This window comes from Haematobia irritans, chromosome 1 (genome assembly GCF_050003625.1).
Source record: "Haematobia irritans isolate KBUSLIRL chromosome 1, ASM5000362v1, whole genome shotgun sequence".
NCBI lineage: Eukaryota > Metazoa > Arthropoda > Insecta > Diptera > Muscidae > Haematobia > Haematobia irritans.
In genome coordinates, this window is record NC_134397.1 from 195,273,249 (window position 1) to 195,417,427 (window position 144,179).

At 31.8% G+C, this 144,179-nt stretch overlaps 12 protein-coding genes and 1 long non-coding RNA gene across 17 annotated transcripts in view; 9 read left to right on the forward strand and 4 right to left on the reverse strand.

Annotated features, from left to right (window-relative positions):
* Positions 1-25,477, reverse strand: part of sima (HIF-1 transcription factor component sima) — a 517,365-nt gene extending 491,888 nt beyond the window's left edge. Inside the window, exons 1-2 of one of the 4 annotated variants that reach the window (XM_075292452.1) lie at positions 25,098-25,477; positions 18,885-19,640 (exon numbers count right to left, since the gene is read on the reverse strand). In XM_075292452.1, the coding sequence (XP_075148567.1) occupies positions 18,885-19,135 (251 nt within the window). In that variant the 5' untranslated portion in view covers positions 19,136-19,640; positions 25,098-25,477. Of the gene's footprint in view, positions 1-18,884; positions 19,641-24,630 lie in introns of all 4 variants that reach the window. The other 3 variants (XM_075292451.1, XM_075292450.1, XM_075292449.1) reach the window with 3 other exon arrangements.
* Positions 25,478-27,988: 2,511 nt separating this feature from the next.
* LOC142242995 (uncharacterized) lies at positions 27,989-28,386 on the forward strand. The gene is made up of 2 exons (XR_012724286.1): positions 27,989-28,116; positions 28,184-28,386. It is a non-coding gene; the product is annotated as an uncharacterized LOC142242995 (long non-coding RNA).
* A 1,568-nt stretch (positions 28,387-29,954) lies between these two features.
* Jasper (JIL-1 anchoring and stabilizing protein) lies at positions 29,955-32,435 on the forward strand. The gene is made up of 2 exons (XM_075292453.1): positions 29,955-30,806; positions 31,147-32,435. The coding sequence occupies exons 1-2, from the start codon at positions 30,161-30,163 to the stop codon at positions 32,106-32,108; spliced, it is 1,608 nt and encodes a 535-aa protein (XP_075148568.1). The 5' UTR covers positions 29,955-30,160; the 3' UTR covers positions 32,109-32,435.
* Positions 32,436-37,756: 5,321 nt separating this feature from the next.
* Positions 37,757-43,888, forward strand: LOC142234205 (uncharacterized). Its single transcript, XM_075305298.1, has 2 exons — positions 37,757-42,942; positions 43,006-43,888. Exons 1-2 carry the CDS (start codon positions 37,757-37,759, stop codon positions 43,886-43,888), a joined length of 6,069 nt encoding a protein of 2,022 aa, XP_075161413.1.
* Positions 43,889-45,872: 1,984 nt separating this feature from the next.
* LOC142222348 (uncharacterized) lies at positions 45,873-47,232 on the forward strand. Its single transcript, XM_075292454.1, has 3 exons — positions 45,873-46,031; positions 46,116-46,685; positions 46,750-47,232. Exons 2-3 carry the CDS (start codon positions 46,284-46,286, stop codon positions 47,101-47,103), a joined length of 756 nt encoding a protein of 251 aa, XP_075148569.1. The 5' UTR covers positions 45,873-46,031; positions 46,116-46,283; the 3' UTR covers positions 47,104-47,232.
* An 838-nt stretch (positions 47,233-48,070) lies between these two features.
* spn-A (RAD51 recombinase homolog spn-A) lies at positions 48,071-49,465 on the reverse strand. The gene is made up of 2 exons (XM_075292455.1): positions 48,650-49,465; positions 48,071-48,591 (listed from the first exon to the last, which is right to left on the reverse strand). The coding sequence occupies exons 1-2, from the start codon at positions 49,309-49,311 to the stop codon at positions 48,213-48,215; spliced, it is 1,041 nt and encodes a 346-aa protein (XP_075148570.1). The 5' UTR covers positions 49,312-49,465; the 3' UTR covers positions 48,071-48,212.
* Positions 49,402-54,695, forward strand: LOC142234215 (uncharacterized). The gene is made up of 2 exons (XM_075305308.1): positions 49,402-49,479; positions 52,401-54,695. The coding sequence occupies exons 1-2, from the start codon at positions 49,402-49,404 to the stop codon at positions 54,693-54,695; spliced, it is 2,373 nt and encodes a 790-aa protein (XP_075161423.1).
* Positions 54,696-55,254: 559 nt separating this feature from the next.
* LOC142222352 (uncharacterized) lies at positions 55,255-55,758 on the forward strand. The gene is made up of 2 exons (XM_075292457.1): positions 55,255-55,411; positions 55,482-55,758. The coding sequence occupies exons 1-2, from the start codon at positions 55,380-55,382 to the stop codon at positions 55,756-55,758; spliced, it is 309 nt and encodes a 102-aa protein (XP_075148572.1). The 5' UTR covers positions 55,255-55,379.
* A 24-nt stretch (positions 55,759-55,782) lies between these two features.
* LOC142222351 (mitochondrial intermembrane space import and assembly protein 40-B) lies at positions 55,783-56,372 on the forward strand. The gene has a single exon (XM_075292456.1). It carries the CDS (start codon positions 55,783-55,785, stop codon positions 56,233-56,235), a length of 453 nt encoding a protein of 150 aa, XP_075148571.1. The 3' UTR covers positions 56,236-56,372.
* Positions 56,373-59,596: 3,224 nt separating this feature from the next.
* Positions 59,597-67,552, reverse strand: GluProRS (Glutamyl-prolyl-tRNA synthetase). Its single transcript, XM_075292459.1, has 7 exons — positions 67,380-67,552; positions 66,305-67,240; positions 66,071-66,242; positions 65,777-66,010; positions 64,878-65,718; positions 60,003-62,770; positions 59,597-59,928 (listed from the first exon to the last, which is right to left on the reverse strand). Exons 1-7 carry the CDS (start codon positions 67,420-67,422, stop codon positions 59,772-59,774), a joined length of 5,151 nt encoding a protein of 1,716 aa, XP_075148574.1. The 5' UTR covers positions 67,423-67,552; the 3' UTR covers positions 59,597-59,771.
* Positions 67,553-69,471: 1,919 nt separating this feature from the next.
* On the forward strand, positions 69,472-114,768 carry AP-1sigma (AP-1 complex subunit sigma-2). The gene is made up of 5 exons (XM_075292461.1): positions 69,472-69,630; positions 69,780-69,958; positions 70,030-70,138; positions 80,388-80,525; positions 113,985-114,768. The coding sequence occupies exons 1-5, from the start codon at positions 69,628-69,630 to the stop codon at positions 114,027-114,029; spliced, it is 474 nt and encodes a 157-aa protein (XP_075148576.1). The 5' UTR covers positions 69,472-69,627; the 3' UTR covers positions 114,030-114,768.
* On the reverse strand, positions 70,891-74,068 carry LOC142222354 (uncharacterized). Its single transcript, XM_075292460.1, has 7 exons — positions 73,419-74,068; positions 72,772-73,350; positions 72,610-72,714; positions 72,216-72,545; positions 71,651-72,160; positions 71,411-71,578; positions 70,891-71,283 (listed from the first exon to the last, which is right to left on the reverse strand). Exons 1-7 carry the CDS (start codon positions 73,830-73,832, stop codon positions 71,065-71,067), a joined length of 2,325 nt encoding a protein of 774 aa, XP_075148575.1. The 5' UTR covers positions 73,833-74,068; the 3' UTR covers positions 70,891-71,064.
* A 6,803-nt stretch (positions 114,769-121,571) lies between the features above and the next one.
* LOC142222357 (uncharacterized) overlaps positions 121,572-144,179 on the forward strand; it is a 39,081-nt gene continuing 16,473 nt past the window's right edge. Inside the window, exon 1 of one of the 2 annotated variants that reach the window (XM_075292471.1) lies at positions 121,572-121,904. The gene's annotated coding sequence lies outside the window, so the exon portion shown is untranslated. The remainder of the gene's footprint in view (positions 121,905-144,179) is intronic. The other variant, XM_075292470.1, reaches the window with a different exon arrangement.

Genomic DNA, 144,179 nt, shown 5'->3' on the forward strand with positions numbered 1-144,179 from the left:
TTATGTACATTATTATTTGTTAATTAATTTTTTTGGAAACCAGTTTAATGTTTTTCTTTGTTGTAAAAGCAATATTTAATTTCAGAGCAACTCCAGATGGGTTCGAACAAATTTAAAAAATAGAGAATTGGTAATTTTTCTTTTAAAATTTGGCTTTCTTTCAACTAGAATATTTACGTTTTTATGACCTTTTTATCATCAAAATTACAGGTTTTTAATACCTTTTTTATTATTTCTTTAATCTATTTTTTTGGAAACCAATGTAATATTTTTAATGTAAAAAAACAAATATTTAATTTCAGAATAACCCCTTAAAAATTTGAAAAAAATTTTAGTACTCCTTTGCTTGTAATTTAATAGTGAATTGGTAAGGATTCTTTAACTTTCTTTTAACCAGAATATTTGTTTTTTTATGCATAATATTATTATTTTCATTAGATTTTTTGGAAACCTATTTAATAATTTTATTTAATGTAAAAAATAAATATTTAATTTCAGAGTAGCCCAAATAAATTTGGACAACTTTTTATATTTCCCCTCAGCGTACAATTTAATAGAGAATTGGTAAGTTTTATATTAAAACTTTGGCTTACTTTCAACTAGCATATTTATTTTATTATATCCTTCACAGTTTTATGAGTTTATATAGAATACTTCATTATTTCTCTATTTGTTTCAGGTACAAATTTTATGAGATACGTTTTCCAAATAAAAGTTGAATTCCTTACACCATTTGATAAAATGTCCCCACATATGGTAAGTTACAAGCTAAAATAAAGAATTAAAAAATTATATTTTATTACATGGTGTTAATTTTTAACAATTTCCATTATTGCTTCCATTCTTTTTCAGCAAGATATGTGAAAAATTTACCTACGATGAATAAAAAACGGATAAGTCAAAATGTCCAAACAGCGAGTTCAAATGAACTACTTTTCTTGTTCCACATTGTATTAAGAATTTTCATCATAAGTTTTTATAATAAAGTACTTTTGCTTAAAGAAAGTTTAATTTTAATATATGAAAATTTTTATAATAGTAAAACGGTTTGTTGTTCCTATAATTATTAAATTTCTCTGTACTGTGGAATGATTGATTTAAAAATAGTTTAGTCGTCGAGATTTTAAAGAGACTGATAACCAATTTTTATTATTTAGGTTTCCCTAAAAATAAGCAAGTAAACCAAAATAATACTGACTTCTTAACTTGGTAGGGGTATATAAATCTTATGGTGTTGTAAAAATGAACTAAAATACAATGTTATGGATGAACTACAATTTAAGAGAATTATAAACTAGACAAGTTGAAAAAAATCTTAAGGGCTATATCATGGTCAATATTACTACAGTTTAGTTCATTTTGCAATGGAAAAGGGTTCACTGTTTTTTCAGTGCATGAATCGTCTTAGTGGGCAAATATAACCACTAAGACGATAGGCGAACACTTGTTTACTTGCATTTTTAATGGGAAGATCAAAATCAGCCACGGATTACCGTGACGGCTGGCGGCGTGTCCTTGGCGGAAAATTGTATAGTGAAATTTGTATTTTTTGAACTCAATTTTTAATAATAAATAAATTGCATGTCTATACAGAGAAGCCAGCTTCAATTGATGTACTGGAAGTCAACATTGAAGCATTTATTCGTGAGATACCGGCCGAAATGTGGTAAAGAGTAAGTCGAAAATGGACTAAGCGATTGGACCCTTTGAGGCGCAGTCGCGGTCAATATTTGCATAAATAATCTTTCACACATGAAATAATATGGACCGTGCTATCGATTGGAATAAAGATTTGATGTAGTTTTCTAGATGTCATGTTCTTGTTTGGAAAAATACTCTTACACAGAAACAATTTTCTTCGTAAAAAGAACGAAAATTTTCGTTGAAAGTACGAAATTTGCCATTGTTTTACAACCAAAGAAACTCTTCATTAAAAAAAACGAAATTTTACGTTTTTTTTTACAACTTCAATGAAACTTCTTCGTTATTGCAAAGAAAATGTTTTCTACTTTTTATAACGCAGAATGTTTCGAAAAATATTTCTAAATTCGTAAAATCTTCTTCACAAAAATCATGAAATTATAAAAAAGTTTCGTTAAAAGTACGAACTTTTTACGAAGAAAAGTTAGTGCATGCACAGAAAAAACATGTTGAGACATGGTTGCCGCATCCATTTAATGCTTATCTAGAGTAGGTAATTGTCGCGAAAACCATGTATTTTGTCTTTGTAAAAATAACTTTCGAGCGGAGAAAAATATATGTTGGCAATAAGCATTTAAATGGTTCTCAATTGCCGCAAACATGTTCTATTATTTAAATGATAGAATTTGAGACCATTACATGGTCGGGAAAATCATGTACCTAACCATTCAATTTTTCGACTTTTTTGCAGGGATAAAAGTATTTCTATAGGTTAGGTATAGACATTTCTAGAACCATTACATGGCCTTAAGACCATGAACATTGTTTTCGTGACCATTTAATTTTTTAATTTTGTTGCAGCGAAAAGGATTTTATAAAAACATTGAGCAGGTACACACGATTTTCATTTTGCGCGTCAGCCGTGTGTTGATTCTTTCTTGGAATGGACGGAGAATACGGAATTACTTTGTTTTGTGTTAATTTATTTATTCAGAAGTGGCACGTGGTTTTATGTGAACACAAAAAAGGAAAGTGTAATTGAAAAATGTACCTGTATTTTGTTCTGCATTTTGATATATGGTATAATTTATTTTTATTTGAAGTTACATGATGTCTGCGTTGGTACATTTGATGGGCACGAAGTAAATATGGAATGATTACTTATTGTTGAAATTGAACCAAAATAGAGTGTGTAAAAATATATAATGTTTGCTTGCACGACATTATAAATACAAACAAACAATGAATTAGTTTATAAATAAATAAAAACAAATAAATAAAGTTGATTTTGTGTTTTCTTTTCTCAAGTGGCGTCCTTTTTTCGACGACGAAAAAAGTTTTTTCATAAAAATCAAAACATTTTAGGTTGTGACCATGTTCTTTTAACTAGAAGAAAAACATTTTTGACGAATAACATAACATTTTAGATCGTGACCATTGTCTTTTAATGGAAACAAAATTCTTTTTATCAATATAATAATATTTTAGATGAGGACAATTTTATTTTTCCCAGAACCATGTTTATTGAGCCAACACGGTTACATGGTCGCCGCAAAAATAGCTCCTATCATATTATTTTGCTCTTCGAATAGGATTGTGACAATCATGTTTCTTCTCTGCGTGTGTAGAGAGTATTTCGTAGACGTTTCATATATTCGTAAAATGTTCTTCGTAAAATTTACGAAAATGAATGAAAGTTTCATTGTTTTAATAAAGAATTCATGAAGAATAGTTAATGAAGTATGAATGAAGTATGCTTCGTAAAATTAACGAAGAGTATTCTATAGACGAAGAGTATTATATAGAGCTATACACCGCTCTTTGTCTTTGGCAAAACTCTCTTTATTCTAATATCACTGTCGAATTAGTTTATATCAAACAGTGTTCTTTGCCCAAAATCTTTTCGAAATCTTTAAAATTGCTTAATATCCATTTTCAAAAATTACAGTGAAGTTCGTTTTGAATATCTGAAAAACGGCTCTTGGTGAATTGACCAGACAAAATGCCAGTGGAACATACTGACGAAGATAAAAAACCAAAATTAAAAAATCAAAAGTCTCGTGTACAGTATTTGAGATATAGTGTCGCCAGATATCGGCTATATATAGCCCCAATATTGGTTCGTTAATACCTGAAAAACGGCTCTTGGTGAATTGACCAGACAAAATGCCAGTGGAATATACTGACGAAGATAAAAAACCAAGATTAAAAAATCAAAAGTCTCATGTACAGCATTTGAGATATAGTTTCGCCAGATATCGTCTATATATAGATCCGATATTGGATCGCCTAAATATGGGAAACCATTCGTTGCGAATTGACCCGACAAAATGCCAGTGGAACGTACTGACGAAGATAAAAAACCAAAATTAAAAAATCGAAAGTCTCATGTACAGAACTTGAGATATAGTGTCGCCAGATATCGGCTATATATAGCCGATAAATCTTTAAAATTGCTTAATATCCATTTCCAAAAATTACATTTGGTACCTCGTAAGACAAGCTGCTATTAAAGTGATTTGTTTACGATAAGTGAAGTTCGTTTTGAATATCTGAAAAACGGCTCTTGGTGAATTGACCAGACAAAATGCCAGTGGAACATACTGACGAGGATACATCAAAATTAAAAAAAAACAAAAAGTCTCGGGTACAGTATTTGAGATATAATGTCGCCAGATATCGGCTATATATAGTCCCGATATTGGATCGCCTATATATGGGAAACCGTTCTTGGTGAATTGACCACACAAAATGCCAGTGGAACATACTGACGAAGATAACAAACCGAAATTAAAAAATCGAAGGTCTCATGTACAGTATTTCAGATATAGGGTCACCAGATATCGGCCATATATAGCCCCGATATTGGATCGTTAATATCTGAAAAATGACTCTTGGTGAATTGACCAGACAAAATTCCAATAGAACATATTGACGAAGATAAAAAACCAAAATTCAAAAATCGAGAGTCTCATGTACAGAATTGTAGATATAGTGTTACCGATATATTAAATCTAAAGAATCAGTAGTTCAGTTAAATTAAGAACCATTTTGTTTAAATCAAAAATGTGTTTCTTTACTTTAAGCATAATTTGCCTTAGTTCAAAGACATGTGACTTTAACGTAGGTACGCAAACTTTATAAACTTTGTGTCCTAAATTTAATAAAAAAATAAAGTTTGAAGCAAAGATTATAAACTTTATTTTAAATAAAATTTCATTATTTGAAATAAATTTATCCTTAATATTTTGTAAATTGCACATACTAACATTTAGGTTGCGTAATCTTTGTTAACATGTAAATATTTTTTCCAGTGTACAATCTAAAAGTAATAAACATAATTTAGTCAATAAAAGTGTTTAACACTACATTGGTTATCTTTAAAACGGCAACAAGTGGGTAGAAGAAATGCCGAAATTGAAAGTTCAATGACCTCAGCTTCTTTCTTTCCCCCCATCTATCTCTCGATTACACCAACCCTCAAATTACTCTCATCTACACAAACAAGGGGGTTGACAACAAAAGCTCCCATAAACAGCAGCAAACAAGTATGTATTGCAATGAGAACAACAAACATAGTCGAGAAGACCACTAATGTTACGAAAATTGGAATCAAAACAAAAAGCAAATATTATGTTGTGGGTACAAATGTCAATAGTGAAACATTAGAAACGAAATAATATGAATGAAGAAAGAAAAAAAAACTTAATTTGGAATAGGGGAGGATTGTAGGCACATTCTATGATGTTTAGCATTGTGGGGGGCGGTTTCCCATTTTTGTATACAATAAAACATGAATAGTTTCTGGTATTAAATATTAAGTGGTATTAAAGATTATGCAACCTAAATTTTAGGAAACCATTTTTAATTTAAAAATATTCCCAAGAATCGAAGAGCTGTTTCTCTACTCTTGTATATCTAATTTCTAGACAATACCGAATACATCTTGCTCTTCTGCGGGCAATTGATTTATTGTTTCCGTTTTTGGAAAACACTTCGATCGCTTTGATCACCCAATATAAGCTAAAATTGTTTTCTTGTTCAAGTTCTTTTTATGCCCTGCGCCACACTGTGGAACAGGGTATAAAACAGGTTGGCTGATAAGTCCCCGGTCTGACACATAGATGGCGTTGCTAGTTTTAAATGCATATTATTTTTATATAGTACCAACCTTCAAATGATTCGTGTCAAAATTTGACGTCTGTAAGTCAATTAGTTTGCGTCTTTTGTGAAGCAACTTTTGTTATTGTGAAAAAAATGGAAAAAAAGGAATATCGTGTTTTGATAAAATACTGTTTTCTGAAGGGAAAAATTACGGTGGAAGCAAAAACTTAGCTTGATATTGAATTTCCGGACTCTGCCCCAGGGAAATCAATAATAATTGATTGGTGTGCAAAATTCAAGCGTGGTGAAATGAGCACGGAGGACGGTGAAATAGGTGGTTACCGACGAAAACATCAAAAAAATCAAAATATAAAAAATGAAAAAAAAATGATTTGGAATGACCGTAAAATGTAGTTGATCTAGATAGCAGAGGCCTTAAAGATATCAAAGGAACGTATTGGTCATATCATTCATCAATATTTGGATATGCGGAAGCTCTGTGCAAAATGGGTGCCGCGCGAGCTCACATTTGACCAAGAACAACAACGTGTTGATGATTCTGAGCGGTGTTTGCAGCTGTTAACTCGTAATACACCCGAGTTTTTCCGTCGATACTCCTGAGTCCAATCGACAGTCGGCTGAGTAGACAGCGACCGGTGAACCGTCTCCGAAGCGTGGAAAGACTCAAAATTCCGCTGGCATAGTAATGGCCTCTGTTTTTTGGAATGCGCATGGAATAATTTTTATCGATTATCTTGAGAAGGGAAAAACCATCAACAGTGACTATTATATGGCGTTATTGGAGCGTTTGAAGGTCGAAATCGCGGCAAAACGGCCCCATATGAAGAAGAAAAAAGTGTTGTTCCACCAAGACAACGCACCGTGCCACAAGTCACGATGGCAAAAATTCATGAATTGGCTTCGAATTGCTTCCACACCCACCGTATTCTCCAGATCTGACCCCCAGCGACTTTTTCTTGTTCTCAGACCTCAAAAGGATGCTCGCAGGGAAAAAATTTGGCTGCAATGAAGAGGTGATCGCCGAAACTGAGGCCTATTTTAAGGCAAAACCGAAGGGGTACTACCAAAATTGTATCAAAAAATTGGAAGGTCGTTATAATCGTTGTATCGCTCTTGAAGAAAACTATGTTGAATAATAAAAACGAATTTTGACAAAAAAAAATGTGTTTTTCTTTGTTAGACCGGGGACTGATCAGCCAACCTGTTATGTTAAGTTAGTGCATACGTTAGCAACACCCAGAAGGAGATGAGATAGACACATGGTGTCTTTGGCAATAATGCTCAGGGTGGGTCCCTGAGTCGATCTAGCCATGTCCGTCAATCCGTCTGTCTGTGAACACATTTTTGTGATCAAAGTCTAGGTCGCAGTTTTAGTCTAATCGACTCCAAATTTGGCACAAGTTTCCGTTTTGGATCAGAATAGAACCCTATTGATTTTAGAAGAAATCGGTTCAGATTTGGATATAGCTGACATATACATCATTCTGGCCCCAGAAGCCATAGTTTTATCCAATTTGGTTGAAATTTTGCACAAGAAGAACAATTAGTACTAGTTATAGTCAAGTATGCCAAATTTTATTGAAATCGGTTTAGACTTAGATATAGCTCCCATATATATCTTTCGCCCGATTTAGACACATATAACCGTAACATTGCACAGGGACTAGAAATAAGGTTCTTGATGTGCATTTTAATTTTGGTTGAAATCGGTTCAGATTTAGGTATTGTTCCCAATAAAATAATAACGTCCCAGTTTCGTTTATACTAGTTGTACTTAAATCATGTGTATTAGTTTATCACTTAAAAATTATTTGTTTTGGGGAATTTTTTGCCCCACACGTGTATGTGTAAAGCTTTCAGTGAAGCTCTAACAACTCTAGAAGAAGTGGAGACTTTGAGAAAATCAGATTTAGAGGCAGAGAGACAGAGAGAGAGAGAAAAACAAACAAAAAAACACAGAGATAAGATTAGACTTTCCTACAAACCCCCAATTGGCCTTCGTCTTGTTTGCGCTTTCTTTTTTGTTTTTCTTCATTATCAATCATTGGGTTGAGGGAATAATCGAAGCACGAGACAATTCAAAAAGAAAGGAATCAATTTTATAAGTCTGGGCACTACATAAACACCAACTGATTATTGTATATAATTTAGACAAAATTAGCTATACCTTACCTTTATGATGTAACAGAGGTATAAATATTAGGGATGCAAAAGACCAAAGTCGACTTTTTGTCGAAAATTTATTTTAAAAGAATATAATTTATTTTAAAAGAATGCATACATTGAAACAAATATTGTCGTGAGGTCAAAGATTTTATGTCTTTAAAATACGAATGCAAATTTTGCTTAGGAATATAAAGTTTTTTTTCCTTGACCAAATGCCGATAAATTTTTCAATGAAGTCGTATTGTCCTTATAATTAAGTGATTTCACTTAAAAATGGTTATCAGAACATGAAAGAAAAAATGTTTGGGCTAAGGTCTTTAATAATTCAGAAAAATTCTTTAAATTTAATGAAATTGTCTTTAAATTTGTTGTCTTTTTGCATATTGACTACAAGGCAAACAATTTTTCAAATATAGGACATGTTTTTTAACACTTTATTTTAAAGTTTTTTTTTTTTTTATTTGAAGCATAGCATAATTTCTACTGTAAGTCGAGTTTTAATTTGGAAAATAAAGTTGTCGTTAACTCGTTTTTAAAGGACTTTGATAGCATATGAAGAAAAAAGCTGAAAAAGCGAAAAATTAAAATTTGCTTCCTAGAAGCAAGTACATAAAACCCAAATTTAAAAGAGAATTGTATCTTAAAAGTATCCTAACTTGTATTCTCCGCTTCTTTGGCTAGGAATCAATACCAAAAATTTTAAAGTAAATACAAAATCTTTGGAACCGGGCATGTTTTTTTTCTTTAAAATTATACGACTTGAACAAAGTTCGAACAATTTTAAAAATTCGAAAAATCGATTTTTCCAAATTGTAACGAATTCAAAAGGTCGAAAAGTTGACATTTCCTAAATTTGAAAAATCGGACAGCCAAATTGTTGATTCTGATTATAATCCTTAATGGATTTTTTCGTCGGAAATTAATTTATTTTAATCATATGAATAAAGTTGGATATGAAACGAGTTGACTGGAAAATACCCTAAGGACCGAAGTTCCATCTACGAATTGATGCTGAATTGCAACAAAGTTGTGCAAGTTCTGAAGCTGTTGACCCAGAGAAAACGGCTGTGGTAGAGACAGAGCAGAAAGATTTTGCTGTATTTTTAGTGCGATTATTAGGAAATTACCTACTATGAGTTTTTGCTGAGCCACAAATATCATTGCTATGTATGCAACAGAAATTTTTAAGTAAAATCGTTTTATTCGCATTGTTACGTATTTTTCTCCCTTCAATGCAAAGCCAACTTCTCCACTTTTTCGTTGGCAATCGTATTTTGTCAGCATAAAAAATCGACTAGCCGATTTTAGCCGACATCAAAAATCGATTATTCGATTTTGGTCAATAGTCGATTAGTAGATTTGAGTCGATTTTCAAAAAATTCGAAAGTCGGGTAGCCCACTTCAAATTAAGAGACTTGTGAAAATATCTTTTTCGAAGCCGGTTAAGTATAATTTCTTTTTTGTATTTCAATAACGAAAGAAAAAAACACTTAATTCTTAATCGAAATTGCTTCACTCGGGGAACTTAAAGGGCGATTTTTTAAGAGCTAATGCATGAAAACTTTATTTGATTATTTGAATATATATAATTTTATGAAAATTATTTGATGCAAATGTTGACCGCGACTGTGCTTCAAATAGTCCATTCTTTTAGTCCAATTTTGGCATACTCTTGCAACATATTGGCCGGTATCTTACAAATAAATGCTTCAATATTATCTTCCAATGCGTGAATTGAAGTGGGGTTGTCTCTATATACACAGAAAAAATATCACCATAATCTTTCCAATTAAAATTTTGATTGAATTTTCACAAATATTCAATTAACAATTTAATTGATTCATCAAATTTTTTATTGAAACAAAAATTGATTGTATCAGTTAGTTTTTTAATTGGAACTATTAATTGTTAATTGACTTTGGTGATTGATACTATCATTTCTGATATGTGGCACCATCTCGTTGAAATCGCATTTCATGCAAGTCAAGCTCTTTCATTTTGGACGAAAAAGTTGAATATCATCTTACAGTAGTGATCACCATTCACAGTTACGTTACGATTCGCATTGTCTTTAAAGTAGTATGGTTCAATGATTCCACCAGCCCATAAACAACGCCCAACTTTGACATTTTTCTGGATGCATTGCAATGCTTCTAGCTGATCTTCAAAATGGCCTTCGTCGCAGAGCACAACTTTTCTTGCGATAAACTTTCTTAACAGAGCACTCATTTTAATAACAAAGTTCAATAATTTGCAAGCGTTGTTAATTTGTAAGAGGATTCATTGTTAAATTACAGACCAAACTGAAGATGTTTTACATGGAACAAAACACAAAACGTGCATCAGCTTACAACCAGTGTTGCCAAAAAGATAATAGCTATAAAATCAATCCGACTTTTTTGTTAGAAACTAATTTTCGTCACCCAGAAAAAATCCTAATAGCCGGTCATGGCCAACATTAAAATTTGGTTGGCAGATTCGTGTCGATTTGAAGATTGGCAAAATCAACTATGTATTTCGTGTCCTTAATTTCTAGGCTTCAGAAGTGCCTAGCGATTTCTTCTATGGGGAATTGATTTGTTTTTGGATCGCTTAGGGAACATACCAAAATGTGTTCCATTACAAAAGTGCTATTTATGCTTTTTATCACCCACGTGACATTAATGCCAATTTTAAAGTATTTTTTCTAGATTGGTAATTAATATCTTTAATCTAATATGCATTTTTGTTAATTTTCTACGCTATTATGTATCTGAATATCTCTTATTCATCAACTTTTAATTACATTATTTTTAATATATTTCAGTTTTGAATTTTTGATTTCATTATTACTAAATATATGATGTACAAAGACTTCAGTGTTAGACTGTATGTCGTAAAACCTATATATATTATAGACGGGCATGATTTTCCAACGTATCTCACATACTGAAACAAAATGTATACTCAACGATGAGAAAATATTATTTAAACTCTGTGTTTTCTATTATTTCATTTTTTTTTCATTTTCTTGTTGCTATAGGTTTGTTTTATTCGTCATTTGCTCGTAGCCACCACTCTATGGAATCGAATCTTTTGGGGTGATAGTGTTATTGTCAAGATATACAGTGCACAAGTTCTCGGTCAATGTGACTCTCACCAGACTAACTAGCTACCTCGTTTGTCTGCTTCTGTTGCCCACATTGCTAAACGATTAAATTCCATTTTTTACGATTTATTTCACATTGGATTTCTTTTGCTTATGAAAATTTTGCAGACCATTGCGAAAATAAATTTTACCCATACACTTGCCAGTTGAGTGAGGACTTTCTAACTCTTGGGGTTGATGGTATTGTATGCACATTTTGAACATGCATTTTTATAATTTGTTTATTTTTTTATCATTTCTTTTTTTTATTATCTTATGTAATAAAAATTTGTTTGATTATTAAGCAAAAAATTAAATAAGCAATGTGTCAGCATTTTTGTCTATATTTTATGGAATAGTCTTATATATTACACTGATTAGATTTTTTGTGTAAAATAAATATGATATAAATTTACAGAAATAGAAATGATGGAAAATAAATAATAATGACCATTACAAGAACAAATTTGTAAAAATTATTATTAATAGAAAATTATTCCATATTAATGAATGCATTCCAAGCACAGTTGTCACAATTGGCAGAATTCTATCAAAAATTGTCGCTTTTCTACTGTTTACAAATTTTTCTATAGAAACATACTATTGACAAAATTTTCTATAGAAATAAAATTTTGAGAAAATTTTCTATAGAAATAAAATTTTGACAAAATTTTCTATAGAAATAAATTTTTGAGAAAATTTTCTATACAAATAAAATTTTGACAAAATTTTCTATAGAAATAAAATGTTGACAAAATATTCTATAGAAATAAAATTTTGACAAATTTTTCTATAGAAATAAAATTTTCTATAGAAATAAAAGTTTGACAAAGTTTTCTATAGAAATAAAATTTTGACAAAATTTTCTATAGAAATAAAATTTTGACAAAATTTTTCATAGAAATAAAATTTTGACAAAATTTTCTATAGAAATAAAATTTTGAAAAAATTTTCTATAGCAATAAAATTTTGACAAAATTTTCTATAGCAATAAAATTTTGACACAATTTTCTATAGTAATAAAATTTTGACAAAATTTAATATAGAAATAAAATTTTGAGAAAATTGTCAATAGAAATAAAATTTTGACAACATTTTCTATAGAAACGTGCTATTGACAAAATTTTCTATAGATATAAAATTTTGACAAAATTTTCTATAGATATAAAATTTTGACAAAATTTTCTATAGAAATAAAATTTGACAAAATTTTCATTAAAATTTTGACTAAATTTTCCATAGAAATAAAATTTTGACAAAATTTTCTATAGAAATCAAATTTTGACAAAATTTTCTATAGAAATAAAATTTTGACAAAATTTTCTATAGAAATAAAATTTTGATAAAATTTTCTATAGAAATAAAATTTTGACAAAATTTTCTATAGAAATAAAATGTTGACAAATTTTTCTATAGAAATAAAATTTTGACAAAATTTTCTATAGAAATAAAATTTTGACAAAATTTTCTATAGAAATAAAATTTTGACGAAATTTTCTATAGAAATAAAATTTTGACGAAATTTTCTATAGAAATAAAATTTTGATAAAATTCCCTTTGGAAATAAAATTTTGACAAAATTTTCTTAGAAATAAAATTTTGACAAAATTTTCTTAGAAATAAAATTTTTAATGGAAATAGAAATTTGATAAAATTTTCTATAGAAATAAAATTTTGACAAAATTTTCTATAGAAATAAAATTTTGACAAATTTTTCTATAGAAATAAAATTTTTTCATTCGTTTTGTTTTGTTATTGTTGGTTTTGTTCTTTAATCATTGTTGTTGTTTTTTTATTTCAGCTTAAAACCATGCATTGACTAAACTACAAGTGTAGCTTAAACAACAGAGGAAAAGAATGTTTGTCAAATTTATTTGGGCAAAGCCCTATAGACTGCAAGATGGTTGGATGGACGCACGTTTCGGAATCACCACATTCCTCATCAGCATCCTCTACTTGCAGCAAAACTATCAACCAATTATCAGAATAAATTCAGGCAGTTCATTAAACCCAACAACGAACCACACTTGAACCTTCCGAAAAAAGGTTTCACATTGATAGCCGGCTTGTGCCGAAATATGAAATCAAAAAAACAACAACAATGAAATAAAATTATGACAATATTTTCTATAGAAATAAATTTCCAACAACGTTTTCTATAGAAATAAAATTTTGACAAAATTTTCTATAAAATTTTGACAAAATTTTCTTTAGAAATAAAATTTTGACAAAATTTTCTATAGAAATAAAATTTTGACAAAATTTTCTATAGAAATAAAATGTTAACAAAATTTTCTATAGAAATAAAATTTTGACAAAATTTTCTATAGAAATAAAATTTTGACAAAATTTTCTATAGAAATAAAATTTTGACAAAATTTTCTATAGAAATAAAATTTTGACAAAATTTTCTATAGAAATACAATTTTGAAAAACTTTTCTATAGAAATAAAATTTTGAAAAATTTTTCTATAGAAATAAAATTTTGCCAAATTTTCTATAGATATTTGACAAAATTTTCTAAAAAAATGGAATCTTGACAAAATTTTCTATAGAAATAAAATTTTGACAAAATTTTCTATAGAAATAAAATTTTGACAACATTTTCTATAGAAATAAAATTTTGACAAAATTTTCTATAGAAATAAAACTTTGACAAAATTTTCTATAGAAATAAAATTTTGACAAAATTTTCTATAGAAATAAAATTTTGACAACATTTTCTATAGAAATAAAATTTTGACAAAATTTTCTATAGAAATAAAATTTTGACAAAAATTTGTATAGAAATAAAATGTTGACAAAATTTTCTATAGAAATAAAATGTTGACAAAATTATCTATAGAAATAAAATTTTGACAAAATTTTCTATAGAAATAAAATTTTGACAACATGTTTTATAGAAATAAAATTTTGACAAATTTTTCTATAGAAATAAAATTTTGACAAAAATTTCTATAGAAATAAAATGTTGACAAAATTTTCTATAGAAGTAAAATTTTGACAAAATTTTCTATAGAAATAAAATTTTGACAAAATTTTCTATAGAAATAAAATTTTGACAAAATTTCCCATAGAAATAAAATTTTGACAACATGTTTTATAGAAACAAAATTTTGACATCATGTTTTATAGAAACAAAATTTTGACAAAATTTTCTATAGAAATAAAAAGTTGACAAAATTTTCTATAGAAATAAAATGTTGACAAAATTTCCTATAGAAATAAAATTTTGACAAAATTTTCTATAGAAATAAAATTATGACAAAATTTTCTATAGAAATAAATTTCTAACAAAGTTTCCTATAGAAATAAAATGTTGTCAACATTTTCTATAGAAATAAAATTTTGTCAACATTTTCTATAGAAATACAATTTTGACAAAATTTTATATAGAAATAAAATTTTGACCAAATTTTCTATAGAAATAAAATTTTGACAAAATTTTCTATAGAAATAAAATTTTGACAAAATTTTCTATAGAAATAAAATTTTGACAAAATTTTCTATAGAAATAAAATTTTGACAAAATTTTCTATAGAAATAAAATTTTAACAAAATTTTCTATAGAAATAAAATTTTGACAAAATTTTCTATAGAAATAAAATTTTGACAAAATTTTGACAAAATTTTCTATAGAAATAAAATTTTAACAAAATTTTCTATAGAAATAAAATTTTGACAAAATTTTCTATAGAAATAAAATGTTGACAAAATTTTATATAGACATAAAATTTTGACAAAATTTTCTATAGAAATACAATTTTGATAAAATTTTCTATAGAAAAAAAAATCTGACAAAATTTTCTATAGAAATAAAATTTTAACAAAATTTTATTTCTATAGAAATAAAATTTTGACAAAATTTTCTATAGAAATAAATTTTAAACAAAGTTTCCTATAGACATAAAATTTTGACAAAATTATCTATAGAAATAAAATTTTGACAAAATTTTCTATAGAAATAAACTTTTGACAAAATTTTCTATACAAATAAATTTTTGACAAAATTTTCTATAGAAATAAAATTTTCTATAGAAAAAAAAATCTGACAAAATTTTCTATAGAAATAAAATTTTGACAAAATTTTCTATAGAAATAAAATTTTGACAAAATTTTCTATAGAAATAAAAATTTTGACAAAATTTTCTATAGAAATAAATTTTTGACAAAATTTTCTATAGAAATAAAATTTTGACAAAATTTTCTATAGAAATAAAATTTTGACAAAATTTTCTATAGAAATAAAATTTTGACAAAATTTTCTATAGAAATAAAATTTTGACAAAATTTTCTATAGAAATAAAATTTTGACAAAATTTTCTATAGAAATAAATTTCTAACAAAATTTTCTATAGAAAAAAAAAATCTGACAAAAATCTATAGAAATAACATTTTGACAAAAAAATTTTATAAAATTTTGACAAAATTTTCTATAGAAATAAAATTTTGACAAAATTTTCTATAGAAATAAAATTTTGACACAATTTTCTATAGAAATAAAATTTTGACAAAATTTTTCTATAGAAATAAAATTTTGACAAAATTTTCTATAGAAATAAAATTTTGACAAAATTTTCTATAGAAATAAAATTTTGACAAAATTTTTTATAGTAATAAATTTTTGACAAAATTTTCTATAGAAATAAAATTTTGACAAAAATTTTTATAGTAATAAATTTTTGATAAAATTTTTTATAGAAATAAAATGTTGACAAAATTTTCTATAGAAATAAAATTTTGACAAAATTTTCTATAGAAATAATTTTTTCTTTTCATTTGTTTTGTTTTGTTATTGTTGGTTTTGTTCTTTAATCATTGTTGGAAAATAATGTTTGTCAAATTTATTTGGGCAAAGCCCTATAGACTGCAAGATGGTTGGATGGACGCACGTTTCGGAATTACCACATTCCTCATCAGCATCCTCTACTTGCAGCAAAACTATCAACCAATTATCAGAATAAAATCAGGCAGTTCATAAACCCAACAACGAACCACACTTGAACCTTCCGAAAAAAGGTTTCACATTGATAGCCGGCTTGTGCCGAAATATGAAATCAAAAAACAACAACAATGAAATAAATTTTTGACAAAATTTTCTATAGAAATAAATTTCTAACAACGTTTTCTATAGAAATAAAATTTTGTCAAAATTTTCTATAAAATTTTGTAGAAATAAAATTTTGACAAAATTTTCTATAGAAATAAAATTTTGACAAAATGTTATATATTAATGTAATTTTGACAAAATTTCCTATGTAAATATAATATTGACAAAATTTTCTATAGAAATAAATTTTTAACAAAGTTTTCTATAGAAATAAAATTTTGACAAAATTTTCTATAAAAATAAAATTTTGACAAACTTTTCTATAGAAATAAAATTTTGACAAAATTTTCTATATAAATAAATTTATAATAAAGTTTCCGATAGAAATAAAATTTTAACAAAATTTTCTATAGAAATAAAATTTTTACAAAATTTTCTATAGAAATAAAATTTTGACAAAATTTTCTATAGAAATAAAATTTTGACAAAAATGTTTTATAGAAATAAATTTTTTAAAAAATATATTTTTGAGTGTTGTTGACCTATTTTATGTTTATTCTGATTATTAATTTTGTTCGGCTTGAGGTCATAGAAACAATCGATTATTGATTTGTTTTAATATTTATTTCTAATATTTCGGTTAGTGCCACTAACCATCTTCTGGGATTTTGTATCTACATAAATTACAAAAATTAAATTACTTTTAATGTTCACAATTCACAATATTATTTTAGATATAATATATTGAAAATAACTAACGTGAGTTCGTGTGATGCTGTTTTGACAAAATTTTCTATAGAAATAAAATGTTGACAAAATTTTTTTATAGTAATAAATTTTTGACAAAATTTTTTATAGAAATAAAGTTTTGACAAAATTTTTAATAGAAATAGAATTTTGATAAAATTTTCTATAGGAATAGAATTTTGACAAAATTTTCTATAGAAATAGAAATAGCTAATAGAAGAGGTCAAAATACAGATATGATATTGCAAATACTGAAATAAACTTCTAAAATTAGAAAAACGTTTTTTCATTCATAACCACAAAAAACTTTATCATAAACTTCAAAATAAAGATTTTAAATTTGATAATTTTTTTTGTTTCAAATTTTGGTACATTATTTTTGGCACGAGTGACAACCGTGGATTTGGATCCGAATGCTTATCATTTAGAAGAATCAAAATGCTGGATTATGTCGTCTTCAGTTCATTAACGAATTGTGAGTCTGCAGTCTGAGAAATGTATACGTCTTAGGGCGTTTTCGTTTCGCAAAAAATATGTTGCCCTGGTGTTACACTACTTTTTCCTTCATTGTATTTTCGCTCAAATTATAGTGTCATTCCAAAGTTATTGTTAATTCATAATATTGTGAGGGATTCAAGATCCAAAATCTATGACAGTGTCCTTTATGTTTGGCAATCAATTTCGAGAATGTTGCACCTTTTTTCCCAATCGAAATCGCCATTAGTCAAGCTTTCTTGATAATGTAAACTTTAATGGACGGATTGGAATAGAAGATAAATAGAAAAATAAATTTAATGAAGCCTTATGGTCTAAATGAACACAAATTCGTTTCTACACTAAAAGAATTTTTCTACACTAAAAGAAAGTTTTCATTCAATCTTAAATGATCGTATTATCGATTGAAATAAAGATTTCGTGCATTGTTCTGAATTTGTGTCTTTTTTTATATCTCTTAAATATCTCTTAAAAAATTACCCTTTACTTGGCATGGACCAATATAGAAAATTTAATTTATTGTCTTTTATTTTGAAGATAAGATTACATGGCAATTTCACGTACATAAGTCTAAAGCGCATCGGACGAAAGAGTTGGTGGAATTTGGTAATCAGTTTTTCAAGCATATCGGTTGAAAAATAAGTTTTTAGGACGGTCAAAATATTAAATCGAGAGATGGGAGCTATATCTAATTATGGCATATACTAACATCGCGCATTGAACTAAAGCCTTAAGGATTCTGAAGAAATCATAGTTCAACCCGATGTACGAATTTATATAGGATATCTCTTAATGTTAGAAAGGGGGTCATTTCAACAGACTTACGGACGAGACTAGAGATACAAAAGTGGAAAATCGATTAATCGAGATTTTGTCGAAGCCAACGTTTTGAAATCTTGAGAATCGACAAATTAACGTTTGATTGATTTTTTTCTTTTTTAAATCGACTAATCTAGGCGAAATCAACTAGATACACTTTTTATTGTGATCAAAATCGAAGTTTATAGAAAAATTCGCAAAGTCGAAAATAAATTGAATGGGAAATGTTGCTCTTTTGTGCCAAAGGGTGCAATTAAAAGTCCAAATTTCTATAATCGCATATGTTTTAGGTTGTGTTTTTCAAATTTTTATATATGTATCTAAAATTAAAATTTTCGATATATGAAAATATAACGAAAAATCGAAAAGATGACTTTTAAATTTTGAATATTTCAACTTTTTGATCCTCATTTAAGTCCCTAGGATACCCTAGCTCAAAATTCCATTACCATACCGGATACAGTTCAGGCGAACAAATATGGTCTTAGTTTATAAATTTCACATAATCTTATGACAAAACCTACTTGTAGATGAGCAACCTAATTTTTCTGGCCAACTGAGTATTGACTTTAGGGAGATGGATGTAAAAGCTAAAACTGCATAGTAACACTTTTCATCCAAATAGCAAAACGATAATATTCTTACAGTAGTAAAAATAAAAAAAAAAAAAAAAAAAAAATATTCTTATATAAATGATGACAATACAAAACTTACCTTCTCTTTTCCTTAGGCTTTCCATTAGCTGTGAGTGCAACAGTTGGAGCTGCTTGAGTTGACGATGTAGCATTTTTACCATCTACAACAATTGATTTACCAGCACCTCCTATAGCCGTTGTTGTTGTAGCTACCGACGCATGGTGATTATCATTAACGCCAGCGACCGTGGCCGTATTTTTGTTGGTGGCATTACCAACTGTGGTATTGTTGTTGGTATTATTATTAGCTGATTTCGATATTGCAACCATTTTTATCGGTTGTTTGAAAATTCAAGCAAATGCTTTGCATTCAAGAAGTGACGATAAAACTTCAAATGATAATCTTTTATGTATATGAGGAAATGTGAGAGGACACTATTGACTTTTATTCTTAGAATGATTACAAAGTGGATTGGTTCTATATGGTTTGAATTTATTGACAAATTATTCGAGAGGATTTCTTAATTTGTACACAAACTGAGCACTCAATTCTACACAGATTCTATAATCTTTCCAAAAAGGAGAGTATTATTTATTTTTTTTTGCTTTTCAAATCGTTTGTATTATTGGGATGTTATTTTCATTAGTTTTTTTGTTTTTAGAAATGCACATAAATACACTTTTTCTCTCTTTATTTTATTTTCTATGTATCAATCTTGCAATAATCTTCGATTATAACTTTGTTTTTAATTTTATAGTGAATTTTTATTATTTTTCAGATTTTATTAAGAGTAATTTGATGTTTTTTTTTACACAGAGTTGGGATACTTTTTATCTGCAATGGAAGATCTTCTTTAGTTTTTTCTATCACATATAACACTACACACAAAATTTTTTTTTTCTGATTCAATCACGAAATAAATTGATCCAATTAATTTTTATCAATTAAAAAATTAATTGAAGGTCAATTAAAAAGTTAATTGATCCAATTAAAAAATTAATTCCCATTAATTAATTGATACTATTATTTTTGTGATTGATTTTTGTTTCAATTAAAAAATTTGTTGAATCAATTAAAAATTTGTTGTTGAATCAATTAAAAATTTGTTGAATGAATATTTTTTAAAACTCAATTAAAATTTTAATTGGAAAAATTTTCGTGAAATTTTTTTGTGTGTATGTATAGATATGGCAAACATTTTTGGAAAAAAAAACATTAAATAATGAAATTGGTTTAGGATTTTATTACAAGACGTTGAAATAATTTTGGTTTGGGTTATACAACAACTACTTATTGATTTTTGGGTTTTGTCTCCAGATTATTCTAAAATTTTATGTTATACTGTAGTTAAAATTTTAAGCCTTTTTATCACTTTTTTTAATAATGAAAAAAAAAAACACGTTTTGTGCTTGAAAAACTAATGTTCCTTTATATCAAACGAAAACTTTATTTTAAATTCCAAACGAAAAAAATTTCCTTTGTTTCCTGTATGTCGAAAGGCAAGTCACTTTATACTTGAATAGGTACTCGAATAGGTAACGACGTGCACAATTTGTGTCAAGAAAAAAGGACATTTTGAAAATTCTGTTTTTTTTATAATTTTTTATTTTTTTTTATTTATTTATTTAAATTTTGTAATTCGAAGCCTCAGGTGGCCAATTTAACATAAATTACAATAAGACTACAAAAACATTTAAAATTAAAATTAATTAAATTAAGATAAAAATAAAAGCTTAAACTAATTATAATATTAAATTAAACAGAATAATCTTCTAAATTAATAGGGACTTATCATGACAATCTATTCGTTTATTTTTTTTTTTTTTTTTTTTTTTTTTTTTTTTTTACTTTGAGTTATATATATTATATTATTTTATAAAAAGAGTAATAAATTCGACTTAAAGTTATATAACCTATTTCTGCGAAACAAAACTACTCCTAACACTGGCCGGTATAAAACCGCAATGTTAATCTAAGTGGTTAATGTATGTATACATAAGAATCGAACCTAAACAAAAGAGAAACCCGAGAATGTGACTAGTTTTCTTTCGAATGGTTTTTCGTTCGCTACTCAAACAAGTGATAAGACTAGAGCGATCAAAACAAAATTTTTACAATATTTTCTATAGAAATAAAATTTTGACAAAATTTTCTATAGAAATAAAATTTTGACCAAATTTTCTATAAAAGTAAAATTTTGACCAAATTTGCTATCGAAATAGAATTATGACTAAATTTTTAAAGAAATAAAATATTGACAAATTTTTCGATAGAAATAAAATGTTGACAAAATTTTCTATACAAATAAAATTTTGAGAAAATTTTCTATAGAAATTGAGAAAATATTCTATAGAAATAAAATTTTGACAAAATTTTCTATAGAAATAAAATTTTGACAAAATTTTATATATAAATGTAATTTTGACAAAATTTCCTATGTAAATATAATATTGAAAAAATTTTCTATAGAAATAAATTTTTAACAAAGTTTTCTATAGAAATAAAATTTTGACAAAATTTTCTATAGAAATAAAATTTTGACAAAATTTTCTACAGAAATAAAATTTTGACAAAATTTTCTATAGAAATAAAATTTTGACAAAATTTTCTATAGAAATAAAATTTTAACAAAATTTTCTATAGAAGTAAAATGTCAACAAAATTTTATATAAAAATTAAATTTTGACAAAATTTTCTATAGAAATAAAATTTTGACAAAATTTTCTGTAGAAATAAAATTTTGACAAAATTTTCTATAGAAATAAAGTTTTGACAAAATTTTTGACGAAATTTTCTATAGAAATAAAAATTTAAGAAAGTTTCTTACAGAAATAAATTTTTAACAAACTTTTCTATAGAAATAAAATGTTGACAAAATTTTCTACAGAAATAAAATTTTGACAAAATTTTCTATAGAACTAAAATTTTGACAAAATTTTCTATAGAAATAAAATTTTAACAAAATTTTCTATAGAAGTAAAATGTCAACAAAATTTTCTATAGAAATTAAATTTTGACAAAATTTTCTGTAGAAATAAAATTTTGACAAAATTTTCTATAGAAATAAAATTTTGACAAAATTTTCTGCAGAAATAAAATTTTGACAAAGTTTTCTATAGAAATAAAGTTTTGACAAAATTTTTCATAGAAATAAAATTTTGACAAAATTTTCTAGAGAAATAAAATTTTGACAAAATTTTCTATAGGAATAAAATTTTGAAAATTTCTTACAGAAATAAATTTTTGATAAAATTTTCGATAAATATAAAATTTTGGACAAAATTTTCGATATAAATAAAGTTTTGACAAAATTTTCGATATAAATAAAGTTTTGAATAAATTTTCTGTAGAAATAAAATTTTGAGAAAATTTACTATAGAAATAAAGTTTTGGCAAAATTTTCTATAGAAATAAAATGGTGACAAAATTTTCTATAGAAATAAAATTTTGACGAAATTTTCTATAAAAATAAAATTTTAACAAAATTTTCTATACAAATAAAATGTTGATAAAATTTTCTATAGAAATAAAATGTTGATAAAATTTTCGATAAAAATAAAATTTTAACAAAATTTTCTATATAAAGTTTTGAATAAATTTTCTATAGAAATAAAATTTTGACAAAATTTTCTAAAGAAATTAAATTTTGGGAAAATTTTCTATAGAAATAAAATTTTGACAAAATTTTCTATAGAAATAAAATTTTGACAAAATATTCTATAGAAATAAAATTTTGACAAAATATTCTATAGAAATAAAATTTTGACAAAATATTCTATAGAAATAAAATTTTGACAAAATTTTTCATAGAAATAAAATTTTGACAAAATTTTCTATAGAAATAAAATTTTGACAAAATTTTCTATAGGAATAAAATTTTGACGAAATTTTCTATAGAAATAAAAATTTAAGAAAATTTCTTACAGAAATAAATTTTTGATAAAATTTTCGATAAAAATAAAATTTTGACAAAATTTTCGATATAAATAAAGTTTTGAATAAATTTTCTGTATAAATAACATTGCACTAAATCTTTATTTCAATCTATAATACGATCATTTAAGTTTGAATGAAAACTTATATACATCAAACGAAAGGCCAGAGTTTAGGCTTTCAAACTGCGTATAAAAAAACCTGGGTGTAATCGAAGACTTTTTGAGATATAACGATAATAACAAAAAATTAGGTTCAAAATTTCTTATTTTTATTTATATCTCCCAAACTAAATTAAATATTTAAAAAATATATTTTGCGTATAAAAGTGCATAAAATAAGCTTTCATATGACACCAAGTTTGTTTAGATTGGACCAATTGCTGACCCTTTGGAAGGCTATATCTCAAGACCCGGGTATTTCCGGGACAAAAATTTTTTGGACCAAAAACAAAAAGAAAATTTTGACAAAATTAGCCGAGTTTGGAACGAGTCACAAAAAATCAAAATTCTATTTTGCAGATTGATAAAAGTAGACTTTGTTAGTCGACAAAAAGTGGTGGTGTGGGTTCATAAATACAAAATATATTAAAAAACAAAACTTATTTTCCTATACACTTTCTCGGATTTACGAGGTGTAGTCCACTTTGATTACATATGAACATATGAGGCCCAATTTAATCCGGCATTACTTCAAAGAAATTGGACTTTGACTTGACCCGATGTGTGTCTTCTTTTCGTCTCCAGACTTTAAGAAGACATTTGGTGGAGTCAAATAACTTTTTAGAAAAAAATCGTTTATGGCTGACATGTGATAATTTTCCATAATCCTTAGTTCCCTTTAAAGCTAATATTTCAGCTATGATTGAAACTAACAGAGCGCGTTAATTTCAATCTCAGATACTCTCATATCACCAAAATAGTGTTTGACGTCTTTTACACCCACAGTAATGCTTACGTTAGTTCAGAGTATTCTTCAAGTATAGGATAACTTATTCCCAAAATATATCCCTGTAATTTCAAACACACCTTTGAAATGAAAAATGGTACGCTGCTTAACCTTTTGATATCCACCTCAGTAATGCTGGTGACATTTCTGAGGGTTTCAAAGCTTCTCTAAGTGGTTTCACTGCAATGTGGAACGCCGTTCGGACTCGGCTATAAAAAGGAGGTCCCTTGTCATTGAGCTTAACATGGAATCGGGCAGCACTCAGTGATAAGAGAGAAGTTCACCACTGTGGTATCACAATGGACTGAATAGTCTAAGTGAGTCCGATACATCGGGCTGCCACATAACCTAACCTAACCTAACCTTTTGATATATAGAAATTTTCCCAATAAAAAGACAAAATGAAATATTTAATTATGTTATCCGGGAATTAGGCTACTTTCATATGTATATCTTTTCGCCCACATCTAAGGAAACTGAATTAAAGGAATCATTTGTGGTTGACATGAGAACATTTTCCTAAATCCTGAGTGCTCTCTGTAAAATTAATATCGTGCTCATCTTGCACACTGAGTTCGTAAGGTTCAATTCCAGACACTTCCAAGAAGCGGCACGTTTTACACTCATAGAGATACTGTCGTTAGATCAGAGTGTTCAGACCTACTAAAACTTGGCCTTAAGTGTAATCCTGTACAATGCCTAATATGCCTGTAACGCCTTTGAAACGAAAGTGGAAAGCTGGATAATTCTTTTATGTTCAGAAGTTTCCTATGATTTCGCTATGATATTTTGGAACACACTAAGTTTTTAACAAAACCCAAAATCTCAAAAGCTTAATTGTTCGAAGACACATTTGGCATTTTGAATTTGAATGCATCCCAGAAAAATTGATTGTTATTCAATTCAGTGAATCTTTATGATAAATATTTTGTCTTCACTTCACTTTCTAGATTCCTCCGGACCTGTATGGAGTAGTCGATGTTTTCTTCTCTTCTTATTGTTGTTGTTGTTGGCACAAAGGGAAATTATTACTTAATCTCATGCATGCGGCGACTACGACGACGACAACCCAACCGGGGTCGAGGAGAAGTGACGACACCAAAAACAAAATATCAAATAAACAATGTTACACACACACAAACAAATATAAACACACGCGTACGAATATACGACCGTTTAAAGAAAAACACCACAAAAGCGAACCGTGAACCGTCCGTCCCTTCTTTTCTTTTATATTTGTACACTTTTCCGATTAATTTTTTTTTTTTTGATTGTATTAAAATGCTGATTGGATGATAGGCTGGTTGTTTTGAGTAGCACAGAAATTTTAGTTTGGTTTCGTTTAGGTAAGCTTCTCGATTATTTGAAAATTTTGAGGAGACTGACACAAGAAAGCCACTCCACACTTACGACACTGGCAAGCTGTTGGATAAACTGAACTTTCTTTTTATGTTCTCCCCCAATAGTGACCACTAATTTTGATGGATACAATTTATTCACTTTGATTTTATGGAATAGTTAGTGCACACAGCGATTTATTCCCGCACAATAGATGGTGATGTTTTGGTTTGTTATTGGGGTCATCAATAAAAGGGAAACGCGTAAAACCATGGAGGGAGCGCGATTCCGTGGAAACAACACATTCACAATTTGATGCTAGGTTGTTTGCAAGAACACACGTAAAACGTTTTAATAAAATTTCTTGAGATTTATGTGTTAAAATCGAATTATTTACGAATTTTTACGAATAATTAATATGTTGCTCAGATCTTGATTTGGACAGGGTTAAGATGATAGATGTACTTGACATGACATTTGGGTTGTGTTCACTAAAGCCCTAACTAATTTGTTAACATAGGCGTCGATTTATTCACAATAAAATATTATGGGACGTTATGTACAGCAAATCATGGCGTAAAGACTAGGAAATACGCATAACCCAATAAATGTCAATTCACAATGATTTTGTTTATTTGCAGTGCGCAGTCATCGCACTCAATTTCAAAGTCTAGTGACTCAATTTCTTTATGGAAGACGAGAATTACCATAGAAATCAGGCAATTTGAATTAAAAATAGGCGTGGTTGTACACAATTTTATATGCTTTTACAATATTAGGTGTTTCATCAAAAGAACAATGGAAAGAAAACAAATTAAAAAGCACTCATTTGTCTGCAGACAACCCTGCCAGTTCCATTTCATCATCATCGCTACCACGGACTCGTAAATGTCACTACAACAATCGTCAACTGTGATGGGGGAAGCATATCATAAAGTACAAAATGTACATGAAAGTATTTTGCCATCACTATTGTTACAAGAGCCATTTTATATTTTGTGAAACACCAAACGCAACTAGCTTCCTACAATTTAGTTAAATAATATTGATGTTGAAGTCCTGGCAACATAGTTATTTCGCTTAAAATTGTAAAAGGTTTTTGGTGAACAACTTTTGACTTTCCAAATGGAATAAAGTGATTGTTTTTCAGATATTTTACAGACACGCTGCCTTCATCGAGAATAAAAACACTGACTGATAGACGCAGCAACATCCCTGCCAACATTTTTTTAATTTGGGGGCGCTTCTGAGAATCCCCACTACGTCGAAAACAGTCGTATACGATATCCAAAACTCCTCGGAAAAGCGCCGTCACTATTGAGAAGTTGTACCACGCCAAGTTACTACCAAAAAGTATCGCATGAGTTCAATTATTAGGTGCCCTTCTAGATACATTTAGAAGGACGCCAATAAGAGCCCCTTCAAACAATCAGATAAAGTGCATTTTAAGATAGTTGTAAAAGAATCATTGTGGTCAAGTAAAACACAATGTTTATTAATTTTATTATACATTTATAAATTCTCATAAATACAACATTTGCACGACTATCACATCACATTTAACATATTTTTATGCATTAATAACCCTGCCAACATTTTTTGAATTTGGGGGCGCTTCTGAGAATCCCCAGTACGTCGAAAACAATCATATACGATATCAAAAACTCGTCGGAAAAGCGCCGTCACTATTGAGAAGTTGTACCACGCCAAGTTACTACAAAAAGGTTTCGCATGAGTGCAATTATTAGGTGCCTTTATAGATCAATTTAGAACGACGCCAATAAGAGACCCTCAAAACAATCAGAAAAAGCATATTTTAAGATAGTGGTAAAAGAATCATTGTGGTCGAGTAAAACACGTTTGTTTAGATATTTATTAATTTGATTAATCATTTACAAATTCTTAAAAATATAACATTTATACCACTATCACATCACATTTAACATAATTTTTTGCATTAATGATGATGTAGAGTTACAAGTAGCGAGTTACATGTTGCAGCGTCTATCAGCCAGTGTTTTTTTCCCGATGGAGGCAGCGTGTCTGTAAAATATTTGAAAAACAATCACTTTATTCCATTTGGAAAATCAAAAATTGTTCACCACACCTTTCACAATTTTAAGCGTAAAATCTGTTTTCAGAACTATATTTTCGTTTTTATTTAAATAAAATATAACAAGCTGGTTGCGCTTGGCGTTTCACAAAAAATAAAATGGCTTTTGTAAAAGTAGTGATGGCAAAATACATGTATGAAGTACATTTTGTACTTTATGATACGCTGCCCCCCATCACAGTAGGATGGTTGTAGTGACATTTACGAGTCTGTGGTAGCGATGAAGATGAAATGGAACTTTGAAATGCTGGCAGGGAAAAGATTGATGTTGAGTTACAAGTTGCAAGTTACATGTTGTCTATCAGCCAGTGCTTTTATTCCCAATGGAGGCAGCGTGTCTGGAAAAATATTTGAAAAACTATCACTTTATTCCATTTGGAAAGTCAAAAATTGTTCACCAATATACCTTTCACAATTTTAAGCGAAATAAATATGTTTTCAGCACTTCATTATCGTTTTTATTTAAATAACTTATAAGAAGCTAGTTGTGTTTGGTGTTTCACAAAATATAAAATGGCTCTTGTAACAATAGTGATGGCAAAATACTTCCATGTACATTTTGTACTTTTTGATATGCTTCCCCCATCACAGTTCGCGATGGTTTTGGTGACATTTACGAGTCTGTGGTAGCGATGAGGATGAAATGGAACTTTGAAATGCTTGCAGGGAGAATATGTTGATTTACACGTAGCAAGTTACATGTTGCAGTGTCTACCCTGCCAGCATTTCAAAGTTCCATTTCATCTTCATCGCTACCAGAGACTCGTAAATGTCACTACAACCATCCTACTGTGATGGGGGGCAGCATATCATAAAGTACAAAATGTACTTCATACATGTATTTTGCCATCACTACTTTTACAAAAGCCATTTTATTTTTTGTGAAACGCCAAGCGCAACCAGCTTGTTATATTTTATTTAAATAAAAACGAAAATAAAGTTCTGAAAACATAGATTTTACGCTTAAAATTGTGAAAGGTATATTGGTGAACAATTTTTGATTTTCCAAATGGAATAAAGTGATTGCTTTTCAAATATTTTACAGACACGCTGCCTCCATCGAATAAAAACACTGGCTGATAGACGCTGCAACATGTAACTCGCTACTTGTAACTCTACCTCATCATTAATGCAAAAAATTATGTTAAATGTGATGTGATAGTGGTATAAATGTTATATTTTTAAGAATTTGTAAATAATTAATCAAATTAATAAATATCTAAACAAACGTGTTTTACTCGACCACAATGATTCTTTCACCACTATCTTAAAATGTGCTTTTTCTGATTGTTTGGAGGGTCTCTTATTGGCGTCGTTCTAAATTGATCTATAAAGGCACCTAATAATTGCACTCATGCGAAACCTTTTTGTAGTAACTTGGCGTGGTACAACTTCTCAATAGTGACGGCGCATTTCCGACGAGTTTTTGATATCGTATATGATTGTTTTCGACGTACTGGGGATTCTCAGAAGCGCCCCCAAATTCAAAAAATGTTGGCAGGGTATTAGCCGTTTGTTTTGGTGTTTCACAAAATATTAAATGGTTCTTCTAACAATAGTTATGGCAAAATACTTGTTATATTTTATTTAAATAAAAACGAAAATAAAGTTCGGAAAACATAGATATTACGCTTAAAATTGTGAAAGGTATATGTTGAACAATTCTCGACTTTCCAAATAGAATAAAGTGATCGTTTTTCAAATATTTTTCCAGGCACGCTGTCTCCATCGAAAATAAACAAACTTGCTGATAGACGCTGCAATATGTAACTTGCTACTTAAAACTCAACATCATTCTTTTATTAATGCAAAACATTATGTTAAATGTGATGAGATAAACGGAAAAATGTTATATTTATAAGAATTTATAAATGTTTAATCATGTTAATAAACATCTACACAATCGTGTTTTACTTGACCACAATGATTCTTTTACAACTACCTTAAAATTCACTTTTTCTGATAATTTGAAGGGGCTCTTATTGGCGTAGTTCTCAATTGATCTTAAAAGGCGCCTAATAATTGCTCTGATGAGAAACTTTTTGTAGAAACTTGGCGTGGTACAACTTCTCAATAGTGACGGCGCTTTTCCGAGGAGTTTTGGATATCGTATACGGTTGTTTTCGACGTGGTGGGTATTCTCTGTAGTGCCGTCAAATTCAAAAAATTTTGGCAGGGATGAGCCCACCTCAGAGAATGAAGCCGTCGTGTCACGCCGCCGATTTTAGCCGTCGCCGACCCGTTTTTAGCAGTCGACGCCGCCGCCGAATATGCCGATTCATCTCGACTCAAATTTAGCCGCCAATTAATCTAAAATATTGATTTATATCAGAAAAATTTAATAATATTTGTTATAGTTTTTGCCAAAATTTTGAACTTCCCACTTTCAATCAATTAGTATCAAGTTGCTATAATAGTTTTATAAAAATTTACCTCAAAAAATTTGAATGAAATGTAAATTTGATTGTAAGATTGGTTGTACAACTAATCTCATTACAATTCGGAAAACTTCAAATTGATTTAATAATAGATAATTTTGCGCCGCCGAACAGACAAATTTTTATCGGCTCAGCCGTCAAGCCGCCGCCGCCGGAGGCAAAAATTTAATGTTTGCCGCCGCCGACAAAAATGGGTCGGCATCATTCTCTGGCCCACCTATTGTTGTAATTTGTTGACTCGACAATGACGCTGGTTGTGCATTCGAACGCCGTCACTAACAATTAACTTCATCATAAAGATGGTACCTTAAAAGCGCTCCAATCAAACAATTTACACCCCCCAACACGTCTTACCTGTGACAATCACCGGCCCTTGTGTGTCGATGATCTTCGTTGGGCCAGACGTATTCGTGATGTGGTGAGGGGAACGGTGGAACGCTTTTGAATTAGGATAGAGAAAAGAACAACTACCACAGGAAACATTAGCTTGTCATAAAAAGTTTGGATATTCGGAATTCTTCGCACACCACAAAAAGTATAAATTAATTCTTCATTTCCAAATTCTTCAGAGCTAAGTTATTACCATGGTCAAAGAGAAGAAACAATTCAACATTGGAGACTTGGTATTCGCCAAAGTCAAGGGCTACCCAGCGTGGCCAGCGAAAATTACTAGATACAACAACAAAAAGTATAATGTATACTTCTATGGAACGGGGGAGACCGCCAATATTAAGGTTGAAGATCTCTTCCAATACAAAGAGAACAAGGAAAAGCTGGCTACTGATAAAAACATGAAACGCAGTAACTTTCGTGAAGCCATGGAACAAATTGAGGCCGCACTTAACGGTGAAGATTCGGCGCCCATTGATTTGCCTGCTGTTGTGGCAGGGGGTGCGGATACCACAATCGATAATTCACAATTGGATATAAAATTTGAGAGCACAATGGATGAAAGTGCCTTAAATGCCACAACCGCCGGTGGCATGGAAGAGTCACAAATAGAAATGGCTCAAGAAGAGGATGAAATACCTGTTGATGCCGCTAATGATATACAGCAGGAGGAAAAAGTATTAAAATCAGATGCTGAACCTGTGGCAACTGGACCTGAAGGCGAGGTTGTTAGCCGTAGCGGTCGTAAAATTAAAGTGAAACGTTATATGGATGATGTTGGTGATTCGAATGCAGTTAATGCTCATGCTCCACCTACGAAGAAGAAAGTCCCAGCAGAAGGTAATTGGAAACCCCTATATTATTTCATGTATTGAGAAAAATCTTCGATCCTATTAAAAGCTTCATTTTTACCAACATCCATAGTCCATAGTGTGCCACGTCCTTCGGACTATAGAGATGATGAGCTAAACATAGGATAACACATCTCTCGTTGATAGTAAAGAACTATACCAGCTGTGGTGTTAAAAAAGTAAAATAGAGTGTGAAGTGTTTCAATTATAAGAGACAACCAAACTCGTGTAGAATAGGGCCTGAATGAAATTGCAATGATAATTTCAACTTTTCAACCATAACACATACCTTAAATTTGAATTACTTATCCATTCATTTTATTTTCCAGGTATAACACACCATGAAACTAAAACCAAAACGGGCAAGAAAATTGTTTCAAATTCCAAACCGGTTGCCACAATTACACCTACTGTTAAATCCGGCGGCAAAACTGAAGTACTCAATAATCTATTATTGGCATTTGTACCTCCAGCTAGATGTGTTGGCATCAAGTTGGATTATCTGAAACCAGAATCATTTGAAACCCCTGAAGAGAAATTAATGTGGGAAGAAAATGCGCAAAAGGAAGCCGAGGAACTTAAAGTGAAACTGGAAATGGGAACCGTAAAAGTCGATTCAGTTATGGATCGTGTAGTGGTGAATCCGCAAAGGTCTAAAATTCACCGAGAAGCCGCAAATCGTTTTACCAATCAAATCATGGAACAGGAGGATGCTCTAATTATAGAGCGTGATTTTGTATTACTTTCAAGTCAATTGAGAGATTGTTTGGGCTTAAAACGGGCCGATGTGGATCGTTGTTTGGGTATCCTTAAGCAATACAAAGAATTCCAATTAACCAAGATGATACTATTGCGGAATCCTGACTGCGTTGACATTATACGACGTATGAGACGTTATATTGGCAATTTGAAGCTATGGGATTTAACCGAAGAAGAAGAAAATGAATTCAAAGCTAAAGCAGAAATTATACGCTCCGAAGCTGTTTTGATCTATAACAACTTTAAAAAAATATTCGGTCCTTGTACCTCCTCGCACTTTTGGGACGAGTTCTATAATCAGGCACAAACATATGTAGAAAACACAAAAGACATTACCGAACAGAACCGTGTCGTCCTAACCGAGGCGATGTATAAAAAAATATGTAAAGAAAATGCTAAGAAATCGGATGCGAAATCACCGGAAGATGAGGCCGAAGATAATACCGATGAAGCACAAACTGCTGAACAAATGATACCCAAAGAGGGAGAACAAAATCCTGTTAGTAAGGATGCAGCCATTGAGGCAAACTAAGCAATCATGCCCATAAATTATCGTAGGATTAACACATTTAGTTGTATAGTATGTAAACCAGCTAGAAAACGACTATTTCGAAGTTTTTTTGAATTGATTATTTTATCCATATATTACCACCAGTTTAACTCAATTTTTTGTGGGTCGTTCAATACGCAACCCAAGGACGCTACATTGTAGAAAAAAATATCTAAATTTATTTCTAAGTTATGTATTTTAAATATTTTCAGTATGTTAAATATTTTATTTTTCTACGCTTAAACAACGTAAGTCTTTTTAAATTTAGAGAAACTAATTTGAATAGATTTTTCATTCAGAAAAACAAAACTTAACATTTTTACATCAAAATGGTGTTCATTTCAAGGAACAGTGATAAGTTTTTGTGCTTTGGTTCGTAGTTTTATCTGCTAGATTTATATGATACTAATATTCATATGATTTTATATATTGGGTAAATGAAAACTCAAATGTTTTTTTATGAGATAACTACATCCATAATTATTGTTCTGTTTTAATTTTTCAACGAGTTATAAGATTGAACGCTCGTTAATTTTTCACGCTAAACCTAAATTTGATCTATAATTAATTATATTTGGAATTAACCAAGCATTCAATAATTTAATAAAAAAAATACTTTTTTTTAAATATTGTTTTTGTAGAATTTCGGAAAGTTGTGAAGAGATCCAATTGAAATTCAATATGGGTCCTAATCAGAATCAAAAATATTTTTCTGAATTTCCGCCTTTTTCGTCTTTCGTCAAATAGCTCTTGATTGGCGTCAAAGCATGCAACTATGTCGCGCACCTTCAATCTGCGGTCTATTAATAGTGGATTGCATTACATTACACACTGGCGAAACCACTTTTCGACAAAAAGTTTGAAACTCTAATTTCCAAGAGTGAGGCGTGGTGCACACAGACCCCAGGGAACAAACGTTAAATAATATACATCCTCACAATCTAACTATGTGCAATCTAGTATTAACTATGATGTTTTGCGTGATAACAATTTTAATTTTAGGAATGTATATCTGGATGAGTTACACAGTGCAATATTTAGAATTAGGTCCAATGCCTTTGGAACTGATGGTATTCCCATTCGCTTTATTAAGAAAGTATTTCCGTGCATTTGCCATCACATATTACATGTATTTAACATAATACTTACGACTAGTTGTTTTCCGGCTTCATGGAAGCTAGCAAGATTTACGCCACTCAAGAAGAAGGGCACTTCAAATTGCAGTGATTTCAGGCCTATTTCCATTCTTCCAGCGCTGTCGAAATGCTTTGAAATCTTGATAAAGAATCAGCTATTTGTGTATCTGGATAATTTTTCTTTAATTGATCCATGCCAATCAGGCTTTAGAAATCGCCATAGCACACGTCGCTTATGGTAAAGCTTACAGATGATATCAGACGTGTAATTGACAAGAGAGATCCCGGAATTCTTGCTGCTCTTGATTTAAGCAAGGCTTTTGATTCCGTGGATCACAACTTATTAATACATAAACTCTACCGGCAATTTGATCTGTCGGTTTTTTCATGTAGACTTATTTCGTCCTTTTTATCGAACCGTTTCCAATTTGTACATAGTGATGGCCGTAGTTCATGTGTAAATCCAATTTCTTCAGGTGTTCCACAGGGATCTATCCTTGGTCCTATACTGTTTATGTTATATATTAATGACATTGTACATTGTGTTCAACATATTGATATGGCTATATATGCCGATGATATTCAATTATTTAGTACCAGCGCGTCTGGCACGACGCAAGATGGTCTATTGAATTTGGATCATGACTGGGCTAGCAGAAATAACTTGTCCGTTAATGTTAGCAAAACAAAGATCATGGCTTTTGAAAATCCCCGCCAGCCGATCACACAGAGAGATATTGTGATCCAAGACAATTTAATTAGTTTTATTGACTCCATTATTTCTCTTTCACATTGACCATAGACTTAAATTCGATTTCCATATAGCCAAGATATGTTCAAAAGTTAACTTCGTTCTGAAGAAACTATATAGTTTGAACGTTATTCTCCCGCTTCTTGTGAAACGAATGCTGGCGCATTCACTGCTTATGCCACATGTTTTATACGGTGTAGAGGTTTATATGGGGTTAAGTAGATCAAGTTTGTCTAAATTTACCTCATGTTTCCATTCTCTGCTTCGTTTTGTATTCAGTAAAAATTGTAGACACTACAATTCACACTTTGCTGATGAATGTCTGGGATGCTCGTTTGAGCGTTATCTAGAAATTCGATGTCTTTGTTTTCTTTATGGTGTTTTGAAATCAGGTAAACCAGCATATCTTATTTCCGGTTCTTGAGTACAACAAGGTCCACTCAAATACTCATTGAACATTTCAACCATAATATTCTGGAGCGCTCGTTTGCAATTCGAGTCACCAGACTGTGGAACTCCTTACCTCAGAACATAAACCAATTATCGAATAGTGTTCATGTTTTCAAAAAAAGTTAATATCCCAATTTTCTCACTTAGCTTAGCAGTTTAGTCATTGACAATCTCTGTCTCACACATATTCATTATTTTTTTAGAAATGTGCATTGAGGATTTTGCTAGATTTTTAGATTTTTAAGTTTTTTTTATAGTTTTAGAATTTTTCGTGATAGTGCCTTAGCAATTTTTGATGTATGTATGTAATTTATATTTTAAATCTCATTATTGTTCTACTTTATATATACCTATCAACATATGGCCCATGGGGGCTCAGTTTGATTAAATAAATTAATAAATAGATTTCTACACTGAGGGCTTCAAATTGGATGGACAAGTAGTTTTCGGAGTATATTCTAAAGACCTGGAACTTCGAATAGCGAAAAGATTACCTAATTTGTTAAACTATGTTTAACGAAAATATAATTATGATACACGCCTGATATAACATATCTAAAACATGAATTGTATTTAAATGAAATTTTTTAATTATCTGAATGAATTTTAAATTTGTATTACTTTCCTATATAAGAAAATCTCTTTCTTACAAAAACGTAACTATACAGAAATTATTTATACACTATGGGAACTCTTTTTTTCGCAAGTGGATAAACAATTTCCCATATATGAGAAAACTACTAAAATTACATCGCTTACCGCTGAATGTAATCAATCATGGCTTCCCCATTCTATGCTTACCAACATATAGTCATTCCCATAAAAGAGAGTCTAGCGGTAAGACATACTAAACGACAATCAATAAACCCAACTTGAAATTCTGAAAAACAATTTTTGGTTCTTTTCTTTTATTTTCATATTGGGAACTTTTCTTTTTCTTTACAATCTGTGAGTAATATACAAAATTAATACAGTCCTATATCGTAAAACTCACAGAACTGTACATGGTCCTTCGTAACTTAAACAGGAACAAATAAGGATTTTCGAAGAAAGGAATTTCAAAAAAAAAAATCTTTACGAGTTTTTTTTATACACTTGAACTTTGTTACGCAACTATAATGAGCCATAAAAGAAGGTAAGTTAAGTGTTGTTATCAAGTGATTTTGAAAGGTGTGAGTTGATATTTGATCTCATATACGTGTATGTCACTCTGAAATTCACATGAGATAATAAGAGAGAATTTAATATTAAGCAATTCTTGCGCGGGTTAATAATAGACAATTTATTCGAACACGAAAGACGTGGACATTTCATGTAAAGGTCTCATACTAGCGATACTAATTTGTTGACAGACCTCCTTTATTTAGCATAGAAGATGATGTTGTGAAATGTGCAATGTAAGAGAGTTTTTCTGCTATCATATTAATTATTGCTCTGCTATACTTCTTAAGAGTGCTACTACGTATCACCAATCATATGTTAATGTCACATTTATGTAAATATCTCTTTTAATGACGCTCTCTTTGGGTAACAAATGGTAGCCTTATTGCTTCTTCAGTTCAGTTTAACATAGTAGACACATCCACAGCATTTTAATGGCAATGTGATTTTTTTATCAATGCATACATGTTGATAGTTCTAATCCGCAATTCATGACAGACGGTGAAAGAAATTTCAGAGTGAATTAAAACAAAATAAAACAGGAGAATACTGAAACTATATCCAATTTCGTAAAAAAAAAAAAAAATAAATAATCAAAGAAACATAAATAATTAAAGCGGATAAACGAGAATAAGTTATGAAAAGTCAAATGACATTCCTCTTGTTATGAATGCTTCACCTAAATGTTCGTAAAGAATCATACTAGAAATTAATCTGTGAAAAGTGGTTGATTCTATATTTGAGACACATTGCGAAATGAATTATTTAGTATAGTGTGGTCCACGGGGTTATTGTTTGGAGCCAGTGAAAAACCACTGGATAATTTACACAACGTGGATATTGCTTGTGCGAGAGGTGAATTTGTGTATGGTATCGATGACATTCGATAATAAATGTATGATGCAATTGTCCCAAGGATTATCGAGGTTCGGCTGTGCAAATTGAACAGAGGAATTGTATAGACATGAGGGGTCACAAGAATCAAACGAAGTTCTCGAAATATCATGGAATCTAGTAAGTTTTTTTTCCGAATATTTCAATACAAATTTACGACATTTATGTGGGAACATTTAAAAGGCTGTAAAGAGTGAACATTCTTGATAATAGTGGAACTTCACAATGAATTTTTTAATTCTGTGGGTTGAATGAAATTTTAAAAATATATGAGAGAATAGTTTCCGTGAACTATATTTCTATACATAATAGTTCATCACATAAATTAATTGCATGTCTTGATACCGTTTAATAAAACTTTAACTGCTTTGTTTTTGTCATTTAGAACAAAAATACATGTATAAAAATTTATCTAAGGAATATAATAATGAATGGCATGTACAAAGATTTGGAAAATTGTAAACCCAAATTTCCCTGTAAGTTTGATTTCATACATAAGTAAGGATAATTCAAATATCTATCTTCATTGGTTCGAACGAAAGTGAGTTCGATTCCAACAGTCCAATGTTATGAAGATCTCTGGAATAAGTTCTTAATTACACAAAATCCATTGAAAATAAAACATTAAAAAGTATTGCATTGAACCTCAATAGTGATAACATTAATTTATATCTTGCACAAGTCTCTGTTCATAATTATCGAACAATTCATGTTATATTACAGACTAAAGATACATTTTATTTTTAATAATGATGTTGTGAAAAAAGGTTATTTTTTAACGAATGAATTGCCCTTCAAAATTAAATATCGAGAATACGATTCACCTTTCTTATTTGAAGTTTCAAACAGCATCTATTTAAATTTACCGTTGTGGTAAACTATTGAGGAGAGGTGTATTGAAATTGATTAAGCAAACCATCTGGAAAGGGCTCGTGCAGGATCTATATATTACAATCAATCCTACTACAGTGCTATATTACTTTGTATCCACAGCGGATAGGATAAAATTTATACTGGATATATTAGGACATCGTCGTGTGAGGTGAATTTGTTGTTGACTTAATGAATTTTGGGCAATTTCCCAGGACTTTACGGCAATTAATTTGAGTTTTACATTGTAAATTGGAGGAATGAAAGTGTAATTTATGAAGTGGTTTTTCGAACACACGTAGAGAAACAATCACCATAACGTACAAGTTATCTGGCTTTTCCTTTGATATTGTCACAATTGAGACATGATGTCAAGGAAGTTCATTTTCTATTCGGATCAAGTGGTCACTTATTGTGCCGCCTTTGCAGACTTCAAGGAAGTACGTACTCTGTCAGACCTTGAAGTAGAGTTAGAAGAGTTGGAGCGCATATATCGAAGATTAGTTGATGAATATGAATCCTCTATGACTTCCGATGATACAACAAGCAAGGAGGAGGAGTTGCAATCAACCCAGTCCAAATTTGCTGCATCTCTCAAGTCGTACAAAGAGTGTAAAGCGGCCTTGCTAGATCTCATTTTCATAGAGAAGCAGAAGTTGACTACTGCACGGATGGACGATACTTGCCAAAGGACGAGTTCACCATCCGACACTTTAGGATATTCATTGAAAGTTCCACCCTGTGATACGGAAGTTTTTAGTGGAGGATATGACAAGTGGCCCGGTTTCAGGGATATGTTTTCAGCTATATACGGGAAACATCCAAAATTGTCACCTGCCCAGAAGCTTTTTCATCTAAGAGCAAAGACTCGGGGGGAAGCAAATCAGATCGTGAAAAGATTTGCACTTACGGACTCCAACTATGAGTTGGCATGGAAAGCGTTAGGGGAACGTTATGAAAATAAGCGGCTACTTGTGAATCAGCAACTTAGAAAGATTTTCGATCTCGAGGCCATAAATGTGGAAAAAAGTAAGAATTTGCGAAACTTGCAATTCACTATTAACAACTGTTTAGATATTCTGAAATCTTACAATATATCAGTTGTTAGTTGGGATCCTATATTAGTGTTCTGGGTTACATCGAAACTACCTCAAGAAACTTTGTCAGCTTGGGAAGGTTCTATACGGAACCATAAAGAAATGCCATGCTGGGATAGTCTCAATGAATTTATAACAAACCGCTTAGACTTTTTGGAGTCTATCAACGACATCAGAAATCCCAGCTCTTCTGAAGCGACAACTTCTCGGAAGTCGCAAAATTTTAATGTTAAATCTGATACTACGTATCGAAATTGTAGAGTATGTAAACAAAACCATGCTCTACGATTCTGTTCGAAATTTAAATCGATGTCTCTTACGGAGAAAAGAAAATTTGTCGTTGACAACGAAATTTGTGAAAATTGCTTGTTTTACGGCCATTCAAAGTCAAATTGCAAAAGCGACAAGGTATGTCAGGAATGCAATCAAAAGCATCATACGTTGTTGCATCCAGGAATTGATAATACCCGATCTCAGGTTAGTCGACGTATACCTGGAAATCCATCGTCTTTTCATATTTCTACTCAGGAGGATGAACAGTCGCACACATCGATTCCTGCAGTGGAAGAGGTACAAATGAATTTTTCAGAATGTGGATTGGGGACAATTCTCCCTACAGTACTAGTGGATTTGGAACATTTAGGAAACCGTTTTACAATTCGTGCATTTCTTGATCAGGGGTCTCAAGAAACATTCATAGCTCATCGGATTGTAACTCAATTAGGCCTTCATACAAAGAAATCATTAACGAGGATATCCGGACTTGGGGGTGCCTTGCTGGAGACCTCTACCAAGATATGTAGTCTAAAGTTACGATCGAGAAAGTCTACTTTTGCTCTGGAGACAACTGCAATAGTAATATCCAATCTCAATCACCTTATGCCGGCGTCCTCACAAAATATCACAGATTGGGAGGGACTAAATCAAATTGAGTTAGCTGATCCAATGTTTTATAAAACTGCGCGAATTGACATGTTAATAGGGAGTGATATACTACCATGCATATTGAAAGCAGGTATTCATAGAAATATATCGGGAAATCTATTGGCCCAAGATTCGGAATTTGGTTGGTACATTAGTGGGCCTCAGAATTCAAAATGTGTCACGAGTTTTGCGGCATGGGTAACTCAGTCAACCAGGTCCCTTAATGATGAGGTTAGAAGATTTTGGGAAAGTGAGGAAATTCCTAATGAAGCACCAAGATCAGAAGAGGATTTGGAATGTGAAGATATTTATGCTAGGACCACGGTTCGAAGAAGTGACGGCAGATATGTCGTAAGACTGCCATTTCAGAAAGCATTTCCAAAGGAAATATTTCTAGGGTCTTCGCGAAGGGCTGCCTTGGGCCAATTCTGTAGGTTGGAAAAAACTTTAAAAAATTCTCCAGCTCTTTCCGACGAATATATTCGTGTTCTACAAGAATATATTGCAATGGATCATATGTCACCTGTTTCAAATACCGAATTATACGACGATGTAACATACAGAACATTTTACTTGCCCCATCATGCTGTAATAAAACCAGAAAGAAACTCGACCAAAGTTCGAGTTGTATTCAATGCATCGAAAAAGTCTACGACTGGTTTATCTTTAAATGATATACTTTACACGGGGCCAACGCTCCAAAATGATTTAATGAACGTCATTCTACGATGGCGCATTTTCCAATATGTTTTTAATGGCGATATAGAAAAAATGTATCGTCAGATTGTAATTGATGAACGCGACCGTCAATATCAACGATGTTTATTTAGGGACGCGGATTCGGGGAATTTAAAGGATTTTGAACTGAAGACAGTAACGTTTGGAGTGAATTGTGCACCGTACCTTGCGATTAGAACATTATTACAGCTAAGTATCGATGGAGAGGATACTCATCCTGTCGCGGCGAAGACACTTCGAGATCATATATACGTGGATGATGTTTTGGCAGGTGCACATACGATAGCGGACGCAAAAACCCATTTATGCGAGTTGGTTGACTTGCTATCCTCGGCGGGGTTCCCCTTGAAGAAAATCACTGCTAATCATACAGAAATAATTGAAAGCGTACAAAAAGAAGATTTGCTCAGGGAAGAATTTTTAAAGTTAGAAGATTTCAGTGATTCTAAAACTCTTGGGATACGATGGAATGCAATGAAAGACGTCTTTTTTTATAATGTCTACGACATAAAAATTCCATCCGAATATATTACGAAAAGGGAAATTCTGTCTATAGTGGCCAAGATATTTGATCCAGCGGGTTGGCTAGCTCCAATAATAATAACCGCGAAAATTCTATTGCAACAGCTATGGATGGATGGTACAGATTGGGACGAAAAGGTAAAAGCACATTCTTTGAAAAAATGGGATGAATTTGTAGAAAACTTTTCCGAAATCCCTAGTATAAAAATACCCCGTTGGATAGGATACACTCCAAACGCTGGCATACAAATTCACGGATTTTGCGATGCTTCGGAAAAAGCATATTGTGCATGTGTATATATAAGAGTTTTTCTGTCAAAACGGGAAATTTCTTCTAACTTATTGGTCTCAAAAAGCAAGGTTGCACCTTTGAAGACTATAAGTTTGCCAAGATTAGAATTATGTGGAGCAGTGCTCCTTGCTCGGCTCATAAAATGTGCGGCCCAAAATCTGAATTTCGAACTAAAAAACATATTTTTATGGTGTGATTCTACGATCACATTAGCTTGGATCAGTAAGCCACCGTATCAATGGAAGACATACGTTGCCAATAGAGTATCCAAAATTCTTGATCTGGTGGGAAATTCTAATTGGTTACATGTTCAAAGTGTTGATAATCCAGCAGACCTAGGAACGAGGGGATGTACGGCTTCTGAACTAAAAGAAAACAGTCTTTGGTGGCATGGACCTCATTGGCTCAGGAAGGATTCGTCGGTCTGGCCCCAACAGCCGGTAGTACCGGAACACTCCATAGAAAAGAAAATATCTACTTTTCACACAGCTACGGAACAAGAAGATGTGCTGGACCGGTTTTCCTCATATCATCGTGCTTTACGGGTTTTGGCATATATGTTTCGATTTTTTCACAAATGCCGTCGAATGAACAATTTCACATTTTCGGATACACTGATCACCTCACAGGAGATAAACTTCGTCAAGCATCGTATGATAATGTTGGCACAGCGTGTGTATTTTTTCCTTGATTACAACCAGATAGCTTCAAAGTTGTCGGTCAGTCCAAAAAGTAGGTTGTTGACTTTGAATCCTTTCTTGGACAACGATGGACTTTTGCGAGTTAATGGTAGACTATCCAATTCGGATTTAAGCTTCAATGAGAGGCACCCTATTATATTACCAGAGAAGTCAAAATTCTGCAAGTTACTGGTGGAATTCACACATAAAGTACTTATGCATGCTGAGCATCAAAATATGCTTAGATACATTCGCCAGGAATTCTACATTATAAGACTTAAAAGCATTATCAGACAATGCATTCGGACTTGTAAGATATGTACGATATACAAACATAAGATTCGTAATCAAATTATGGCTGCTTTGCCTCCAGAGAGATGTGTTTACTCACCACCTTTTACGAACACGGGCATAGACTTCGCAGGTCCCTTTGAGATTAAAACGTCCAGACTTCGCAATGCTAGATTGGAAAAGGGATATGCTGTGGTATTTGTTTGTTTTTCAACTCGTGCCATTCACTTGGAAACATGTTCGTCTCTTACGTCGGATGCCTTCCTTGCGGCATTTGATAGGTTTGTAGGGCGACGAGGGTACCCTGCTAAGGTCTTTTCTGACAATGGGACTAATTTCGTTGGAGCTAACCGAATACTTGTTAACGAACATAAGAAATTTTTACAATCTGCAGAAAAGTCTTTAGTGGACAAATACAGCGTACATGGATGTAGTTGGCATTTCATTCCCCCTCAAGCACCGCATATGGGTGGACTGTGGGAAGCAGGAGTGAAAAGTATGAAAGTTCACCTAAAAAAGGTTGCCGGAAACCTCAAATATACGTTCGAGGAGTTTTCCACACTCTTAATTCGAATAGAAAGCATCCTCAACTCTCGCCCGATTTCTCCGATTAGTGAAACTCCATCGGATCTTATTGCGTTGACTCCAGGACATTTTTTAAAGGGGTCACCATTAACTGCAATACCGGAAGACTATTCCGACAACATTTCTATTACAAACAGATGGCAACGTTTAAAAGTATTACAACTTCAATTTGCAAAACGGTGGAAATTTGAATATATATCTGAACTACAAAAAAGGTATAAATGGAAAACTTCTCAGCATAACTTGAAAGAGAACGATTTTGTTATTGTAAAAGACGATAATTTACCTCCAACCGAATGGAAGTTAGGGCGAGTCATTAAGGTATTCACAGGGAACGATTCTAAAGTACGGGTAGCGGAAATACGAACTCAGAACGGAATTATAACACGTCCACTTATAAAATTATGCATTTTACCATACGTTCAGTAACAACTCACACTAATCTTAATCTCTTGTATAACAAACTTAACTTTCTACACATTTAACAGCACCCAAGTTTGTAAAGTCTGTAACGACAATCATCACCTGCGTTTCTGCACAAAGTTCAATAGAATGCCTGTCTTAGAGCGAGTGAGAGTGGCCAAGGAAAAAGGATACTGCTTTAACTGCCTATGTGCATCTCACACCAGAGAATGGTGTCGTTCACGTAACACCTGTGAGGTTTGTAACCGAAACCATCATACAAAACTTCATTTGGATCGTCCAACCGAGAGAAAAGGAAAACATTGTTTAACAAAATCATCCAATAAGAAATCGGCAGCTCTTCGGAAAGAAATGTCTCGAATCGATTCCACATTCACATCTAAAAGTGTTCGATCAAATGATTCGTCATTAAATATTTCTGATTCAACATGCAGCTTGGGAGGTTGTCATATAAAAAATCGTCTAGGTGGGCGTTATAACAAACACGTATTTTTGCCAACGGCGATAGCTAGGGCCGTTACTAAAATTGGGACCAACAAGACTCGTATCATGCTAAATTCCGGGGCAACTGAAACAGTGATTCTAAGATCCTTTGTGAAAAGCAGCCATATCCAAACAACAAAAACAAATGGTAATGAATTTTGCACTGTTAATTTACAATCATTCCACGATACCGCCATGAAGGTCCAGATTCGTGGAATAGTTAGAGATAAATTTAATTCACCTCTTCCACACAAGGTCCCTAGTAAAATATTGGAAGATACTTATAGTCAAATTCCAGATTTGGCTGATCCCCATTTCTACCACCCGGTCAACATCGACATAATGATCGCCAACGATGAGATGCCCAAGATACTCAAAGCGGGGCTAATACAAACAGCGAGCCACATGCCCATCGCTCAAAGCACAGTATTTGGATGGGTCATTTCTGGAGCCCGGTATTATTAATGTTGCGATACTGCAAGAGGCCGCGCCATGTTAAACTATGTTTAACGAAAATATAATTATGATACACGCCTGATATAACATATCTAAAACATGAATTGTATTTAAATGAAATTTTTTAATTATCTGAATGAATTTTAAATTTGTATTACTTTCCTATATAAGAAAATCTCTTTCTTACAAAAACGTAACTATACAGAAATTATTTATACACTATGGGAACTCTTTTTTTCGCAAGTGGATAAACAATTTCCCATATATGAGAAACTACTAAAATTACATCGCTTACCGCTGAATGTAATCAATCATGGCTTCCCCATTCTATGCTTACCAACATATAGTCATTCCCATAAAAGAGAGTCTAGCGGTAAGACATACTAAACGACAATCAATAAACCCAACTTGAAATTCTGAAAAACAATTTTTGGTTCTTTTCTTTTATTTTCATATTGGGAACTTTTCTTTTTCTTTACAATCTGTGAGTAATATACAAAATTAATACAGTCCTATATCGTAAAACTCACAGAACTGTACATAATTACTGTAGTGTTTTTCAGGCTGAAATATTGGCAATAAGACTGGTGGTGAGATGTAATGTTCCAATATATACTCAGACAGTCAACCTGCAATAAAATCCTTGGATTCTGTGTTCCTTAACTCGACGGCCGACTTAAACGGCCATCGACTGTCGCAAATCTCTCAATAAGATGGCTGAGCAGTACAATATTCACCTAATATGGGGCCAGGCCATAGGAACATAAAGAGGAACTGCGAATACTCACCTTAAAGCGTAAGCGAATTTTAGGAGCATACAGTTTAAATTACTGGCGAACCTGGAAAATGTTAACATAAGCAGTCTGCTAATGTTTTTGGAAAAATCTGACTGGTTCAACAGAAGAAAATAATCGAGAAGTTTCAGCGGTTAATATTAGAAATGCTAATATGTAATAGGTACTTTTAGTTAATGTGGTATGACAATGGACTGAATAGTCTCAGTGAACCTGAAACTTCATCGGGCTGCCACTTTAACCTAACCCAACCTTGGACTAGAGTTAATAGTCTCCATGGGATGGAGACTATGAGGACTCTATATTACATATAACAAAAGAAAGTTGTGATTAATTTAATCAATCATAGGAAGATATTGCAGGGGTTGTAACGACACCAATCAAATATGGTCCCAGTTAAGCTTAACCCTAAACTAGATATGCTAGTGTTGTCAAGACGTCAGATATCACTCCTGATTTCAGCTATAACTGGTCGTCGTCTGATACGCGATTTTGCAAAAACTATTGGCGCGAACTGTATGAGCTGCCATGATGAGGAGGAAAAGGAACCAATTAACCACCTCTTGTGTGAGTGTCCTGCATTTTGTGTAAGGCGTAAGCGAATTTTAGGAGCATACGGCTTTAGATTACTAGCGAACCTGGAAAATGTTAACTTAAGCAGTCTGCTAATGTTGCTGGAAAAATCTGACTGGTTCAACAGAAGAAAATAATCGAGAAGGTTAAGCGGTTAATATTAGAAATGCTAATATGTAATAGGTACTTTTATTTAATGTGGTATCACAATGGACTGAATAGTCTAAGTGAGCCTGAAACTTAATCGGGCTGCCACTTTAACCTAACCTATCCTTGGACTAGAGTCAATAGTCTCCATGGGATGGAGACTATGAGGACTCTATATTACATATAACAAAATAACGTAATTAATTTAATCAATCATAGGAAGATATTAGCCAAGCATTTATTTGGTGCACATACGAAAATTTAAAAATCTATAATATATCATTTATACCAGCATCATTTACCATTACACCAATCGGTGTTGGATAACTATCCATATCGAGTAATACGTATGTTAATAATTTTTCTGTGAGTGTAATTTCAATGTTCTTATTTGGTTCAACCTAACTAAATTCCGAACGAATTTTAAATTCATGAATTCATAATTGCCCATTTTAGTAGTAGATGTCAATCATGGTTGATACCAAGTGTAAAGCATATGCTGTATACGCCGTAATGCCATACATCTGCTTTCATTACATCGGTAGTGGTGATTGAAGAAAACTCAGTAAACATTTTGTTGATACATCAAATTGTTTGTGAAATTTAATTTATCAAAAAAACTCGTGACTTGTGCAGAGGTATGTTTATATATGTTGGCAGAAGCCTGTGCTTATGTTTAATTAAAACTTCCCAATAAATCTACATTTCTCTTTTTTACTCAGCTGATTCATTTATTTTTTGAGGGTGTTGCATGTGTGTGTGTGTGTGTTAGTGGATACTGAAAACAATCAATCAAACGTCAAACAACTATCAATCATCCATCCAACAGGGTGGACAAAAACTTTGAAACCTTGAATAGTCAGTCGGGAGTCATTCAGTACAGCAGAGCCATGTCTGAAAATGGTATGAAACTAACCGTTGGCCAAGCTGAAGAACGAAAATTATGCATTGAATTTTTAAACATGTATCGAACAATGCCATCACTATGGGATACATCTTCTCTCGAGTATCATGACAGAGGTTTGAAAATAGCAAATTACAATACGTTATTGCAGAAATTTCGAGAAATGGAACCTATGGCAAATCTAAAAGATATGAAGCGTAAAATTAATACTTTAAGAACCAACTACAGACGTGAAGTGAAACGATTGAAAAATTGCAGGCTAGATGAAAAGGAAATTAGCCAATTGTATTATTTTGAAGCCTTGGATTTTCTACGACATAGTGACCATTTCAAAGAACCCTCGCCTAAACGACAAAAATTGAATTGTTCTTATCCCAGATACATAGAGGTGAGTTTCCTGTACCGTTGATATTTTTTAAATAGGGGTTTAATAAAACAATTCTTCATTCCAGACAAACCCAGACTTTAATACCACAAGTTACAAAGATGAATCCCATGATGGACTAGATGAACAATCTGTAGATCATGATACAAACGATTCGTATAAGCAACCTTCTGTGGATTATGAGCGTAATGATGTGCATAAAGAGGAATTGATAGATTTGAGAAAACCCGAAGTGGCAAACCAAGAACTAGACGATGACATAAATCGCCTTGGTCGTTTGTGGGTTTCTAAATTTCGTAAAATGGGAGAAAGGCAACAACTTTGGGCAGAGAAGTTTATCAATGAAATACTTTTGGAAGGCCAATTGGGTAATCTACATCGCCATAGTATAAAAATTATGGAAAATCCTGGAAAATCATAATACCATAGGCAATAAGGGATATTTTATTTTAAGTTTGTTTAGTGTATAGAAATGTAAAAATCGTATATTAGTGCTGAAAGATTCGGCTTGGCCCATTCTTTTAATAAACATGATTGTTGCAGTAGTATAGATATTTTTAATTTCTTATTATTATCTACAATATTTAGATCGTTGACAAGGAACCCCCTTGTTAAAGCCAAACCTAAACGATGAGTCGCATTACCTTACCTGCAGTTTTACTCAATGTGAATACAAGCTACATAATATACCAAAAGCGCAACACAAAAGTGGATGATAACACAACACACTGTTACAACACAACAACCTGTTGAACCAGAGTAACTTTGGAACATAGAGAAATGACACCAGCATTATTAAGAGATAAACCATCGGTGAAAATATTTTTGCTGATTGGGCGAAACTGGGATTACCCCATTGTATGCACGGCTAAAATGCAAACATAGCCATGGTTGACATGCTAACATGGCTCCCTACATATGTATATATAGGTTGGGTTTGGCAATATCTATGGATATAAGCTCGTATAGGCTATTAATCCTTAAGGATTAGATTAAAAAAATCAGTTTGGTAGATTTCTTAATGTTTTGTTAGTTAACACTTTCACAAGTTTTTCTATAGAAATAACATTTTGAAAAAATTTACTATAGAAGTACAAATTTGACAAAACTTTCTATAGAAGTAAAAATTTGACAAATAATAGAATAAATAGAAATAAAATTTTAACAAAATTCGAAGAATGGAATGATTTGTTCATGACAGTCAAAAAATGAACTTAAGAATTATCGCCTTAGCTACCCAAAATTACTACAAAACCTCAGGAAAATTATTAGAAATATGCTGATGGTGAAATATAAGACCTAAAATGAGAATAGAATTCGCTCAACAAGTTTGTTTATATATATATTTTAAAATTAAATTTTTTCAAGTTAAATACCTTGTACGACAATTATGTACGAGCCAAAATATATTTATTCATTATAACATTCATTCGAAAACAAGTCTAAAATTCAAGTGTGGTAGCATTATATTAAATAAAAATGAATATTTTATCCTATAATCATAATCAAATAAATTGATTTGCATATTCATCAGTCCTTTACATCACCTATACCGTCTGGTTGTATAGCAAACATTGCTTCGGATTCAGGTAGACATGGAGAATCATAAATTTTACATATTCTGGTGTCACCACGTCCTTTTCGCAACGACAAACGAGTTGTGGAAGCATGTGCTATTATATTACCACCAATGGGTTTCTTGGCATCAGCTTGGAACATAGCGGCTCCACCATTTACTTCGGCAACAACTTGATTCGTTATAACCACAGCAACTCCAAATTCATCGGAAAGTCTTAACAGTAGGCGCAAAAATCGAGCTAAATGCATTTGCCGAGCGGCTAATTCACCGCGTCCAGCATAGTCTGTACGATAAAGTGCGGTTGCACTGTCCACTATTATTAAGGCATACCTATAAGGGAAACAGTTATCAAGTACACATTGCTTTCCACACATATATCCCAACATACCGAGATTCTGCCATCATAGCTGCTCCCTTCATCAATAATTGTGTCTGATGATCTGAATTGAATGCTCTAGCGCATGCAACATTGTCCAAAACGTCATCTTTAACCATTTTATAGCGATCAGCCATAGCAACTAATCTTTCAGGACGAAATGTACCCTCTGTATCTATATATAAACACTTGCCCTCACCACCACCTTGACTGATGGGCAATTGGCACGTCACAGCAAGGGTATGACATAATTGAGTTTTTCCTGAGCGAAATTCACCAAAGAGTTCTGTAATTGATCCGGTCTCTATACCACCACCTAAAAGTTTGTCCAATTCTTTGGATCCCGTCGTAAGCATTATAATTTCCGAACGTTTTTGATAAAAACTCAAGGCTGAAGTAAAGCCCATAGGAACCAAACTCGAAGCGTGTTCGACAAGTTTATCAACTTTACTATCCGAAAAGCCTTTGAGAGCCAAAATCTCTTTACGTGGAGCAAACGCCACAGATTCCACAGTATGAAATCCAGCATTTTTCAATCGTTCAATGTCATTGCTTGTTATGCCATTTACCTCTAGTTTTTTAATTGGTATTGGTCCACAATCCTCTTCTTCCTCCTCATCTACATCGGCGGTAGTAGCGGTAGCCAAGGATCTGTCCTTATCTTGATAATTCATTGCGAAAGCGCAATTGTTTATCGATATATCAACGACAATAAAATATTTGCAGTATTTTGCCTTTGAATATTGAAATCCCGCTGTACTTCAATGACGTATTATTTTCACAACAATCAAGTCAACATTACACAAAAGAGCTCCAACGAAGAAAGAGAAAACGTTGTTATTGTGAATTAAGGTGGGTATTAAGTTCGAGTTTAAGGTGAGTATTAAGTTCGAGTTTAAGGTGAGTATTAAGTTCGAGTTTAAGGCCGGTACTCTGTTCGGTTTTCGCGTTGAAACTCCATACAAAATTAAAAAATGCGAAAAACTAGCGAAATTTTTCCATTTGTGGTACTTTGTTTTTTCGAGTTGAAAAACTGACGTTTATAGCATGGCGCCATTTGCAATGTGAATTAAGAAATAATTTATTTATTAAAACTATTTGTGTGGGTTTATAACACAAACACGGATTATATTTTTGTTCCGAAACTATACAAAGGATCAAAGGAGCAGCAGATCAATTGCCCAAGGAAAATAAAATGTTAATTTTGTAATAACAAACAGCAACCACCAACTTAATTCATTATTGCTCCCTGTAAAATAGCGCTCCAAGTTACCTAAATAACCACCGCTTTCTATGTGCGAAATAATGGTTTCTATAAAAATTTTTCGCAAGAATGAACATAGTACCGGCCTTTAGCCGCTAAAATCGCTAAAGTGAAAACTAAATCAGTAAGAAAACTGCATGAAATTATACGTATTTGTTGCAAATTTTATTATAGCTTGATAGGGAAAAGCCCAAAGCAAATTTTCATAAAGTTTGTATTCCTTAAAATGGATTATTAAAGAAAAGTAATCGTGAAAAAATGACGTTTTTAGCGGCTAAACTCGTACTTAGTACCCACCTTTAGGGTAGGTACTATGTTCGGTTTTCGAGTTGAAAACCACATTATTTTCGCGATTACTTTTCCTTAAATAATCAAAATTATAAATGAAAACAAACTTATTCCTGTAAAGTCTTGCCGAAAACTAATGGAACAAGAAACTACACATCAATTGAGTTAATTTGTCTGCTTTATATTGAACTGTTTTAATAAAGTAACCACGAAAATTTCAACGCGAAAAGCGAACATAGTACTTACCTTTAGCCGCTAAAAACGTAATTTTTTCACGATTACTTTTCTTTAATAATCCATTTGAGGGATTACAAACTTTGTGAAAATTTGCTTTGGGCTTTTCCCCATCAAGTTATAATAAAATTTGCAACAAATATGTATAATTGCATGCATTTTTCTTACTGATTTAGTTTTCACTTTAGCGATTTTAGCGACTAAACTCGAACTTAATACTCACCTTTAAATATAAGCAATGTTTTTGCTGTTTAGTTGACTATTTTACTTTCCGCTGCACATATGAAATTTTCATTCGAACACATTCAATTTTATTGTAAAGGCCGGTATGCACCTCTAGCGAAAAATTTCATTCCCATAAGAAATGCATTGCTATTTATGCTAACGAAATTTTCGGTAGCGTTCAATTTCGTAAGCTGGTACGCACCTCTAATGAAAATAACAGGGTTGTCAAAAGCATATTTTGGCAGCAAACATTTAATTTATTACAATCATTGTGTGCGTACAAGTTTTAAAAGGTCTGTAAATAATAAACAATTTATTTGAGGAATATTTGGAGCATATATTAACAATTTTCAAAAGCGATTAGCTGGTTTAAAATTTGTGTACACAGCCCTGTTTTTTTGTTGTAAGTGTGTAAATATAACCATAGCGATAGGCGGTAGGCGAACACTTATTTACGTGTATTTCTTATGGGAAGCCCAAAATCCGCGACGGAATACCGTGACGGCTAGCGGCGTGTCGCTAAATTAAAACTTATTCTAACTCCTTGTCGAAAACTGGTATAGTGTTGCCATCGGTTATCAATTTTTTTAACTCACCACTAGGAATTACTGTTGCCTGGGCACGTGTAGATTATTTTTTCTTGAAATAACTCAACAAATAACAAGCCATTGTATGTTTTTATTCAACTTCATTGTTTAATATTGTCAAAGCATGCTGTATTGACAACAAAACGCTACGAAACGTGAAAAAGGGAATTATTCGCCGCCAAGCTTATTGTATTTGCCGTTGCGGCAAAAATGTTTCGCCTACCGCCTATCGCTATGGTTATATTTACACACTAAGGCCGGTATGCACCTCTAGCGAAAAATTTCATTGCCATAAGAAATGCATTGCTATTTATGCTAACGAAATTTTCGGTATCGTTCAATTTCGTAAGCTGGTACGCACCTCTAATGAAAATAACAGGGTTGTCAAAAGCATGTTTTGGCAGCAAACATTTAATTTATTACAATCATTGTGTGCGTAAAAGTTTTAAAAGGTCTGTAAATAATAAAAAAATTATTTGAGGAATATTTGGAACATATATTAACAATTTTTAAAAGCGATTGGCTGGTTTAAAATTTGTGTACACAGCCCTGTTTTTTTGTTGTAGACTTAAATAAATTTATGCTACCGAAAATTTCGCTAGAGGTGCATACCGGCCTGTAGACTTAAATAAATTTTTGCTTCCGAAAATTTCGCGAGAGGTGCATACCGGCCTTAAGGCCGGTATGCACCTCTAGCAAAAAATTTCATTCCCATAAGAAATGCATTGCTATTTATGCTAACGAAATTTTCGGTAGCGTTCAATTTCGTAAGCTGGTACGCACCTCTAATGAAAATAACAGGGTTGTCAAAAGCATATTTTGGCAGCAAAAATTTAATTTATTACAATCATTGTGTGCGTAAAAGTTTTAAAAGGTCTGTAAATAATAAACAATTTATTTGAGGAATATTTGGAACATATATTAACAATTTTTAAAAGCGATTAGCTGGTTTAAAATTTGTGTACACAGCCCTGTTTTTTTTGTTGTAGACTTAAATAAATTTTTGGTACCGAAAATTTCGCTAGAGGTGCATACCGGCCTTTAAAAAGAAAACTGTTTCAAAATAAATTTTTGTATTTTCAGGGTTTTGGTTGCATTAAGTTGTGTATGTTCAAACTTTTGACTCTTAAATTTGTTTATAAATCTACTGAAATTATGGATAAAGTCGGACGAAAATCAATTCCACTCAGTAGGCCTTTATGCAGTAAATTCAACAAATCCCACACACTTTGCAACAACTGCTAGTACCTTATTAGATCTATTCCTAGTTAATAACCAGAATAAGATTCTTCTTTATGACCAACTGAGTGCATCATGTTTTTCCAAACATGATTTGATATTTATGACGTATGACGTTCAGCGACCTCCTCCAGAAGAAGCGCAGACATTCCTCAATTTCAAAAAAATCAATTACCATATACTTATGTCGGGACTACATTGTATTAACTGGAGAACTATTTATATGATTCAATCTGTTGATGACAAAGTGGACTTTTTAAATAGAAACTTGCAGCATCTTCAAACCCTATCAGTTCCGCAATGCACAAGAAAAGAGCAACGAGCACACAAAAGCTGGTTTAATAACAATATTCAAAACTTAATAAAATGTCGTGATATTGCTTATAGAAGATGGAAGAGATTTAAGACGCAAGAGCTACACAATGAGTTCAAAGCACTGCGATCCGAAGTAAACAAAACTATACAAAGAGCAAAAGCAAACCACTATTCAAACAGATTTCAGTCTGCGATTAATTCTAAATGTAAATGGAATATAATTAGGGAAATTGGAATTGGAAAAAGTAAGTTCCGTCCTGTTAATGATGACCCCGATCAAATAAATGAATCGTTTGTTAGTGCGGTTACTACCAATGCAGCAATGAATCTCTCATCAACCTCAGACATTGATGCGACGAATTTTCAACCTCATACAGCTTTTGAGTTTGCATGTACCAACTATCAAGACATAGTGTTTAGTTGTATGGCAATAAAGTCGAATGCTGCTGGATTTGATAACATATACCCACAGCTCATTAAGATTATATTACCACACATCTTACCATATATTACACACCTATTTAACATGATACTAACAACAGGAAATTACCCAAGTGCGTGGAAATATGCAAAAATTATTCCAACACCGAAAACATCTGATGAGTATCGTCCAATATCAATTCTTCCATTTCTCTCTAAGGTATTTGAGCGCATAATACATAACCAACTAAGTAAATACTTAAATGAGCAAAATCTATTGTCGAGTAGGCAATCTGGTTTCAGACCGAAACATAGCTGTATCACAGCGCTAATTGATGTTACGGAGGAAATAAGGTCTAAATTGGATGACGGCTTATTATCCTGTTTAGTTCTGTTGGACCACTCAAAGGCGTTTGACTGCGTGGATCATAAGCGACTATGTGCCAAATTGCTAATACTGTACAACTTTTCCCATTCAGCATCATCACTTGTCTATAACTACCTCTGTGAGCGTAGTCAGTCTGTTGTTGTTGGAAGCTTAGTATCTAAGCCACTAAATATAAATAGAGGTGTTCCGCAAGGATCCATCCTGGGACCACTTCTGTTTTGTATGTACATAAACGATCTCCCATCCAAACTTCGTTACTCTAAGATACATATATATGCTGATGATGTACAGCTGTATATCAGTTTTCATAAGTCAATGATACACCAAGGCATCACAAAACTTAATAAAGATTTGACAAATGTACACACCTGGGCTAATGCAAATGGACTTCTAATAAACCCAAATAAATCGAAGTTTATACTGATTTCAAGTCGTTCGCAAGAGATCACATGTAGCTATCCTGTGTTAATTGGAAACCAGAACATAGAACAAGTACCAAAAGCTAAGAACTTGGGCGTTATTATAAACAGTAGCCTTAGATGGAATGATCATATCGTCGCTGCCTCGGGTAAAATATTTGGTATGTTAAGGACATTGTATAAGACACATTTTTATACACCACAGAACATCCGTTCTCTTTTGGCGAAAACGTATCTAATGCCGGTACTACTTTATGGTGTGGAAATATTTAGTAAGTGTGATGCAAGAAGCACAAACTGTTTAGAAAGAGCATTCAAGGCAATAACAAGATATGTGTTTGGATTAAGAAGATATGAAAGTTGTGCTGCTTATTCAAAAAGTTTATACGGTGTAGAGTTTGGCGACCTTCTAAAAATTAAAACACTTACACTGCTACACAAAGTCATATATTTGAATGTACCAATATACTTATACGAAAAGCTACAAATCGGCAGATCTAGCAGAAGGATTGTTATAGTTCCGATGCGACATAAATTACTACTTTCTGAATGGCAATTCTTCATAAATTCCGTCCGTCTTTGGAACATCTTACCACCCCAAATACAATTTATCAGCAACGCACACTCTTTCAAAAAAGCATTACATGGATACTATCAAAATATACTTTTAACTAATTAATTATTATTATTATTATTTTTTTTTTTTTCATAAAGACTATTATTCATTCATGTATTTCAATTATGTATCATTAATACTCCTGTGCCAAAAATTTTAATCTCTATTCAACTACATTATATATTTCTTATAATTATTGTTTAAAATTTGCATACATATTTTGTTTTTATCTAAATATTGTATATTCTATATAAATTAAACCATTACAAATCACATACGATAACTAAAAGATTTAATCTTGTAGTGTGTGAATGCAAACCTAATAAATAAATAAAATAAATAAATCCCCGTTTTTAATTCCCCCATTTTTTGAACTACTTTTGACACCTTTATAGAGTGGAAACATTTTTCGCTCTAAAAAATTCATAGAATTGAATTAGTATGATTTAAATTTATCATTTACCAATCGTCAAAAAAGCATTTTGCATCGAAAATGAAATTGCGCATCGTCGTTTTGACAAAACATAACTGGCTAGGGTTAATTATTTTGAATCATTAATTTTGAATGGACTTCAAGTATATGCAATTAAAAGTTGTATTTTTTATAAAGTAGGCAACACTTCTTGTCAATGCTCGCTATATTGACACTTGACATAACCTCACAAAAAACTTATGTAAAGTTGTTTTGCCTCTCAAATTTCTCCAAATAAAACAGCCGAGGAGTAAATGCTTTAATGCAAATGAATTATGAATAATTTTGTCTATTTAGACGTCGAGTTGTAAGTGTCACTACAAACTACAATTCACTTCGGATTATTAAAATAACATTCTTTCGATTCATAATTTAAGAAAATTGCAAGAAGAAACATCAGCTGTATTGACATCGGCATATTTCCAAGGTAGCATTGAAAGCTCTCTTTGCGAGTTTTTTGGTGAGATTTGTGGACAGACGGAACTGGAACTGGTAAATTTTAATACAACACTAAAGAGGGGCATTTTTAAAGTACCTAAGGAATTTTGTGCAAAAACTAGAGCGGCTATTACATTAATTGGGCGTTACCAAGATATTCCCTGTCACTTTGCTGTTTTGAAAGTTTCCGATAAACCAGTGTCATTATTGCTGTAGGCTACTAGCCAACCTTAAAACAACATGTCATCATTTAGCTATAGTAAAACTTTTGGTAAAGACACTGTTATCTTTGCCACAAAAGAAGACCATGTTACTCCTTCTACGATAGAACTACCACCGCCAGAGCCAGCCCAGGGTCTTATAACGAAAGATGGTGAGATCAATTGGAGCTGTCCTTGTTTGGGTGGTATGGCCACAGGACCATGTGGTGTTCAATTTCGGGAAGCATTTTCTTGCTTTCATTATAGTGAGGCTGATCCCAAAGGTTCCGATTGTTACGATGCATTTCGAACAATGCAAGATTGTTTTACCGAATATCCCACAGTCTATAATAAATCTGGTGGTAGTGGAGATGACGATGAGGAAGGAGGTGGTGGCCTGGATTTAACTTCTATGGATGAATTGAAAGAAGATGAAAAAGCAGCGGTCGAAGCAGCTGGTTCTACGCAGTCAGTTGAGAAACTAAGCAAATAAGTTTCTTTACACCAATAGCATTTAAGTTGGGTGTGTTTTTCCATTTTGAAGGGCTTTAGATTTCTTTTGTTATTCCATACAGAAAGTTGTTATGTATGGCATAAGTATCTTATAATAAACATATTAATTTTAAAGTATGATTTTGGTGGTAGTTGTAACTATCGGTTGGTAAAGATGGTGACTTTCATAGGAAGGTCTGAAATGTAACGAGATACGAACATAGATATAAGATGCATCAATGTGCATAGGGAAAGATGCATTCCTGGATTTACCCATTATGAAATTAACCATAAATAATCGAATACATTTTCTGCGAATGAAACTATATACATACATACGTTTTTCCCAGATACGATTCGTCTTAAGGATGGTACTAGATTCTTTTTCAAAATGTACTGGTGGTCCAACAGTCGTATGCCGCTAAGGTATTAGGTTAGGTTAGGTTGTATGCATGGTTGCCACTCAAGCCAAAAATAATATACCAACATTTTGAGAAAACTACAAAAAAAAAAAACTACCAAAGAAATCTTATACAGAAAATTTTGTCAAAATTTTATTTCTGTAAAAAATTTTGCCAAAATTTTATTTTATAGATATAAGATGCATCAATGTGCATAGGGAAAGATGCATTCCTGGATTTACCCATTATGAAATTAACCATAAATAATCGAATACATTTTCTTCGAATGAAACTATATACATACGTTTTCGATTCGTCTTAAGGATGGTACTAGATTCTTTTTCAAAACGTACTGGTTGTCCAACAGTCGTATGCCGCTAAGGTATTAGGTTAGGTTAGGTTGTATGCATGGTTGCCACTCAAGCCAAAAATAATATCCAAAAATTTTGAGAAAACTCTACAAAACAAAAAAAAACTACAAAAGAAATCTTATACAGAAAATTTTGTCAAAATTTTATTTCTATAGAAAATTTTGTCAAAATTTTATTTCTGTAGAAAATTTTGCCAAATTTTTATTTTATAGAAAATTTTGTCAAAGTTTTATTTCTATAGAAAAATCTGTCAAAATTTTATTTCTATAGAAAATTTTGTGAAAATTTTATTCTATAGAAAATTTTGTCAAAATTTTATTTCTATAGAAAATTTGGTCAAAATTTTGTTCATAGAAAATTTTGTCAAAGTTTTCTTTCTATAGAAAATTTTGTCAACATTTTATTTCTATAGAACATTTTGTCAACATTTTATTTCTATAGAAAATTCTGTCAAATTTCTATAGAAAATTGTGTCAAAATTTTATTTCTATAGAAAATTTTGTAAAAATTGTATTTCTATAGAAAATTTTGTGAAAAATTTATTTCTATAGAAATTTTTGTGAAAATTTTATTCTATAGAAAATTTTGTCAAAATTTTATTTTATAGAAAATTTTGTCAAAGATTTATTTCTATAGAAAATTCTGTCAAATTTTTATTTCTATAGAAAATTTTGCCAAAAAAATTTATTTCTATAGAAAGTTTTGTCAAAATTTAATTTCTGTGGAAAATTTTGTAAAAATTGTATTGCTACAGAAAATTTTGTAAAAATTGTATTTCTATAGAAAATTTGGTCAACATTTTATTTCTATAGAGAATTTTGTCAAAGTTCTATTTCTACAGAAAATTTTGCAAAAATTTTATTTTATAGAAAATTTTGTCAAGTTTTATTTCTATAGAAAATTCTGTCAAAATTTTATTTCTATAGAAAATTCTGTCAAATTTTTATTTCTATAGAAAATTTTGTCAACATTTTATTTCTATAGAAAATTTTGTCAATATTATATTTCTATAGAAAATTTTGTGAAAATTTTATTCTATAAACAATTTTGTCAAAATGTTATTCTATAGAAAATTTTGTCAAAATTTTATTCTATAAAAAATTTTGTCAAAATGTTATTCTATAGAAAATTTTGTCAAAATTTTATTCTATTTGCATAGAAAATTCTGTCAAAATTTTATATCTATAGAAAATTTTTGGAGAAATTTACCAAAACATCAAGAATTCTACCAATCTAGCAAACAGTAAAAAAATCTACCATTTTTGGTAGAATTCTACCAACTGTGGCGACCCTGGTTGTATGTCGAGAATATGGTTGTGAAACTAACGGACAAATTTATCTTTGTACTTCGTGAACCGCCTCAGGTTTGCTCGCGAATTTTCCGACAAAAATGTTGGTAGTGCTTCCATTGAAATTTGAAAATTGTGTAGTCATTCTTTAATTTTAAATGGTGTAAAAATCGAAAACGACTACAGAGTATAATTTTGTGCCAAGAGTGTGATTATTTCTGCAAACAGTTACAACTTTCCAGCAGATTTTTTCTGCTGTGTCCATAGCAAATATCTTTGGGTGTATGTGTTAAACCATATAGAGAATCTTGGAAAAACAATTAAATGTCAACAACATTACCACGAGGAGATCAAGTCCCGTTCCCATTTTTAACCGCCCAAAGCCCAAAGGTAACGTGTACACTCATAGAAAAAAGTCTGCAAATAACAGCAGTCGATGTCTGCTGTTATATTTTTGTACTTCAGAGCCTAATGAACAACAAATTATAAAATTTTTAGGTTATACATTTTTCCCCAAAGCATATTTAAGAACCAAAAGTAATTTTTGGTATATTTTAGTACTGTAATATACTTAGAAGCTCATAAATACGATCAGCAAACATTTTGTTTGCTATTATGCCTCAATTCGATAAATATTCAGATTTTTAATCAATTACTATAGATTTTCATAAAATATTGTTTTAATTATATTAGGATAGCTCCTAAGTTGATATTTTTATTTGTTTCAGCCAAAATAAAACATGATTTAGTGTAGTCGAGCTTAAAAAATAGCAGGAAATGTTTGCTATTTCAGCAAACAGTGACTGCTGTCCCTTTTTCAGCAGACTTTCTGCTGTTTTAGCAGACTTTTCTGCTGTCCCTACTAACAAATTTCTTTGGGTGTACGCTATGTAATCCAAAAAATTACTTTTTATATTGGTCAAAATCAACTTTTAACGCTATAAAAACGGGCTATACGTTTGCCCATTCAAAAATTTTATTTGGTTGATTAGTACAAATAAATCGAAAATTCGAATAGTCTGTCATTTTCTTTTTATTTATTTATTTATTTATTCAACAACGTAATATAAAAAGCCAGAACAGGCCAAATAAAACTATATTACATAACTTAATACTGATGTTATGTTCTACCTTTGCAAAAGTCGACTATCAGTATCGTCGGAAAATAAAAATGAACTCTTTATGACCGTGCGTTTCAATTTTATTCTATTATAGTAGTTCAAACTGGGCCCAGTTAAACTCAACCGGCCAGTAACTCCCAAGTGTCTTCTAGATATTTTCAAAAACTTACTACCATGGAATTCAGTGAAAACAAATTCGATTTATTAAATTAATTCGGAGTTGTGACTTTCTCATAAATATCAATTACTGGCTACATAACATTACAAAAACTGGTTACAATCGAAACACATTTGTATAATCGTTAAAACATCGAAAAAAAGAAGAATCGTCATTATTGCATTGAGAGTGTAGGTTTTAGTAGCTACGTCCAAAGAGTGTATAGAATTTAGGTTTATTCGTGCAACCTGGGTGTACACATTTGTCTGATGATGAAATGTTAGCGGGTTGATCAAAAGGTATACACAAAGATTTAGCACCCATTGCAGGAGCACCAGGTTCGGCATCTTCATCGCTATAAATAGAAGAAGAGAGGATATTGCAAAAAAAAATGTTGAGTATAATTGTGTGAACATCATTTTATCTTACCGTGCACTATCTGCTTTAATTTTATCTTCGCAAGCAATTTCACCACAGAATGGAGATAAAAGCAAATTCTTTTGATCTAAGAATTTACAGAAATCATTCCAATCTTTAGTGAGTTTAATGCTATTTTGCAATTCATTTTGGGCCTTGGCTAACATACTCTGGTGAATGGTCTTCAAAAGTTCATGGATTTTTTTCTCGAGATTTTCCATGGGCAAAACAAGTTTCTCTCCCGTGTCGCGACGAACGGCCACAATTTGTTTGGCTTTCATGTCTTTAGGTCCCAATTCTATGCGCAAAGGCACACCTTTCAATTCCCAATGATTGAATTTCCATCCAGGCGAATAATTATCACGATAATCACCTTCGCAACGTACACCACTGGCAGTCAATTGTTTTTCCAAGGCCTTGCAAGCTTCCAACAATTCAGCGCGTTCCTCGTCCTTGGTATTAACCGTAATGCCACATGGCACAACTATGGCCTGAATGCATGCAACCTGAGGTGGTATGACTAGACCTTGATTATCGGCATGGACCATAATCATAACACCAATGGTTCTTGTGGTCATACCCCAAGAATTTTGATATACATATTGCTTTTGTTGTGTTTCGGGATCTTCATAAACAATTTCAAACATCTTGGAGAAATTTTGTCCCAAGTGATGGCTCGTAGCACCTTGAATAGCACGACCGGAGGCTGAAATGAAAGCTTCTACTGTTGTGGTATAATCACCGCCAGCGAATTTCTCCTTTTCAGTTTTGCGACCTTTCACCACCGGTATAGCTAATAGATCTGTATAGACTTGGGCATATAGCTCCAAAATATCTAGAACTTCTTTATCGGCCTCACTCTTGCTGGCGAAAGCCGTATGACCTTCTTGCCACAAAAATTCACGAGTTCTCAAGAAAGGTTGGGGGTGTTTGAATTCCCATCGTACAACATTATTCCACTGATTAAGGCGAATGGGTAAATCGCGATATGATTGAATCCATTTAGCATAGGCAGGGTACATAATGGTTTCGGAAGTGGGACGCACAGCAATAGGTTCGGCTAGATCAGAATCTCCCGACTTTGTTACCCATGCAACTTCAGGAGCAAAATCTGCAATGTGTGTCTTTTCCTTTTCCAAGGCAGCCTTCGATACGAATATTGGGAAGTAACATTCTTTCACGCCCATTTTAGTGATCTCAGCGTCTAGCCAGGTTTTTATGAATTTCCAAATGGCAAAGGACCAGTGGCGCAATATGTAACATCCAGATACATCATAGTATTCGATAAGTTCACCTTTGGTAATAACTTGGGAATACCATTCAGGTAAATTATCCTCTTTAGTAGCCTCCAAACCTAGACGGGTTTGTTTTTTTACAGCTCCTGTGGCAGCTTCAGGTTCTTTTTTCACGGGTTTAGCTGGCTTCGGAGTTTCCTTCTTTTCTTGGGGAGGTTTTTTAGCAGAACCACCACCCGAACGACCAGCAACAGGGAAATCTGTACCAGTAACCTCTTTATATCTGGCTTTTAGGGCCAAAAGCTTTGAAACTTCAGCATCGATTTCTTCTTTGGGAGCCTTATTTGTTTTAGCTGTGCGAACCTTGTCACCTTGTTCGGTGATTTCTTTAGTAAGCAAATCCTTTTCCGTGACTGGCGACGAGGACATTTTTGTAGTTTCCTGTTTTACAGATTCTACTTTAGCGTCTGGAGTCCAATCTTTACCGGTAAGCGATTTATAGTCGGCTTTTAAAGCCAAAAGAGTTTTGACCTCTGTATCTATTACACCCTTAGCGGCTTTTTCAGTTTTAAGTTTGCGTATCTTATCGCCTTGGTCCTTGATTTTGTTAAGCACTTGCGATACCCCCGTAGCAGAAGAACTCTCTGATGTTAAATCAATCACTTCAGATTTCACTGTAGGTGCAACACTAGGGACTGTTGTACCAGGTTTCCACTCTTGGCCCGTTAGACTCTTGTAATCAGCTTTCAAAGCTAGTAACAACTTAACGGCAGGATCAATAGTAGCTTTGTCTGCTTTTGAGGCCTTCAATTCCCTTATAAGATCTCCTTGAGCTGTAATTTTATTTAAGAGCTCGGCTACAACATTTGCAGAAGGTTGTTCAGGACTTTTTTCTTTTTTAACAACAACAGGAGCTACACAGCCTGGTTTCCACTCCTCGCCTGTTAGATTTTTATATTCAGCCTTGAGATTTAATAAATTTTTCACCTCAGGATCAATAACGGATTTTTCAGCTTTTTGGCTCTTCAATTGTCTAATTTTATCGCCTTGTGCCGTGATTTTATTAAGAACTTCTTCTACTGAAGCATTTGCATTGGAAATGGGAGCGGGAGCGGAGGCGGGCACCGATACACCAGGTTTCCAATCTTGACCCGATAATTTCTTGAAAAGTGCCTTTAAATCCAAGAGTATTTTCACTTGTGGGTCAAGCTCTGCTTTGCTAGCTTTTTTTGCTTTCAAATCACGTATCAAGTCACCCTGTTTGATTATTTGTTCATTTACCGATACAGCATTGGTAACAGCTGGAACAACGGATGTTTTGCTTGCTGCTGGTGCTGTATTCGCCGATTCCTGGCCTGGTTTCCAATCCTTACCAGTTGCAGCTTTATAATCAGCCTTTAATGCCAAAAGTTTCTTTACCTCAACGTCAATTTGGGCTTTATCAGCTTTTTTAGTTTTCAAATCTCTTACAATATCGCCTTGTTTTGAAATTTGTTTATCCAATTCGATTCCCTTCGAAGATGTATTACCACCATTCGCAACAGACTGAAATAATATATAAATATTTTATAAATTTATTTTATTTATTTATTTCTTATTTTGGCATGAGGTATTTTATTGTATACGTCATCATTTAAATACATTAATTTCGTTGTTGTCTTCGAGTAAAAGAATTGTGGTTAACTGACAAATGTTGGCCTAATGAAATCTGCGCTCAACCGTTCCCAACTAATCGAGTTGAAGAAATGAAAGGTTACTTTGTATGACTATAAATCTTAAACATAAATTTGAGCAACTGTGAGTTTCAAACAACAATACGCTCTTAGGTCAGTGGGTTTATGTGTGTGTGCGTAGTTGTTTTTTAGTGAGTTGTTGTCGTGTCTCTCTTTCAAGAACACAAACAACAATGGATACGTTTTGATAACAACATGTCGCTTACAATGCCAATGGCAAAGTATATGGAGCTCATTATCTTAGTGTACATCTGAGAGTAAACAGAGAGTCAAAACATATGGATCATGGCTCCACATTGTTTGCATCGTGTAGAGTAACAAAAGATTCTCCCTAAAAGAAATATATGTATGTTAAAAGGCGACAATTGGTAAGATATTGGTAAAATAAGATGCAATATTGCATTAAACATATGGGTGACTCCATAATGAAGAATGCAACATTTCATTTCATTTGGCATATTTCATTTCATAATAACCCCAAACATATAATAGTAAAATATTTGGATGCATATTTTTTCGTGCGAAAATTCCCGACTTACATCAATATTTGTTCGAAAAAAACACAAAACAAAATTTTAGCAAAATAGTCTATAGTGCGAAAACGTAATTTTACTTGCATTATGATGAGATGGAAAAATATTAATGTTTCTATTATCCAGTGGAATTCGTTTTTACGATTCCAAGACTCGCTATATCCGATCGTCACTATATTTAAAATCAAGATTACGTAAAATAAAAAAAAATACGACCGTGGCCTTTTATATTTCGGGATCAGAGAATAAAACCAAATATCAATAATCGAAAATCGGTTTATAGTTTTTCAAAATATTCCTCATTAAGATCTATAGACTTTTGTATGCATCTATACACTTTTGCATCCAAAACATCCATTCTGAATGCTTCTTCAGGTATCGAACAGTCGACTGTTGTTTACTTCCGGAATGTCATAGTTTACTTCCGGAATGTGTTTCGAAGCACCGCGATTGTATATTTTCAGCATTTCTTTCGACCAATCGAAACGAGCCTTTTTTGAGCGATTGACAAATTGTGTGGGATTCAACGCCAACAAATTTTTTTGACAATATTGAATGCCTAAGGGTTTCTCAGCCTTACAATAGCTCACATGACTATCTTCCTATATCAGTTGGCGCACAACATGTTTTCCGGAACAACAATTGATTTTGATCGGGGCATCTCACCTAAAAAGCAGCACTTTCATTAACTCTCTTTCTTAGTTGGGATGTCCCGATTACTTACAGATCTTTCTGGCTCACTTAGACAATTCAGTCCATTGTGGTGAACTTCTCTCTCATCATTCAATGTTTAGCTCAATGACAAGGTACCTCACATGGCTGTAAAACCACTTAGGGAAGCTTTAACACAGTCAGAAATATCACCATCATTACTGAGAGAGGATAATCCACCGCTGAAAAACTTTTTGGTTTTCGGTCGAAGCAGGGATCGAACACCTGACCCATTGTATCATTGTATGCATCGCTATTTACATATTATAAATATTATATATACAAGAATAATCTAACCAATTATGGTATTTAAGAATATGCGATTACAGTTTTTTTGTATATAAATCCATTCCCAACATATGGTCATCATCACAATAAAATTGATTCGTATGAAACTAGCACCAACAGTGAGGGAAAAATTAAATCGTGGATCAATTTATATCGGGGCTATATCCAAATAAAGTCCGAGACGGTCAAATGATTGTTAGACAGTAAACAATTGATTGATTGGACAATAATTACACCTTCAGTCAAATCATAATGGCGGGTTCAACCTAAATATGATCTTATATGGCAATAGACACTTATTTTGTGCCAATGCCAAAAGAAGCGTCATAGTTTTCCAAAAACCGTAAAATTAAGGTATACAAATTTAGATTTATAATAACTACATACCGTTTTATTATTTGCATCATTGCCAGCACCAGCATTAATTTTCAATCCCGAAGAAGGCATGTCCTTCGTGTGGCCATCAGGTATAGAGAATAATATGACGGGTGAGGCAACGTTGGAATAAACACTTGGCGGAGAATAAGCATTATCAACCTTAAAGAAGCCACGACGCTGCAGTTGAATGATATCACCCTTTTTGCATTTCTTCAATTCCGGATCGCCCAACATTAATTGTTCTTCTCTTGTCTTATGGCCGATATATTGCTTGAAGTCTTCATCTTTGCCCAAAACTGCTTTACTTATAATGTTATCAAAGTAAACACAATAAGTGGGTGGATATTCATCAGCATTATCCTCAACTGCCAACCAAGTAAGTTTGAGAGTTTTCTTAAAGTCCTTATTGTCGAGATTTAAAGAAGCGTCCACACCAGTGATTTTTCCCGATGCATCTTTATTGATCTTGTTGATCATAAGATTACCCCAGTTAATAAAAGTGGCATTTTCTCCTGCCTTCAAAGCTTCAGCATCAACATAATCAATGTAGATTTTTGGTCCCAAAGTAACAGACTTTTTACCCAAAGAATCGTTTTTGGGATGTACAGGAACTTCTATTCTTTCCTTTTTAGCGCCGGAGACATTAACAATAACACGATTATCATATTCTAAGGCAGTGTAGCGAGGTGCAATGGGATCAATGACTTTTTTATTGAAGGCCCATATTTTGTCCCAATTCATGAAGACCACAGATTTGCTGGATCCCTGAGCAATAATGAATTCTTTCAAACCTTCAACTGTCATGCCACGTCTTACAATACCACGAACAGTGGGGAAACGAGGATCATCCCTGCAATAAAATTCAAGTTAATTAACACGAAACCTATGTATGCCTTCGTCTTACTTACCATCCATCAACCAAGCCTGAATCTACGAACCAAGTTAGTTTTCTCTTAGACAACACAGTATTGGTCATATTCAATCGACTATATTCCCAGATATAAGGCTTGCGTAATTTCAAGGCATCAATGAACCAATAAAATTGATCATCACGATCATGATACTCCATGGTACGTAAAGTATGCGTAACATCTTCTATGGCATCAACAATCGGACAAGCAAAATCGTATGTAGGATAAACTCTGAAGAAGAAAATTTTTTTAATCATGTCGTTTTTCTTCTTTATAAATTAAATAGCTTACTTGTATTTAGTTCCAGTTCTAGGATGTGGTTCATTTTTACACCTGTAAATTGTAGGATCACGCATGCAGCCATTTGGTGATGACATATCGATTTTGGCACGTACACAACATTTTTGACCAAATTCCGTACCATTTAACATTTCTTTCCACATAGACATATTCTTTGCCGGATCTTTGGGATAAAAAACAAAAAATTTGGTAATTTGTTAATAATTTATTTAATTTACAACCTACCATTAGATCGATTTTTGGACTCCATCCTTTGATCACGTTCAGCCTTCATTTGTTCTGGAGGAGTATCGTCCACATAAGCCTTTCCTTCATTGATCAATTGCTCACAATATTGTAACATCAAATCAAAGTAATTCGACGTATGTGTAAAAACATCCGGTTTAATATTCAGCAACTCCAAATCTCCCAAAATGACATTTTCGAATTCCACCGTTTCCTTTGCGGGATTGGTGTCATCAAAACGCATAATCAATTTACCCTCAAATGCTTGGGCATAGTATTGATTAAGCAGTGCAGCCTTTGCGTGACCTATATGCAAATAACCTGAAGCCTCTGGGGGGAAACGTACAACTACCTTTCCCATTTCAGCTCCGGGCAAATCAACAAATTTACCCTCTTGTTTGCGTTGTCCTGGTTTTTCGCCGACTGCTGGGGATGATTCCTTGGAGTTCTTTTGACGGTTAACACGCTTCGAAGATGCCTTTGCTTCGTCTGGCAGAGATTGCAATACTTTTTGTATAAGAGGTTGAGCATTTATCAGATCATACCACCTCTGCACATGCTGTGGAATTCCCTTAGCGGACAGAAACTCATAACGTGAATGCATTTCGTTGAACAAGGCAAAATCGGCAATTGTCAACTTATTAGCTACCAAATAAGTGACAGGTGCAATGGATTTTTCTAAAAAGCCCATAGCCCATGAGATATCGTCCTCACAGGTAAGTGAAAACGACAGCCAATGGTCTATTTGTGTACGTTCAATTGCAGTCTCACCATACAGTTTATACGTTGGAGCAGCTCTGGCCAAAGCTCGCAACACATCGTTATTCGAATAGCATACCAAACGCCGGCCATCTGGATAAAGCAAAGACGTTTCATTGCCCCAAATTATATCAACGGCTACAGTATCGCTTATTAAATGGGCTGTTGCTAGACCACCTAATCAAATAGAAAAGTATAAAAGGTGAGTATCTCGATGAGAGCACAATTTTCGTTACTTCCAAAAATATTTCGTCAGCATCGGGCGATGTTAACCTAACAAAAGTATGGCATATATTTTCGGGAGTTTATAACTTACTAATTGGTGGATTTGAAACATTTGCTGTCAATTTTAAAGCCATTTTGTTAAATCAATCGTCTGCAACTACTTTCGATAAAGGATGTGCTCCGCAGTCCCTAAAGTTCAGGATTCTTTCCTGGAGCTTCTTTAAACAAATGTGAGACGACGTGTGTCAGCACAAGAGAACAGGGCTTCGTCTTCTAAAAGTTAACGGCGTTACTTAACGGCCGCTTGAATGTTATTGACAGCTGTCCATGAGTACTACTACAGGTGTGCCAAAACAATCAACAGATCGCATTTGTACGCGGAATCTATACAAGAAATACTATTTCTCTACACGTAAATCCCATATTATTAAACATTTATTTTTCTTCGAAAAAGATAAGTTCGCAAAAAAAATCATATAATTCCACAAGGCCGGTACTAAGTTTTCATTTCGGATTGTTGATTTGAGTTAATTTCCTTCAAATAAGTTACTTTTTTGTGATTGTTGTGTTTTCTACTAGAGCTGTCATTCGGGATCGACTTTTGTTAATCCCTGGATTCGGTATTGGAATAAATCCTAGGATTATTTAAATTTTTGGAGTAACAACAATTTGCGGAATCAAAAAACTTTAGTATCTTAATCAAATATGGTTTAATTCAATTTTATTAACCAAAAAAGTAACAGAAGAGCATAAGTGTAAATTAAAAAGCAATTTCAAATTGCTAATTAAAAAAAAGTAAGAAAACAAAAATAATAAAAAAGCTATTTCATATGTTTTTTGTTCTCAACAAAAGATTTTAATGATTTTCTTGTATACTTCATCGTTTTAAATAACATCTTAAATATATCAAAGTTTCATAAGATATACGTGATCTTATCTTATTGCAGTTGAAAAAATCTCTCACAGTCTATCCTAGTCTAAGACACCACCCTGCCAACATTTTTTGAATTTGGGGGCGCTTCTGGGAATCCCCACTACGTCGAAAACTGTCGTATACGATATCCAAAGCTCCTCGGAAAAGCGCCGTCACTATTGAGAAGTTGTACCACGCCAAGTTACTACAAAAAAGTATCGCATGAGTGCAATTATTGGGTGCCCTTCTGGATACATTTAGAAGGACGCCAATAAGAGCCCCTTTAAACAATCAAAGAAAGTGTATTTTAAGATAGTTGTAAAAGAATCACTGTGGTCAAGTAAAACACGATTGTTTACATGTTTATTAATTTTATGAAACATTTATAAATTCTCACAAATATAACATTTATACGACTATCACATCACATTTAACATATTTTTATGCATTAATAAAATATTGTTGTTGAGTTACAAGTTGCTAGTTACGTGTTGTAGCGTCTATCAGCCAGTGCTTTTATTCCCAAAGGAGGCAGCGTGTCTGGAAAAATATTTGAAAAACTATCACTTTATTTCATTTGGAAAGTCAAAAATTCTTCACCAATATACCTTTTACAATTTTAAGCGAAATAACTATGTTTTCAGCACTTCAATATCGTTTTTATTTAAATAAATTATAAGAAGCTATTTGTGCTTGGTGTTTCACTAAATATAAAATGGCTCTTGTAACAATAGTGATGGCAAAATAATTTCATGCGAATAGTGATAGCAAAATACTATCACAGTTGACGATTGTTGCTGTGTCACTTACGAGTCTGTAGTAGCGATGAGGATGAAATGGAACTTTGAAATGCTGGCAGGGAATATATCAAAGTTTCATAAGATATACGTCTTATCTTATTGCAGTTGAAAAAATCTCTCACAGTCGACACTGGTCTAAGGGCTGAATGAAGACACCAATTGCAATTTACCACAATACAATAAGCCAAAATAGGCCAATAATAATAATAAAATAAATATTATTAAAATTTATTAATAAAAATCCAAAAAATCTAGAAATTTAACAAATTTGGATTATTTTTCGGGGTCTAAAAAATTCCGAGATTAAAATTAAAAACTCTCGGGATTCCGGGATGGGGTTAATCCCGAATGTCTGCCCTATTTTGTACTGAAGTGGAGGTAACACATATTTCGCTTAGAAACGTCTAGCGCTTATGTTCCAATTTAGGAGCTCAATTGAGGGTTGCCATCTTCATGAGTTGGACTTATACCTTAAAAATCTGGTAACTATTGACATTTATACGATAGCAGCTCTCAGTCATTGCTAATAATGAAAAATCCACAATTTTAGTTAAATTCATGAACAATTAGAGAAAAAATTAACTTTTTTGTTTATACTGCGATAGAAGAAGAGTTTCTATACAAAAATGGTGAGTTGGTCAAATGATAAAATTGATATTTGAGGTATAAATTGGTAAAAACATCAAAGTGATGACGCGCCCCAATTTTCTTTTTCTCCACATTTTGGATAAGTTCTGTGTTGTAAATTATTAACTTTCTTGGTTGTTTTCGATTACAGATGCTTTTTATGCTATTATTTAGTCGTCAAGGAAAGTTGCGACTGCAGAAATGGTACAATGCATATCCCGATAAGGTGAAGAAGAAGATTACCCGTGAATTGGTAACAACCATTTTGGCCCGAAAACCCAAAATGTGTTCTTTCTTGGAGTGGAAAGATTGTAAAATTGTCTATAAGCGGTAAGATGATGAAAACCACAAATGTAAAATTAATTAGACTAAAGATTGTAAATTGTTTTATATGTTTACAGCTATGCCAGTTTGTATTTCTGTTGCGCCATTGAACAGAATGACAATGAATTGTTAACATTGGAAATTATTCATCGCTATGTGGAATTGTTGGATAAATATTTTGGAAGTGTAAGTATTTATGAGAAATATTGCATAAATGTTCCTTCGGTGTTGCCGATATAACTAATCAGAATTTCCAATTGATTTGTGAATATAGTCTCTACATACACCAGTCTCATGATGTTTTCTTAAAATCCAAAAACAAATTTTGGTTAAAGAAGATGGGGTATCTTATCTGTTTTACTTTTTTTAATATTATTTAAGTATTGTTCTAGTCATAAACTGTTGGCTGAAGTCGTTTCATATCGGTGTATTTTTTTGATATTATTTCCATACTGAGCTCTCTTCTTATTTCATGACTATACAGTTGAAGTTTTTTTTTATTTATTTTTAATTATTTATTCATTCAATATAATACAAAGGCCCAGTGACCCACATGGTGTATTACACAGTAAAAATAAATCTTAACCATAGGCTTCAGAATTAAAATCCTTAAAAATAAATACGCATCACAACCGATTTAAATTGCCCAAATTTTAGAAAGTAGACCTATATAGAGCTCCTATGTAGATCGATTTAACAATTGATTGTTTGTGTATTTAGAATTGGAATGCAAAAGTAGAAATCAATAACAACAAACAAACAGTCGAAGTCGATTTTTGGCTATCTTCTAAATTGATTGATTTTTTAGGTTTATGCAAAGGATAAAAGTTGTCTTTTTGGTTTTAATATCAATTTCTAGTATAGAATCTGTTTTTGGATACTATGTACAATCTGTCACGTCCTTATATCGCCAAATGCTATTGTCTTAAATTTACAAATTTTCGGTTTACAAGACTGATCGCCCAACTGGCAAAGGGTATACGATCGTTGGTCTTGACGAAAGTTGTTTTATTTTACTTTATTTTAATAAATTCATTTAAATCAAGTATATTACAAAGATTTAACAAAGTAAAATTAATATTTTAATAATTAATTAAATGCGTTGTTTTGGTCTATTTTAAAATTTGTACACTTTGACGATGTAGATTTCCCAGTTGACCTTCGAAAAGAATATCATTAATAAATTTCTCCGCATATAGTTGTTGGTTTTTGTCCATTTTTCTTAATTTTGATGCCCATGTTTGAGCAACACGATCAATATCATCGTCAATTCCAATAAATTGCTCGTTGAGCACATTTGTGCTTACAATGGGATGTTCTTCTACAATATCCTGGAATAATACATACAGTTTTATATGATGAAAACAGGAATTTCAGAATGACATTATGTAAGACGATATTATAAATTGAGTATTTTGAAAGTGGGAAGCCCATTTTGTTATCCTAGATGAATCTTACCTCATCATAGACATCCTCAACGATGTCTTCTTCAATCAACGATATACTTTCATGCTTTGGAGAATGCTCATTACTTTTATGGTGATGTTCTTGCATTGAATTTTTCTCGCTTTGCTCATGGTGAAGAAATTGTTCCTCGTTTTCGATAGAGTTGTCTTCTATAATGTCCTGGTAAAGGTAATTACATTTAGGAGTTTAGCATTTCCGATATCATAAAATTCTTCATGAGCTAATACTTACCTCCTCATAGATACTATGGTCCTCTAAACCTTCTTCCATTGAAGACATGCTTTCTTGCTTTGGAATATCCGCATCAATTTCATTGTGCTCGTGTTTTTTGTTTCGAAGAAAATCCATAGCCTCAAAGTAATATAGGGACGAATGTTGTTCACCAGTATTTTCTAATCGTTTTACTTCACGCCTATAGACACTTCTTAAGCTAGCTATTTTATTCTTTACATCTTCTATGGTGGCATTGGGTAACCATTCCCTGTATTTTTTCTGCAGTTTCAAATAACTTGCTTTTTTCCAATCTCGGTTGTAGTAGTCATCAGAATTTGTATCCCATAAGGAGGGTAGAGATCGATACATTTCAATAAATTCTATACATAATTTTTTCTCTACAGAGATGGAAGGTTTTTTGTGATAAATTTTCTTTGGTTTCGTATTGGTGAATGATATATCCGTATTGTCTATATCACTGGGCATTTTATTTTTCCCATTTTCTGTACGTTTTTGTTCTTCTTTTTCCTGCAATATATAATTTTTGGTTTATTACTCTAAAATCTTAAATTTTTTGATATACCTTTTGACGTAGAAAGTCCATTGCCTCAAAATAGAAGAGTGTGGTCTTGTCATTTTTATATTTCTCCAATCTCTTGACCTCCCTCCTATAAACTGATCGCAAGCATGCTATTTTATTTTTCATGTCGTCTAAACTACCATGTGGGACCCATTCTCGGTATTTTTGCAAAAGCTTATTGTAGTTTTCTTGTTTTATTTGTTTATTCGAATAATTTTTGGATGATACATCCCATAATGCTGGCATTGAACGGTACATCTCTATAAACTCAAGACATAATCGTTTTTCGATAGATTTTATAGTTGTTTTCACTTTGAATCGTCGGACATTCGTCTGGGGGATGATATATAGAAATTATGTGGGAACAAATGACTAAAGTTACTATTTAAAAACTCACATCAAAATTTGTGTCATTTTTAATGCTCGTCAATAGACTTTTATTGTCCTTTGCATTATCTTCATCTTTCTTATCGCCAGGTGGACTTTCCATTTCAATTATATCCTATTCAGAAAATTATTATTATATTCAGAAACTGTGGAAAAGTTAAATAGAATTTACCTCATCATATATAGAATCCTGGGTGGTGGTGTATTCGTCATTCGTTGTCATTTTCACACGCTTTGTGGGAATTTCATTATCATGCTCATTATCTCTTCTGGCACTTTTATAGGGACCACTATGAAGAAATTCCAAAGCATCAAAATAGCACAGTGTGGGTGATTCTATATCACCATTTTCTAACATTACAACTTCTCGTTTATATTCGCTTCTCAAATTAGAAATTTTTTTCTTCATATCATCTAAACTGGCACCCGGTACCCATTCGCGATATTTTTTCAGCAATTTTGCGTAATTGTCATTTCTCAAATCTTTGTTGTAGAAATCATCAGATGACATATTCCATAATGAAGGCATTGAACGATACATTTCTATAAATTCAAGACACTTTTTGGTTTCTTCCAATTGTTCTGTTATTCCAACTTCCGACGATTCGTTATGTTGCTCAGGGACATTTCCAGATTCGGGCGATAATTCTACATAGTCTATTGCTTTGTACATACAACTTTTTTCGAAATCAACATCATAATGCTCCCCTAATTCTTCGTTTATATCCGCGTCTTCTATATCAGATGTTTGCTGTAATTAAAATGTTGTAATTTTACAATTTTCATATCTAAACATTTAACTTTATTAACGTTTATTACATGGAAGTCTGCGAAATCATCCAAGTTTTCGTTTATAACTTTCAAATAGTTGGGACTGGATTTATCAAGGCAATATATTTTACGCAAAAAATCCATAGCTTCAAAGTAATAGAGTGAGGATGATTCCTCCTCAAACTCTGGACAAGATTCTAATCTCTTTAATTCTCTCTTATAACACCATCGTAAACTATTCAATTTCTTTTTTAAATCATTTAAGTTGGCATCTGGGGCCCATTCTCTGTATTTTTTTAATAGCTTTTGATAGCATGTTCTTTTCAATCGTCTATCGGAATATTCGAAAGAGGTGACATCCCAAAGTGCGGGCATATCACGATACATTTCCAAAAGCTCTAGACACAAACGTCTTTCATGCCTGTATTGATGTTTTGCCCCTTTTTTGTTTTTCATCGACATGTTTGGCTATGTTAGCTCCGTTTGATGACGTACAGCAAAGTTGCACAAACAATTATGTACTGTAGAATATTATGTTTCGCAGTGTTTAGATTGTATTTAAATGGAACTTAACTAACACGGTTTCAACACAAATAATATCATACGAATTTGTTTGTTGTACCACTTTTTATCAATAATTTTCTGTCTTCGATTTCATCCAACACATCACACAACAATGAGGTTTGCAATATACAACGTAGTAAAAGAACTCTATACAACTATGCGTCAGCTTGCCTTCAATACCTCTAATTAGTGGTAAAAGCGTGACGTAACGCAGAACAGTAACAGTGTTGCCATAACAGTGATTCTCTCTCAAAAATGGTAAAATTGTTGGGGAATGTACCGAAATATATAAAGTCGTTAAAATAAGATAAATTATTTAGTAATTTATTAAAAATATAAACTTGTTGATATACTACTTTCGATCATTCCCCTTCCGGGATTTTCTTTTTTTTTGGAAAATTTTATTTCTATAGAAAATTTTGTCAAATTTTTATTTCTATAGAAAATTTGGAGCAACTCTAGTTTAGCTATACCTCGTAAAAAAAATTTTTTTTTGGTTCGATAGAGAATTAAATTTGACATCGAAATAAAAAGTAACCGGTTGGCGGTCGCAACCGGTTAACCGGTTATTCGAGCCTAAAGTGTAAGCAAATAATCGTTAATAAAACCGGTTTTGGTGATCCGATTACTTGGTGATATACATAACTTGAAAGCTAAAGGTACGACCTTTCAAATGAGGTACAACTCGAGTTTATCCGATTATCAGTTTAAGTTTTAGATGAAAAAATACGTGTTTTTGAAACGGTTTTTTTGACAAAATCGGCTTTTAATCCAAAAACGCTCGATGTAAAGGTACAAAATTGCTAATTGCATTGTGTAGCTAACACTTCTACCTATCCATCAAAGTCATTTGCACGCCGATATCTCCGTTAGAACCGGATATATTTGATCTGAAATTTAATTGTAACCGTAAAAATTGAATTTATCGTTAATAAAACTGGTTTTAGTGAACCGATTACCGATGTACATCACTAGAAAGCTAAAGGTACGACCTTTCAAATGAGGTACAACTCGAGTTTATCCGGTTATCAGTTTAGGTTTTAGATGAAAAAATGCGTGTTTTTGAACCGGTTTTTTGACAAAACCGGCTTTTAATCCAAAAACGCTCGATGTAAAGGTTCAAAATTACTAATTGCATTGTGTAGCTAACATTTCTACCTATCCGTTAAAGTCATTTGCTTGCCGATATCTCCGTTAGAACCGGATATATTTGATCTGAAATTTAATTGTAACCGTAGAATTTGAATTTTGCCAAAAAAGAATTGTATTCAATTTTAATTCAAAGTTGTTTTCGGGATAGAATGAAAACAGTTAACATTAATAATATTAATAGTTAAAAAGCGCCGCAGGAGAATTTTTTTTCAAAAAAATCGCGCGATTTTTTTAAAAAATGTTTAATTCTGTCTTTTCAAACCGGATATGGATAGGATCTGGGTAATATGTGTAATTGTAGGAATAAGAAAGCGCCGTAGGCAAAAATTTTTTTCCAAAAAATCGCGCGATTTTTAAAAAAAAAAATTTTATTTTTCAAACCGTATATGGATGGGATCCGGGTAATATGTCTAATTATAGGAATAAGAAAGCGCCGCAGGCAAAAAATTTTTTATTTTTCAAACCGTATATGGATATATAATAGTTAATATCGCCGGTTATAGTAAAGATAGCAGCTTGACTTTGACCTTGACGGAAAGGTAGAAGTGTTAGCTACACAATGCAATCCGTTATTTAGTACTTTTATATGGAGCAGTTTTTGAGATATAAGCTTATTTATAAAAAACCGGTTCCGAAAAATACAAGTTTTTACCCGTACAGCTGGAACGGATGAAGCTGATATAACGGTTCATACATCATTTTAAAGGTCTCTTCAAAACCTTTCTAGTGATGCACTTTCAAAATTCAAAGTAATTCGAGATTCAAAAGTAAACAGATCTCTAGAACCGGATATATTAAGGATTTTTAACTTACACTTTAGAACCGAATAACCGGTTATCCGGTTACGACCGCCAAGAAAAAAATTTGTTGTTGTAATCTACTCAAAGAGTACTACCATCTGTGAAGTTTTGAAAAAAATCTGAGTTTAGCCGAAAATTTTGTCAAAATTTTATTTCTATAGAAAATTTTGTCAAAATTTTATTTCTATAGAAAGTTTTGTCAAAATTTTATTCCCTTAAACATTTTTTTCAAAATTTTATTTCTATAGAAACTTTTGTTCAAATTTTATTTCTATAGAAAATTTTATTTCTAAAAAAAATTTTGTCAAAATTTTATTTCTATAGAAAATTTTGCCAAAATTTTATTTCTATAGAAAATTTTGATAAAATTTTATTTCTATAGAATATTTTGTCAAAATTGTATTTCTATAGAAAATTTTGTTAAAATTGTATTTCTATAGAAAATTTTTTTCGAGAGAAATATTTTGCAAAGTCTACCAAAACATCAGGAATTCTACCAATCTACCAAACAGTAACAAATCTACCAGTTTTGGTAGAATTCTACCAAATGTGGCAACCGTGTTATCGGTCCATATTTTGGTGTAGCCGAAAATTTTGTCAAAATTTTATTTCTATAGAAAATTTTGTCAAAATTTTATTTCTATAGAAAGTTTTGTCAAAATTGTATTCCCTTAAACATTTTTTTCAAAATTTTATTTCTATAGAAACTTTTGTTCAAATTTTATTTCTATAGAAAATTTTATTTCTAAAGAAAATTTTGTCAAAATTTTATTTCTATAGAAAATTTTGCCAAAATTTTGTTTCTATAGAAAATTTTGTCAAAATTTTATTTCTATAGAAAATTTTGTCAAAATTTTATTTCTATAGAAAATTTTGTCAAAATTTTATTTCTATAGAAAATTTTGTCAAAATTTTATTTCTATAGAAAATTTTGTCAAAATTTTATTTCTATAGAAAATTGTGTCAAAATTTTATTTTTATAGAAAATTTTGTCAAAATTTTATTTCTATAGAAAATTTTGTCAAAATTTTATTTCTATAGAAAATTTTGTCAAAATTTTATTTCTATAGAAAATTTTGTCAAAATTTTATTTCTATAGAAAATTTTGTCAAAATTTTATTTCTATAGAAAATTTTGTCAAAATTTTATTTCTATAGAAAATTTTGTCAAAATTTTATTTCTATAGACAATTTTGTCAAAATTTTATTTCTATAGAAAATTTTGTCAAAATTTTATTTCTATAGAAAATTTTGTCAAAATTTTATTTCTATAGAAAATTTTGTCAAAATTTTATTTCTATAGAAAATTTTGTCAAAATTTTATTTCTATAGAAAATTTTGTCAAAATTTTATTTCTATAGAAAATTTTGTCAAAAATGTATTTCTATAGAATTTTTTTTTTTAAATTTTATTTCTATAGAAAATTTTGTCAAAAATTTTATTTCTATAGGAAATTTTGTCAAAAGTTTATTTCTAAAGAAAATTTTGTCAAAAATGTATTTATATAGAACATTTTGTCAAAAATGTATTTATATAGAAAATTTTGTCAAAATTTTATTTCTATAGAAAATTTTGTTAAAATTTTATTTCTATAGAAAATTTTGTCAAAATTGTATTTCTATAGGAAATTTTGACAAAATTTTTTTTTTTTTTATTTTTATTTACGACAATACAATAAGCCAGAAAGGCCAATAATAGCGCATTGCCTCTATAACTAATTAATTATATAAAATCTAAAGTAAATTTATCATTTAATTAAATAACAATATGAATGAATTTTTAGAAAAAGTGTAGAATATATAAGTGCAAACCAAATAAGCAAAAATAAAGCAAATAATAAAAATAAAAATATGGCTAAAGGTTAAAATAATATCCACCAATACTTATTCCAGAAAATAAGGATAACTACCATTGGCAATGACAGACATTTTTATTAATTAATTTATTATATAAATCATTCATTCAAAAACCTCTGTAACAGGAATTGCTTAAATTGGTAAACAGTAAAGTTGAAGCACCTCAGTGTTAACGGGAGAGAATTCCAAATTCTAGCAACGGACACTATGTACGATCTCTCGAATGTAGAACAGGAAATCTGAGGTATGTTAATCTGTGGGTTCCTAACAGAATGGGAGAAAATAAATTTCGAGAGTAAATTGTTCAAAATTACATCCAAGGAATTCTCTAACATAGTCACTGACATGATCAAACCTACGAAGACCGTATACAAAACGCACTATTCTATTGACGATAAGCCTGATCCTGTCTCTATTATAGTGTTGAGTGCATGATACCAATTCAAGGCAGTAGTTCACCTGAGTCATTAGGAACGCAAAACCCATCATATGTCTCACCGGAAGAGGCAAATTCAGTCCACAACAGTACAATTTCCTAAGTCCCTATGTGACCCTGGAGGAAACATAATCAATATGGTGACTAAAGTTCAAACAATCATCAATCATCACCCGCAGGCACTTAGTACTGTCAACGAATTCAATATTAGTACCACACATATGAATCCTCGGATATGAAAACAAACGATGACCGGTACGGAACATAACCGCCTTAGTCTTGTCCGGATTGGGAACAAAGCCATTGTCCGTCAACCACTCAGAAAGAGACCGCAAATTATCGTTAATCCCTGACTCAAGAACAAGTGAAATTCCCCTAAAGCCAGTAAAGATCAGCTGAACGTCATCTGCATATAAGTAGGGTCTGACCACGTTCAAATCTAGGCAATCCACACAGTCATCAACAAACATTATGAAAAACAGTAGTCCCAACACAGAGCCCTGGGGCACACTACAAGACAGATCTGCCACATATGAATCACGGTCACCCATACGCACAAACTGAGACCTTTTCACTAAGTATGACCAAACCATCTTACATGCAGATGACGTAAAACCATATTTCGTATGCAGCTTCCTTACTAACATTGAATGATTCAGACGGTCAAAAGCCTTTGACAAATCCAAGGACACCATAACACAATCATCGCCAGCATTCAGCCTCTCCCTGACATACTCCGTCATAGTTAACAGCATTCCAGCTGTATTGTAACCCTTTCTGTAGACATATTGATGCTCACCGAGAACTCCACTTGAAAAAACACGTTCAACTATTTGAGTTTTGAGTATATATTCCATTACCTTGGAGAGAGATGGGAGGATACTTATTGGGCGGAGGTTGTCACATACAAATGACTTGCCCCTTTTAGGCACCGGAACAATCCGCGATAGTTTCCAATCATCAGGATAGGTTGAAGTCATTATAATGGAGTTACAAAGGTGCAGAATGTGAGATGTAGGGAAAAACTATCTTTATAAATTTCAATGGAATCCCATCTGTTCCAATCGCATCAGATTTCACGCTAGCCAAAGCCATATATAAATCAGACATTTCAATACAGTCAAATGAAAAAGTGCCACCCGAGTCATCCATATAAGTCATATCAAAATCATTACCAATACTTCCAGCTCCACCATTTACAACAAACGCCCTGTTAATCTCATCAACATCCACTTCACCTAAGCAACCATTCCTGTCCTCCGAACATCTACTATTAAAGATTTTCCAAATCTCTTTCTGATTTGCCCTATTAAAAAGATCTCGATGATGACGCATCCTATACTTCCTAATTAAAGACAGCCTTGTTTCTCTTCCTACAGAAATATGCCCTATTCTCCAAAGAAGGTTCATTGCGAAATGCACGATAGGCAGCGTCATTTCTATAGAATATTTTGTTATTTCTATAGAATATTTTGTCAAAATTGTATTTCTATAGAAAATTTTGTTAAAATTGTATTTCTATAGAAAATTTTGTCAAAATTTTATTTCTATAGAAAATTTTGTCAAAATTTTATTTCTATAGAAAATTTTGTCAAAATTTTATTTCTATAGAAAATTTTGTCAAATTTGTATATCTATACAAAATTTTGTTAAAATTTTATTCTTTGGAGGGGAATATTTTGCAAAATCTACCAAAACATCAAGAGTTCTACCAATCTACCAAACAGTAACAAATCTATCATTATTGGTAGAATTCTACCAACTGTGGCAACCGTGGTATCGGTCCATATTTTGGTATAGATCAAACCGATCTCCCAATTTGTCTCCTTGGGCTTCTAGAAGCAGTAATTTTTATCCGATGAACTGGTTGGTTTTGGACTCTGATCTTCTGATTTGACTTCTTGGGATACTAGAAACCCAAAAAATTATTCGATTTTCCTGTAAATGGAAATCTAGAAAAATTTCAGGCCCACCAAGATAATAATTTATGCAAATAAATTAAAGTTACCAAAATATTATAAAATTTTGTATCTTAAAGTTTTAAGACAATTTGTAATAATTTTCAAAACAATTTTCGAAAAAAAAATTAATTTTTTCTATACAGTCTATTCAATGATAGGGACTATAAAATCATTTAACAAATTTATATCGTTTTATTCCTCATTTAGTTAAAATCCTAAACTATAATTTGTATCTTTTATTTATTTCAGGTATGTGAGTTGGACATTATTTTCAATTTTGAAAAAGCCTATTTCATACTGGATGAACTGTTGATCGGTGGCGAAATACAGGAGACATCAAAAAAGAATGTCTTAAAGGCGATTGCATCTCAGGATCTATTGCAAGAGGTTAGTACGCCCGAAATGTATGATTTATAAAATACAAAAAAAAGCTTAAGCAAAATAAGCAACTACCATTTAGAAGCGCTAATGCAAAGCATCCTAATTCTATCTATTCATATAGTTCAAATTTCAATTGTTATATATTTGTTAAAACAAAATTTTGCAATGCATCCAATGCTGATTTCATTATTATTAATTATTGTTATGTAATGATCTTTCCTTGGGAAAGGTTAACGTCTTTGTTTATTTTTCTTTTTAATTAACAATCGTTTAAAGGTCAGATGACTATTTTTGTTCTTTTATTTTGCGCAATTCTAAAATAACAAACAACAACAAACATATGGACAATTATTATATAAATAATTTTTTTAACAAACACGAAGAAAGAAGAGTTTTTCTATACTTTGCAATAATTTGGAAAATCTCCAAAGATTATCGTGTAAATATTTCTTTTTTTAAATACATTCTTAATTTTTGGTTAAAGGACTTTATTCATAAAAATAATTTTGATGTGTTAATGTATATTAATTTAATTTTTTTTTATGAATATTGTCCTTGATGTATAAATGTACATATGTACGTATGTGCATTATTTGAAAGCATAATTGTTTTTTGCAAAGCTCTCTAGGGACTAACACACATATTTATTCCTGTTTTTTTTTAATTGATTATTCAGTTTTTCTTCTCTAAACTAAGTACAATATATAAATATTTCTTGTAAATGCGGTGAAACCTCTCAGAAGTGATCACACATGGTCTCCAAAACTCTGTACACATTTGAGGTGGATACAAACGAGAGATTAATTTTAATGTCATAATTCAGGTATGAGAGGTTTCACTGTAATGGGTCTTATTCACATAATAATGTAATTATAGGTAACGGAGTCAATATTATAATCAATTAACAACTTTTCCAGAAAATCTCGATTCATATACATTTTATAGGGTTTTAATCACCAATGGCAATTAAAATATTAATAAAAAAAATTAATTGAAAATATTGTTGATAATTTTTTCATGTGTCAGAAATCAAAAAAGACTGTGTTCACCCAGAGAAATTTATTAGTAGATACAGTGGAAATATATGCTAAAACAGAAAGACTGCTGAAAAAGGGGAAAGCAGTCTCTGTTTGAAAAAATAGCAAATATTGTCTGCTAATTTTTAAATTTGATTATCCTAAAACATTAGGCTGAAGAAAAAACAAAAACCTGACCTAGGGTCTATCGCAACACAATAGAACCAAAATTTAAGAATATGTCTTGTGTTTTCTCAAAACGTTAATAATGACCCTGACCCTACTGACTCCCGCAGTCCATATAGAACGTCACCATGACGTTGATGCCGACTCTGACCCAAATTTGACCCAACATTATGAAAAGTTTGTTGATCGCAAAAATATTTTTTTTGGGTCATAAAAATACTTTGGGACTCAAAAAAATTTAAGACCACACAGTAAGGACAATTAAAATAATGACAATTTTCAAAAAAAATAAAATATTCAAAAAGTGTACCGATATATTTCTCGGCAGACGTGAAATATGCGATAAAATATTTTCTTGTATTATTCAAAGTGTCTTTAACTGGAGATAAAAGTTTTTCTTATTTGTTGGGAGCCACCGTGGTGCAATGGTTAGCATGCCCGCCTTGCATACACAAGGTCGTGGGTTCGATTCCTGCTACGACCGAACACCAAAAAGTTTTTCAGCGGTGGATTATCCCACCTCAGTAATGCTGGTGACATTTCTGAGGGTTTCAAAACTTCTCTAAGCGGTTTCACTGGAATGTGGAACGCCGTTCGGACTCGGCTATAAAAAGGAAATTCTTAGTCGATCTAAGCATGTCCGCCCGCCCATCTGTTGAAATCACGCTAACTTCCGAACGAAACAAGCTGTCGACTTGAAACTTGGTACAAGTAGTTGTTATTGATGTAGGTCGGATGGTATTGCAAATGGGCCATATCGGTCCACTTTTACGTATAGCCCCCATATAAACGGACCCCCAGATTTGGCTTGCGGAGCCTCTAAGAGTAGCATATTTCATCCGATCTGGCTGAAATTTGGTACATGGTGTAAGTATATGGTCTCTAGCAACCATGCAAATATTGGTCCATATCTGTCCATAATTATATATAGCCCCCATATAAACCGATCCCCAGATTTTGTTTGCGGATCCTCTAAGAGAAGTAAATTTCATCCGATCCGGCTGAAATTTGGTACATGGTGTTAGTATATCGTCTCCAACAACCATGCAAAAATTGGCCCATATCGGTACATAATTATATATAGCCCCAATGTAAACCGATCCGAAGATTTGACCTCCGGAGCCTTTTGCAGGAGCAAAATTCATCCGATCCGGTTGAAATTTGGAACGTGGTCTCTAACAAACACGCAAGAATTGGTCCATATCGGTCCATAATTATATATAGCCCCCATATAAATCGATCCCCAGATTTGACCTTCGAAACCTCTTGGAGGAGCAAAATTCATCCGATTCGGTTGAAATGTGGTACGTGGTGTTAGTATATGGCCGCTAATAACCATGTCACAATTGATCCATATCGGTCTATAGTTATATATTGCCGATCCCCAATCACACAAAAATTGGTTCATATCGGTTCATAATCATGGTTGCCACTCGACCCAAAAATAATCTACCAAAATTTTATTTCTATAGAAAATTTTGTCAAAACTTTATTTCTATAGAAAATTTTGTCAAAATGTTATTTCTATAGAAAATTATTTCAAAAATTTATTCCTATAGAAAATTTTGTCAAAATTTTAATTCTATTGAAAATTTTATCGAAATTTTACTTCTATAGAAAATGTTGTCAAAATTTTATTTCTATTGAAAATTTTGTCAAGCTTAATTGTATACGTATTTAATAGTCCTTTTTTAGTATAATATATACCACGTATGCACTACCTTGCAATTTAGAAGACGGTGTTAGGAAGTTTTAAGATACCTTGTCATCGGCAAGTGTTACCGCAACCCAAGTAGTTCAATTGTGGATGCCATTCTTCAGTAGAAGTTTCTACGCAATCCATGGTGGAGGGTATATAAGCTTCGGCCTGGCCGAACTTACGGCCGTATATACTTGTTTTAAATTAAATACGTAATACTGAAATAACATATTATCCAGCGTTGCCGCTGACAGACTTTGAAAAATAATTTTTATTGGAAGACAACGGAATTAAATATTCATAGGATAATTGTTTGCACTTTTTGATAAAATTTTTTAATATTTCTCCTCCAATTAGGATGTCCAAAACCTACAACGGTTAATCGGTTTCAATAATATAAAGCGAAACAAGATAGTGAAAAAAATTGGCATTTTCGGTTAACCGCGTTACTCGGATTTTGACCATCGATTAACCGGTTTTCTGTATATCAATGAAATTTTCATCTACTTTGTCATATGTTTCATTCGAAAGTCAAACTTTTCATAAAGAAGTACTGAAGATGAGAAACAACAGACAACTTGCAGTACGATTCACTAAGCAGCTCAAGATAATTTTTTACTACACCACTCTCTCTACAACGTTTTCGCATTCTTCGGCAAAACAAAAGAGATAAATTGTGTATCTTTCATAAAAAAACATTTTCTTTTCATTGCGAGAAAATAATTTATTAGAATAAAATAATAATTTATTGGAAATGTCTCAAATCTGTCGTTTGTCCAAGAATTTTCTTTCATTATATACAATCTACTGTAGACGTATAGTCGGACAGACATTTACCATCACTAAACGAGTATTTTCTTAAAAAATAACCGAAAATATCACTTAGAAAGTGAGCACCTTTGCAACATTAATATCTATCTTTCACTCTGGACCTCCAGCAAGAATTTATCCTTAGTTTGTATTTATACCCTTCACCACTACTGTGGTACAGGGTATAATAAGTTTGTGCATTTGTATGTAACACCCAAGAAGGAGTAATCATAGACCAACCTTTTAGTATACGGATCGGCTTAGAATTAAATTCTGAGTCGATTTAGCGATGTCCGTCTGTCTGTCTTTCTGTCTGTTGATGTATTTTTGTGTGCAAAGTACAGCTCGCAGTTTTAGTCCGATTGTCCTGTTTCGGCTCAAAGACTATCCCTATTGATTTTGGAAAAAATCGGTTCAGATTTAGATATAGACGCCATATATATTTTTCGCCGATCTGGTCATGATTGGCATGTATATCAACCGATCTTCCTCAAATTCCGTACATCCGAATATTTTATGAGTCTCGAAAAATTTGCAAAATATCAGCCAAATCGGTTAAGATTTAGATATAGCTCCCATATATAGCTTTCGCCCGATTTACACTCATTTTCCCACAGAGCCCAATTTTTCCTCCCATTTCGTTGAAATTTTGCACAGGGAGTAGAATTAACATTGTAGCTATGCGTGCCAAATTTGGTTGACATCGGTTCAGATTTAGATATAGCTCCCACATATGTTTTTCTGATTTCGACAAAAAGTCGGACCCGCCCGACTTTAGACTTTCCTTACTTGTTTTTACAATGAAGTAGTAATTCTTTGGTTTTTTAGAGTGAAATTTCATTATGGTTTGAACCGTTTCACTAATTTTGAGCAAGAATAAAAACCGAAACCGGGTTTTAATGGGATTTTTGGATAAACCGAAAACCGACATTTCAAAAAATCCGGTTTTTTGGACACACTATTCCCGAAACAAATTTCTGGGGTTAGTAATTATTCCATTTTTTCAGTTTTAAATCAAATGTAAATATTATTGATATCCTTTATGTGTAAATTATTTGTATACCCTACACCATTTGATGGGGGTATACTAACTTTGTCATTCCGCATCGAAATATTGTTCCCAGGCCCCATCACACACAAAAAAAAAATTATTTTTCAATCACGATTTTTTTAATTGAAATGTCTTCAATCACAGAAATGATAGTATCAATTAAAAAATTAATTGATACTATAATTTTTGTGAGTGATGTTTGTTTCAATTAAAAATTTTTTTGAATCAATTAAATTTTTAATTAAAGATTTGTTAAAACCCAATAAGACTTTAATTGGAAAAATTTTCGTGAATTTTTTGTTCTGTGCAGCAAGTATGTCTATTTTTAGTCGCGATGAAATTCTAAGTCGAACAAAAGAGCTAGTGAAATTCTGAGTGGAACTAACGATGTCCGCCCGAGTCGAACTAGCGATATGCAAGTAGTTGTTATTGATGTAGGTCGGATATATAACCCCCATATAAACTAAGATTTGACTTGTATGACCTTTATGAGTTGCCATCCCCCGATGTGATTTCCGGAGCCTATTTGAGGAGCAAATTTCATCCAATAGGTATTAAATCTGTCTTTTTTATTTAACATAACAGGCTGGCTGATAAGTCCCCGGTCTAACTAAGAAAAACACATTTTTTTTGTCAAAATTCGTTTTTATTATTCAACATAGTTCCCTTCAAGAGTGCTAAAACGATTATAACAACCTTCCATTTTGGTAGTACTCCTTCGGTTTTGCCCCAAAATAGGCCTCAGTTTCAGCGATCACCTCTTCATTGCAGCCAAATTTTTTCCCTGCGAGCATCCTTTTGAGGTCTGAGAACAAGAAAAAGCGACGATGGCAAAAATTTTTGCCATCGTTCTCAATGACTTGTGGTACGGTGCGTTGTCTTGGTGGAACAACACTTTTTTCTTCTTCATATGGGACCGTTTTGCCGCGATTTCGACCTTCAAACGCTCCAATAACGCCATATAATAGTCACAGTTCATGGTTTTTCCTTTCTCAAGATAATCGATAAAAATTATTCCATGCGCATCCCAAAAAACAGAGGCCATTACTTTGCCAGCGGACTTTTGAGTCTTTCCACGCTTCGGAGACGGTTCACCGGTCGCTGTCCACTCAGCCGACTGTCGATTGGACTCAGGAGTGTAGTGATGGAGCCATGTTTCATCCATTGTCACATATCGACGGAAAAACTTGGGTGTATTACGAGTTAACAGCTGCAAACACCGCTCAGAATCATCAACACGTTGTTGTTTTTGGTCAAATGTGAGCTCGTGCGGCACCCATTTTGCACAGAGCTTCCGCATATCCAAATAGTGATGAATGATATGACCAACACGGTCCTTTGATATCTTTAAGGCCTCTGCTATCTCGATCAACTTCATTTTACGGTCATTCAAAATCATTTTGTGGATTTTTTTGATGTTTTCGTCGGTAACCACCTCTTTCGGGCGGCCACTGCGTTCACCGTCCTCCGTGCTCATTTCACCACGCTTGCATTTTGCATACCAATCAATTATTGTTGATTGGGCAGAGTCCGGAAATTCATTATCAAGCCAAGTTTTTGCTTCCACCGTATTTTTTCCCTTCAGAAAACAGTATTTTATCAAAACACGAAATTCCTTTTTTTCCATTTTTTCACAATAACAAAAGTTGCTTCACAAAAGACGCTCTATCTCACAAACTAATTGACTTACAAACGTCAAATTTTGACACGAATCATTGGAAGATTGGTACTATATAAAAATAATATGCATTTAATACTAAAGGGTGATAGGGTCAAAATTTGGTCAAGGGAAAACACGTGTAAATCGGTGAAATCGTTTATTTAAAAAATCAAATTAAATTTCTTTTTCAAGTTCAATTAGTATAAAATTCAGGAAAAATATTCAGTTAGGCTTTCGCTTTTCCAAATCCGAATTGCCGGACCTCACGCTTGACACCTGCCATCAGATTTTGTACAGTCACCTTGTCCACCTTCTTCGCCGCAGAAAGCCAGTTTGCCTTGAACTGCTGCTCGTCCTTAGCAGTTTTTTTGGTCTTCTTTAGGTTCCGCTTGACAATAGCCCAGTATTTCGCAATTTGGCGGAGCTCTGGCGTGTTGGGAGGTTTCTTGTCCTTGGGAACCACCTGCACGTTGTTGGCGGCGTACCACTCCATGGCCTTTTTACCGTAATAGCAAGATGCCAAATCCGGCCAAAACAGTACGGAACAACCGTGTTTCTTCAGGAAAGGAAGCAGACGTTTATTCAAACACTCTTTCACGTAAATTTCTTGGTTGACAGTCCCGGAAGCTATGAAAATGCTGCTTTTCAAGCCACAGGTACAGATGGCTTGCCAAACCAGATATTTCTTTGCGAACTTTGACAGTTTTATGTGCTTGAAAATATCTACTACCTTTCCCCTTCCTTTTGCCGTATAAAACTCCTGTCCTGCTTGTAGTCGGCTTTGACGTAGGTTTCGTCGTCCATTACCACGCAGTCAAACTTCGTCAGCATCGTCGTGTACAGCCTCCGGGATCGCGCTTTGGCCGTCGTATTTTGTTTATCATCGCGATTTGGAGTCACTACCATCTTGTAAGTCGATAGTCCGGCTCGTTTTTTGGCTCGATGCACGGTTGTAGACGATAAACCCAGCTTATTTGCGGCATATCGGAGAGAGAGGTTAGGGTTTCGCTTGAAACTACCGGCAACTCTCTTTGTCGTCTCAGCGGCTTCCGGTTTTCGATTTCCCCCCGATCAAGACTTCCTGGCTGTCGACAAACGTTCCCCAAACACTTTAATTACATTTGTAACGGTTGATTTGGCAACTTTTAGCGATTCTGCCAGCTTTGCGTGCGAGTAGCTCGGATTTTCGCGACGCGCGAGCAAAATTTTGATACGCTGCTCTTCTTGCTTGGACGGCATTTTGACAACTGAAGAGTGAATTCCAAAATCAAAATAGGAGCAACATTCTACATACACACCTTTAAAATGAGGAGTGTTCAGGTTTTTTAAATGCAAAATTGAAAGAAATACGTCAAGTTTATATTGACCGTATCACCCTTTAGCGACGCCATCTATGTGTCAGACCGGGGACTTATCACCCAACCTGTTATCTGTATCGAAAAAGAACACAGAAACAAATTTTACGAAAATTTTTCCAATTAAAATTTTAATTGAATTTTAAAAATTATTCAATTAAAAATTTAATTGATTCAACAAATTTTTTAATTGAATCAAAAATTAATCACAAAAATTAAAAAAAAATAGTTTTTTAATTGACTTTCAATTAATTTTTTAATTGATACTCTCATTTCTGTGATTGAAGACATTTCAATTGAAAAAAAAATTAATTGGATCAATTAATTTCGTGATTGCATCAGAAAAAAAAAAATATTTACTACACAGAAAAAAATTTCACGAAAAATTTTCCAATTAAAATTTTAATTGAGTTTGAAAAGATATTCAATTAAAAATTTAATTGAATCAACAAATTTTTTAATTCAAACAAAAATCAATCACAACAATTAATAGCATCAATTAATTTTTTAATTGGATCAATTAATTTTTTAATTGACTTTCAATTAATTTTTTAATTGATACTATCATTTCCGTGATTGAAGACATTTCAATTAAAAAATTAATTGGATCAAGTAATTTCGTGATTGAATAAGAAAAAAAATTTTTTGTGTGTAAGGAACTTATTCTTTTATGAAAAGTTGATCATATTTTTCTATAATGTAAAAAATATCCGTTTCCGAAAGGCCACAAAGTTTTCTATTTCCTTATGAAGGTCCGGAGATCCGGAAACGAACATTTACCTTTATACTACACTGAAAAAACAGTGAACCCACCATGAAGAAAACTTTCGGTTAATTTTAGAAAATTTTGAATATTTTTAAAAAATTTTAACCAAACAGTATTACAAACGCTGGCATCACGCCGACAAATTCAAAAAAAAAAGAAAATTAGGCATAATTATGTTTTTTCACTTGTTAAAGAAAAATTTGTAGTTTGAAGGATAAAAATGGAGTTCAAAATTGCATGAATGTCTTTAGTGACATACGAAGTTCATGATGAACGCATTTGTAGTAAAATTTACAAATTTAAAGAAATAATGAACTATTTTGTGGAAGACACGAATTTAGTTAATCTTTATGTTTCATTTGTGTATATTTTTTTCCTCGGTTTTAGTTAATTTAACTAACGTACGCAAAAAATTATTAGAGTAAAGAAAATTTTCTCCAAACATAATAATTCCATGAACTAAAATAAGGTTAAATTGGCTTTAGTGAAATAGAGAGTTCACTTTTTTTTGAGTGTATGCATTTTTTATACTCCTACCCATTAAATTTACACCGAATAAGACCCATTAAAATTTACATATACTTCTTATTTTTATTTAATTTTGTTTTTATACAATAATTATAAATGCCGTAAAAAACTTCTTGTCATATTTTATTTTAAGCAATAGATTACACAGTATTTTAGTTCACTTGCCATAAAGAAACAATATAGAAAACATCGCATATATTTATAGATAAGAAACAATAAAATCAAATTCCGTCCTATATAAAATTTGTCCATTTTACACAGTCTTATACATAAATAACAGTTAAAAAAACAAACATTGTTAAGAAATAGTAAAATTAACTAGATAATATATACTATATAGAAAACAAAAATACAAATATACTAGATCGTAGATGTATATGTGTTGTAGTTTTTTTGTGTTGTTGTTATCATAAGGTTTTTTCTTTTAGTTACATAAGTTTTGCATGATGTCGACGTGTATTTGTAAACTACCTCCTCTCCTTCCTTTTAGTCATAAAGAAATGTAGTATTGTTTGATTTCACAAAAAAAAATGGTTTAAGTTTTAGGAAATATATTATGGGTTGTACTGGGAGATAGAATATTATGATCACAAATATACATATTTGAGAAGCATAAGTTAACATTCAAATAAAATGCAATATACATTTTCTGGATCTTATGTTTTTCTCCAGGCAAAAATGTATATTATTGCCACGAAAAACAAAAAAAAAAAGATAATTGCTACAAACCTATTTGTTATTTTCACAAAATTATGTTTTATTGTATGTTTGATGTGATCATATATCCCCTCTGTGTGCCCGTATATGTATGCATGTTTTAGCGCGGATAGTAATCCTTGTCCGTATGTTATTTTCCTTGAAAAAAAAAAACAAAATATATAAATTAATTTTACTAATTGCAAATTCCTGATATGTCAACTAGCGAATATGATTGTTTTTGTTTTGTGGTAATCTGATATTTAGTTAGCCATTTAGTTTAGAAAGCTATCCTTTTATTGTTCCTAATAAAGTAACATTTATATCCTCCAAAAATATATGTGATATTAATTCATAATCTCTTAACCCTTTTCACCCCTTTTTTATCTTCTTATTGAAAATGCTTACCACCAAAATCCTCCAAAATAAAATAATATAAAAAAAATATATATATTAACATTTAAATAACACCAACCACTACTACCAACCAACCAATCAATCAATCATCACCTTCAATCAAAAATTAAACAACAACAATATCACTGCTAACCAAATCTGATGCTGTGTATCTGTGTGATGTTTGTTGTATTTAATGTTTTTTTTCTATATATCTTGTAAACGATTCCTTTCTCCTCACTCAAACATTTAATATATGTTCGTTATGTATCAAAAAAAAAAACATCCTACTACTACAATTTTTGATACTGTTACCGCATACTACCACCAATTCCTTCACATTATCAGGACTTCAATGAATATTTGAATTAAAATTAATTTTTCTATTTATATATCTGTGTATGTATCATATGTATTTTTTATGTTTGCAAATTTTATTCTCTTAGTGTATTTTACACTGGAATCTAATTTTAGTTTCTAGTTGAAATTGTCAGTGTACTTATGCATATAGAATAGTCATTTAAGAAAGTTTATTTATATATTAATTCATTTATTGGTAAATATATATATTTATCAATTACAAAGATTTCGTATAAATATTTGTTTTGGGGTCATTTGTGGTTGTTATAACATGGATTTAGTCTCCAGACAAAGAACTCGAAATTCTACAAGAGCGGAAAAAACAAAACTACACAAAAGAAAAAAAAAACAATTTTTGGATTTAATCACGAAATTAATTGATCCAATTAATTTTTAATTGAAATGTCTTCAATCACAGAAATTATAGTATCAAGCACCAAAGTCAATTAAAAAAATTTATTGATCCAATTAAAAACTCAATTGATACAATTAATTATTGTAATTGATTTTTGTTTTAGTTGAAATTAATTTTTTTAATTTTTAATTGATTATCTTTGGAAATTTAATTAAAATTTTCTTTTCTTTTTTTTTGAAAATATTGGCGATATTTTTTTGTGTAATAGCCGATTTGTTTGAGATTGCTACAGTAATTGTTTATGTCAATACACAGAACAAAATATCACCACAATTTTTTTCAAATAAAATTCTAATTGAATTTGAAAAAAAAAAAACATATACATTTATAAAAATTAATTAATTCAATTAGTGATTGACTTGAAACAAAATTCAATCCCAAAATTAATGCATTCAATTAATTTTTAATTGAAATTACTTTAATCACAGATATGATAAAATCAATGATTATATCATCAATCATACGCAAATAAGTGATACAATTCAAGTAATTAACCCTCTAATGCCCCAATTTTGTTGTCAGCTGATTAAATATTCAATGTTAACGACACAAAAGCAAGAAAGCTTATCAAGAAAAATGTATACGGTAAAATTCAGTATATACTGCAAAGGCTCTTGAACAGGTTCAACTAAGTTTTGTTTTTATTTTATTAATTTTTGTTGTCTTACACGCAAGGAAAAAAAAAACGTTTGGAAAACGTGTACCGAAAACGTTTTTCGTTTGTTAGAGTTTTTGGAATTGCTTCGAAAATTTTAAACTTTTATCACCAACAAATTCGTTTGTTACAAAATTTTTATTTTTTCAATAAAAAAGGTATGTTTGAAACAACAAGACAGTCCATTTCGTTCATATCAAACACTGTTCTTTTCTGACTTTAGGTCTTTAATAAGACACATTTTACAGTTCAAAATTTAATATACTACCATGTAATGTTGAACATTTTTTTCGGAATCTTCCGAACATATCTGGAATATATGTAAAAAAAAAAAAAAACACAAAACAAAACAAAAAACTTTGGTCGAAGCAGGGATCGAACCCACGACCCTTGGCATGCAAGTCCGACGTAGCAACCACTGCTCCACGGTGCCAAACTAAATGTTTGTTTCTGTTAAATAAACTTTGTTTATTCGGTTCGTGGGCGCCGCAAGCTATGCTATATAAATATAACTTATATGGATATTTATCTATTGATGGTCATAACAGGTACATAGCTCAGTGGTTAGTGTGTTGGCTTACAAAGTGCATGGTCCGCGGTTCGATTCTCCGTCCAGGCGAAAGGTAAAAAAAAAAATTTAAAATTTATAAAATCGTATAATTTCTTCTACATTGTTGGTGTTAAGAACTAAAAGGTGTTAAGAACTAAAAAACATCGTGGATGTGAGAAAGATGTGAGGGAAAATTCAATTAGCAAGAAAACAATGTTTTTTTTGAGCTTGTCTTTATGAAACTATTTTCACATTGTTTGTCTAAAATTTCGTTTGGGAGGAAAGAATTATTTTTTGCGTGTATGGTGTGTTTTACTAAAAGCTATCTTATTTAATGAAGCCCTAAAGGCGGGATTAGGCATTAGAGGGTTAATGTGATTGATTATTGTTCGGAATGAAAATATTAATTTATAAATTAATATTTAAAATTATGTTTTTTTTTTTTAATTAATTTTTTTATTGGCATTGATGATTGATACATTCATTTCGATTATGAAAACAATTTCAAATAAAAATTATATAGTGCTTCTTTATAGTAGACATTTTTTCCAAGCTATACTACACGCAAAGAAAAAAAAACGTTTGGAAAACGTGTACCGAAAACGTTTTTCTTTTGTTAGAGTTTTTTGAACTGCTTCGAAAAGTATACACTTTTATCACCAAAAAAGTTCGTTTGTTACAAAATTTTTATTTTTTCGATAAAAAAAAGTTATTTTTGAACCAACAACACAGTCCATTTCGTTTATATCAAACGCTGTTCTTTTCTGACTTTAGGTTTTTAATAAGACATATTTTGCAGTTCATAGTAAAAAATTAATATAGTAGAATGTAATGTTGAACATTTTTTCGGAATCTTCCGACCATATCTGGAATATATGTAAAAAAAATAAAAGAAAACACTGTGGTCGAAGCAGGGATCGAACCCACGACCCTTGGCATGCAAGTCGGACGTAGCAACCACTGCTCCACGGTGCCCAACTAAATGTATTTTTCTGTTAAATAAACTTTGTTTAATCGGCTCGTGGGCGCCGCATAAATATAACTTATATGGATATTTATCTATTGATGACCATAACAGGTACATAGCTCAGTGGATAGTGTGTTGGCTTACAAATTCCATGGTCCGCGGTTCGATTCTCCGTCCAGGCGAAAGGTAAAAAAATTTTAAAAAAAATTATAAAATCGTATAATTTCTTCTACATTGTTTGTATTACAGAAAAAGGTGCTAAGAACTTACAAATTTCGTGGAAGTGAGAAAGATGTGAGGGAAAATGCAATTAGCCAGAAAAAATTTTTTTTTTTTGCGTTAGTCTTTGTGAAATTGTTTTTACATCCTGGAAAAGAATAAACGTTTATCACAAAAAGTATATACTTTTCTTCCAAATACACTTCCTTACAGCTAAAAGCAAATGAGAAACAAACTATGTTTGTCTAAAATTTCGTTTGGGAGGAAAGAATTATTTTTTTTGGGTGTACGTATCCTAACAGGATACAACGGTACCTATCCTAACCTATGGTGTTACGTACAGAAAAAAAATCAATAAAATTGAGCTAAACCGAAAAAAAGTGAACTGTTTTATAGGAAGAATGAACTACCTCGCACGAAAATTGAACTAAATTTTACTCCACATTTTGAGATTTCTACAAAGCGTTGTTAAAATCAGGAAAATTGAATACCCTGTTGTACTTTTTAACTGCAGTTCACGAAATTACATCCTCTCATAGAAGAAAAAATGAACTACAATAAAAGAAGAAAATCATTGGCGCCAAATTATCACCATTTTAACCATACAGTAGTTCATTCTTACTATTTTTGGGAATCGTACGAAAATCTTCGTTTGCTTTAGTTCATATTGAACTTATGTGTACGATCATTGAACTTTATACCCACGTTTAGTTCATAAAATTTTTGAGACATGCTTAAAAAAAGTAAGTTTTCATTAAGTTGTAGAAAATGTCGAAAAAAATAATAAAATTTAACCACTAACAAATAAATTTTTTCCAATAAAAATAAGTTGAATTTAGCGTTAGTTGAACTACGGAAAATTTTTTCTGTGTATTGACATAAAGAACAATTTTCACTGAGGCAATGAAAATGTTCACTAATAGTAGAAAATGTTTCATTTAATATTGACTGACAATGTTTATGACAAATTTCGTGCATATTACAAAGGTTTTTCTAGCAGTATAGAAAATTAAACAAAAATTAAAAAGTCCAGTTTCGGAAAGCCAGTTGTTTTTACCCATTAAAAATATAAAAAAAGCATGCTATAAAAAATTGAATGAAAAAAATTCCTATGTAGTTAAAATAAATAACATCATTGGGAGTACATCTTCTGGAAGTGCTTTTAAAGTTGTGCCTCTGGAAGAACTTCCAAATTTTTTTGCTGGGTATGTAAATCATAATGAACCTAAACTAGATTTAGCCTAGTTTCCCGTTAGTCGCAACGAGTCCTTTCGACAAACAAAATGTTATGGTTATAAATTCAGCGGCCTTTGGTATTTCCTGTGACTTAGGGAAATTGGCTGAATAGATTTCGGAAAATTACGCGCCAAGTTCACAAATCCAAAATTTTGAGCCCACTCACGGAAAAAATACTGGCAATGGTGACTGCATTGCATTGTTTCATGCGTTCATATTGTATTTTTGGGATCATGTGTTCTATAAAATGGGTTAGAGTGGGACCCTTTGGTACATTGCTGTTTTCTTGGCGTTATGAAAAATATAAAAATTATCATAGTCCAATGTTTTGGAGGTTGAGCTTAAAAATGTCTCAACCTCATGTTTTATAATTTCAAATATTCGCCTAAGATTTGCGTAAGTACACCAGAACTAACGATATACAATAGTTTTTTTTTGCAAATGAATATAGTGTTAAATTATTTATAGAATATTATTCCGATAGAAAGTTATTAATATCCATAGAGAAGTCTAGTTTAAAATTTAGTTAAAATAAAAAGACAATCATTTTCGTAATCACATCAATTATTGTTATTCTAATAAAGTTTGTATATACAAAAGAAAAAAATGCAATAACGTGGATAATAAGCTTTAAATGTATTAAGTGACCAACTTCTCACAAAAGAAAATTGAAGCATACATTTTTTTAAAATTTAACTCTGGTAAAAGGAAATTTATGTGAAACATTTTATTACAAATAAATAATTTAGATTTTAGATCATTTATGATATATATGTATGTATATTCCCATTTATTATATTTAGAAGAAAGTGAGTTTCGTGTATTTTTATGTGTTTTTTTTTTTAATATTGCTCTTCTTTGTACCCCCTTGCATAGACGTCCTTTTTAAGTGATATAACAAAGACATGTATTTTTTTTTTTAATTTTTTGTAATGTGTGTTGTGTTCTTTTTAAATCTACATTTTACAAAATTAAATATGAAAAATCATAATAATAATAGTCAATATACTATATGGTTTTTTTTGATTATTGTGTGTAGCTGGCTCTAATTTATTTTAGACACATTCACTTCACTCAAATTGCCTTTTCTTCCCGTTTTTTCTTCTTCTTTTTTTATATACTTCTATTATTTCTTGTGATCCTGTATAATCATTACCGCTACCACTACTACTACTACTACTTCTACCACTCTATCTAGGATGACGTTGTAGAGGGCACATTAAGAGATATTGGACTTATATAGAAATCAAGATCCATATACATGCATATTTATATACGTATATACACACATACATTTACAAAAAAAAACATCAGTGCACATATTGTTATATCAGATATTTATATACATATTTACACACACACACAGACAAATATGAATATCCTACACTTTTTCCACTTAATATTATGATAAGCACATAACTCTATACAACGAATAGTATTTTAACAACTCCACCTTGTCATATATAGTATTTTGGATTATTTTTTTTTATATAATCATAGAAATGGAAGGTTTCAAAAAATGATGTTGGTACTCTAAAATATGGTAAAGTTTTCTTTTTGTTTTTTGAGTTATGATAAATTAAAAGCGCAGTTTGTTGAGCGTTATTGTTGTTAACTGTATCACAGTGCGGATTAGTTGTTCTGTGCTGAATTGTTTTTGATGCATTTTGCGAGATAGTTGGAACTGGTGCATTTTTTATGGTCCCTTATTAATTTGGAGCCGAGTTTTGATAATGTTTATGAAATTTTTGCTTTTGATTGCGCAACTTTTGATGCTCCTCTGCGACAATACATCCTGTGAAGCTTGCAGGAAGTTGTTCACCGCAATTGCAGCATTTCGAAAAACGGACGTTTTTTCGAAATTTTTGGTTTCTTGTTTGCCAGCGCACCTTGGTTGTTTTGAGCAGTAATTCTTTGTATGATTATATCCCTGGCAGTTCTTACATTGGGGCATTCCCAACATTTTCTATGGAAATACAATATTTACATAATTTTCTATAGAGAGAAAATTTTCCCCAATTTGTTGTAGATTATTTATTTGCGATTCCGAATACTTACTTTTCCACCCCCCCCCCCCAATTTAGGGGCTTTTTTGCCGTTTAGGGGGATTTTTAGGGGTAACATTAAATAGGGGTAATTTCGGGGGTAAAAAAATATCTTGGACCGAATAAAGTGGAGCAATTCTCATCCAAATTTTGAACAATTATGGCATGAATTTGGAGAAAAAAGATGCAGGAAGTCAACCCAAGTTCCTAAATGTAAGCAAGTATGCATTACCATGATTTTCATTATCCTTTCAGTTGCTTCTGTTGAAAGTATATTTTTAATATTTGACACAGTTACAAACAAATTATTTTAACTGATTAGCTAAAAGCATTTTAAGAGTTGGAAGTTTAATTACTTCTATTTTGACAAGGGTGTTCAAAATTTGCTTTATTTCAAATATATCTTTTATATTCTCTGAAGGCTAGAAGCTTAGGTTAAATATATTAACAGCATTCTTCGTATACCAATGAATTGAAGCCTTGTTCTTTCAGATCCGAAATAATTTCGATGGGTCTGCAGGAGTGATTTAAGTTCTTCGCTATGCCACTGTACGTTGGCCTCATTCTGAGCTTCGATTACTTCTCTATTTTTTGAGAGTGATCATCTATTTGTTTTATAGTGAACCTTTTTGGAGGCTTTCGTCTTTATGTTGTTGCGAAGGGCGGCGTAATTTTCCACAGCGCTAACTATAATAGGTGGTGGGCGAAAAGGCCTTGGCTGAGCATTTTTCTTCGTGGAGTTGACTGCAAATATTCTCCAACGATTTTATTCTTTCTTGGATGTCAATATTGGTTTGCTCTATTTCTTTAAGGCGATTTCTTGCCATAGCGACTGATGTAGTATCACTATATACACTATCCCCTATGTTTCGATATTCGGAATCGCAAATCGCAAGAATTTAGTTTTTTTTTATAAAGAAAAAAATTGACATACTATCGGACTTAAATTCAATTTGTATTTGAACTTCTTATCAAAGCGAACTATGTTGCCAAAATTACAAATTTTATGTTTCGGGGTTAAGAAAATATCGCTAAACGAAAATTTTGCGATTTGCGAATCCGAATATCGGAACATACCCCTATATCAGTTCGTATAATGTTGCCTATGACTACCCATTTAATTGTATCATACGATTCACAACAGAGAACGGCTGCGATCTACCGCAACCGACCAGTGTATTTAGAAAAACATCAATATTTGCAATCTTAAAATACCAATTGGTAAAATGAATTTCAACCACCAATATTCATCGCAAACGACAACTGTCGGTGGTTGGTCTCTCGAAAACAACGTAGTAAAACAACCACTCAAATTGGTTACCATATATCTTGGCAGATTCGTATTCTCTTATTTCTTACTCTCTCAATACTCTTAAGGTGATGCTAACTGCTGCTAGTTGTTGTTGTTGTTGAGTGCAATCACACCCAGTGTGTGTATACACACAAAAAATTTTTTTTCTGATTCAATCACGAAATTAATTGATCCAATTAATTTTTTAATTGAAATGTCTTCAATCACAGAAATGATAGTATCAATTAAAAAATGAATTGAAGGTCAATTAAAAATTAATTGATCCAATTAAAAAATTAATTGATACTATTAATTTTTGTGATTGATTTTTGTTTCAATTAAAAAATTTGTTGATTCAATTAAATTTTTAATTGAATATTTTTTAAAACTCAATTAAAATTTTAATTGGAAAATTTTTCGTGAAATTTTTTTCTGTGTACGACCAAACGCGTTTTTTGTTAACCGTGCGATGACGATTGGTTTAACACCGCAAAACACTGCAAATCAATATAGGTATATACTAATGGTGTTTTTATTTTTGCATTTGTATTAAAGCAAAAGATCGCATGGTAATTGGTGTCTTACTCACTACCAACGACTTTTTGTGGCTAAGATTGCAATACGAAAAAAAGCCAACGGTTGCAGTTCTCTGATTCACAATAGCACGAAACTGTCCCTTATCTGGGTGGCAAGAACAAATAAGTTTGTTTTGCTGAATTGATTCTTCCGTCTCTATCAGTTGGTTTATCGTAAATTTGAGTTATCAATATTTAATTAATAAAATTAATTTTGGTCTCAATTTTGACCAGAATTGGCAACCATGTGCCACATTTAGAATTCTACAAAAAAATAGTAGATTTTGAAATCTTTGTTAGAATTCTTTGCGTTTTGGTCACGGTTGCCACTCGAACCAAAAATAATATACCCAAATTTGGAGAAAATTCTACCAAAAAATCTTTTATAGATAATTTTGCCAAAATTTTATTTCTATAGAAAATTTTGTCAAAATTTTATTTCTATAGAAAATTTTTACCAAAATTTTATTTCTATAGAAAATTTTGTCAAAATTTTATTTCTATAGAAAATTTTGTCAAAATTTTATTTCTATAGAAAATTTTGTCAAAATTTTATTTCTATAGAAAATTTTGTCAAAATTTTATTTCTATAGAAAATTTTGTAAAAATTTGATTTTTATAGAAAATTTTGCCAAAATTTTATTTCTATAGAAAATTTTGCCAAAATTTTATTTCTATAGAAAATTTTGCCAAAATTTTATTTCTATAGAAAATTTTGCCAAAATTTTATTTCTATAAAAAATTTTGTCAAAATTTTATTTCTATAGAAAATTTTACCAAAATTTCATTTCTATAGAAAATTTTGTCAAAATTTTATTTCTATAGAAAATTTAGTCAAAATTATATTTCTATAGAAATTTTTTTTTCTATAGAAAATTTTGTCAAAATTTTATTTCTATAGAAAATTTTGTCAAAAATTTATTTCTATAGAAAATTTTGTCAAAATTTTATTTCTATAGAAAATTTTGTCAAAATTTTATTTCTATAGAAAATTTTGTAAAAATTTGATTTTTATAGAAAATTTTGCCAAAATTTTATTTCTATAGAAAATTTTGTCAACATTTTATTTCTATAGAAAATTTTGTCAAAATTTTATTTCTATAGAAAATTTTACCAAAATTTTATTTCAATAGAAAATTTTGTCAAAATTGTATTTTTATCGAAAATTTCGTCGAAATTATATTTCTATAGAAAATTTTGCCAAAATTTTATTTCTATAGAATGTTTTGCCAAAATTTGATTTCTATAGAAAATTTTTACCAAAATTTTATTTCTATAGAAAATTTTGTCAAAATTTTAGTTCTATAGAAAATTTTGCCAAAATTTTATTTCTATAGAAAATTTTGTCAAAATTTTATTTCTATAGAAAATTTCGTCAAAATTTTATTTCTATAGAAAATTTTACCAAAATTTTATTTCTATAGAAAATTTTGTCAAAATTTTAGTTCTATAGAAAATTTTGTCAAAATTTTATTTCTATAGAAAATTGTGTCAAAATTTTATTTCTATAGAAAATTGTGTCAAAATTGTATTTTTATCGAAAATTTCGTCGAAATTATATTTCTTAGTAAATTTTGCCAACATTTTATTTCTATAGAAAATTTTGTCAAAATTTTATTTCTATAGAAAATTGTACCAAATTTTATTTCTATATAAAATTTCGCCAAAATTTTATTTCTATAGAAAATTTTACCAAAATTTTATTTATATAGAAAATTTTGCCAAAATTTTCCAAAATTTGTTCAAACGTTTGCTCCATTATATATTTTCTCTTGTCGACAATTAATGTGTCTTTATTTTCAAACAAGAATCAAAAATAATTTTCTATGACAATTCAAAGGTAATTCGATGACAAACAATATTTAAACACAACGGTTACTAAAACACGGGCTATATCAGAGAGAAAATCATTATTCCCATAGCAACCTCAAAAATTGTATCAAAAATTTTAAAATGAAAATTGTTTAAATTTGGTAGATTTTTGGTCAAAGTTTTTGAATATCATATTATTACATTATTCTTAACTCGTGTGGCAATGGAGATTGGGACTAATCCGTACATACCAGGGGCTAGTTCTGTATTGGTCCTGGAATTGATCCATTTTATAATTTTTCCATTTTTTATCTTTTTTTTTAATAAGTAAATTTTTCCTAAATTTTCAAAATTTTTAATTAAAAAGTTAATTGATACAATTATCTTTTTAATCAAATTCGGAAAACTAAGTCAGTTAAAAAAAGTGATGAAAAAAATGTTTTAATTTTTAATTAAAAAAATGTATTTCAAACAATCAATTGTTATTCCAAATAAAAACTCTAAGCCAATTCAGGAAGTAATGGAAAATAGTTACCTTTTTTAATTAAAAAATTAATTGAGTGTTGCAATCAACATCAATTAAATTTTTAATTGAATCAATTAATTTTTTAATCTAGATTTTTTTCTAAATTAAATTAAAACTGATGCTATCATTTTCGCGAATGAAAACATTTCAATTAAAAAATTAATTGGTTCAATTAATTTCGTGATTGAATCATAGAAAAATAGTTTGTGTATAGATTAAAACCAGATTAGCTTGTCAAAAATTGGGGTTTATTTGTTCTAAAATAAAATACTTTTTTTACAAAGCAAAAGTTTGTTCGTGTCTAAAATTTCGTTCAGGAGGAAAGTATTTTTTCTTGGCGTTTATCTGATTTCATTTCTGGTGTTACACTGCAGAAATCTATAACACACCCTGTATCATAGTAGTGGTGAAGGTGAAAAGTAGAATAACAAGTGTATTGCTATTTCCCAGAACATTATCAATGGAAATTTCTAGTATTTATGGTTCCTACAAAAAACCGTTACGCTTTTCAAAAAAAAAAAAACAAAAATCATTAGTGAATCAAACACATATTCATTTCTTTAAAAAAAAAAACAATTACATTTTGCTTTTCATGACAGTGCCAATTTAGTTTTAATTCCTCCTTGTTATAATAAATAATAAAACGTAAAGAAATCATGCAAAGCTTAGAAGAGAAGAGAAAAGAAAATCCTTAAGAAATATTTTAAGCTATAAAAAAAATATATATTATGTTCAAGAAAGCAATAAAACAAAAAGGTTGCCTTCAAAATTAAAAGAACCATGACATCCAACTGAAAATTATTTTTCTTAATTAATGGATATAATATTTTTTTTATTATTATTTATGTACAACAATAAATAAGCCAATATTTTTAAATTTAATCGTTTTATAATATTACAACAATTGTATAATTAATCAATAAAAATTATTTGAAAATTTTATTCCAAAACTCTGCTTTCTTATTTTGTTTAGTTTTGTTTATGAATCCACGACAATTTTTTTATATGGGGATTAATAAACGAAAATGATTGTCTTTTTTTCGAATATGAGTGAATTAGAACAAAAAACGAAGGAATTTTTAGATAGATATTCATAAATATATATATATATATATATATATAAAATAAAATAGAATGAAAAATTGGTGGTAATTAAAAAAAAACGAAAACGAATTAATACACATAAAGGTGTATGTGAATGTCCTTCCTGTTTTATATTTACTATGTATATGTGTATCGTCTGCGTATGAATATTGTCCTTTAGAAAAAAAAAAATAAAATAAATCAAATAAAAAAATTGCATTTATGTATTGTGTAATGAATGTAAATTTTAGTGTATACAACATTTATTCAATTGGCAATATTGTAATTTTGTCCAATTACTAAAAAAAAAAAACACAACTACAATAATAAAATAACAATTATATATATCAACAACAACAATAAAAAGTAGATTGTGCATATACATAAAAATGCTTTACAGTCAAATTGGATAACACACCGCATACATTTAAAGTAATGTAATCGTATTTCTCTTTTTGTTTTAAACAAATGGGTTAATGGTCTGTAATTGTATTTAATAAAATATTTGCAATATTTACATATATAACTGGTGAATTATATTCTATAGTGTATACTCAAATATATTATATTTAACAATATATAAATATTAATTTATATATAAGTATGCGAGATTATAGCTTTTTGTGCTTTGTATATTATAAATTTAAAATTTTAAATTTAAGTATAATTACATAAAAATAGTTATGATAAGATATATATTTATAAACAATGTAAGTATGAAAATGTTTAATAGAAATTCTTTGATATCATATCGAAAATTTAAGGAAAGTCTAAAGTCGGATAGGGGCCGACTATAATATACCCTGCACCACTTTGTAGATCTACATTTTCGAGACCATCTCAAATCTTTCAAATTTGTTGAGTTGTATATACTCAAAAAAAAGTTTACTTGGATCCAAAGATTTTGACCTTCCTTTAAGGATTTTGGCATTGATTCCGAGCCAAAGATGCGGCTTCTTTAAAATAAAGACATTTTTTAGCGACCTATCTGGCTTTAAATCTAGGATCAATAAAATTAAAATTAAGGTAGAGATTCCATTTATCGAATTTTCATTCACTTTTCGCGGTATATTCGTAAAGCTATTCATGTAGAAACAAATTTCACCTTAAAAATCCAAATTATAACGGGTGCATCAACGTACAAAATTTTTTCTTAATTCCCAAAAAAAACTTTGAACCAAAGATGGTAAATCTTCAAAATAAGTCTTAGCCTATATTTAAAGCATTTTTATCTTAAATCTAAAGTTTCAATATTTCAGTTAATTTAAGGACAATTTTTTTAAATCAAAAATGTGTTTCTATACTTTAAGGAAAATTAGCCTTAGTTCAAAGACATTCGACTTTAGCGATGGGACGCAAAAAAATTTTGAAGCAAAGGTTATAAACTTTATTTTAATTAAAATTTCATTATTTTAAGGAAATTTGTCCTTAACATTTTGTAAATTTCGCATCCTAAAATTTAGGCTGCGAAATTTGTGAAAAAAATTTATAGACTAAAATTTAAGTTGGTTAACTCTCTGGGGTGAAACACAATGTAAGCCATTTTCGGAAAATTACATTTATGATTTATCGGTCGATAGACACATATAAGAGCTATAGGAAAATTTGAGTCATTTTCAGAAGTTTTCGATTTGCACACAAAGAAAATTTCATTAAAATTGAGCCAACGAAACTATTTCATTGATATAATGAAACATTTTCGTTGCGACAATGAAAATATTCGTTAATAGTACGAAACGTTTCGTTGATTAACAGAAAATTCATTATAATAACGAAAAATGTCGTTATATCAACGAATTTGTTTCATTGGGTTAATTTCAATGACACATTTCACATATAATATCAGGGCTGTGCAGTCGAGTAAATTTTGCTCGACTCCGGCTCCGACTCCGACTCCAGCATTTCTTATTAGCCTCGACTCTGACTCCGGGCGGTGTACTTAAATATCATTTTAACAGTTTTCCAATTGTAATTTAAAGATGTAGTGTTCCAAAAATAGACCGATATAAGTATTCTATTTTGCCATATGTGTTTATCAGGTTGGCTGATAAGTCCCCGGTCTAAAAAAGAAAAACAATTTTTTTTTGTCAAAATTCGTTTTTATTATTCAACATAGTTACCTTCAAGAGCGATACAACGATTATAACGACCTTCCAATTTTTTGATACCGTTTTGGTAGTACTCCTTCGGTTTTGCCTCAAAATAGGCCTCAGTTTCGGCGATCACCTCTTCATTGCAGCCAAATTTTTTCCCTGCGAGCATCTTTTTGAGGTCTGAGAACAAGAAAAAGTCGCTGGGGGCCAGATCTGGAGAATACGGTGGGTGAGGAAGCAATTCAAAGCCCAATTCATGAATTTTTGCCATCGTTTTCAATGACTTGTGGCACGGTGCGTTGTCTTGGTGGAACAACACTTTTTTCTTCATATGGGGCCGTTTTGCCGCGATTTCGACCTTCAAAGGCTCCAATAACGCCATATAATAGTCACTGTTGATGGTTTTTCCCTTCTCAAGATAATCGATAAAAATTATTCCATGCGCATCTCAAAAAACAGAGGCCATTACTTTGCCAGCGGACTTTTGAGTCTTTTCACGTTTCGCAGACGGTTTACCGGTCGCTGTCCACTCAGCCGACTGTCGATTGGACTCAGGAGTGTATTGATGGAGCCATGTTTCATTCATTGTCACATAAAGGGTGATACGGTCAAAATTTGGTCAAGGTAAAACGCGTGTAAATCGGTGAAATCGTTTATTTAAAAAATCAAATTAAATTTCTTTTTCAAGTTCAATTAGTATGAAATTCAGGAAAAATATTCAGTTAGGCTTTCGCTTTTCCAAATCCGAATTGCCGGGCCTCACGCTTGACACCTGCCATCAGATTTTGTACAGCCACCTTGTCCACCTTCTTCGCCGCAGAAAGCCAGTTTGCCTTGAACTGCTGCTCGTCCTTAGCAGTTTTTTTTGTCTTCTTTAGGTTCCGCTTGACAATAGCCCAGTATTTCTCAATTGGGCGGAGCTCTGGCGTGTTGGGAGGGTTCTTGTCCTTGGGAACCACCTGCACGTTGTTGGCGGCGTACCACTCCATGGCCTTTTTACCGTAATGACAAGATGCCAAATCCGGCCAAAACAGTACGGAACAACCGTGTTTCTTCAGGAAAGGCAGCAGACGTTTATTCAAACACTCTTTCACGTAAAGTTCTTTGTTGACAGTCCCGGAAGCTATGAAAATGCTGCTTTTCAAGCCACAGGTACAGATGGCTTGCCAAACCACTTGCGAACTTTGACAGTTTTATGTGCTTGAAAATATCTGCACATTTCCCCTTCCTTTTGCCGTATAAAACTCCTGTCCCGGAAGCTGCTTGTAGTCGGCTTAGACGTAGGTTTCGTCGTCCATTACCACGCAGTCACTTCGTCAGCATCGTCCTGTACAGCTTCCGGGTCGCGCTTTGGCCGTCGTATTTTGTTTATCATCGCGATTTGGAGTCACTACCTTCTTTTATGTCGATAGTCCGGCTCGTTTTTTGGCTCGATGCACGGTTGTAGACGATACACCCAGCTTATTTGCGGCATCTCGGAGAGAGAGGTTAGGTTTCGCTTGAAACTATCGGCAACTCTCTTTGTCGTCTCAGCAGCTTCCGGTTTTCTATTTCCCCCGATCCAGATTTCCTGGCTGTCGACAAATGTTCCCCAAACACTTTAATTACATTTGTAACGGTTGATTTGGCAATTTTTAGCGATTTTGCCAACTTTGCGTGCGAGTAGCTCGGATTTTTGCGATGCGCGAGCAAAATTTTGATACGATGCTCTTCTTGCTTGGACGGCATTTTGATAACTCAAGGGTGAATTCCAAAATCAAAATAGGAGCAACATTCTACACACACACCTTCAAAATGAGGGGTGTTCAGGTTTTTTAAATGCAAAATTGAAAGAAATACGTCAAGTTTATATTGACCAAATTTTGACCGTATCACCCTTTACAAATTGATTACATCCTCAACAATGTTTTTAACTCGCCGTTGGTCATTTCGTCCAAGCAGAACTACTCTACTCTACTCTCTCTTTCGTCGTCAGAAGAACTACTCTCCAATAGCGCATCTACAATGGTGTTGGCCAAAAATTTGCGTTTTGCATTTTGCTATTATATTAAAAATATTTAACATCGAGTTTTGTTGTCGCGGCACTAAACAATTGATATGCTTCTTCTTGGTAAATTAATCAGCTGTGTTGAAGAAATTGAAAAGCAACCGCAATAGACGCGTTACACACTTTCTTTAGTATTTTCAACAACGCTATTATTTAGGTCGAAAAATAAAAACGTCTTCCACTCCTGAAAGTGTAACCATCTGCACGGTAGACCAGCTACGGTGTAAAATGGGTTACACTTTTGCTTTTGCGATGGGTAACACCCCGTCAATCGAACGTGCACATTTTGGGTATGCTGCATTGAATTTTCCAATCGAACTAAATTTTTCGATTTATGGGGGTAATGTGTAAAATATGCAACATATTTTTTACCAATCGAAATCACCATAATTAATGGGAAATCTAAAGACATTTTCGCAAAATTACATTTATTATTTATCGGTCGATAGATACATAACAGGTTGGCTGATAAGTCCCCGGTCTAACAAAGAAAAACACATTTTTTTTGTCAAAATTCGTTTTTATACCCACCACCATAGGATGGGGGGTATACTAACTTTGTCATTCCGTTTGTAACACATCGAAATATTGCTCTAAGACCCCATAAAGTATATATATTCTGGGTCGTGGTGAAATTCTGAGTCGATCTGAGCATGTCCGTCCGTCCGTCCGTCCGTCTGTTGAAATCACGCTAACTTCCGAACGAAACAAGCTATCGACTTGAAACTTGGCACAAGTAGTTGTTATTGATGTAGGTCGGATGGTATTGCAAATGGGCCATATCGGTCCACTTTTACGTATAGCCCCCATATAAACGGACCCCAAAATTTGGCTTGCGAGGCCTCTAAGAGAAGCAAATTTCATCCGATCCGGCTGAAATTTGGTACATGGTGTTAGTATATGGTCTCTAACAACCATGCAAAAATTGGTCCACATCGGTCCATAATTATATATAGCCCCCATATAAACCGATCCCCCGATTTGGCTTGCGAGGCCCCTAAGAGAAGCAAATTTCATCCGATCCGGCTGAAATTTGGTACATGGTGTCAGTGTATGGTCTCTAACAACCATGCAAAAATTGGTCCACATCGGTCCATAATTATATATAGCCCCCATATAAACCGATCCCCCGATTTGGCTTGCGAGGCCTCTAAGAGAAGGAAATTTCATCCGATCCGGCTGAAATTTGGTACATGGTGTTAGTATATGGTCTCTAACAACCATGCAAAAATTGGTCGACATCGGTCCATAATTATATATAGCCCCCATATAAACCGATCCCCCGATTTGGCTTGCGAGGCCGCTAAGAGAAGCAAATTTCAACCGATCCGGCTGAAATTTTGTACGTGATGTTAGTATATGGTCTATAACAACCATGCAAAAATTGGTCAACATCGGTTCATAATTATATATAACCCCCATATAAACCGATCACCAGATTTGACCTCCGGAACCTATTGGAAGACCAAAATTCATCTGATTCAGTTGAAATTTGGTATGTGGTGTTAATATATGGCCTCAAACACCCATGCAAAAATTGGTCCATATCGGTCCATAATTATATATAGGCCCCATATAAACCGATCCCCAGATTTGACCTCCAGAGCCCCTTGGAAGAGCAAAATTCTTGCCATTCGGTTGAAATTTGGTACGTGATGTTAGTATATGGTATCCAACAACCATGCAGGAATTGGTTCCTATCAGTCCATAATTATATATAGCTCCCATATAAACCGATCCCCAGTTTTGACCTCCGGTGCCTTTTGGAGAAGCAAAATTCATCCGATCTGCTTGAAATTTGGTACGTGGTGGTAGTATATGATATTTAACAACCATGCCAAAAGTGGTCCATATCAGTCCATAATCGTACATAGCCCCATATAAACCGATCCCGAGATTTGGTTTTGGAACCTCTTGGAGGAGCAAATTTCATCCGAGTGAGTTGAAATTTGGTACATTGTGCTAGTATATGGTCGTTAACAACCATGCCTAACTAGGTCCATATCGGTCTATAGTTATATATGGCCCTCAGATAAGTCGATCCCCAATCACACAAAAATTGGTCCATATCAAGTTCATAATTGTATATAGCCCCCATATAAGCGACCCCCATATTTCAATTCTTGCTCTCTACGTACAAAAAGTCCATATCGATTCGTAATTATTTGTAGACTTAACTATACATAACTTTATTGTCTAATATATACCATGTATGGACTAAATCACAGTCTTTCGTAGAAGTTTCTACGCAATCCATGGTGGTGGGTACATAAGATTCGGCCTGGCCGAGCTTGCGGCCGTATGTACTTGTTATTATTCAACATAGTTCCCTTCAAGAGCGATACAACGATTATAACGATCTTCCAATTTTTTGATACCATTTTGGTAGTACTCCTTCGGTTTTGCCTCAAAATAGGCCTTAGTTTCGGTGATCACCTATTCATTGCAGCCAAATTTTTTCCCTGCGAGCATCCTTTTGAGGTCGGAGAACAAGAAAAAGTCGCTGGGGCCAGATCTGGAGAATACGGTGGGTGGGGAAGCAATTCGAAGCCCAATTCATGAATTTTTGACATCGTTCTCAATGACTTGTGGCACGGTGCGTTGTCTTGGTGGAACAACACTTTTTTCTTCTTCATATGGGGCCGTTTTGCCGCGATTTCGACCTTCAAACGCTCCAATAACGCCATATAATAGTCACTGTTGATGGTTTTTCCCTTCTCAAGATAATCGATAAAAATTATTCCATGCGCATCCCAAAAAACAGAGGCCTTTACTTTGCCAGCGGACTTTTGAGTCTTTCCACGCTTCGGAGGGTTCACCGGTTGCTGTCCACTCAGCCGACTGTCGATTGGACTCAGGAGTGTAGTGATGGATCCATGTTTCATCCATTGTCACATATTGACGGAAAAACTCGGGTGTATTACGAGTTAACAGCTGCCAACACCGCTCAGAATCATCAACACGTTGTTGTTTTTGGTCAAATGTGAGCTCGCGCGGCACCCATTTTGCACAGAGCTTCCACATATTCAAATATTGATGAATGATATGACCAACACGTTCCTTTGGTATCTTTAAGGCCTCTGCTATCTCGATCAACTTCATTTTACGGTCATTCAAAATCATTTTGTGTTTTTTTTTATGTTTTCGTCGGTAACCACCTCTTTCGGGCGTCCACTGCGTTCACCGTCCTCCGTGCTCATTTCATCACGCTTGAATTTTGCATACCAAGCAATTATAGTTGATTTCCCTGGGGCAGAGTCCGGAAACTCATTATCAAGCCAAGTTCTTGCTTCCACCGTATTTTTTCCCTTCAGAAAACAGTATTTTATCAAAACACGAAATTCCTTTTTTCCTTTTTTTTTTACAATAACAAAAGTTGCTTCACAAAAGACGCTCTATCTCACAAAACTAATTGACTTACAGACATCAAATTTTGACACGAATCATTTGAAGGTTGGTACTATATAAAAATAATATGCATTAAATACTAGCGACGCCATCTATGTGTCAGACCGGGGACTTATCAGCCAACCTGTTATAACGAAGTTTTTTTCTACCAGTGTAGCAGTGGCGATTTTGTAAGGAATATCCGTCAATTTTGGTCATTTTTACCCAAGTCGGAAAATGATATTTATGGGGGCTTTGTCTAAATCTGATCCGATTTTGAACAAATTTGGCACACATTGCTAACATGTCCTTTGTACGGTCTGTGCAAAAATTCAAGTAAATCCGAGTGAAATTTTGAACTACGGTGTTCATATGTGGTTCATTCATTTCTCTTAGGGAAATCTGAACCGTTTTCATCCAAATTCGGCATGCGTAGTAAGAATGTTAATTTTACTCTCTGTGCTAAATTCAAGTACATCGGAGTAAAACTTTGGTTTCTGGGGCCATATAAGTGTATATCAGTCGAAAGATATATATGGGAGCTATATCTAAATCTAAATCGATTTCAACCAAATTCGGCATGCATAGTAAGAAGGTCAATTTTAGTCCATGTGCAAAATTGCATGTAAATCTGAGCGAAACTATGGCCTTTGTGACCATATGAGTCAAAATCGGGCGAAAGATATATAGGGGAGGTATATGTAAATCTGAACCGATTTCAACCAAATTTGGCATGCATAGTCAGAATGTTAATTCTACTCCCTGTGCTAAATGTAAGTACATCAGACTAGAACTTTGGTTTCTGGGGATATATAAGTGCATATCGGGCGAAAGATATATATCGGAGCTATATTTAAATCTGAACCGATTTATTTCAAAATCAATAGGGTTCTATTTTGATCCAAAACACATACTTGTGTCAAATTTGTAGTCGATTGGACTAAAATTGCGACCTAGACTTTGATCACAAAAATGTGTTGACAGACGGACGGACGGACGGACATACAGACGGACAGACGGATGGACGGACGGACAGACGGACGTGGCTAGATCGACTCAGGGGCCGGCTCTTAGCATTATTGCCAAAGATACAATGTCTATCTATGGATAAATTTTTGCATAGTTGTACCATATACTAAAACCACGTACCAAATATAAACCGGGTCGGTTGAAATTTGCTCCTCCAAGAGGATCCGCAAGCAAAATGTAAGGATCGGTTTATATGGGGGATTTATATAATTATGGACCGATTTGGACCAATTTTTGCTTGGATGTTAAAGGTCATATACTAACACCACGTACTATCAATCAGATTTAATGAAATTTGCTCCTCGTAGAGCGTATACAAACCAAATCTGCGGGTCGGTTTATATGGGGGCTATACGAAAACGTGGTCCGATATGGTCCATTTGCAATACCATCTGACAATACATCATAACAACTACTTGTGCCAAGTTTCAAATCGATTATTTCGTTCGGAAGTTAGCGTAATTTCCACAGACGGACGGACAGACGGACGGACACGGTCTCAGACCAATATTTCGATGTTTTACAAACGGAATGACAAAGTTAATATACCCCCCATCCTATGTTGTAGGGTATAAAAAAGGACCTTTTGTAAATTTTTTCCATAGAAACTCGATCGTCTTTCCGAAAAAAGACGTCCCGCTGCACTAAACAATTCTTCGCTGGCCATACTTGTCTGTGAAGCTAAACATGTTATTGAAACTGTTCTGTTTTATTGGACATGAAGTAATGTTTTCCCATATGGAGGACTTTGAACTTTTTGCTTATTTGTACTGGGTATTCTGGGACAAATTCACGTTGGAACTTCGATATGAAGTAAATTATTAAAAAAGCTTCGGTTAATCGACCTTTTGACGCCGAAAGCCGATTCGACGCAGATTATCAATTTTTGGCATAATTCCGATGCCGATTCTTTGGTCGAGCTCTATTGTGGACGTGAATAATATCTCACGACTCATGAATACTTTCGTGACACTCGTTGCTTACGAAAATACTCGTGTCTTACAAAAAATCGCCCTATTCAAGAAAATTTTAGTAGCTCGCCATTGAGTCGTACTTTTGAGAGTACGTAAGTGCGACCAGAATAATGTGGTATCCGTTATTGGATATAGGGACAATCCTAGAATTGATTAACAAAAATTTCATTACAATAAGGAAAAGTTTTTGTTATGCCTTATGTTCGTGAGCGTATTTTTCCGAGCCTATTTTTATCGAAATTTCAAATCATATGAAAGACTTTATTTCATCGAATTTTTTTGTGCACACTTTGATAAGATTTTTTTTATTAATTTATGTGATTGATTTTAGATTTGATTAAAAAATTATTAAGTCGATTAATTGAATATTTTTCAATTAGGAATTTAATTGGAAATATATTCATGATATATTTTGTACAGTGTAAATGAAAGGGGAAGGCAATTGGGTTCCGCTAGATGATGTTAGAAAAATTATATTATTTTTTTATTTTATTTGATTTTATTTTTTATTAATTGTAATTAAAATCAATCAATCAATATTTGTAATCGAATTTGGTTTTAATTAAAAAATAATGGAATTAATTAATATTTTAATTGAAAATTCAATTATAATAGCAAGATTTAATTTTTTTATATTTAAATTCCAATTTTCTAATGCAATTAATTGATCCAATGAAAAATTTAATTGATTCAATTAATATATATATATTTATTATTTATTATTTTATTTTGTTCATTTTCTTGTTTACAATATGCTAATACAATGGAAAGAAAACAAATAAATAAATAAACCTTAATTTAATTTAAATAAACAAAATATATTCGTATTTATGACAATAACATAAAGTTGTCTGTCACTTTCAAAATTTTAGTTAATTCCAGTCTGTTCCTTTTAATTTATAAGTAATCAAATTTTGTTTTAAAAATTTTCATTCATAATATAATTTCGATATTTTAGAGCATAACTAATATAATCATATAATCTGTCCCATCCATTCTCAAACTCTCCGTTTAATATGCTCACAAGTTCATTTTCTTCCAGATATGATTTTCCAAAATTATACATTCGGATTTCTCTTAAAAATGGACATGAGGTGATGAAATGTTTTAAATTTTCCACTTCGCCTGTATTGCAGAGAGAGCACTCCATACTCTCCGGGTTATTGTATTTGTTTGCATTTAATGGAAGTATATCTGCTCTTGTTCTCATTAGCAGTGAAATTTTTTCTATATTTCCGATATCTTTCATGTAGTCCACTCCAGCATCAGGATTAAGGAATCTGTAGTATCTACCACCGCTTGAGTGAGCTTTTTCTCTCATCTGAGCGTAACTTAGACATTTAAGTTTATGGTCCATCAGATTCATTGTCGTTCTCCATTCATGTTCACTCCGAATCAAGTCTTCATTCATGATAATGTTGACCTTTCGAGCCAGGGATTCCATAGCTGTTACCCAAAAAACTCTTTTCGACCAAACTTTTAGGGACAGTATATGTGGCAATCTTGTGTTTTCATATTTGAAAATAGTATCAAAAATGTAGTTTGAGTGCAGTTTTAGTGTGTAAAAATGGTTGTCTACAATGTCTGTCTCTAAAGATTGAATGTAGTTCGGTATAAAGTTCGGTTGTTTCAAAATTCGTTTTAGGAAATATCTTTGCATTAATATTTTAATTGAAAATTCAATTGTAATAGCAAGATTTAATTTTTAATATTTAAATTCCATATTTCTAATTCCATCCATTGGAACCCGATATCGAACAAAGGGAGATTCAGATATATAACTCCATCTGTTGGGAAAAATTGAATTATTTTTACTACATTAATTACGATATTTCCATCAATTAAAAAGTAATCTATTCACAATAGTTTGTTTTAGAAATAAATTTCTTAATTTCAACATAATTTTCGATATGATATCTTAAGGATTCATTGAATTATATTGAATCCTTGTGAATAGATTTATTCGCCTATATTATACTCTTGATAAATATTTTTTGGTGCATTTGTTTGTGTTCTTTTTTTCCAAATATATTTACAGGATGAAACTCCCCAAGGCTTCTTCGATGATCATGGTCTGGGATAAAAATCTATATCTAAGTCTACGGTACTAAGTTTGTTGTATAACAAACAAAAAAAGTAATAAATGCTGTCCTTAAAACATATTCCAAAAATGAAACAACATTTTTTGCAACAGGAGAGAAAATACAAATAATAAAGACACATACATATTTTTGGGAGTTTTTTTCCACCAAATTCTATTTTGAAAACTTTTATCGAGGTGTGCTTTTATACAAGCTATTTATTATATAGTATGTCCTTTCCACCCCCCACCACCACCCATATCCTTGTTGATCTGGATATATATACACCTATACATATAAAATATTTATCCTGTACTATCAATTTCAATTTATTCAATCCAATCTATATTGCATATATATATTTTATCTGTATGATATGTATAAGAATGTTGTATGTATTTTGTGTAGTATTATTATCTAAATCAAAAAAGAAATTAGTAAAACAAAGAATGATGGCCTTAATTCTACTTAAGTTTTAAACGATTTTATTATATATGTTCATTTTCCATTTAAATATATTTCACTTTAGCACAAAATAAAATTAAAAAAAATATATACAAAAAAAAAGACGAAGTCATCAGGAAATTATTAATCGGTTATTAGTTTTTAAGTTCCTTCTTCATACATACCACAGTTTATAACTTTATTTGTGTCGTTTTTAAGAATATCATAAAATAATTGTGAGTGTAACGTATAAAAACTATCATAGCATTATATAATAAATAAAATTTGCTCAATGAATTTAAAGTTGTTTTGCTATATCAATTGGGAAATATGGTGAGTATTAGGTAGGGATACAAAATAGAAACTAGATTTATTTCTATAGAAAACTTTGACAAAATTTTATTTCTATAGAAAATTTTTGACAAAATTTTATTTCTATAGAAAATTTTTGATAAAATTTTATTTCTATAGAAAATTTTTGACAAAATTTTATTTCTATAAAAATATTCGTCAAAATTTCATTTCTATAGAAAATTTTGTCAAAACTTTATTTCTATAGCAAATTTTGTCAAAATATTATTTGTATAGAAAATTTTTTCAAATTTTTTTTGTATAGAAAAGTTTGATAAAATTTTATTTCTGTAGAAAATTTTGTCAGAATTTTCTTTCTATAGAAAAATTAGTCAAAATTTTATTTCTGTAGAAATTTTTGTCAAAATTTTATTTCTAAAGAAAATTTTTGACAAAATTTTATTTCTATAGAAAAATTTGTCAAAATTTTATTTCTATAGCAAATTTTATCAAAATTTTATTTCTATAAAATAAATTTTTTCAAAATTTTATCAAAAATTTATTTCTATAAAAATTTTGTAAAAATTTTATTTCTATAGAAAATTTTGTCAAAATTTTATCAAAAATTTATTTCTATAAAAATTTTGTCAAAATTTTATTTCTATAGAAAATTTTGTCAAAATTTGATCCAAAATTTATTTCTATAAAAATTTTGTCAAAATTTTATATCTATAGAAAATTTTGTCAAAATTTTATTTGTATAGAAAATTTTGTAAAATTTTTGTTTGTATAGAAAATTTTGTCAAAATTTTATTTCTGTAGAACATTTTTGACAAAATTTTATTTCTATAGAAAAATTTGTCTAAATTTTATTTCTGTAGAAATTTTTGTCTAAATTTTATTTCTTAAGAAACAAAATTGACAAAATTTTTTTTCTATAGAATAATTTGTCAAAATTTTATTTCTATAGAATAAATTGTCAAAATTTTATTTCTATAGAAAATTTTGTCAACATTTTTTTCTAAAGAAAATTTTTGACAAAATTTTATTTCTGTAGAAAATTTTCTCAAGATCTTATTTCTATAGAAAATTTTTGCAAATTTTTATTTCTATAGAAAATTTTGTAAAAATTTTATTTCCGTAGAAAATTTTGTAAAAAATTTTATTTTTATAGAAAATTTCGTCGAAAGTTTATTTATATTGAAAATTTTTGACAAAATTTTATTTCTATAGAAAACTTTGTCAAAATTTTATTTCTATAGAAAATTTTGTCAAAATGTTATTTGTATAGAAAATTTTGTCAAATTTTTAGTTCTATAGAAAATTTTGTCAAAATGTTATTTGTATAAAAAATTTTGTCAAATTTTTATTTCTATAGAAAATTTTGTCAAAATTTTATTTGTATAGAAAAATTGTCAAAATTTTATTTCTATAGAAAAATTTTGACAAAATTTTATTTCTATAGAATATGTTGTCAAAATTTTATTCCTATAGAAAATTTTATCAAATTTTATTTCTATAGAAAATTTTGTCAAAATTTTATTTTGTTTTGTTATTGTTGGTTTATTCTTCAATCATATTGTTGTTTTTGATTTCAGCTTAAAACCATGCATTGACTAAAGTACAAGTGTAGCTTTAACAACAGAGGAAAAGAATGTTTGTCAAATTTAATTGGGCGAAGCCCTATAGACTGCAAGATGGTTGGATGGACGCACGTTTCGGAATTACCACATTCCTCTTCAGCATCTACTTTTGCAACAAAACTATCAACCAATTATCAGAATAAATTCAAGCAGTTCACTAAACCCAAAGTGAACCACACTTGAACCTTCCGAAAAAAGATTTATGTCAAAGGTTTAGGTTCAAGTGTGGTTCACTTTGGGTTTAGTGAACTGCCTGAATTTAGTCTGATAATTGGTTGATAGTTTTGCCGCAAGTAGATGATGCTGATGAGGAACAAACATTCTTTTTCTCTGTTGGTTAAGCTCCACTTGTAGTTTAGTCAATGCATGGTTTTAAGCTGAAATCAAAAACAACAATAAAATTTTATTTCCATAGAAAATTTTATTTCTATAGAAAATTTTGTCAGAATATTATTTCTATAGATAATGTTGTCAAAATTTTATTTCTATAGAAAATTTTGTCAAAATTTTATTTCTATAGAAAATTATGTCAAAATTTTATTTCTATAGAAAACTTTGTCAAAATTGTATTTCTATAGACAGTTTTGTCAGAATGTTATTTGTATAGAAAATTTTGTCAACATTTTATTTCTATAGAACATTTTGTCAACATTTTATTTCTGTAGAAAATTTTGTCAGAATTTTATTTCTATAGAAAAACTTGCCAAAATTTTATTTCTGTAGAAAATTTTTGACAAAATTTTATTTCTATAGAAAATTTTTGACAAAATTTTATTTCTATAGAAAATTTTGTCAAAATTTTATTACTAGTGAAAATTTTGTCAAAATTTTATTGCTACAGAAAATTTTGTAAAAATTTTATTTCTATAGACAATTTTGTCAAAATTTTATTTCTATAGAAAATTTTGTCAAAATTTTGTTTCTATAGACAATTTTGTCAAAATTTTATTTCTATAAAAATTTTGTTAAAAGTTTATTTCTATAGAAAATTTTGTCAAAATTTTATTTCTATAGAAAATTTTGTCAAAATTTTATTTCTATTGAAAATTTTGTCAAAATTTTATTTCTATAGAAAATGTTTGACAAAATTTTATTTCTATAGAAAATTTTGTCAAAATTTTATTTCTATAGAAAATTTTGTCAAAATTTTATTTCTATAGAAAATTTTATCAAAATTTTATTTCTATAGAACGTTTTGTCAAAATTTTATTTCTATAGAAAATTTTGTCAAAAGTTTATTTGTATAGAAAATTTTGTCAAATTTTTTTTGTATAGAAAATTTTGTCAAATTTTTTTTTGTATAGAAAATTTTGTCAAAATTTTATTTCTGTAGAAAATTTGTCAAAATTTTATTTCTGTAGAAATTTTTGTCAAAATTTTATTTCTAAAGAAAATTTTGTAAAAATTTTATTTCTATAGACAAGTTTGTCAAAATTTTATTTCTATAGAAAATTTTATCAAAATTTTATTTCTGTAGAAAATTTGTCAAAATTTTATTTCTGTAGAAATTTTTGTCAAAATTTTAGTTCTAAAGAAAATTTTGTAAAAATTTTATTTCTATAGAAAATTTTGTCAAAATTTTATTTCTATAGAAAATTTTATTTCTATAGGAAATTTTATCAAAATTTTATTTGTATAGAAAATTTTGTCAATTTTTTTTGTTTAGAAAATTTTGTAAAAATTTTATTTTTGTAGAAAATTTTGTCCGAATTTTATTTCTGTAGAAAAATTTGTCAAACTTTTATTTCTGTAGAAATTTTTGTCAAAATTTTATTTCTAAAGAAAATTTTTGACAAAATTTTATTTTTATAGAAAATTTTCTCAAGATTTTATTTCTATAGAAAATTTTGTCAAAATTTTATTTCTATAGAAAATTTTGTGAAAATTTTATTTCTGTGGATAATGTTGCCAAACATTTTATTTTTATAGAAAATTTCGTCGAAAGTTTATTTTTATTTAAAGTTTTGTCAAAATTTTATTTCTATAGAAGACTTTGTCAAATTTTTATTTCTATAGAAAATTTTTGATAAAATGTTATTTGTATAGAAAATTTTGTCAAAATTTTATTTCTGGAGAGGAATGTTATGCAAAATCCATCAAAACATCAAGAGTCCTACCAATCTACCAAACAGAAAAAAATCTACCATTATTGGTTGGATTTTACCAACGGTGGCAACCGTGGTTCTTTTCTTTTTCATTAACTAATTAGTTCACTAGTACCAGTCTGGCGTTTTCCTGGTGAAACACAATTCCTCTCTTATGGGCCAAGGGTGGCCGCTTCTGAACCATTGTGTTCCTACGCAATGCTAATATTCCCTGCCCAGCTCACCAAACATACAGGAACACAAATTAATGTCCGTCCGTCAATTTTTTTTTTTTTGGAACTCGAAATGATCGATTCGGATTTTTTTTTTGTCGCTAGGCACCTTGACATTAATTTGGTATTATTGCACAGAGGCGACGGCTTCGATACATTTTGTACCGAGTACAATTCTCGCTAACCAATAGCATATGTCACTAGAAAACAATCAGCAGCTTTGAAAAAATCTTGTGCGATTTCAAAGATGTGGTGATTACGCTAATGATTCCCAGCCAAAAAAGCGAGAAATTTTAGTAACATAAGGAAGACTTGTTCCCAATTTTTTTAGGACAGATTGTACTCACTTAAATACAATTGCTTTTATGTAAAGATATCCATTTTAAAATCGAATCGTCTATTTCATTGAAAAGTTGATAGAATTTTGGTCAGAGAAAAAACTTTGTTTAAACAAAACGTCATAGACGAATATGTGAAATTTGCGGACCTCTGTTAAAATCGTATGTCTTTGAAGTAAGGAAAATTTTCTGTAGAGTAAAGAAAACCATATTTGATTTAAAGAAGTAATCTTTCAATTAACTGAGACATTGAATCTTTTGATTAAAAATGAAAAGCTTAAAAAATAGGCTACGACTTCTTTTGAGGATTTTGAATTATTGGTTTAAAGTTTTTTGTTTTTGAAATTAAGAAAGTATTTTTTACTTTAAAGTATCTTTTACAATTTGGATTCTGAAACACTCATTTATTTGTACGCGAATCGCTCTGTTAATATATCGCAAAATGAGAATGAACATTTAATATATTTTAATTTTATAGAGCCTACATTTACAGCTAGATAGCTTGGAAAGATGTCTTTATTAAAAAACGCGTTTTTGGCTCGGAAGGTCGAAATCTTAAGATCAAAGTACACATTTTTATTTGGTGCTTTTTTTAATTTTCATGACAAAAAAACAAGTAAAGATTTTGGAGACAAATAATTAAATCACCAATGCTTGGGAAACTAGCTTTGTGTAATGAGCTTAACTGAAGTTAAAAATGTTATTATGAATTGCGTGCCAAATGTTTTCAGTATAGATAGATTTTGATAAAGGGGAAAATTGTCTACCAAGTTAATAATAACAAAATTTTTCAATTTCCTCAAAATATTACCCATTTTAATTCACCCATTATGGAGTAGTATCATTTTCACAATAAAGAAAAAAAAAAAAAAAAAAAAAAAAAAATATATATATATATATATATATATATATATATATATATATATATATATATATATATATATATATATATATATATATATATATATATCCCTTTCCGACCTATAGCCGATCCACGTGATAGATTTTCCTAAATTTTTGAATTCTGTTATTTATGTGTACATAGAACATTTTAAATTAATAAGTTTGTTCAGTTTGATCCTGTATCCTGTTTTTTCAGGATACGCACAATTGTTGCCGTCCGGTAAATTCCGGTAAAATTCCGGACGTAAAAATATCAAAAAACACAAAATAATCACGAAGTTACTGTTTGCATACAATATTTAATATGTTTTCTTATTGAAAACAGTTGTTTGATGAAATATTCCACAACTTAAATAATTTTAATTTATTTGCAAACTTACATCTTCCACTAATTTTTACAAACGCGCAAAGTACACTGCTGAAACTACAAAATTAATATAAAAAACAAATATTTATAACGGTTTTTCACATTCTTAGACAAAGAGAGAGCATATACAATTATTTTTTTGCCGCTCTTATCGCAGTACCTCATATATTAAAGAAATTATAGAGACTTAAACTTACCCGCACAATTGTGCGTACACGGTCGGAAAGGGATATATATATATATATATATATATATATATATATATATATATATATATATATATATATATATATATATATATATATATATATATATATATATATATATATATATATATATATATATATATATATATATATATATATATATATATATATATATATATATATATATATATATATATATATATATATATATATATATATATATATATATATATATATATATAAATTGCTTACATTTTTCTCTGTGTATCTGTTAAAAGGATCTTTGAACTAAACAAAGTGACAATCTGGCAGCATTGTTGGCAAAGCTTATTAATAAATTGTTGATTTATATTTCCAAAATAGAGAATTACACACACATATATATGTCAAATAGAAGACAAGTTGAGCTTAAGAATTCAGTGTAAAAAGAGAAAAAGGTACAAAGCAAAAAGATATTCAACATTCTAACTCTAAAAGGATACAACCATGTTTACATGTTTGGACACACACTCCAACACACTAACATACAATAGAGCTACACCTAGTACAATCATATAAATTTCCCCGGAGTTATATGACAGGAGATGGATAACAGTAAAACAAATAAGAACAAGTGGTAAAATTGTGAAAAAGGAAGAGAGAGAGAGAACAACTGCCTGTTTGAAGAGTAAATGAGTATAACAGGCGAAAGTTATTTTATCTTGTGAGAGTGGTAAAAGGAGAAGAAGAAGAAGAGAAACTCTTTATGGCTTTGTGAGCACCACCAAAAAAAAAAACAAGACATGACAACAAATACATATCACACAGGCTCGCTCGCTCGCTTGCTCACTCACTCACACACACTTACCTCCATAACATCACACACAGAAGAAAATTTCCCCAATTGTTTCTTTTAGCCAGAGTTCTTGTGTTTTTTGGGGAGAATCAAATTTACAGGAAATTTTTATGTGCGTATGTGCGGGAAAGTGTCTTTTCATCATCATCATCGGCTGGCGAGAACTTTTTGCCAGATTCTCAGCGCATACGAATCCGAACCACCACGGAAAGCAGTAGGTGCTCTGCTACGTTTGACAGGGCACAAAACTTTAAAAAAATATATACATACATATATACATATATAAAAATCTCTATATAAAAAAAAATATATATAGAAAAAATACAAGATTAATGAAAAGAAAAAAACTAATTAAATATGTTATAGTTTAATAAAGCATAAATAATATTTATAACCAAAAAAAAGTGTTTAACGAAGTGAAAAAAGAAATCTTTAAGTTCAATCGCAATCGCAAAAGGAGAAAAAATGTCTATGCAATGCAAACGAGAAAAATGTAATATAACAAATTTTCTTCTTTTTTTCCTCCAATAAGTGTGAGTAGTGAGTGGACGACGGGGTTGTGTATGTGTGTGCGTGTGTATACATGCGTATGTGTACAACATTACAATGTATACTTGCTGGGTGCCTGTGGATGTTCCTTCACTGATGTATATCGTTCCTCCGAATTCCATATGTTTGTGTGTGTGTGTGTGTTGTGTACGCGTTCCTGTGTGGTTGTGTGTATAGAAATAATTCAAAGGAAAGTTTTTTTTTCTTCAAGTATTGTGCATAAAAAATTTTCTATACACACAAAAGATGAAAGCTAAATAATTTTCTTTATGTTTTATGAATAGTGAATTTAAGACCCAATTTAATGAATTAAAGAATTTTTAAAATATGGTAATTTTTTACCCACATAAAGTTTATAATCCCCTCCGCAAATAAGCAAAAATAATTTAATGCAAAAAAATTCACACAAAGTTGTACAAACAAAATTGTTTTTAACAATTCGTGAAAAATTATCCATACAGAAAAAAAAAGTTATTTCAAATAAATTATACATACAAAAAATTGTGAATCCCATAGCCATCAGCAGTGTGTGTCTATATAACCCCTCCCCTTGGTTCTTGGGGAAAAGCAACAATTTTTTATTAAAGTTACATTGAGTTAAATCGAACGATTCCAACAAAGAAAAGAAAATGTGCAAAGATACAAACTACATATATATTTTACCTGAAAACACATAATAAAACTTAATATATTAATAAATATTTCCAAGTTATATGAATTTAAAAAAAAATCCAATAGAAATAATGGCAATAAAAAAAAACGAAAATAAATTAAAATCCATGTCAGCAGTGGCAAAAAAAATCGAAAAATTCTCTATCTATTGCGATTTATTTGAGCAGAGATATATACGATAGTTCTGTCAAATACGTTATGTTCTCTCATTTACTTAACATCTCTTTTACTCTCAGACATTCTCTTGAATTTCCCCAAAGTTTTTCTTCTTCTTGGCGGGTCATTAATTTTTTTTTGGGGGATTTTTCTTTTATACAATTCATTCACCTGTGTGTTTGTGGTTAGTGTTTTAGTAGGCATATGGTGCGAGAGAGTGAGTGTGAAAGATAGAGAGGGAGAGAAAATAAGTTTTAAAAGAGCTGTCATAGCCTTTAATAATTTGGTGTGGTGAATTTTGAATGCAACAACGTTGAGAGCAGATTTGTAAACATTTTGACAGACAATTATTTTTGGAAGAAAAAAGAAAAACAACAAAATGTTCTTTGTCATTATCCGATCTACCTACTATATAGGTGTGTGTGTGTTTATCTGATGTGGTGTTGACAAACGCTTTTGCAATAATTGACGTTTGTTACTAGCCACAAATGAGAAATTCTTATAGATGAATAATAATTTCTAATAATTTATTTTTCTAAATATCCATAATAAGTAATTTAAATGAATTTTTTTAAAAATATAAGAGAAATTAATACATTGTAGACCTACATATGTATACACTATGTATATGTGTATGAATCTGTACTAAAATAAACCCTTTTTCCCACAAACAAAATTGCAGATTAGCAAAGATTTCTTCTGTGCTTAATCATAATTGTAAAGGGTGATTTGTTAAGAGCTTGATAACTTTTTTAAAAAAAAAACGCATAAAATTTGCAAAATCTCATCGGTTCTTTATTTGAAACGTTAGATTGGTCCATGACATTTACTTTTTGAAGATAATTTCATTTAAATGTTGACCGCGGCTGCGTCTTAGGTGGTCCATTCGGAAAGTCCAATTTTGGGCAACTTTTTCGAGCATTTCGGCCGGAATAGCCCGAATTTCTTCGGAAATGTTGTCTTCCAAAGCTGGAATAGTTGCTGGCTTATTTCTGTAGACTTTAGACTTGACGTAGCCCCACAAAAAATAGTCTAAAGGCGTCAAATCGCATGATCTTGGTGGCCAACTTACCGGTCCATTTCTTGAGATGAATTGTTCTCCGAAGTTTTCCCTCAAAATGGCCATAGAATACATGCGTATGTGTACAACATTACAATGTATACTTGCTGGGTGCCTGTGGATGTTCCTTCACTGATGTATATCGTTCCTCCGAATTCCATATGTTTGTGTGTGTGTGTGTGTTGTGTACGCGTTCCTGTGTGGTTGTGTGTATAGAAATAATTCAAAGGAAAGTTTTTTTTTCTTCAAGTATTGTGCATAAAAAATTTTCTATACACACAAAAGATGAAAGCTAAATAATTTTCTTTATGTTTTATGAATAGTGAATTTAAGACCCAATTTAATGAATTAAAGAATTTTTAAAATATGGTAATTTTTTACCCACATAAAGTTTATAATCCCCTCCGCAAATAAGCAAAAATAATTTAATGCAAAAAAATTCACACAAAGTTGTACAAACAAAATTGTTTTTAACAATTCGTGAAAAATTATCCATACAGAAAAAAAAAGTTATTTCAAATAAATTATACATACAAAAAATTGTGAATCCCATAGCCATCAGCAGTGTGTGTCTATATAACCCCTCCCCTTGGTTCTTGGGGAAAAGCAACAATTTTTTATTAAAGTTACATTGAGTTAAATCGAACGATTCCAACAAAGAAAAGAAAATGTGCAAAGATACAAACTACATATATATTTTACCTGAAAACACATAATAAAACTTAATATATTAATAAATATTTCCAAGTTATATGAATTTAAAAAAAAATCCAATAGAAATAATGGCAATAAAAAAAAACGAAAATAAATTAAAATCCATGTCAGCAGTGGCAAAAAAAATCGAAAAATTCTCTATCTATTGCGATTTATTTGAGCAGAGATATATACGATAGTTCTGTCAAATACGTTATGTTCTCTCATTTACTTAACATCTCTTTTACTCTCAGACATTCTCTTGAATTTCCCCAAAGTTTTTCTTCTTCTTGGCGGGTCATTAATTTTTTTTTGGGGGATTTTTCTTTTATACAATTCATTCACCTGTGTGTTTGTGGTTAGTGTTTTAGTAGGCATATGGTGCGAGAGAGTGAGTGTGAAAGATAGAGAGGGAGAGAAAATAAGTTTTAAAAGAGCTGTCATAGCCTTTAATAATTTGGTGTGGTGAATTTTGAATGCAACAACGTTGAGAGCAGATTTGTAAACATTTTGACAGACAATTATTTTTGGAAGAAAAAAGAAAAACAACAAAATGTTCTTTGTCATTATCCGATCTACCTACTATATAGGTGTGTGTGTGTTTATCTGATGTGGTGTTGACAAACGCTTTTGCAATAATTGACGTTTGTTACTAGCCACAAATGAGAAATTCTTATAGATGAATAATAATTTCTAATAATTTATTTTTCTAAATATCCATAATAAGTAATTTAAATGAATTTTTTTAAAAATATAAGAGAAATTAATACATTGTAGACCTACATATGTATACACTATGTATATGTGTATGAATCTGTACTAAAATAAACCCTTTTTCCCACAAACAAAATTGCAGATTAGCAAAGATTTCTTCTGTGCTTAATCATAATTGTAAAGGGTGATTTGTTAAGAGCTTGATAACTTTTTTAAAAAAAAAACGCATAAAATTTGCAAAATCTCATCGGTTCTTTATTTGAAACGTTAGATTGGTCCATGACATTTACTTTTTGAAGATAATTTCATTTAAATGTTGACCGCGGCTGCGTCTTAGGTGGTCCATTCGGAAAGTCCAATTTTGGGCAACTTTTTCGAGCATTTCGGCCGGAATAGCCCGAATTTCTTCGGAAATGTTGTCTTCCAAAGCTGGAATAGTTGCTGGCTTATTTCTGTAGACTTTAGACTTGACGTAGCCCCACAAAAAATAGTCTAAAGGCGTCAAATCGCATGATCTTGGTGGCCAACTTACCGGTCCATTTCTTGAGATGAATTGTTCTCCGAAGTTTTCCCTCAAAATGGCCATAGAATCGCGAGCTGTGTGGCATGTAGCGCCATCTTGTTGAAACCACATGTCAACCAAGTTCAGTTCTTCCATTTTTGGCAACAAAAAGTTTGTTAGCATCGAACGATAGCGATCGCCATTCACCGTAACGTTGCGTCCAACAGCATCTTTGAAAAAATACGGTCCAATGATTCCACCAGCGTACAAACCACACCAAACAGTGCATTTTTCGGGATGCATGGGCAGTTCTTGAACGGCTTCTGGTTGCTCTTCACTCCAAATGCGGCAATTTTGCTTATTTACGTAGCCATTCAACCAGAAATGAGCCTCATCGCTGAACAAAATTTGTCGATAAAAAAGCGGATTTTCTGCCAATGTCTGAAATCCCACGTGATCTGTCAAATACTAATGCATGAAAATCCTAACCTCAAAAGAATCACCCTTTATAAGGCCATATATATACGAGATTAGACAAAAACACTTGGTAATATTAAAGAATATTGCTTGGGAGCCAAGCATTTTTCTTTGCATGATTATTCAAATTGAAAAATTGTAGAATGTCCTTATTTGCTGTATTCTTGAGCAGCTTTGGTTAGGACACTGCTTTAAAAGTTAATAGCAGAAAATTGTGCTCTTAAAAAATAATGTAGGATCTTATACCTCCACAACAACCGATTTGTTCAAAAGCAAATAATACGTATTGAAGGCAATCGTTGTCAAGTTTGGTATTAATTCCAGCTTACCAGGTATACCGGTATGAAATGAGCGTTTTTTCATGTAGCACCAATTTTCCACACTTTTGGATCTTTCCCATAGCTTTTAAACGGTTGGAAATTGTTTGTTGTGCTTCCATTTGCTTTTGGCTCAAAGTGTTATCTCCATCTAATATCGGCGTCTTCACAATTTTTTGGTGGTCTTCCACGTTCTTCATTATTTTGCATGTTGCTTCTGATAGAGCATGATCACCATATGTCTCGACAAGCATTCCATGTGACTCTATAGCACTTTTCTTCAAATGAAAACTAAAAATTAATGCTTTCCGCAAATCATCTCTTTCTGGTACACAATTCGACATTTTTAACACGATGAAAAAATGTGATGTTGTGTGTTCAATGACTTGATGTATATGAAATATTTTTCACAGATGTCATAGCAAGCAAACAAAAAAAAAAACAAGTATATACAGTACTAAGTTCGGCCGGGCCGAATCTTAAATACTCACCACCATGAATCAAATATTAGGGTTTCCTTTGAAATTTCAGGAGGGCTTGAGGACTTGGGGACACTTCCCGAAGATAAATTTAAAGAATTCACCTATGAGGACTATATCAGATTCTGGATTTATAAGAACCATTTTTGTTTGAATTTTAGAGGAATCATTAACATCTCTTGTAAGTGTGCAAGAAAATTATAAAATAACGTCTTGATTTGAAATCTTAAATCTGTAGAAGTAAAATCTGGAAATTTTACATTGAGTTTCAAGCAATTTTCATGATCAGTGCGCCTTCTACACCCTCAAGAAGTGAAGTCGGTCTATATGGAGGCATTACCAAATGGACCGATAAAAACTTAATCCGATACACGTTTTTGTGAGCCTAAAATACCAGAATATTTACAATTTCAGGCAAATCAGATAAAAACTACGGTTTCTAGAAACCCAAGGAGTGAAATGGGAGATCGTTCTTATGGCGGCTATGCTAAAATATGGACCGATACTCACCGTTTTCGGCAAAGCTCTTTATGACCCGAAAATAATTCTAGATTTCCAATTTCAGGCAAATAGGATAAAATCTTCGGATTCTAGAAGCCCAAGAAGGAAAATCGGGAAATTGGTCTATATGGGGGCTATACCAAAATATGGACCGATACTCACCATTTTCGGCACACCTCTTTATGGTCCTAAAATACCTCTAGATTTTCAATTTCCGACAAATTGGATAAAAACTACGGTTTCTATAAGCCCGAGACCCCAAATCTGGAGGTCGTTTTATATGGGGATCATACCAAAACATGGACCGATTCTCACAATTTTCGGCACACGTATTTGTGGTCCTACAATACCTCCAGATTTCCAATTTCAGGTAAATTGAATAAAAACTGCGGGTTCTATAAGCCCAAGAAGTAAAATCGGAAGATCGGTCTATATGGGGGCTATGCTAAAATATGGACCGATACCCACCGTTTTCGGCACATCTCTTTATGACCCGAAAATAATTCTACATTTCCAATTTCAGGCAAATAGGATAAAAACTTCGGATTCTAGAAGCCCAAAAAGTAAAATCGGGAAATTTGTCTATATGGGGGCTATACGAAAATATGGACCGATACTCACCATTTTCGGCACACCTCTTTATGGTCCTAAAATACCTCTAGATTTTCAATTTCCGACAAATTGGATAAAAACTACGGTTTCTATAAGCCCGAGACCCCAAATCTGGAGATCGTTTTATATGGGGATCATACCAAAACATGGACCGATTCTCACAATTTTTGGCACACGTATTTGTGGTCCTACAATACCTCCAGATTTCCAATTTCAGGTAAATTGAATAAAAACAGCGGTTTCTATAAGCCCAAGAAGTAAAATCGGGAGATCGGTCTATATGGGGGCTATACCAAAATATGGACCGATACTCACAATTTTTTGGCACACGTATTTGTGGTCCTACAATACCTCTAGATTTCCAATTTCAGGTAAATTGAATAAAAACTGCGGTTTCTATAAGCCCAAGATGTAAAATCGTGAGATCGGTCTATATGGGGGCTATACCAAAACAAGGACCGATACTCACCATTTTTGTCACACCTCTTTATGGTCATAAAATACCTCTAGATTTGAAATTTCAGGCAAATTGGATAAAAACTACGATTTCTATAAGTCCAAGACCACAAATCGGGAGGTCGGTTTATATGGGGACTATATCAAAACCTGGACCATCTTCGGACTTGACCTGCTTGCAGACAAAAGACGAGTTTGTGCAAAATTTCAGCTCGATTGCTTCATTATTGAAGACTGTAGCGTGATTACAACAGATAGACAGACAGACGGACATCGTTATATCATCTTAGAATTTCTCCCTGATCAAGAATATATATACTTTATATAGTCGGAAATCGATATTTCGATGTGTTACAAACGGAATGACAAACTTATTATACCCCCATTCTATGGTGGTGGGTATAATAAGGGCTCGTTCACAACAAGTGTTCCCTATCGAGACATTTGTATTAGAGTTGTGCACGTGAGTTATAGTTTATTCACGTTCACGCACTCTCACGACGGAAAAAATTTTACTCACGCACGATATTGTTTGGTAGGAGTTACGCTCACGCACACTCACGAAAAGAAAAATTGTACTCACGCACGAAAATACCGTGACCCACGAAAAATATCGTGACTCACGAATAATTTTATGAGCAATTTACCTTAGGGACGTGTCTGAAAACATGAGCATGATTAAAATCGAGAGGATTATTAAGCTCTTAACATCCCAGGTATCCCAAAAATTGTAAATGAATTCAAATCGTAATCGTTTTATGTCCGTGGGCTTGATTATTTTCGTGAGCGTATTTTTCCGAAATTCGTTACTCACACACACTCACGTAGAAATTATTTTCGTGACTCAGGCTCACACACGATCAGCGTGACTCACGGCTCACACGTGTGTCACGAAAATGTTCGTGAGTCACGACAATTTACCCAGTAAAAAATACTTCAGCAGTAAGAGTTTAGTTGCGCTTTTTGGTATACAATAAAGTAGGCAGTGCATACACACTGCATGTATCGGTGACAATAACGTAAACGAGTAATCAACTAGTTTATGATCATTCGTTTACGTTATTGCAACCAATTCATGCAGTATATGTGCATGAAAGGTAGTGCTGTTTTCCTTCATACCACCCAGCAAAAAATATTTCAGCAGTAAAATTTAGTTGCCCTTTTTGGTATGCAATAAAATAGGCAGTGCATCACTCTGCATGTATCGGCGGCAATAACGTAAACGAGTAATCAAACAAGTTTATGATCATTCGTTTACGTTATTGATACCAATTCATGTAGTATAGATGCGCGAAATATAGTGCTGTTTTCCTTCATACCAATAACAATATTGCTTACTTCTGAGCAATATTATTGAAATAAGCAATTATATCAGCGCTACGTAGAAGCTGCTATAAATCGGGACATCGCCCACAAAAATCAGCGCTGATTCGGTTGTTTTGTAAGCAGTTGGTACTGCCTCTCTCCCTTACAATCCTGCTGAAATAGTGCTCCATTTTCTGCTGGGTGGTCGCAATCTGAATCTATATAGATTCTAGTGTCACGTGCACACCTCTAATTTGTATCTTGACGCTCACTTCATACCGGTATACCTTGTATTAGCTCGTAAAGAGACTACTTTTTTATCACAAAGGGATTTTGTTTGGCTAATATACGAGGATTGTATCTCATATTTCGGGATTAGAGAACAAAAATAAATATTTATTATCGAAAATTGCTTTTCCAATTGTCGAAGCACTTTTGCCACTTTGATTGAGTTATCACCGAAACATGTATTGTGGAAGCATCAACCGCTTCTTCAGATGTCGAAAACGTTAGCTTCTCATTTTATTTTTTACGTATGGAAATAAAAAGAAGTCATTCGATGCCAACTCCCCGGTCTAACAAAGAAAAACACATTTTTTGTAAAAATTCGTTTTCACGCTTCGAAGACGGTTCACCGGTCGCTGTCCACTCAGCCGACTGTCGATTGGACTCAGGAGTGTAGTGATGGAGCCATGTTTCAGCCATTGTCACATATCGACAGAAAAACTCGGGTGTATTACGAGTTAACAGCTGCAAACACCGCTCAGAATCATCAACATGTTGTTGTTTTTGGTCAAATGTGAGCTCACACGGCACCCATTTTGCACAGAGCTTCCGCATATCCAAATATTGATGAATGATATGACCAACACGTTCCTTTGATATCTTTAAGGTCTCTGCTATCTCGATCAACTTCATTTTACGGTCATTCAAAATCATTTTGTGGATTTTTTGATGTTTTCGTCGGTAACCACCTCTTTCGGGCGTCCACTGCGTTCACCGTCCTCCGTGCTCATTTCACCACGCTTGAATTTTGCATACCAATCAATTATTGTTGATTTCCCTGGGGCAGAGTCCGGAAACTCATTATCAAGCCAAGTTTTTGCTTCCACCGTATTTTTCCCTTCAGAAAACCGTATTTTATCAAAACACGAAATTCCTTTTTTCCATTTTTTTCACAATAACAAAAGTTGCTTCACAAAATACGCTCTATCTCACAAGCTAATTGACTTACAGACGTCGAATTTTGACACGAATCATTTGAAGGTTGGTACTACATAAAAATAATATGCATTTAATACTAGGGACGCCATCTATGTGTCAGACCGGGGACTTATCAGCCAGCCTGTTATAATGCGGATGACCCATCAAATTGATGGTTAGAGTGCTCAAAAAAAAGGTTGCTTGAGGTGATGTGTGAGAGCTCCATTGGCGTGGTGAATTTCTTGGAAGAAAACAATTTCTTGGAAGAAAACTAGCAAATAAATGATTGTGTACCAATCCGAATTGACTGTTTTGGGTAATGTACCCTGACATACTCAGTTTTTCCGAAAACAATAGGCGATCATTTGCTTGGAAATGATTCAGTCGCTATAAACTTTTGTTGGATTTGGTTCATCTTGAAACACCCATATATGCAGAGAAGAAATGTGATCACATCCGAAAAAAAGTTATTTTTTAGTCAAAGATAAAAGGGTTATTGAAATCCGATACATAGTATCCGAGAAAATAACATGGTTGCTATAAACATGTTACATATTTGCTATCCAAAAATAACACTTTTTCTCTAGGAGGTGATCATATTCCTTCTAGACGGCACAGACTGCTGTTTACTTTCGGGCTCATATGCGTAAATCGAGGATTCATAATCTGTTACGATGTCATAAACGTGTTTCAAAGTACTGCGATCGTAGTTTTGGAGCATTTCTTTCGACCAGTTAACAAGAGCCGTTGTTTGACCGATTGGCAAATTGTATGAGATCCAATGCTAACAATTATTTTTTGGCGGTCAAATGTTCAATCCATAATGAATGTAATAATACCCAAGATTGTCTCATTCTCTGCCACCTCGGTTGAATTCACCATACCATAGATAAACATTGGTCCTTGGCAGAGCTTCATCACCAAAAATTGAATTCATTTGGTACCTGGTTGGTACCTGGGCTTTGCGGTGACCTTTTGAGGTATTTGGTGTTGTGAAGGAGACACATTTTCACATCCCAGGCCGTGGACCAAAATACTGTATCATACAATGCATTATGCCTGGTCCATCAAGGACATGAGTTTTCAGTTGGCCTGGGGATTTCGAAAACTCGACACTGATTCTGTTTCTGGAGTGACATAGACCCAGAACCTTACTTTGCAGGCGTCGCTCCTGTGATGAAAGGACGTATTTCGTAGGAAATACCAAAGAAGCCCGATAAGGACAGATACTAAGTGCTACTTTTTTCAGAGATGTATGGGCTGTAGAGAGTGAGTTTTCACCTACGTGCAGACGTCTAGCTAGAAGGAACTGGTACGTAGCCTCCATAAGGCGAATAGGACTTGGCAAATACGTTGAAGAACAATACTCTATTAAATGCAATTGCCCACAATCGTTTATGCAGATCCTACACATAAAGAAAATTTCATTAAAAGTCAGTCAACGAAAAATGTTCATTTCTGTAACGAAACATTTTCATTAATACAATGAAAATATTTGTTAATAGTAGGAAACGTTACGTTAATTTGCAGAAAATTTGTTATATTAACGAAAAAATTCGTTGTATTAACGAATTCGTTTCATTGGCTGACTTTTAACGACACATTTCGTTAATATAACGAAACTTTTTCTATTAGTGTATATAACACCCAAAAAACTGTTTTATAGGAAGAATGAAGAATGCACGAAAATTGAACTAAATTTTACTCCACATTTTGAGATTTCCACAAAGCGCTGTTAAAACCAGGAAATGTTAATGCCCTGTAAATTTTTTCCAATAAAAATAAGTTAACTTTGGCGTTAGTTTAACTACGGAAATTTTTTTCTGTGTAGATACAAAAAATTCAGATTAAAAAATAGAGATTCCTTATGTCAAATATCGAGCCTGCAAGTCTGATGAGTTCTAGAAGTCATCTCGGAATCTGATGGGCTTCAGGAGTCTCAAGCAGTCAAACCTGGATTTATATGGGGACTTTACATAAAAGTGGTATCATCCATCCCACCTCAATAAAAATCACCTGTACAAAGTTTCAAACCGATATCGGAAACTTAGGGCGTTTTCATTACGCAAAAAAATATGTTGCCTTGGTGTTAAACTACTTTTTTCCTCATTGTATTTTCGCTCAAGTGATTGCGTCATTCCAAAATTATTGTTAATTCATGATATTATGAGGGATACAGGACCCAAAAGCTATAACAGTGCCCTTCATATTTTGCAATCAATTTCAAGAAGTTTGCACCTTGTTTTACCAATCGAAATCGCCATTAATCTATTACCGCAACTAGAGAACTGTTCCTAGTTTTTTCATTGTTTTTCGACCCGGATTTGTCCTGTTATGCTTGACGTATGAATCAATAGGGGATGTGGGTGATTTTTAATGATGTGGGATAAGTCGTCCATGACCACAAAAAAATCTTCAATTTGTATATTAGGAAGTGAATTTCGCCATATGTAAAGAAATCTAACGATTTCGGAGATAATAAAGGTTTTCAACTGCTGGCTCCAGGATACTCTTTAAGGGCGATGCGCGTAAAAAATGGTCAGCGGTAAAATCAGTTAGGTTAGGTATAGTGGCTGCCCGATATTTCAGGCTCACATAGACTATTCAGTCCATTGTGATACCACTTCTCTCTTATCACTGAGTACTGCCCGCCCGATTCTATGTTAAGCTAAAAAATCAAAACAAAAAAAAATCTGTTAAATCGAATGGGTTTTCCGATACCTTCAGGACCAATAGGTCATCATTGCTTGGAAGGGAATTTCTCCATTTTATAGCAAAATTTAAAGATTTCGAATATAATCCGGTTTTGAACTTCTAGGATACTCCTTAGGGGCGATGCTTGCATAAAATTGCCTGGGGTCAAATCAGTTAAATCGAATGGGCCTTTCGATACAGGGGACCAATAGGTCACCATTGTTTGGAAGTGCAAGACGTGTTTCAAAGTACCGCTATCGTATTTTTGGAGTATTTCTTTCGACCAATCAACACGAGCCGCTTTTTGAGTGATTGACAATGCGATATTAAATGTATGCTGGTCCCACTAATACCTAAGGTTGTCTCAATCTCACAGTTGGTACCCAACATCAATGGTTTTCGGACCTACAGTTGATCTTGAACGGTATTCACGAAATTCGTCTTGGAGTGAATTACGACCTCCATTGAATTCACCAAACCATCGATAAGCACTGGTCCTTGACAGAGCTTCACAGCCAAAACATGAATTAAGTTCATCGATGCACTGTTGTTGAGTTAATGACGTCGAAATTTGTAAAAAATAATCCCACGATTTAATTTATTTTATTTTTTATGCAAGATGAATCTTTTAAGTTGCTGTAAACAACATAAGTAGTGCTTTTATGTCAAAACGTTCTGGGTACGTATAACCTCAAAATGTCAAGATTTACGATAGAGCTGTCAGATTGCAGCACTAGGGTTACTCAAACCCGCTAAATAAATGGCAATCCGGGTAAAAACATCGACAATTGATCGACATAGTGGAATACTTCTCTACTCTTCCATAAACTGACGATTTCTAAATTCGTTAAGAGCATTTGTTTTCTCTCTAGATGCTACTAGATGTCGTTGTGTGTGCGCAATATTTGAAGTAAAACTGATGTTTTATCAACATACTATATTTTTATCAATTCCTTAATTGTTTTTTATCGATGAAATAGCTACTTTCTAGAGACAAGTCTGAATGGCGTGTTTGTTATTACTTATAAATTAGTTTTTCAAGTATTAAATTCTCACAAGTGTCCCAAACACTACTGAAGGTTTTGATAAAGTTTTAGCGATAGACGAACACTTTTATACGTGCATTTCTTATGGGAAGCCAAAAATTCGCGACGGCAAACCCTGACAGCTAGAGACGTATCGCCGAATTAAAATCTATTCTAATATGCCAACACCATCTCGGAAAATGAGATGGTGTTGCCATAGCCATCAAATTTGTGAACTCATCACTAGTTATTGATGCCTATTTTCTTGAAATAACTCAATAAATAACAAGACATTACATGTTTTTATTTATCTTCAAGGTAGAATGTTGAAAAATCATGGTATATTGAAATCGAAAATAGTCGGAAACAAGAAAAGAGGACATTTTTGCCGACAAGTTTATTGTATTTGTTCGTCGCGCAAAAATGTTTCGACTGACACCTATCGCTACGATTCCGTTTACACTCACAATCAGTATTGCCAGGGACATTTTTCGGATTACCCTACAAGGCCAAAAAATTCCCTATTTTCGCCTACATTCCCAAAAATTTTCCCTACAATATTTTTCGTTAAATTTAAACGAAATTTACAAAACTAAAATGATTCTATGTACTTTATTATCTTAAAACATATATAAAAGCAACATAAATATATTACGAAAAAATAAATTTTTACGGTTGCCACAGTTGGTAGAATTCTACCAGTAGTAGATTTTCTTTCTGTTTGGTAGATTGGTAGAATTCTTGATGTTTTGGTAGATCAAATCTATATTGAAATAAAATTTTGGAAAACGTTTATATAAAAATAAAATTTTCGAAAGTAAATAAAATTTAGAGAAAAATTAAAATAAATAAAAAATAAAAATTAGAGAAAAAATTTTATAGAAATAAAATTTTAAGAAAATTTTCTACTGAAATAAAATTTTAAGAAAATTTTCTACTGAAATAAAATTTTAAGAAAATTTTATATAGAAATAAAATTTGAGAAAATTTTCTATAGAAATAAAATTTTGAGAAAATTTTCTATAGAAATAAAACTTTGAGAAAGTTTTTTATAGAAATAAAATGTTCTATTGAAATATTTGTTTGGTATTATTTTCTGGTAATATTTTCTTCAAATGGTAGATTTTTGTGGCACGAGTGCAGCAAATTTTGAGAAAATTTCCTTTAGAAATAAAATTTCGAGAAAATTTTCTTTAAAAATAAAATTCCGAGAAAATTTTGTACAGAAATAAAATTTTGAGAAAATTTTCTATAGAAATAAAAATTTGGGAAAATGTTCTATAAAAATAAAATTTTGAGAAAATTTCTATAGAAATAAAATTTTGAAAAAATTTTCTATAGAAATAAAATTTTCAGAAAATTTTCTATAGAAATAAAATTTTGACAAAAATTTTCTATAGAAAGAAAATTTTGACAAAATTTTCTATAGAAATAAAATTTTGAAAAAATATCCTATAGAAATAAAATTTTGACAAAATTTCCTAGAGAAATAAAATTTTGAGAAAATTTTCTATAGAAAAAAATTTGAAAATATTTTCTATAGAAAGAAAATTTTGAGAAAATTTTCTACAGAAAGAAAATTTTGAGAAAATTTTCTATAGAAATAAAATTTTGAGAAAATTTTCTATAGAAATAAAATTTTGACAAAATTTTCTATAGAAATAAAATTTTGAGAAATTTTTCTATAGAAATAAAATTTTGACAAAATTTTCTATAGAAATAAAATTTTGACAAAATTTTCTATAGAAAGAAAATTTTGAGAAAATTTTCTATTAAAAGAAAATTTTGATATATAAAAGATATATATATAAAAAGAAAATTTTGACAAAATTTTCTATGGAAATAAAATTTTGACAAAATTTTCTATAGAAATAAAATTTTGATAAAATTTTCTATAGAAATAAAATTTTGACGAAATTTTCTATGGAAAGAAAATTTTGAGAAAATTTTCTATTGAAAGAAAATTTTAACAAAATTTTCTATAAAAGAAAATTTTGAAAAAATTTTCTATAGAAATATTTATTTGGTAAGATTTTCTTCAACTGGTAGATTTTTATGGCACGAGTGTAGAAATAAAATTTTGAGAAAATTTTCTGTAGAAATAAAATTTTGAGACAGTTTTTTATAGAAATAAAATTTTCTATAGAAATATTTGTTTGGTATTTCTGGTACGATTTTCTTCAAATGGTAGATTTTTGTGGCGCGAGTGTAGAAATAAAATTTTGCGAAAATTTTCTTTAAAAATAAAATTCCGAGAAATAAAATTGTGAGAAAATTATCTATAGAAAGAGAATTTTCTATAGAAATACAATGTTAAGAAAATTTTCTATAGAAATAAAATTTGAGAAAATTTTCTATAGAAATAAAAATTTGACAAAATTTTCTATAGAAAGAAAATTTTCTATAGAAATAAAATTTTGACAAAATTTTCTATAGAAAGAAAATTTTGAGAAAATTTTCTATAGAAAGAAAATTTTGAAAAAATTTCTATAGAAAGAAAATTTTGACAAAATTTTCTATGGAAATAAAATTTTGACAAAATTTTCTATAGAAATAAAATTTTGACAAAATTTTCTATAGAAATAAAATGTTGATAAAAATTTTCTATAAAAATAAAATTTTGACAAAATTTTCTATAGTCAGTCAATTATTCACTAACCCCAAAGTGATAAATGGTTGATAGTTTTGCTGCAAGTAGAGAATGCTGATGAGGAATGTAGTAATTCCGAAACGGTTGTCCATCCAACCATCTTGCAGTCTACAGGGCTTTGTCCAAATAAATTTGACAAGCATACTTTTCTTCAGTTGGTTAAGGTACTCTTGTAGTTTAGTCAACGCATGGTTTTAAGCTGAAATCAAATCAACAATAATGATTGAAGAATAAATCAACGATACAAACAAAACTAAATTGAAATATTTAAGGTCCATACAGTTTCGTACTCGTATGAATACATTCAGACTGTTGTGATACGTTAGTGGTGAACTTATCGCTTATCACTGAGTGGTGCCCGATTCTAAGTTTAGCTTAATGACAAGGGACCTGCTTTTTATAGCCGCATTGCTGTGAAACGACTTAGAGAAGCTGTGAAACACTCAGAAATGTCACCAGCATTACTAAGAGGGGATAACAAATTTTACGTGTTTGGTCGAAACTGGGATTGAACTCATGGCACTTTGTAAGCAAGGCTGGCGCTAACCATTTCAATATGGTGGCTACCTTTACGCTTAGGAATTTCAATTTGCAATTAGAAGTTTCGGTTAAAATGGTTATGAAAGAAATTAATTTTACAAGATGACAAAAGATGAAAATATTCACAATTAATACTTGTTTCGCACTATCAAGTACGGATAACCTACATTTTACTTATTTTATTTAGATTAATTATCTTAACATTATCTTTAGTATAGGGCTATGAAAATAAGAAAAGTTTGCTTAATTTTGGAACCCTGATCTTTCTAAAAAAGGGGAGAGAAACATTTCTTCTATCCGATGGGGTATTGTTTCCGAGAGGCAATTATTCATTGCAATGCCCTTCTCAAATGCAAACTGAGTAGTGCACTGAAAACAATATTGACCTAATATGAAAGATTATCCAACTTAGATTTTAGGACATGTAATTTACATAATATTAATGGCAAATTTATTTCAAATAAAGAATTTTTATTTAAAAGAAAGTTCATAGTCTTTGCGTTATAAAATAATTTTTTTAAAGATACAAAAGCTAGGTAGATCCCTAAAAAATGTCTTTATTTTAAAGAATCTTGACATTTTTACTTCGGAGTCAATATCTTTAGGGGAAGGTTTAATTCTTTGAATACAAGTAAACTTTTTTTGACATTACTTCCAGTCGGATTAGGGATGAATTATTTATAGGATCTTAGTATGCACTGAAAAAAAAGCATGCCCGGTTCCAAAGATTTTGTCTTTACTTTAAAAAATTAGGTATTGATTCCGAGCAAAAGAAGCGAAGAATACAAGTAAGGATACTTTTAAGACACAATTCTCTTTTAAATTTGGGTTTTGTGTACTTGCTTCTAGGAAGCAAATTTTAATTTTTCGCTTTCTCAGCTTTGTTTTTTCATATGCTTCAAAGTCCTTTAAAACGAGTTAAAGACAACTTTATTTTCCAAATTAAGACTCGAGTTCCAGTAGAAATTATGCTATATTTCAAGAAAAAAACATGTTTAAAATAAAGCGTTGAAAAACATGTCCTATATTTGAACGATTTTTTGCTTTGTAGTCAAGATGCAAAAAGACAACAAATTTAAAGACAATTTCATTAAATTTAAAGAATTTTTCTGAAGTATTAAAGTCAAGTTGACCTTAGCCCAAACATTTTTGCTTTCATGTTATGATACCCATTTTTAAGTCAAATCACTTAATTATAAGGCCAATAAGACTTAATTGAAAAGTTTATCGACTTTTGGACAAGGAAAAAAAACTTTATATTCATTCATATTTCAAAGACATGAAATCTTTGACCTCACGACAATATTTTTTCATTGTGAATTTTATTATTTTCCATACACGTTTCTCTTCAAGTGAGTGTGATTTACATTTGTAAATATACACTGAAAAAAAGCATGCCCGGTCCCAAGGTTAGGTTAGGTGGAAGCCCGATGTATCAGGCTCACTTAGACTATTCAGTCCATTGTGATACCACATTGGTGAACTTATCACTGAGTGCTGCCCGATTCCATGTTAAGCTCAATGACAAGGGACCTCCTTTTTATAGCCGAGTCCGAACGGCGTTCCACATTGCAGTGAAACCACTTAGAGAAGCTTTGAAACCCTCAGAAATGTCACCAGCATTACTGAGGTGGGATAATCCACCGCTGAAAAACGTTTTGATGTTCGATCGGAGCAGGAATCGAACCCACGACCATGTGTATGCCAGGCGGGCATGCTAACCATTGCACCACGGTGACTCCCCCCGGTCCCAAAGATTTTGTCTTTACACTAATGATTTTGGTATTGATTCCGAGCCAAAAAGGAATCGGAGAATTAAAGTAAGGATCCCCTAAGACAGAATTGACTTTTAAATTTTAAGTTTTGCGTACTTGATTCTAGATAGAAAATTTTAGTTTATTCATTTTTTTTCTGTTTTTCTCTTCATGTGCAATTAAAGTCTTTTAAAAAGCAGTAAGAGGAGAGATATTGATCAGGTGAGTAGAATTGAGGAGAAAAACAAACCAAGAAAAGCAAAAGAACAAAGAGAATAATGGTGTCTGCCCCTCCCAAAAAAGATACAAAATAATCAAAAGGAAATTAAGCTCAAAAGAAAGTGAAGAAACAAAATAAATTTTCAGTGAAAAGAAAAGATGATAGATTATTATAGTGTGTGAAATATTTTAAATGGTTATTACTACTGAGTTTTAGTGAATTACATATGAGTGAATGTTAATGAAGGAGGTAAAAGGAAAAGGGGGAAAAATTTGCACAAGAAAACAAAAACAATTTCGATTTATGACAACGCAAGGAGCCATCCAACACATCCAACACATAGACAAAATAGCGTTCAAACCAAATTTAAAAAGCCATGTTTCCTATAGAAAACTTACCAGTTGGTCGTAAACTTCACACACTGAAAAAAATATTGTCGTGAGGTCAAAGATTTCATGTCTTTAAAATACGAATACAAATTTTGCTTAGCATAGAAGACGCATTTCTCTAAAATAAAGTTATTTTCCTTGTCCAAAAGTCGATAAACTTTTCAATGAAGTCGTATTGTCCTTATAATTAAGTGATTTGACTTAAAAATGGGTATCTTAACATGGAAGAAAAAATTTATAGGCTAAGGTCAACTTGACTTTAATAATTCAGAAAAATTCTTTAAATTTAATGAAATTGTCTTTAAATTTGTTGTCTTTTTGCATCTTGACTACAAAGCAAAAAATCGTTCAAATATAGGACATGTTTTTCAAAACTTTATTTTAAAGAAGTTTTTTACTTCAAACATAGCATAATTTCTACTGGAAGTCGAGTACTAATTTGGAAAATAAAGTTGCCGTTAACTGGTTTTTAAAGGACTTTGATAGCATATGAAGAAAACAAGCTGAGAAAGCGAAAAATTAAAATTTGCTTCCTAGAAGCAAGTACACAAAACCTAAATTTAAAAGAGAATTGTGTCTTAAAAGTATCCTTACTTGTATTCTCCGCTTCTTTGGCTCGGAATCAATACCAAATTTTTTAAAGTAAAGACAAAATCTTTGGAACCGAGTATGCTTTTTTTCAGTGCAGTTCTCGAATATAACAGGTTGGCTGATAAGTCCCCGGTCGAACAAAGAAAAACACACTTTTTTGTCAAAATCGTTTTTATTATTCAACATAGTTCCCTTCAAGGCCGATACAACGATTATAACGACCTTCCAATTTTTTGATACCATTTTGGTAGTACTCCTTCGGTTTTGCCTCAAAATAGGCCTCAGTTTCGGCGATCACCTCTTCATTGCAGCCAAATTTTTTCCCTGCGAGAATCCTTTTGAGGTCTGAGAACAAGAAAAAGTCGCTGGGGGCCAGATCTGGAGAATACGGTGGGGGGGGGGGAAGCAATTCGAAGTCCAATTCATGAATTTTTGCCATCGTTCTCAATGACTTGTGGCACGGTGCGTTGTCTTGGTGGAACAACACTTTTTTTTCTTCATATGGGGCCGTTTTGCCGCGATTTCAAACGCTCCAATAACGCCATATAATAGTCACTGTTGATGGTTTTTCCCTTCTCAAGATAATCGATAAAATTATTCCATGCGCATCCCAAAAAACAGAGGCCATTACTTTGCCAGCGGACTTTTGAGTCTTTCAACGCTTCGGAGACGGTTCACCGGTCGCTGTCCACTCAGCCGACTGCCGATTGGACTCAGGAGTGTAGTGATGGAGCCATGTTTCATCCATTGTCACATATCGACGGAAAAACTCGGGTTTATTACGAGTTAACAGTTAACGAGTAAACACCGTTCAGAATCATCAACACGTTGTTGTTAAAATGTGAGCTCGCGCGGCACCCATTTTGCACAGAGCTTCCGCATATCCAAATATTGATGAATGATATGACCAACACGTTCCTTTGATATCTTTAAGACCTCTGCTATCTCGATCAATTTCATTTTACGGTCATTCAACCTCATTTTGTGGATTTTTTTTGATGTTTTCGTCGGTAACCACCTCTTCCGTGCTCATTTCACCACGCTTGAATTTTGCATACCAATCAATTATTGTTGATTTCCCTGGGGCAGAGTCTGGAAACTCATTATCAGGCCAAGTTTTTGCTTCCACCGTATTTTTTCCCTTCAGAAAACAGTATTTTATCAAAACACGAAATTCCTTTTTTCCATTTTTTCACAATACCAAAAGTTGCTTCACAAAAGACGCTCTATCTCCCAAACTAATTGACTTACAGACGTCAAATTTTGACACGAATCATTTGAAGGTTGGTACTATATAAAAATAATATGCATTTAATGCTAGCGACGCCATCTATGTGTCATATCGGGGACTTATCAGCCAACCTGTTATTATATCGGAAATTTTAATTTTCCCGTGTTTAACACTCGAAAAAACAGCAAAATAAAACAATTTTTTATACAAAACATAGAGAGACTGCGTATACGTTTTCTTTCACTTTATAAATCTTTGGCCTCACGACAATATTTTGTTCAGTGTACATCTATTAATAAGACACTCAAATAATACGACTTGTTTGGTTCATATATTATATTACTAGTTTATTTTTATAAATTTTTGTAAGGTTTGGGGAAATGTCCAATCAAATTTTGGTGTACAATTCTCCTTTGAGAATATTCTTCTGGCTGCATTCAAAAAAGTTTACATGGATTTAATGATTATGACCTCCGTCTAAGAATTTTGGTACTAATATTTTTTAAGGCGCTATATATAGATGAGCCAAGTTCGCCTTCTCGCTCCCAGGTTAGGTGAATGATGAATGATGATGAGAGTATAGAGATATTACGTGCGCCCAGTACATTAGTGACATGGAAAGGAATGCCGAGCCTAGTTCGAAATCCCGCCGATAAGTCTAATGGTACAAAAATCCGGTAGATGATGTGTCACCTAACCCGGATTCCAAGTAATATGGACTCCCCAAGAGCAATAGAACAAAAGATACCACTTCTGCTGCAGCCTGCAGTAACAGTCAATGCAGGAACCTATACAACGATGGTTGCATAAAAGTGGCTATTGTGGATGACTCGGGCACGGATCGAAGAATAAACGAGGAAATCTGAAAAAGACTCGGGGGAAAATGTTACAGTTTGAGGTTTCGGAAAAGATATGTCGGAAAGCAGATGATACACCCTACTTTAGCAATATTCAGTCAAAGCAGGGAAATGGAATCCTATATTGCCAGGTAACAGAAATCCTTATCTGGCTAAGAAGAACCTTAGAGGTGCTAGAACTATGGGAAGGAGGCCAATTAAAGGTTATTCCCGAGGTGGAAGTTAAGAGGTAATATACGATGCTAGGTTAGATTAGGTGGGAGCCCGATGTGTCAGGCTCACTTAGACTATTCAGTCCATTGTGATACCACATTGATGAACTTCTCACTGTGTGCTGCCCGATTCCATCTTAAGCTCAATGACCAGTGACCTCCTTTTTATAGCCGAGTCCGAAGGGCGTTCCACATTGCAGTGAAACCACTTAGAGAAGCTTTGAACACCTCAGAAATGTCACCAGCATTACTGAGGTGGGATAATCCACCGCTGAAAAACTTTTTGGTGTTCGGTCGAAGCAGGTATCAGGCTCACTTAGACTATTCAGTCCATTGTGATACCACATTGGTGAACTGCTCTCTAATCACTGAGTGCTGCCCGATTCCATCTTAAGCTCAATGACAAGGGACCTCCTTTTTATAGCCGAGTCCGAACGGCGTTCCACATTGCAGTGAAACCACTTAGAGAAGCTTTGAAACCCTCAGAAATGTCACCAGCATTACTGAGGTGGGATAATCCACCGCTGAAAAACTTTTTGATGTTCGGTCGAAGCAGGAATCGAACCCACGACCTTGTGTATGCAAGGCGTACATGCTAACCATTGCACCTCGGTGGCTCCCAACGATGCTAAAAGCGCAAAACAAAGGAATGGTTTAATGATTTCAAAAATGGATCCTCCAACCGATGCTGGAAGAAGTTTGTCACTGCACCCTCATGAAAAAAATCGTTTCTGTAACATATACCCCAAACACATTTTGCTTCAAGCATATATATTTTCAGGAATGATCCAAACAAAATATTGTTTGTATTATTCAAACATATTATGTTTCACCTGGTAGTAAAAAAATTTAATGAAATTTTCTTTGTGTGGATATATTTTTAAGGCGCCAATTGGTTACTTCCATTATTTTACTTGCAGCATACTCTCTAGGTCTCTCTTTATAAACA

Coding starts and splice junctions, on each gene's coding strand:
- Jasper (XM_075292453.1), top strand. CDS start 30,161: ATGGTCAAAGAGAAGAAACAATTCAACATTGGAGACTTGGTATTCGCC. Junction 30,807..31,146: donor GAAGAAAGTCCCAGCAGAAG/GTAATTGGAAAC, acceptor TTTATTTTCCAG/GTATAACACACCATGAAACT.
- LOC142234205 (XM_075305298.1), top strand. CDS start 37,757: ATGTCAAGGAAGTTCATTTTCTATTCGGATCAAGTGGTCACTTATTGT. Junction 42,943..43,005: donor TGCATTTTACCATACGTTCA/GTAACAACTCAC, acceptor CACATTTAACAG/CACCCAAGTTTGTAAAGTCT.
- LOC142222348 (XM_075292454.1), top strand. CDS start 46,284: ATGTCTGAAAATGGTATGAAACTAACCGTTGGCCAAGCTGAAGAACGA. Junction 46,686..46,749: donor CTTATCCCAGATACATAGAG/GTGAGTTTCCTG, acceptor TCTTCATTCCAG/ACAAACCCAGACTTTAATAC.
- spn-A (XM_075292455.1), bottom strand. CDS start 49,311: ATGAATTATCAAGATAAGGACAGATCCTTGGCTACCGCTACTACCGCC. Junction 48,592..48,649: donor GCTATGATGGCAGAATCTCG/GTATGTTGGGAT, acceptor TTTCCCTTATAG/GTATGCCTTAATAATAGTGG.
- LOC142234215 (XM_075305308.1), top strand. CDS start 49,402: ATGACGTATTATTTTCACAACAATCAAGTCAACATTACACAAAAGAGC. Junction 49,480..52,400: donor AAAGAGAAAACGTTGTTATT/GTGAATTAAGGT, acceptor TTATGGATAAAG/TCGGACGAAAATCAATTCCA.
- LOC142222352 (XM_075292457.1), top strand. CDS start 55,380: ATGAATAATTTTGTCTATTTAGACGTCGAGTT. Junction 55,412..55,481: donor GTCTATTTAGACGTCGAGTT/GTAAGTGTCACT, acceptor TCATAATTTAAG/AAAATTGCAAGAAGAAACAT.
- LOC142222351 (XM_075292456.1), top strand. CDS start 55,783: ATGTCATCATTTAGCTATAGTAAAACTTTTGGTAAAGACACTGTTATC.
- GluProRS (XM_075292459.1), bottom strand. CDS start 67,422: ATGGCTTTAAAATTGACAGCAAATGTTTCAAATCCACCAATTA. Junction 66,243..66,304: donor GTCCAAAAATCGATCTAATG/GTAGGTTGTAAA, acceptor TTTATCCCAAAG/ATCCGGCAAAGAATATGTCT. Junction 62,771..64,877: donor ATGATGCAAATAATAAAACG/GTATGTAGTTAT, acceptor ATATTATTTCAG/TCTGTTGCGAATGGTGGTAA.
- AP-1sigma (XM_075292461.1), top strand. Junction 69,959..70,029: donor TGTAAAATTGTCTATAAGCG/GTAAGATGATGA, acceptor ATATGTTTACAG/CTATGCCAGTTTGTATTTCT. Junction 70,139..80,387: donor TGGATAAATATTTTGGAAGT/GTAAGTATTTAT, acceptor TATTTATTTCAG/GTATGTGAGTTGGACATTAT.
- LOC142222354 (XM_075292460.1), bottom strand. CDS start 73,832: ATGTCGATGAAAAACAAAAAAGGGGCAAAACATCAATACAGGCATGAA. Junction 73,351..73,418: donor ATGATTTCGCAGACTTCCAT/GTAATAAACGTT, acceptor TTTTAATTACAG/CAAACATCTGATATAGAAGA. Junction 72,161..72,215: donor TGGACTTTCTACGTCAAAAG/GTATATCAAAAA, acceptor TATATATTGCAG/GAAAAAGAAGAACAAAAACG.